Below are 143,847 nucleotides of genomic sequence, written 5' to 3'. Positions count from 1 at the left end.
TAGTACTAAGAAATAAGTCAGAACACAAAAGGGGGCTGCTGAATTATCTCTAACACTTCCAAGGGATGCTGCCATAACAGCTTCCTCCAAACAAGAAGGAAACAACAAGGGAAAGGGCAGCACAAAAACATAATCAGTATTTACAGTGGATCAGTTACCAAAAGTTTGTTCCAAGTTACTAGAGGTGCTGTTTTAGTTGGGGGTTAATTTTAATGTACAAGATCCACGAGCGGGAGGTCACAATCCTCCCTGACCTGCCAGCAGCAGCTGGCAGTCACTGCCTACCTGGCAGCTTTTGTCAAACAGTCAGGATTCTCAGATGGTCACAAGAACACCAGGCTGACCTGAAGAACCATGAAATGAGATTGGAGAGGAAACTAATCACAAAATCCTATGGGAACAGGAGGAGGCACAGTATGTAAAGAAGGTTCTGCTGCTCACACAGTGCCTTTGCAGTGATATAGGAAGCTCTGTTTCTATTGCTTCTTCATGCTGAATATCTTTTACAAGTGCACAATTCTAGCCATAAGCAAGAAAATGTTTCTTTCCCCAAAAAGCCTCCAGAGACAAATAAAGCTTGTAAGAAAGAAAGATTTTTGGTCTGGGCCTGCAATGAATGAGCAAGGACATAGGTTTTAAACCAAAGAGGGTAAGTTTAAATGGACATAAGGAAGAAATTTTTTATGATGAGGCTGGAACAGGCTGTCCAGACCATGATTCTTCAAGGTGAAGCTGGACAGAGCTTTGAGCAACCTGCCAGCAGCTTTCCAGTTCCTGAAGTGAGCCTACAAGAAATATGGAGAGGAACTTTTTAGAAGGGGTCCTAGCTGTACCTCTGAGGTGCAATTCTCCCTGTAGAAGTCAAGGGAAAGCATGAAAGATGTAATGGACAGGACACTGGCATTTTCTTCCAAGTGAGAGCACACAATGGTAAAGATTTCCAGGTTCACTGATCATAAGCTCACCTCACTATGGCTAGGAGGAACAAGGGCATTTATTTTTAAGAACATGCAGTGTTTACATGACCATGTACTTTGCCAGTCCATTTATTTAATGATTATTCCCCTTTTGAAACTCAAAAGCAGAATAAAACCCACTGGCTTTGCTTAGGCAAGGAGAAACTGAATAGAACAATGAAGTCCACTTCATTGTGGACTATAAGTCCACCTGCAAGCTGGTAGATCACAAGACACAAGCTTTTAGAATGAGCTCCTATAAGATCTTGAAACTTCTGCAACCCTTCCAGAAACAATCTTGCATGGGAAGAATAAAGATAAGAGACCAGTCCAGAACAGTTTCTCAAGTGGGCCTGTGGTAGATCTGCCACCTCTCAAGAGCCAACTCACTCAACAGGCCCACACTGCTTTCTGTAGTGAACACAAGCATCACAGTCTGGTTGTTCAAGTAATAACAAGTACTTGAGGCTGAAAAAGGTGTTCACCAAAGTAATTCAGCATGCAAAAGTCTTGAGCAGTCACCAGATGTCACCAGGTTTCAGTACCCTCATGCAGTAGGCATACACAAACAAACAAAAAGTAAATACTTTCTGCCCAAAAAGTGGTGGTGTGATGCTACCTCTGGTAGATTACCTCTAGTGATGCCTTTTCAGATACTCTGCATTTTCCTCAAAAAGAGATAGCTAGAAGCCAGGCCACAAAACACACAGGCCAGGTTTTTTGTTAAACTGCAGGCTCAACAACTATGATTGAAATCTTCACCACTTTCCTTTGAACAGAAGAAACAAAGAATGAGTGCAAGGGATGAAAGCAAAAAAAAAAAAAGAGTGGGAGGAAAAGAAACAAAGAAAAGAAGAAAAGTCTCAGCCCATCTACCCCACTACAAAAAACAAGAATAAAACCTGCTCTGTGTTGAAAACTCCCACAAGGTACCTTGATTTCAAGCAGCTGAATGCACACACAGGTAGCTATGACTCTGAGAGTAACACACAATCTGTTTTTAAAAAACTAGAGCAAAACAGGATTATACATAATGTCATCTATTATATATTAGAACATAACACAGCATCTCTCATCAACCAGTGGTACAGGGCAAGCTGGTATGCTTGGAGCTGTTTTGTCTCCACAGTAGATGTTTCCACTGCAGAGAACATTACCAGCACACCTCTAAACTAGTTCACCCACTGTTTAGAAGGCTGGGATTAATTATGGCATAACAAAAGAGAGTAAGGTTTAAAATAAGAGGGGAAGTGAAAAACAGAGACAGAAATATGAACTTCAGTAGAAACCTCAGGATACATAAATGCCATTAGGTACAAAAAAGAAGGCATTTAAAAACAGAGGAAGAACAATCACTTACCTTTCAAAAGGGGCTGGAAAGTTGGAATTTCCTGCAGTTTTATGACATCGGGATCATTGCTGACATTCCGTGAGGATTGTGTTCCTGGGGCTACGACCACAATGTCGTCCATTTTTGCTCGTTGCTTGGCTGGCAACGGAGATGCTGGATATTGGATGGAGAGGGAATAACCAACTTTACAAGCAGATTACACCAGAACCCAACCCTATGCGAATATTGCTCTATTTAACATTGCACAGGCACGCTTTTTATAGCGTATCGCCGAGATCACTGAAGGGCTCTAAGCTCCTTTCCCTCTCCCCACGGGGGAACAGCTGATTCCGAACACCTGCACCACGGACGGCCCCGCCAGCTCCGCACGGCGCCCGGGGCGCTGCCCATCCCCGGCTCGGCTCCCCCGGCCCGGGCGGTGCCCCCGCGCCGTCACAGGAAGGGCCGGGCCGCGCTGCCGCTGCCTCCCGCAGCAACAGCCCTTCCCTTCTGCAAGCCCTTCCCTTCTCCACAGCCGCCGTCCCTCCCAAGGAAACAGCCGTGCCCTTCTCCACAGCCACAGTGCCGGCACAGCCCTCGCTCCCCGCCAGGCACCGACCTGCGGCGCCGGGCTCGCCCGGGCGGCTCTCGGCCTCGGCGCTCTGCTCCGCACCCATGGCGGTGCCTCCGTCCCCCGCCCGCCGCAGCGCGGGGGCCGCCGCCACCGCCCACGGGGTTCCGGCTGCGCCGGGTCAGGCGGCTCCGCCCGGCGGGCGGGGCCCCGCTCGGGGCCGGGGCTGCTCGGCTCTGCCCGGCTCTGCCCCGCCAGAACCGGCGGCCCGGGGCCTCGGGGGGCGGCAGAGCAACGCCGGTCTGTGAGGCATGGGAGGATGCTCGTCCTCCCTGCTCGGCCCTAGTGAGGACAATATTCGTAGTGCTGTGTCCCCTTCTGTGCTCCTCGGTGTTGCCGGACAAGTTATATTTCTTTAAAAAGGAGCCTGTGACCGAATATCCTGAGAGGGATCCACACGGTTTATCGAGTCCAGCCTCTGGCCCTGCACAATCAACAATCCCTGCCCAGACACCCCAACAATCCCACCCTGTGCATCCCTGAGAGCAGTGTCCAAACACGCCCGGAGCTCTGGCAGCCTTGGGGCCGTGACCATTCCCTGGGGAGCCTGGGCAGTGCCCGACACCCTCTGGGGGAAGAACCTTTCCCTGATCTCCAGCCTGACCCTCCCCTGACCCAGCTCCAGCCGTTCCCTGGCTCCTGTCCCTGGTCCCAGAGAGCAGAGCTCAGGGCCTGCCCCTCCTCTTCCCCTCAGCAGAAGCCATGTCTGCCCTCAGCCTCCAAATGCTCTCAGCTGCTCCTCACACGCTTCCCCTCAAGGCCCTTCACCATCCTCATGCCCTCCTTTGGACACTCTCTAATAGTTTAATATCTCTCCGATATTGTGGCACCCAAAACTTCACACAATATTCGAGCTGAGGCTGCCCCAGCCTGAAGCAGAGCAGGAAAATCCCTCCCTGGCCCAGCCAGGGATGCTCAGTATTTCTGCTGAAATCAGCTCCAATTGGGAAAAGGTAATTCTGGTAGGGGGGGGATCTCCGACCACTGATCACAGGCCACTGACCCAAGAAACTCCTTGACCCAAAAGAAGAGAAAAACTGAGAATGTGGACTAATTAACATGAAAAGCGAGTGAATCATTAACTAATAGAAGACAGAATACTAATCAATAAGAGAACTACATTACCGGTAACCAAGAAATACTAATTCCTTTATTTACCAAAATGTATAAATAATCAAAAGTTTTGATAACTGATTAATATGTTTGGCGAGGCAATGCCCATGTACCTGTGTGCTGAATAAAGTAATGTCAGCTTTCTAACCTAATAAACTGGGTGAGTTTGGTATTCTCAGGTGAGAGAGCTCATTTCCCAGTTTGTGGTGAGGAGAGGGTCTAGCAGAGGCCACAAGGATGATGTGGGTCTGGAGCACCTCTCCTATAAGAAGAGTGCCATGAGAGGAGCGGCAGCTTGAGATAAGTTCTGCCCTAGCTCAGATTTTGGCAACTGTTTAAATGTAAGGACTCAACTCTGGCCGGCAAGTTCTAGTGATGGCCGATCAGGTCTGTTTATAAAAATTATAAGAAAAAAAAATTTATAAGAATTATTTACTGAGCAGACAAGTGATAAACAGCCAAAATACCTTAATCAGAATTACTTACTACACAGTATAAAACTAAAACAGCTAGGGGTAGATTACAGCATAACATAAAACAGTGCACGATATCAAGGTGCCTCGATTAAAGGTAGCAAAAGAAATAATATTAGGAGTGATATGTAACTTCCCCACCAGGAAGAGCAGAAATTTGCCACGGTGGCTGGACTGGGGCAGTCATGTTATCCCCAGTATCTCTTCTGCCCTGCTTGTATGATAGATGACATCAACCCTTCTCATTTCCCCACGGTCATCTATGCCTGTCTGACCCCAGCAGTCTCTGTGCATATTCTCACATTCACCATCCCAACAGTTCAGGTGAAAAACCAGTTTCAGCAGCTGTTCTGACCACCTCAGCCAGACCTTTAGCCTTATTTTTCAGCTTCTTTCTGCTTGGCCTCTTCCACCACCTCTACTTTAAGCAAAGGCAGGTAGAAGCTGCAACTTTGTTTAATACATAGCAGGGGTAATACCTGTGCTTGCCTTTACTATTCATTCTCCTGTTTATTCACTGGGTGATGCAGTTAGCAGGCAACACCTTAATGTTCAGATTCTATTGGGACTTTTTCTTTTAGCAGTGAAAATAACGTCACCAGTTTACATAGAAAGGAATATTTTCTTAAACAAGTGCAGCTGAAAATTTTAGAAGAAACCATCCCACCAAGACTGTGGGAATCACAAACAAACATTTATTAATTGCCCCAAGATGGCCATGTGATGCAAAATAAGATGGTGGGCTCAGTCTCTTACAACACTCATGTCCAAATAAAAGCCAAAACCCAGCATTACTGACAAAGGGGACTGACTGGGCATGAAAAACAAGACAGCCACCCATGCCTTGGCATCTAACTATTACCATACATAAACTAACCTGCCCTTTGGGATCTCTTAGGTAATTCACATGTCTGAAAAGAAAATGGTCTCTTTCCTGAAAAAGAAGGAATCTGTCTTATAATCCTTTTATTCTTTGCACTCCTTTGGTCTACTTTTACTTCTAAACACTACCCCAAAATATTAAGGAAAAAAAACTAAAAAGAGGAAATGAAAATTTTCTGAGCAAAACCATGACTTAAGCAAGCAATTGCACTGAGACAGCTGACAGAAGAATGGCCAAGACACCAGTCAGGGTTCCAGTAGACAGGCTTTCTTGTTCACTTTTTTTCCCATTCCACAAACACCTTGTGCTTGCTTATGATTTGAACAGGATTACTCAGGTAGCAAGGAGTCCACACAGAAATACGTCCACATCCGTTTAGTCCAGGATATGCATATTAATCTCTTTCATTACAGCTCCCAAAACCAGTTCTCAGGTGGAGGAAAAGTCTGACTGTGGGTAAAGCCGTTTCAGCCTGACCACCAAGAGCTTCTCTAGGTGGTTTTGCCTTGTGTCTGACGCTCAGGAAGGACCCTCGGTGCCGGCGAGTGGTTGCAGCCCCGCTAGGCAGGCAGGAGGAGGAGGGCGGAAGGAAGGCAGGAGAAGGTCAGGCAGGAGGAAGAGAGCAGGAGGGGGGAAGCAAGGGAAAAGGAGGGAAGGCCGGAGAAAAGGCAGGAATGGGACAGAAGAATGGTGGGCAGCGAGAAGGAAGCAGGAGAGGAGGAGGGCAGGCTGGAAGGCAGGAGAAAGGCAGATAGGTAGGTAAACAGGAATTCCAGGTGAGAAGGAAGCAAGAGAGGAGGAGGGCAGGCTGGAGGACAGACAGGCTGGAAGGCAGAAGGAAGGCAGGTAGGCAGGTAAGCAGGAATTCCAGGTGAGAAGGAAGCAAGAGAGGAAGAGGGCAGGCTGGAAGGCAGGAGGAAGGCAGGTAGGTAGGTGGGTAAGCAGGAATTCCAGGAGGAGGAGGGCAGGCAGGCAGGAGAAGAAGGGCACCAGGCGTCCCGGGCCCGCCTCCCCCGGCCCCTCCTCCCGGACGTGCCGGGACAGCCGCGGTTCCCCCGAGCCGGGCCAGGCTCCGCCGCTGCCTTCCCGACCCCGCGCTGCGGGCAGGGGTAGCCCGGAGGTGCCCCAGGAACGCGTTCCCGCCCCGGGATCAGCGGAGCCCTCTCGGCGCCGATCCCGGAGGAGCCCCCGGGGACCGGCCCGGGTCACCATGTCCCGCGGGGGCAGCCGCTGGCCGGTTCGCCTGCTGGTGATCGCCTGCCTGATGGCCGGGCCGGCGCTGAGCCAGGAGTGCTCGGCGGAGAAGATGGAGAATTCCATCATCGATGTACACCTGTCCCTGCCCCGCGGCGTCCGGGGCGCGGAGCCGCTGCGCGTCCCCGGCGCGGGTGCGTGTGTCCGCGCCTGCTGCTCGGGGCACCGGCTCTCAGGTAACCTCGGCCTCCTTCTCCGCCACCGCCTGGCAGGATAATTCTGGAGTTTGGGCTCGCGGGATGGTCAGCTGCCGGTGTTCTCCCTATTCAGCACGGAATTTACCCTCTCATTCAGGCTGCGCTTAGTTCCAGCTTGCAGCTGCTACCTTCTTTTTGCCAGTGGATGTTAAAACTTAACGCAAGACTTTCCTTAAAATGTTCAGGAAAATAGTTGCATCACTGAAACAGCGTTAGTTTTAGGCGTCAAAACCTCCCAGATCCCCAACCCCGAAGGTGCATAAGCTGTGTTTAGTAGATGCATTAAAAGTAGCTGACATTTTGCACTGTATTTAATTTTAGCCAAAAATGAGAATGCTCACCCTCCTCTGAGAGAGCTGGTTTGAATCAAGTTCTTGGAGCAGTAGGAGGCAGAGCAGCAAGTAGAAATGGCAGTGGTGAAGGTGACCCCCTGAACCAGCAACTAGCCAAGCGATTCCTGGGATGTAATAAGGAAAAATGTCTAAATAATTTTTTTTTCCCATGAGTATATCGAGGAGGTTTTCAGATTTATCAGGATTTGTAAGCGAGCAATTGTTGTATAAAGTGGTGCCAGTGTGGTATGCATGAGGGGAGGATGAGAGCTTAGACTCATAATTTCCCCAACTTTATTTGTACAGGAAAAGGAAGGTGTGACCTTTCATATTTTGGCCCTGGGCCATTCTTCTGCAGTCCTTGGCGGTTTTTTCCGGTAGGAATGTTATGTGTTAGTAGTTTTCCTCTTACTCACATGAGCAAAAGTTAACAAACTGGATCTCATTACCATACTGCTATAAAAGTTCCTACTGCTGAAACAGGTATTTACTTTGTTTTGCAGGAGACAAGAAGTGTAATTTGATTATTTTTTATGCTGCAAGAACAAGTACACATCCAAACTGCTACTTGTTTTACTGTCCTAGCACTGAGGCTTGTCCAATGAAACCTGCAGCAGGACTTGTGACCTACAAGATAACTACAGGTAAATCATAGTGAGAGCCATCAGCCCCCACACCACACTGCCAAATTACTTTTGCACCTGTGAACTTTCAGTAGTGACCAGGAACTGTTTGGGGGGGTCATATTTTTAGTAAAGTGTTCTAAGCCAAGCTTTATGATTTAAAAATACTGCTCTTTTTCGTTGTGGAGGACGGATGGGCAGGTGTGTGGTGAGCTGCTTTGTGGGCCCAGATTCCAGCTTGGATTAATGTCCCAACCCTTATAATATTCCCTCACGTTAGATTCAGAAATTCTCATAATTTGTCCTTGCTTAAAACAAAAAGAAGCTGCTTCCATCTAGATATAGTCAGGAAGGAAAATTTCCTATACATAATACTGAGAAATATCACAAAAACCAATGAAAATACCACGCCCTTGTAGCCAGCTGTGTATTTAAAGGACCCATGCTACACTGATGAATAATTTGCAATAATAATAAATAATCATTATTTTCTGCATTCAGTTAGGGAACCTGAAGTGCAAAAGCAAACTTTCTAAAGTCAGAGCTTTATGACATGTGGGCTGCACACTCAGGAATTTCTTGCTCTCTGGCCTGTGCTGTTCTTTTTAACAGCAAGGCCTACTTGTTGATTGACATTGACTTGCACCAGACCTGTTTGAACAGCTCAGATAAGAAACTGATAATTGGAATGTCCTGCCAAGGTGGTTTCTGCATGGCTGCTTGAGAGACCAAACTTTTGCTGAAAAAGAGAACTTTTCCAAGAGGAACTATGCAAGGAGCAACAGTATGATATTACTCACATAATGTTACCAAGTATTTTTGTGCAAGCACAGTCTCACAGGAATCATGCAAAAGCAATGTGCAACAAATGAACTGCATTTCTGTAAAATAATTACTCAAATTACATTTCCCTCCAGCTCTTTGTCCCCTAGAAGAACTTCGGGATTTCAAACAAAGAAACAAGAAATGCAATCATGCTGGTGCTTTTGTTCGGCATGTAATGCAATGCTGAGTGAACAACGTGATTGCATTTAACGCTTCTTTGTAATGCAATGCTGAGTGAACAACGTGATTGCATTTAACACTTCTTTTTCTTTTTGGATACTTGATCTTCTGTGAACGTTTAATTGCAGAAAGATTATGCTAGTTTGTTTAATGTTCCTGGTAAGTTTTCAAAGGGAGCACCTGAGCAGTGTCGGTAGCAACAAATGTATCAAACTTTGTTCTTTCATATGAGAATCTGTATGTGGTTACCAATCTGTATGTGAAAACCAAGCTGAAAAGGGGAAAGATACTTTATTTATTTCAATTCCAGTGCATTTAACAAACCTTTTTGTTTCAATATTAAAAAGAGATGAGTGAGAGTCAGAACTACGTGAGAGCACGTTCCCCTTTAAATATTCTGTGCAGCAGCTGAATGGTTATCATGAATATATTATATATATTCCTATATTTTTATAAATAAAATTATAAAATTATATATATAATATGAATTGACAATTACTCAGCCAAATACCTTCTATAATACCTGTGAATACCTACCTAAGTACCTGAGGTAAATACTGTAGAAAAAATACTGTAAAATCAGGTAGCTTTTAGGATTATTATTTGTATGGTGTTTCTGCACAGAACATTGTTATGTGAGTAGGCTTGAGGCTGACAGCTTTTATAACATAGAATTTAAATGCCACTGTGCATATTTTAAAGAAAGGAAGTTTCATTAGTCATTATCTCTTAGAGCCCCCTTACATAAATATTTCTAAGAAATACAAATAGAGTATGCCTACATTAGTCAAAAGTAGATTTAATAATTAAATACAAGTATTTCTGTTTCCAGAAGATAAATCCATCAAAACTGAGAACTTTTCTTCAAATGAGCATTCTTTGCCTTCGGATGCTGGAACCTTTATTTCTCACAGTCAGGACATCCATCAGAATTACACTGCCAGTTTGGAGCAGTCTGTCTTTCATCAGGCATCTGAACTCCTGAACCACATAGGCAAGCATTTGGACAACATGGAACTTCATACAGTTGCTCCTGAATCTCAAAGAGCGAAAGAATCTGAGGGCTTAGACCCCATCTCAAGGCAGCAGGTAATTAAAGTGCCACCAAGCACTCTTTCTGCTGCTCCAGTTGGAAACCCCACTGCTTCCATCCTCACCACTGCTCGGCCAGGTGTCCCTGAAACCAGCAGTGCTTCTCTTGCTGCTCTGCCAACAGGCACAGCCCAGCTGGAGTCTCTTACAACCTCTCTGCATCCTGGTGCTGCCAAACCAACCACAGCTGCCTCTCCACCTGCTGCAGCCACTGCAGCTAAACCTGCTGTCCCTGCCACCAGCATCACTGCTACTCATGTTCCTCTTTCCAAGCCCACAAATTCTGCTTCTCCTTCTGCAACTGTGCAGGTGACCACAAATTCTGGATCTGCTACTGCCCTGTCAGGGCTAAGGACTCCAGCCATGGCTCCTGAGCCAACAACTTCCAGTGATACCAGCTATGTGACCCTCCTCTCTTTTCCAGGTTTCATTCTCTCCAGCGATTCCCCCACATCTTCCCAAAATGACCTTCAGGGTTATGAGCCATCTGACTCTGAGAGCTCCCTGTCAGAAGGTGTTCTGAGAGGGAAAGCTGTCTTTCAGCTGGGGGAAAAGAGCAGCCTTGTAGCAGCTTTGTTTTTTGGGGTGATGTTCTTGTTGCTAGTTATTGTGCTGACGGGGAAGAAAATCCATGAATCTCTTCAGAAGAGGCATTACACCAGGCTGGATTATTTGATCAATGGAATTTATTCTGATGTCTGACTGGGAGAGGGAAAAAAATTTTGGGGGGCATCTCTCACTTTTGAGAGGAGAACTCTGAAATGGAACAGTAGATATTGAAATCTCAGAAGAGGATGGATTCCTTTTTTGGGCTCTAATGGGAAAGCAGGAGACAGGAGATGGGTTTGGTGGTGAGAAGGAATGCTCTGTCTGTATATAATGTCTGTCAATTTTGATTTATTCCTAAATCCTGAGAGTAAACATCTAAATCCAACTTAAGCTAAGAAGGTCTTATATTTAAGGAGAAAAAGCATTTCATGAGCTTAATCTGTACTGTGACAAGATTAGTGAAATTGAAGTACACCTAATAAATTGAGTACCTGTGCAGCACATGGGTGTTTTCAGTGCTATTTGCACCAAATGCTGGTGCAATCCTATTTACCCTATTTGCAGCTTTAAAGGAATACTTAGTAATAGAGCTTTGCATCCAAATGGTTTTAGGTACAAACAGGAAAAAATTATATTACATATGACATAATTTAATTTTCCTTATCAAAATATAGTTGACAGTTATATACATATCTCTAAAGTTCTTCTGCATACATCACAGGTATCCTTAAAACTACATACTGCAAATGTGAGTGCTCTCAAAGCACACCCTCTTCACTTCCAGCATCCCCTTCATGTGGCTGGTAATAAGCATGGCTGCTTAGTAACAGTTATCTTGATATTCGAGTTTTTTTCCAACCTAAACAACTCTATGGTTTTATGTTTTCCTGACCCTTCAGCAGGGAGAGTAAGTGGGAGCATCTACTGCCACACAGCTTCCAGTTCATGTTATTTAAATTTCCCTTCATGTGCACTCAGTCTAAACCTGGTTTTAGAATGAAAGGCTGGATTTCAAAGTGTTCATGTCAGGTGGCATGATCAACAGCAAATGTCACAGCAGAGAAGGAAGGGTGCCTCACAAATGCAAGGAAACAATTCTATTACAAAATATGAAATTTGACTCACATCCAAGACTTTCTTAGATCTGTCGAGCTTAGTGTGGTGGGAAGCAGGTGTGATCCAAAAAATGGCCTCAAGGCAAGTTTTCTGAAAGCTCTAAATAACTAAATGCAGAAAATTCTCTGAAAATTCCGTTATTCAGAGATCAAAGAAAAGTCAGTGTTCCTTGTGTCAAGAACTTGAATTCTTACTATATGGAGGCTGCAGATTGCTTTATATATATAAAAACAGCTGGTCTGCTACATTGTTTAAGTCTGACAATGGTTAAAAGAAAAGTAGTCTGGATAACCTCTTAAAAGTGAATGAAATTACTGAAGAAATGTACCTCAAATTTATCAGCTTGTTTTTTTGACTGTGCTTTAACTTAATTTTCTCTTCTTTTGTTTTTTATTTTAATAGCTATTTTCAGAGGTTTCTGGTCAAGGAGGACCATTTTTGGGAAATGAGTTCACAGAATGATAAGTACTAGTCCTAGCTGTAAAAATGCAGATGCAGATCTGAGGTTCACCATAATTTTCTCTCATAAGAACTGCAACCTTCATGAGAAACTTTCTATGTTGCTGGTGTTATCACAGCAGGAGAGGTGCTGGGAACAATCCCTGAATGCTCACTGTGCATTTCTGCTGCAATAAATAATTTGTTGGAGGGAAAGATGGTTGGTATTAATTGATATGGTTACAGTACAGTAGCAAAATATTCAAGAGAAACCAGCAGATGTATCTCAGGGTTGTTCAGAGCACAGGTTATGCATTCATCTGGAGAGGGGCATTTTACAAGGACATGCAGTGATGGGACAAGGGGGAATAGCTTTAAATTAAACAGAGAAGGTTTAGATTAGATACTGAGAAGAAATTGTTCCCTGTGAGGGTGGTGAGGGTGTGGCACAGGTTGCCCAGAGAAGCTGGGGCTGCCCCATCCCTGGAAGTGCCCAAGGCCAGGTTGGACAGGGCTTGGAGCAACCTGGGATAGTGGAAGGTGTCCCTGCCCATGGCCAAGGGTTGGAATGAGCTGATCCTTAAGATCCCTTCCAACCCACAGCACTCTCTGGTTCCTCAGTGTGGCCCATGTCATTAGGAGCTGCCCTGCAGCCCAGTCAGCAGTGCACACCCAGCACAGTGAATGGCAGAGGTAAAGCTGAGAGGTGCTCAAGCACCACGCCTCATTTGGTGAGGATGCTGACCTCAGTGGCCTTTCACAACATTGGAGTAAAACAAATAACATTAGAAGTCATTACATGAAAGATCTTTTATGATCCAGTAAAGAAAACAAGGCATTGGGCAGGTGTACTGAAACACTTTTAAAAAATTATTTTTCCCATCCATTTGTCATGTTGGATTAAGAACTAACAGGGAATTAACTGGTAGCTGACCAGTCTGGATCTTTCTGGAGGGGCCTTTACAAGCTGTTTGAACACTAGAGGGCAACAACAGTTTATTAAATAGAATTGACAAGTTATGAGGATTTTTGATGATTTTTTTAAGTTTTAGTAAGATGGTTTTTTAACTTCCCAAACTATGGCTATTTCATTGCAGAAAGGTTTTATAGGAAAGATTTTTGTTTATTGAAAGGGTTTGGGTGGAGGATTATATACACACATTTTTAAAACTTTTTACTGCATCATATAACATAGAAGACAAAACTAAGCATATTCTCTATTTCAATAAAATTCAATCAGGTTGCATTATTAGTTATGTATTGGAATTTCCAGTTAATAGAGAAAGAGATTTCCCATCATCATCCTTTTGACTACGATGCTTTATTATATGCATTTTTGGAGCTTATTTATTTGCCTGGATAACGCACTTGTATTTTGAATCAGAAAGGAGTGAGACAAAGTAACTAAAAAAGTCCACCCAGTTTGTTATGCTTTCCAACATTAAAACTTCTGTGCACTCTTCTGTTTTTCCACTGACATCTCCTGTGGTCTTCACTGTGCACCACACATGGAAGTGGATCATTAATCACCACACTGTGATGACAAGTCTCACACTGGGGTGGCTCTTTCTGGCCATAACCAGTTCTGTTATGGCAGCAGGCCAAAAGCTGATTGACTTTTGTCACCTGGAGAGTGTCATAAATCCTGTAGCTGCTTGTTTTCATGTTGTTGCTTTACAGTGCTGAGCAAACACAAGGTGTGTAAATATAGACTGTCATGAACAAAACTATCTTGTGGTATTGCACAGTAAAGCAAATAGCCCAAATTTTATTACCACTGCAAACAATCACAAAGAAATAAACTGTAGCTCTATTTGAGATGGATGAGAAGGGTGCAAAGTCCCTACCTCAAAGGGCAGCAAACTCAGCATGGTGTGCTCTCTGCAAATAGTGCTTCAGTTCATTTTAACTCCTGTAGGAGCAGGAAATGCTTACACTCAGGATTATTTCAAGTAAGTTACTAACCAACTAACAAAACCCAACAAACAAACAAGGAAATAAAACCACCAAAAAAAAAATACATGAGAAGACAGTTTCAAAACTGGATCTTGTTTTCCTGCCTCCTGCAAAGCCATCTTAGTGGATTTGAATCTGATGACATGCTTTGATCCCACCATCCCACACTCCATGCTGATAAAAACGTGGAGTTTAAAGTGCCAGTGCTGCAGTCAGCAGTTCCCAGGCAGTGTCCCATCACACAGAGAGCTATACTCCTGTAGAATTCTTTCTGTCACCCTCCTGAAATGGGCCTAGACAGCTGTGCTCTCCCTGTGCATTACTCATCCTCTCACACAGCTAATGCACTTCTCTACATTAATTCTCAGTGAATTCCTGTTCGTTGGTAGTTGTGGGATAGCTGCATCCCCTAATCCTTGAGGTCTTGCACATCCCTTCAGGAGCATACATGTTGTTCCCAGATGCTTTCCCAGTGTCTTGATAGGTATGTCCCCTGAAGGGCTAGGATATATTGAACATTTTTCTTCCTCTTCAGAAAGCCTACATTCAACCTCACAGTCTAAATTTGCTTTTTTTCCTTTAAGTCTCTACACTTCTTGAGAATGTCAAAGCACAAAGCATAAAACTGCTGCTGTTTGTCACCTGTGTGTTTGGTATTATAAACAATGTATAAAAGTATTTTTAACCTTCAGTACAACTATGCTGTATCACTGTTTCCTGTATATTGGCTCACTTAATTTAAAAAAAAAAAGGTGTGAGGGCCATGCATTACTTCTTTTCTCTTTTTCTCTTACTCCTCTCCTTCCAGCCTATAAAATGTCATTTTCGTAAGTGGCAAGAGTTTCGATATGCCATGTTCAAGCTGTTCTGATCCTTTTTTTTTTTTTTTTTTGGTTCACTTTGTTTTAATGGAAAATTGACGACGAAAATTGAAAATTCTGTCATATCAATAATATCCAGGATTAGTAATCAGATAATTTGTGCACGCTGCAGAAGCCTGCAAACCTTTCCACCCAACAGTGGGCTTATACAGCTAAAGCCAGCATCAGTTGGAATCAGCTCTTGGTTTAGCCAAAGCTGTCTCATTTTACCCTCTTTTCTTGGAAGGGCTTTTTAGCTCTCCCATGTAGTGCCAAGGAGTCTGCTGTAGTCTCTGGGGTGCACAGGGTGAAAGCAATGGGTGCCTAAACCACAAATGTCAGAGGTAGAAATTTGACAAGGCCAAGTGTCTGCAAACATTTTTGTCTCCTATCTTTAAGTGGTTTTGGTCTGTGGTTCTCATTGTTTTGGGTTTGTAACTGTGGTGACTGGAACACCTTTTCCTATACTGAATTATTTACTGCTACAGTGTACCTTAGGCCACACATAAACTAGCTGTTTCTTCCTGTTAAAGTGCCAGGATTCTTAAACCACAAGTGAAGATAGGACTCTAAATCATAGTTCCTTTCAACACTTTTAGAGCTTTGGTTATCTTGAAAGAAAAAAGTGTTTTGGGAAAATAGCACTTTAAATGTATTGTTAAAAAAAATTTTCTTAATATGCTGAGATTAAACGGGGATTTTGCTCTGTGTAAGCCCTTTTCAAATTGTTGTAAAGGTATTAGATTTTTCACAATTGAAATAAGGAAAAAAATAGTAGAAGTTGCATTAACTGCAAAGCTCTGACACTGAAAAAGGCATTGGAAAGAGCTTTACGAGTCAGGGCTATTCAGACACAATTCCCTGTCTTTTATGCAAAGATCCATGTGACCAAATACTGTCTTTGTGGTTTTGACTGGGGAGAGGGTAGAAAAAGGAAGGATGAGGAATGGATTGGGTAACCTCACTCTAATCACTGTTTCTTCTTGAAAGGAGAAAATATAATCTAATTATTCCAAAATATATTATCTTTCAATAATGTCTTCATAGCAGCCACTACTTTTTTAATAAATATATTTGGGAACTGGGTCTTGCTTTTTCTGAGTATTCCTTTGTCATTTATCTACATTTAGTTGCCGGCTACATTGGAAGAGCATTTATTGAAATCTACACTGCAAGGAAATTATTCTAAGAACTGATGAAAATGGAAAGGCAGTGAATGACACTTCAGCCCTGTATAATTGCCTCTTCTATCCCCTCATCACATGAAGAATGAGTTACAGGCCATAAGCCACAGAAACCTTTATAGATGCAGCCAGTGCAAGCCTAAGGACCCACATGCATCCCTGTTTTAACAGGCAATGCCTTGTGATTAGTTGATTTAAAGACTTTCTTAAGAATTTTGTTCCTTGAAGTTTACTCCTGCAAGAGTGAGATCAATCTCTAGGGCATTCACAATAACTTTTATGATACTGAAATAGACTGGATATACTTCATGCCATTTTTTCAGACCTTGAAACATTTCCCACAGTGAAATATAAAATTTGTCAAATCCAGTATGAGTAATAGCTCTGAATTGTCAGAGGCATCCCTCTTCCTCTGAGAAACCCTGGTTAATGGTAGTTTAATGAAAATGTTACCTAGAATATGCCTTCATCTTTGTTTTTAATAATTTATTTATTCATCAATTAAGAGTATAAGAAAGATTCGGTTTTTCCTTGAAATAATAAATTGTTCCAACATCTTGCATTTGTGTGGCCTTACCTTACAAATCACGTAGAAGAGGAGCACTTCATAAAACACTGCAGACATTAAACCTAGAGATTAACCATTAGAGGGCAATCTTTCCTGCTCTGAGGAACTCAGCATGGTTTTCTAGCCTATATTGAGAACTTGGCTAACAGCTCATAAAAACAACACCCCTGAAGAGATACCTTGGTTGATGCTCCACACCCATATTCTTGAGATGCTTAGTGTCTTTGCTGAACTGCAGACTAATTTATATATGAACATAAAAATAATGGTATTAATATTGACATAAATATAACATGAACAGAGCTATAAATATGAAATACAAATAGGAAATACGAATATGACTCTTCCTCACAAAGTCAGAATGAAGAGGGATGGGTCTGTTTCCTTGCCATACACTGCACTCTGTGGTAGAGTACTTTTGCCCAGAAGTGGCTACTGCAGGTGGCAAATGAGCTCTTCTCTGCACACACATGGTGTGTCACACCATAAGACATACATAAAGATTGAAAACTATTGGAGGAAAGATTGCTAATTATTGTGACACAGTGACTTACCTGTCTTTTCTATAGGCATAAATTCTAGTCACTAATCCCTGTGACTAAAAGAGTGCAAGAAAATGTACAAGGCTTTACCAGTAACTAATTTTTAAACTTCAAAGGCTGCAGTGCAAAGCAGAATTCTTAAATATTATGCATATTGCAAAATGCTGAAGGGGTTTGAAAGGGGGTTGAAAAGGAAATATTCTTAAATTGTTGTTGCTTAAAAGGCACGCACGTTATGGTTAATAGAGCCCAGATGCTGACTGGTTTTGAAAAGCTGAGCAAGCTAAAACAAAATAGTGTTTTGGTGTCTGTCAGCCTGAAATGTGAGCTCTTTTAAAAGGATGTTTTTGCTGTATCAACATAGCATTAAAGCACTTTACAAATTTTAGAACAGTAACTTTCTCAAATGACATTTTTGTAATATGGCTTTGAAATGTAGCCACGGCTAAATATTCCTAAGGAAAGTCTTGGACTTGCCCTGTGGTCTGGTGGTGGGCAGTGCCAAATTAAAATCAGAATCCTGCATGGTTCACACTAAAAAACATGACTGCTGAAGAAGGGTATCCTCAGGCAGTGCTATTTTCAACTCCCTGGGAGATGGGAGAGGAGAAAAGAGGTACTAGGTAGACAGCCTGACCTTGAATGCACCACCAGCAGGAGTCCAAACACTCCTCCAAAGTCACAAAGAAAATGCCCAAGCCTTCCAGGTCATCTTATTTCATTTTTCCCTGTGGGGATATTGCTGGATTTCTGTTAGACTAGCTTGCCTGTACAGGCTGCTGAACTCAAGCACCTTCTCCTCTGTGAAGTTTTTGTTGCAAGGATTTTTTTTTAGCCACAAAGAAATGCAGTTCTCATCCTGGGCACCAGGCAACCTCTTCTGGTAGAGAAGATGGGAAAGAAAGGATGGGGGGAAAGGGAGGGGAGAGTTGGGGGAATAATAAAGTAGTACTGAAATGCAAGGAGAAAATGCAATGCCATGTGTGATAAAAAAAGGGGATTTGATGGGCTATTTGATGGGAAAATTGCCCCAGAATTAGTGGAAGTGATAATTTTTGCTCTTATTTGGTTGTGGTGATAGTAATGGCAAAAACAAGTCAGGTTTGATGCTTGGAAAAAATTGCTGGACTAGAGAGATGACTCTCTGCTCAAGAAAATCTGTTTATAAGGCACCTATATCCTGGTAAAAAGAGGCAGTTCATATGGCACAGGAGGAAAAGTGAGGGGAAAAGAATCAATGCTTGTGGCTGAACTTCAAGAAGGAAAACACGATCACTGAGGGGGTGATTCTGCTCTCATGAGACCCCACCTGGAGCCCTGCATCCTGCTCTGGGCCCCCCCACATAGGAGGGATGTGGACCTGCTGGATCCAGAGGGGAGGCACAAGGATGAGCTCGGGGCTGGAGCACCTCTGCATGAATGAGAGAGTTGGGGTTGGTCAGCCTGGAGAAGAGGAGGCTTCAAGCCTTCTAGAGCCTGAAGGGGGCTTACAGGTAGAGAGGGGCTTTTCACAAGTGGTAAAAGCACTTTTCACACTACCCTTTAGTGGTAGGACAAGGGAGAATGGCTTCCAACTGGAAGAATGAAAATATTAGGAAGAAATTCTTTATTATTCTATGATCTCATCCTCTATTCATTGAAGAAGGAGCACTGTGGTGAACCCATTGCTCTCCTGGAATAGGATAAACTGTATCAGACATCTCTATCACATTTATTAGAACTGACCTTGTTTTGAGAAAGAGTTGGATGAAACATTTTTCTTTATAAACTGTAAGATCTAAGCAATGTGGCAAGATGATGATGATGATGTCACAATTCAGAGTGTCCTATCTTATTCTGTGAAATGCTTGTAACAGGCATCACTGGATGGCAACATTAGATCCCATTTCCCCATCTCCTGTGCTGGAGACTTTCCTCCTGGGGGCATGAGGACTTGAGCTTGAGTTTCAGTATGAAACCCTGGCCCTTTTGAAATTAGTGAGAACTTCACCATTGCCTTCAGAGGGAGCAGCATTTCAGCATGCTATGCCCATTAATTCTTGTGGAAACATTCTGTGAGAGAGCTGATTATGATAGCGGCTTCTGTGATGTGGGCAGCCACAAATTCAGTTGCTGAGCATCCATCTTCTTCTAACAGCTTTTGCTCATTAGGGACTTTGGTTCTGGTTCTGCAGAAGATCCCATTGACTCCACTCAAACTCAAGGCACAGCTCAAAAGCAGAGGGACTTTGGCAGTCACTGCTGGTTTCATGAGCTCCAGCTGCTGTCCTTTGCTGTCCTGGGAGCTGACACAACTCCTCATGAAGCTGGACCACCAACTAAACCAGGGAACTTGCCCAACTTTAAAAAAAATCCCATGAAAACTCTTGTGTCATCAAGCCACCATCCAAGTTCAGAGGTAAGAGTAAAGCTGTCCAGGTTTCTCAGCCTCAGCTGGATTTGAGCCAGCAAACCAAGGTTTCTCTTTCTAAGGTGAATGAAAATAACTGTGACCAACAAGGGGAGCTTCTCACTAAAATAAAAGAGACATTCCCTCTCCACTTACTTTGACTTGAAGCTCAAGTAAAGGAACATAATCACCTCAGAGAAATCATGCCTGTTGGAGGCTTTTTTGTGTGTGGTAATCTTGCCTCCTATTTTACTTTGTAAAAGCCTCTGCTATGAAGTTAATGCTACATGGATGAATTAGAAGTAAAGCTGACAAACATTTAGGAGACAGACTTGGTCTTGAATCCTAAGCACTGATGGGGAAAAGGGTTCAAAAAAGGCCATTTTTGCAGGGGTAGTGATCAATGGCCCAGAGTCCTGATATACCTCAGCGACAAGTGGTGTCCCTCAGGAGTCCATATTGGACCAGAGTTCTTTAAATATCTTCATTAATAACATAGATGAAGGGATGGAGTGCACAAGTGCACATTGGACCAGAGTTCTTGAAATATCTTCATTAATAACACAGATGAAGGGATCAAGTGCACTCTCAGCAGGTTTGCAGATGACACCAAGCTGAGGGGGCAGGGACACACCTGAAGGACAGGCCAGTCCAGAGGGACCTGGATGAGCCCCAGAAACGGCCCATGGGAAGTGGAGTCCCAGCACAGGAAAGGCATCAGCCTGTTGGAATGAGTCCAGAGAAGGCCAACAAGATGAGTAAAGGGATGGAGCACCTCTCCTGTGAGGAGAGGCTGGGAGAACTGGGATTGTTCAGCCTGGAAAACAGAAGGCTTCAGGGTGACTGTCCTGCTTCCACCCAAGAGGGTAAATTTTTGTAGTAGCCAGGAGAGGTCATGGCAAGGACATGGAATTTATCTCATACACCTTCTGTCAGTGCTAGGGGTGAGGGGAAGGGAACTCTTCTGAAGAGAAGGGGCTCCTTCCAGTCAAGTTACTAAGCTGAATAGAGGAGTGGGGAGGCACAGGTTCTAAACCAGAGGGAACAATTTATTGTCTGGTCTGTTGTTGGGGCTCCTGCAGTGAGCAAGAATGTTTCTTTTTTGTACTCTCTGTCATTACTATAGTGCTGTTACTGTTCATTTTCTTATCTCACCGCTGTTCCCAGTGAATTGTTCTTATCCCATGATAAGAACCCATGATCTTTGGGTTCTTATCGCCATCTCCTCTCCATCCTGCTGCAGAGGAGAGAAGGGATTTGGGGAGTGAATGACAGTGCATGGTTGGAGAGTCTTGGTGGGAGCACTAAAATGGGGAGCACCATTCCTAAACCATGACAGTGATGTAACTGGGGCCTTCCAGTACCTGCAGGGAGCTGATAAGATGAAGAGGGACTATTTACAAGAACATACTGTGATAGGACAATGGCTTCAAACTGAAACAGGGCAGGTCTAGGTCAAACATCAGGAAAATCTTCTCTGTGAGGGTGGTGAGGCCCTGGCACAGGCTGTCCAGAGAAGCTGTGGCTGCCCCATCCCTGGAAGCATCCAAGGCCAGATTGGACTTAGACTTGGGAGCAACCTGGGACAGTGAAAGGTATTCCTGCCCATGGCAGGGGGCTGGAACTAGATGTTCTTTAAGGCTCCTTCTGATCCAAATCATTCTGTGATTCCATGATTTTATGATACTTGGGCTGGAAGAGACAGAGAAGGATTCTAGGCAGGCTGTGGGGAAAGGGGCTACGCTGAGGGAGGTGAAGCCAATAATCATTAACTGGCTTAGAGGAAATCCAAGTAGGAAAGGGTTTGAATTATAGAAAAATGGCAAAATGCACAAGTGATAGCATAGAAGTGTTCAAAAGCTAAAAATAAAACCAGTCAGCTTGGGCAGCAGGGAAGATGTCTTTAAGAGTCAGAGCAACCAGGCGGGGAATCAGGCTCCCAAGGGAGATAGTCAAGACGCCAGAGTGTTTCCAGCAGAAACAGATAAGATGTGAGAGGGAATGGCATGTGGAGAAATGTGGTTTTGTGATGCAGGGGTGCAGGCTTGAGGTTTTCCTCAGCTGTGCACTGTATGATTAAGATACAAAGAATTCACTACAGATCTGCCATACTTCTCAAGAGGTTAATGACAGATTGTGAAACACTGTGAGTATGGAAAAAGTATAAGGAAACACTGTGAGGGGAAAAAAAACCCCAAACCCCAAAACAACAACAACTTCATTTTCCTTTTAAACAGTGAAAATAAATATAAAAGTGTGCTCCTTTTGCCTGCTCCTGCAAAATCTGGAGGTGACAGACAAGGATTGGACACAGGTTCTCTCTTCTCCAGGGTACATTTTTGTATGGCAATTCTTCCCATCCCTTATCTATGTGGATCTTGCTCGAGTTTGCTAATCCTCCCAGCTGACAGCACTGTAACAGAGGGGGCTATTTCACCCAGCAGACAGTCAAGGACAAATTTTGTAATGTAGACCTGGCCTCAGGCAGATATTGCTGTTGAGCTGAATTGTTTACTTTTTTTTTTTTTTTTTGCAACCTTGAAGGTTGGAAATACACTTCATTTTAAAAAATCCCTCTGTTTTCTTCTATTTTTAAAAAAAAATTCCCCAGTAAAAGCTGAGAGTCTGATAATATCACATGACACCAGGAGCCCTTTAGAGTCAGCCTACAATGCCCAGGCCTTTAATCTGGCCCAGATGTTATCTCCTACTGTAATAACAAGAAAAGCTATGAAAATATATGTCGAACACATATGAAGGTAAAAGTTAAATGTTTCTGTGAGTTTCTAATAATCCAGAAAATAATACCAATTTTGGAATGGAAGTGCCTCAAATGTTGCTCTAAGTTGTTCTGCTTCATATCATTATTCTACTCAGCAGCTGTCACATTCTGTGAGGGAGGGAGAATGTGATGTAGACGTCTAGACTGAATGAAAACGCTGAAATCATGAAGTAGATTTTCTCATCTAGAGGAAATGCAAGAAAGCTGCATTTTACATTGTTTATTAGGAGCAAACAAAGAAGGTAAGGAGGGAAGTTTTTTTTTCAGTTGAGGGTCTATTACAAAATCTGAGCTATACAAAAGGGAAAAAGACTACGTTTAAACTCATATTATTGGTAACACCAAACCCAGCCCACCACATTTAGTTTAGCAAGGGGGACAATAACGCAGGGCACCCCCCAAAATCTCTGGGAAATCAATCACGCATCATTACATCAGCCGGGCAGCAATTCCTGCTGATAAGGAACGCCTGCTCCCTGTGCTCTGGGAAAGGCCGGGATTTATCGCTTTTCAGCCCGCACACCGGGGGGACAGACCATAACTTCATTCTGCCTGCCGCCCGCCCCCCGGGCGATGCTCCGGCCTTACGGCCCGTCCCGGGAGCGGGATGGGGACGGGGATCGGGATCGGAGCCTTTGTGCTGCCGCTCGGACGCCGCCGCAGCTCTGTGGCAAAAAGTAGTCCCGTCCGCACGGGCCAGGGCTGAGCGCATCGCAGGCGGCGGAGGGGGCGAGGGGAGGCAAAGTAGTCCCGCTGGAATGCGGCTGCCCCCCAGCTCGCCCCGTCCCTGCGCTCGGGGGGTGCCGTAACACCGCTCACCTCCCTCCCTTAGGGAACCCCCCCGGGCCGCGCTCCCCGCCGGGGTTCGGCCGGCTGCGGAGCTGCCGGGGGTGTGCGCGATCCCGCCCGGGAGAGGGGAGCTGCGCGCCCCCGCCCCTCCGCTCCCGCCCTCCCCGACGGGAGCGGTGCCGGGGGGCGGGCGCTGCGCCGGGAGCCGGCCGGGCACGGCGCGGGAGGAGGAGGAGAAGGAAGAGGAGGAGGAGGAGGAGGAGGAGGAGGAGGACTGTATCCCTGCGCCTGTGCGCGCCCGGCGGAGGCGGAGGGGTGGATGGGGGAAGGACCGCGGCGGTCGCGGTGAGGCGGCGGCAGCAGCAGCAGCCGGCATGGAGGGCAGCGCCCGCTCCCGCGGCGGCACGCCGGGGCCGGTGGCCTGCTAGGGACCGGCGAGGGGGCATCTCCGCGGCCGCCCTTCCCCGCCTCCCGCCCTCCCCTTCCCCGCCGCCTCCCCCGCCCGCCTGGAAGCATGAACTGGCAGCGGAGGTGCTGCTCCCCGCCGCCGCCTCCCCGCCGGTGAGAGCGAGGAGGGAGGGAAGATGGGGGCCGTCCTGCGCAGCCTACTCGCCTGCAGTTTTTGTTCCCTGATGCGAGGTGAGCGGGGCGGGCGGCGGCGGGAGGGGCAGGGGGAAAGTTGCCGGGTTGGTGGCGAGGGGCCATGTTTGGGCGTGCGGGAGGGGAGCGGCGAGGCCTGGCTGCCGGCGGGGCGCGGGGCCCGGCGCGGGGGCAGTGCTCCCTCCCTCGCTGCCGGCCGCTGCCGCCTCCCCGGCGGCTCCTGAGCAACTTCCCGAGCCGCGCCGGGAGCAGCCCGCCCTGCCAGCGGCCACCGGCCGCGTCCCGAGCCGCCCCATTGTTGTTTTCAAGTTTTGCCTTTTTCTTTTCTTTTTCCTTCTTTTATTTTTTAAGGATCCCTCTAAACTATCGCACGCTCCCGCCGTGTCTCTCTGCGAGCCCAGCAGTCCGTGGGCACCGGCGGCTCTGGGCAGAGCTCGGCCCCGCCGGTGCCAGGCTGGTCCCGCTGTGCCCGTGGCCGGGCTGGTCCCGCTCACCCCCCGCGGTTCCATCGTGCGGGGAGCGCGGAGCCCCCGCGGGCTCGGCTGCGGGAGCGGGGAATGCCCGGGAGCCGCTGCTGCTCCGACCCTCGCCCCGCAGCCAGGGCAGCAGGGAAGGCTCAGCTCTCGGCTCGGCTGGCGCTGCTGTGCTGGGACTTGGGAGAAGTTTGTGTTTCTCTGGTGAAACACCACGGATGTTCATGCAGCTTTAAAGGAGCAGTCGAGTGCCTTACGAGGGGATGTTACTTAAAGTAGCTGAGAATTTTGCTCCAACAAAATTTCTTGTCTTACGGGACACACTCTGAAAGAAAACAGGATTTTTATTTATTTATATATTTTTTAAATGCTGTAGACCTAACTACAGTAACTATTATCTGTGTTCAGTCTTTCTGGGAAGAAATCATCTGCGGTGCTTGCATACATGATGTTTCTGTTTACTTGATTTTGACTTTTTTCATACTAGATGAGCAAGAGATTGATTGCTAACTGTTAATCATCCACATTTTGATTTAGAGAGTTCCTCTCCATTAGAGTGTTTTGAGGAAAGTTAGTCTAAAGGTGGTGTAGGTTGAAGTAAGTGTTCAGTCTCCAGTTGCTCAGTAATCTGGAAAACAAAGATTTTCATCTCATCCATAGCCTTTTTTTTTTACCCTGTGCATCTGTTTGCCATATTGTATCCTGTTTGCAGAGATACAAATATACTTATTTAAATGGCATGTGTAACTTTTCATACTTACAATGTGGCTGTTAAACCCCAAATTTTAAAAGTTAAGTTGGCTCTGGAGTATAGGGAGAAACTGTTTCCTGATTAGTTTATTTTAATAAGTAACAATCACACCCATGCTTAATATTTGTATCTATTTGGCTTTAATTTGATGTTCAGTCTAGTTCAAATGACAGCACAGAAATAGCTGTTGTTTGTGATGTCACAATATTGTTACAGTCATTTTTGCAAATTAACCTCAAAATAGCGGTATGTGCATCTGCAAATTTTTGTATATTTCATGCTTAATGGGACACTTTAAAGAAGCATTAAGTCTATAAATCATATGGCTGTCATCTCTTTTCTCGTCTCTCACCTCTGTCTATTGCCAAGGACATTTGTATCCCAGCAGCATTTCTGTTTCTTCTGTGTTCATGGTGCCCTGCTGTTTGATTGCCTACCTGAAGTTGTAATCCTCTGTTTGTGACATGACAGTAATTTTCCTACTGTCTAATTGTTACTTTAGATAGAGATAAACAGCAGGAACAGCTGAACCGTGAAGAAACAAAAATCAAATTTTAATGCACACATCCTCCCTAATAAACAGCATCTGTGCAAGAGGGGTAGGTTGGAGTAAGATGTGTTGAGTTCAGGAGAGGTGTCAGCAGTTCCTTAATGAGGCAGAGGCAGTGCCAGCATGAGTATGAATAAGCTTATACATGAAAGTAGAGTTGAAGTTAGGAAGTTCACTGTTTAGTTTGTGAATTCAGTGCTGTAGAGGATGCCAGGCTGACAGTGCTGGAGACAGAAACTCAGCAAATGTAGTTGGTGTGTGTTTGTGGGTTGCAGCATCCTCTCTGCTTCCAGAGCCAGCCTCCCATTCTCATAGAAAAGGCAAATGGAAAAAGGTTTATGACAACTGACCTATTACTCTGAAGAAACTGTGCTAGACTTGCTTACCAGCCTGGAAAGGAAAAAATCAGTACCTGGAAATGCATAAGGACTTGAAGAAGTATAAAGCTGTTACTGGCTAGAAATGGATGCACAGGGCGAGGCACCTGTCTCAAAAATCATCCAAGGACTGCAATAAACCAGATCCCACTGATGTTGTCAGGGCAAGTGTTTGAATTTCTGAGACAGGAGGTTACCATTAGGACAGCATGCTGTGGAGGTTCTGTGGTTTGGGCTTGGGGTTTTTTTTTAATGTTCTAGCTGCTAGAAGAAAGATGTCCCTGGTCTCTTCTCTGCCCTTAGCCCATGATTTGATTTGGGAGATTTGGCTTCCACCTCTCTGACCAACAGTGAAGCCACTCCCTCAGGGTATTCCAGAGGAGTGGAGTTAGAGCTGCTCCATGGCACTCAGAGGTGTTCTTCAGGACAGCTCTGAAACCAAAGAGAGAGAGAATTGTTAGATAACTCTCAGCTGCAGAGAGGCAAAAGCAGTGTCATCACATCTGTAAGGACACTACAGATAACTGTGGAACTGAGATTTCAACTTTTTTAAAAGTAATAAATAGAGTTCTTCCTCCACCAGTGTTCATGACTTGCTTTCTTCCTGAAATAGCTCTCCAGTCAGCATGCAATTGCTGCTTTGTTTTGGCTTTAAACCCTGATCATGCAGGCAGTGCATAAAGCTCTTGCTTGAATAGAAATCTTATAAAAGACATTTGTAAAAACCTACTGAATGTTACAGACCTCTGTGTTTAGGGTCAGATAGTGAAGAAATGAAAATGTCTTTTTGGTAATGGGTATTTTCAAACTATGCTTTCCTAGAGTTCAGAAGAAAGTTTGTTTGAATCCATTATTATTGTTGTAATATTGTTACTGTTTAAATTGATTTTAATCCATTGTTTCTGTTTTCATAAACACATCCTTGTTTTTTTGTGGTTTTTTTTTTTAGATCCATTTGCGTGTTGTTTAGAAGAGTTTAATGTTCAGAACTTTGCTAAGTGATGGTGTGTTCGAAACTTTGCTAAACTTTGGTGCTGTGTGCACATATTTTTCTACCAGAAATCAGAGAAGGGGATACAGAGTAGGTTTTTACTCCTGAAGCACTCAAGTTGGAGACCAAGTGTGGCATTTCCAGGTCGAGCTGTGTTTTTGCATTCAGGTGAAGGGTCTCTTCACCTAGAGACTGTGCAATACTATGGCAGTAGGACTTGGAAATATAATTTTTTAAATAATCATAGTCTATTTCTTCTCCCAAACTTGAATCAACAATTTTCTAGTCATGTTTCTTCATTGTATGATTCCTCAGAAATCAGTGTGCCCTTGTCTGCCATTTTCCTCTTTCATCTTTTCATAGAATAGTCTAAAATTAGTGTGATCTAAGTTGTTCCAAAATCCACTATTAATTTTACAGTACTTTCAATTGCATCTCTGTGATACAGTTTAGTAATCATCAGATTGCTTTAGCTTTTATTTAAAAATGAAAAATTAGGACTTAAAAAGTTTGATGGCAGTTTTTACTGTCTTGGAGGTAAGGTAAAGTAGCATTTTTGACAAGATATAGGGAAGTTCTGGTCAGGGGTTTATGCAGGTAAAGGACTTCTTGTATCCTTCAGCATGAGTTATATGAAAGTATTCATGTGGAAAGCTTTGTTTTTGTTTCACAGCAATACTGGTTAGAGGGGCATGAACTGTATTCGTGTTTCCTTTTTCCCTAAAGAGTTGCTTCTATCTGCATTCCCAGAGTTCTAGGTAAGGAATTTGGCTATAAGCAATAGAATATGTAGAAGGGCTTTGTTTCTGTTTTGTTTTTGGTTTGTTTTGTTTTTAAGGATTGGGCATATAGGAACCTTTCAAGCTCTGTCTTTGGGAGCTGGAGAAATCTGATTCCTTTGGACATTTGCAATTCACCTTTATGATGATGTCGCATTTCAAAAATGCCAGCTTCAAAAATATCTGCTGCAGTGCATGTAATATGGGATTTACTTTTTAGTTTAAACCAACTACAGTGAAGATATTTGTTTTTCCCTCTGAGGGAGTAGGCTAAGGCAGGAAAACAGGGACAAACTGGTCTCTGTTTCTGATTTGTCACCATTCATCTCCTCTGGTAGCTGGTCTGCAGACTTAAATACTGTATTCTTTGTCCCCCACATATTTAACCTCATTAATTTCCTAAGAAATCTAAAATACTTGGGTTGCTTTGCTGGTGCTATCTTCCAAAGCTACTTGTACTGTAGGGAGGGGTCCATATTACTGTTTGTGATGCCAGAAATGTACCTCATTTAGTTTTGGAACTAAAGCTTTGTTGGACACTCCTGCTTCTGGCCGAGCTGGTGACTCTGCTGGGTCTGGGAGCCTGCTCAGCTCCTTCTCCAGTCCTCCTGCTGGGGAGCCCTCATGCTTCAACCCCCTCACCTGAGAGCCTTGGGCAGAATTTAGGTTGATAAGGAATTTCCCTCAGGTGGACTTGTGCCAGTCAGAGGTGCAAGTTGCTTAGAAAGATGTGGAGGGGGATGCAGCTGCCCTGCAGGCTTCAGGGATGGTCTGTTCGTGTTCACAGTTGGTGCTCCCCACTTAAAACTGGGCCCTGAAGTTTTAAATGCTGTGGCTATTGGTGTGTGCACATGAAGTTTGGGATGGGCCAGCAGCCAGTGATTACACTTCTTCTGTGCCAAGCACTTTGTACTGATGACTCTTCCAAAGTGTAACTGCTGTTCAGTGAACGAAGTACTCTCCTAATAACCTTTAGTTTTTCAGCTCACACATCAGGTGTGGCTTCAGAGTATGTACCACTTGCAGAGCTACAGAATGCACAGTGCTCCAAACAAAGAGGCTGTGTCATTCTTTTGTGGTCATTGTCCAAGGCTTGAAAGGGGAAAGCTTTGGATCTTTAACAGATTATACATAAATGCTGGGTATTGACACCCTAAATATTAATCAACCTTTTCCAATTTATATATTTACCAGGCAAGCTGACAAAGCCTTCATTAAATTCTCTAGATATCCTTGTAGTTGATAAATATTTATGTCAGGACATTCACAATGTGAAAGGCTTGCTATTTGCTCCACGTGGACTAACTTACTCAGAACACAGTGCTTGCATTTGCAAGTAGAAATGATCTTGTTGTCATTTCTGCTTTTGGATATATATTCTCTGGTGAAATGGTTATGAAAATAGGGTGGGGTTTTTGTCTCATTATTATCTTGCTAGAGACCTTTTGATTTCCATGTAGTGGGAGCAGCTCCCCACCAACTTTGAAATGGAGTCAAACATACCAGTCTATGAATAGAAAGAGAATGCTGCTAATACCTTTGTCTGTAATACCTTATTCTTAATAGACTTTTAAGAAACTAACCAGTCAAAGTCTAGGTTAAAAGAGGCAATGCTTTAGTTAGTAAAACTTTGCTTCCTTTGCAAAATGTTATATAAACTACTTGGAGATAGAAGCATGTTAGTTTAAAAGCTGGAATGCCTTTTGAGCTTCAGTATTTCTAAGGAGAGAACAATAAGGAAACGTTTTTAGTATAAACAGACATGGAAAATGGCAACATTCATACAGATTTTTTTAGTATCTTGTTACAGGATCGCATTACCTAAATAGAATTACTCCCTTGTGATATAATCAATGCAGCAATAATGGGATTATAGTGTTAACTCTGTTTGAGGGCCATGTGTGAGTTCTTGATGTCCAATTTGAAAAGTAATCATATTTGAGACAGAAAATTTTAATCAGCTAGCTATATAATTTTGCATAATCAAAAATGCTTTGTTTTCTTCTCTATGATACCTTTATATTTTTCCTGTTATTCCTCCCCTCTCTGCCCAGTTAGTTCCCAGAGGAAAAATGCAGTTTGTATGTAGTGTGCTGGGGTTTTTAAACCATTTATGTCTTTAGAATTCCTTAATAACTAAGATTCTCCTCTGTCCATTGTCAGAGTTCAGGCTTATAGAAAGTAGCTGACATGTTTGCTGGAATTCTGGAAGTTAAGGATATGTGGAAAGTAACAGAAATTTAAGGTGTTATAGAATTATATTCCCTTAGTTGTTCTATCAAAGCAGGGAATAAAACTCCTACTTATAGTATTAGTTAAAATTAAATTAATTACAGTGTTAATTAAAATATTAACACTTTGGAAATCCAAGAATCCTCTTGTCTATGCACAAATTAATAGAGAAAGAATATTAAGAATAACCGAGGAGTAGGAATTTGTAGACCTTGTATCTTATATGATCTTTGTAGACCTTATAATTTACAAGGTCTACAAATTCCTCCTCCTCTGTTATTCTTAATATTCTAAGACCTTGAGTCTTATTATGTCCATTTAGAAAATGCAGTGATGTTCTTGTAACTCAAAAACTTAACTGAAGCTCAGCAGTTACTCATTTTACCATTACCTATAGGGTAAAAGGATAATGTAATTCCAAGTTGGGTGGTTTTGTATTTATGGGTTTATTTGTTTTTCTTTTGAATTTCCAGAAATGAGTCCCATTCAATTTGAAAAAGACAAGGTCATTCACCTTTTCCAAGGAATCCTGCATTTATGTGTGTGTGTGTGTGTTTTGTTTCATGGGGTGGTTTGATTTTTTTCCCTATGTGTCATTACATCTAATGTAAGCATGTTCAACATTTGACATTAGTAGTGCTGGGATATTAAAAGTATGAGAGTTAAAAGTATGCTACAACAGTTATTTCACAAAATAAAAATTAAATGTCCAGTAATTCTCAAAATTACTGACGTATGTGCATATCTTTCCTTACCCATTAAAACCAGTCCATAACTATTCATTCTAAATGGGGTCTTTTGTGCTAAATTCTATGTTCCTGCTTTACAGCAGCTTCCTGATAGTGCTTAAAAAATCTAAACTAGCGAAAAACCCCAGCCTCAAATAGACTAAATAACCCGTTTTGTTTGATTTGGTTTGTACTTGGTGAGACAAACTGACACACTTCAGGAAATATTTTTTGAGTATCTTTTAGACTGCTGTGCAACTTGGATAAATTGTTGGAAAAGTCATCTGAGAGTAGCTCATTGCTTGTGAGCTTCTTGTCAGTGTGGAGAAAGGCCTTGTTTGTTGGAGGTGTGCTGCTGCTGAGGGTGTGAATTCTTTAATCCATGTGGAACTGAGAGCAGTTGGGATAGGACCCCATGGCTTGGGCTGTTCCCATGTGCTTGGGTTACACTCCAGCAAAGGAGGTGAGTGACAGAGAGTGACACTTTCAGGTCATTCCTGACTGGATGTGCACCCTCAAACATAAGCTGTTTAGGCTGGAACACATCATGAGCTGCAATTGCTCCAGAGTAGCAATAAACCTTGGGGCATTCCCACCCTGGCTTGCCAGGGTGTACAAAGTGTGTCTTGTGGCCTTTAGCCTTCCTAGAATTTGGAAAATGGGCTCCAGCTGTCCCAGCAGCACAGTGTTGTGTCTCAGTGCTGTCCTTTAGTAGAGGAACTCAGCTTCAACAGCTTCCTGAGGAATATGATCAAGGCTTTTGGCTTGTTTGTCACTCTTAGGAAAAGGAGCACTGTAGGAAAAAGTGATGCCAGAAGGTGTGAAGGGCAGTATTTTGTTTCAGTGTGATCCAGTTCTCCTCCCTTAGTTTAGATTGCAGAATACCATCCCTGCTGAGATGTGGGACTCTCAGTGGTGGAGCCCAACAAGGCTTTTCTGCAGGAGCAGAGGTGCTTTTAACTCACGTTTTCATTAAACAGATCGTGTCGATTTAAACATGGGTGTTGCCTGTAGAACTGGGGAACTATTGCCAATGTGTGTGGAACTGGTATGACTTCATCTGCAGCCCTGTGTGTTATTCTGACAACTGTTTGAGAGGCTGGAAGAGTGTTGAAGGAAAATTATGAGGACACCTGAGAAAATGAGCTGTATAATGTTGAAGTTCTGCAGACATTAATGTGGATCACGGAAGTACTCCATGGCACATCCCTAAGGAGCCTTCCTGCTTTCCATAGCCTGCAGTTTGCTCTGGAAAGTGCCAAGCCACCTTTATTTTGCTGCTGCTCTGTAACCAGAAGGGTCAAGGAAGAAGGTGGTACTGTGTGGTGTTACATTTTAGTAGTATTTCATGGCAGTGCAGCTGTGAGATGGTGCAGCAGCTCTCTGCTCATCCTCTTGTCAGCCAGGTAGATTCAGAATATAAAGACAGAAAAATGTCAGAGCTGAAGTGCTGTGTTCCACCCCCATGAGAGTGCAGTCAAAAGAACTTGAGAACAGGGGAGTCCATGTTACAGAAAGGTGGACAAAAGGTCTGTGTGAGTGTGCTACCTAGCACTGAGAAGAGCCAAGCTCTGGTAATCCTGCTCTGTGGCTTTGTTGCCAGTGGGATGATTTGGCAGGTGATACCTGCTATTCAGAAGGATTTTTGCTTGTCATAGGCTGGGACTTCGTGGTGTATTTCAGTCATGAGTGCTTTTGCTATAATCTGGCAGGTCTACTGGCTTTCCTTTTTTTTTTTTCCTCCTCTCATTCTCATGTCTCCGTCCTTCTAGCTTTAGTAAGGTAATTTTTTCCCTGCATTTAGCAGGCTAAAGGATGACTTACTGCTTCTGTACCAGCTAGTCTTGCAGGATGTCTTGGTCTATAAGGCTGGTATCTGGCCAAAGGCCTGAAGAAAGTAAAGTTTAGTGCAGAATCCAAGTGCTGTTGTTGCCTAGCTTGGTGTGTTTGCTGTTGCACTGATATGGCTACTCATCTCCTTCACTGGCCTGCTGCTCCTGTGACCTTTTGAGTCACCATCTGAACAGCTCTTGTATGGCTTTAACCTGAGGAATAGATTTATGGTTAGCTGAAAGGAGAAAGATCCCTTTCCGCCAAGTTTGGACTGCCTCATGTTTGTTTACTAAATTCCTGGTTGTCTGCTGTGTTCTGCAAGTTTATTTGTGAGAATAAGTAGTTTCACAGAGTAGAGTGCTCTCTGTTCACAGTGAAAGAGGAATGGTGGGCATTAGTAAGTCAGTTAATTATTTTTATTTTTTAAAATGTATGGAATTGTGTCTTGTGTGGAAAAAACTGAGAAAGTGCTGTAACAGATAACTGGGTGCAAAATCCTGGCCTGTTGCTTGCTGTGCTTTAAAACTCTTACATATTTCCTGGTGATTTTATTGTTTGCTTGAAAATATAAACCATCTCTGTATAAGTTTCTTGAGGCTGGCTCCCTGCTATTTGGAAAAATTTATATTAATTTTCAAATTGTTTCTCTTCTTATTTGATACAAGTCTCCCAGGCTTTATTCCCAATGCTGCCTCAATCTTTGCATTCTTGCTTCTCCAAAGTGAGCAGCAAAGCTCAAACATTTGCAGAAAATAAATATACAGAATTTCTTAGAAGCATGAGCAGCAAAGAAGAAATTAGAAACCTAAGGAGTGAAGGGACAGTCCTCACAACTGACTGCTCTAGAGTCCTCGTGCCAGTCCAGAAACTTTTCCTTACATTCTTGTGTTGGTTCTCTGTGGGACATCTTGGGGATGATTATTGTATTGCATACAAGGAGTTTTGTGTATTGAATGGCTTTAGGGAGATGCAATTCTTTGCTGGTTATCTATGTCCATTCCTCTGCTTTTCCTTCTCTTGTGAGCTGAATGTGAGTGCATTGTCATTCTGGCAAGGCATTTGGAGTCCTTGCTTACTGTGCCTCATCCAGGTCAGCATGTATTTGTTTGGTACATCTCATCACTGTCTCCTCTTCTCTCCAGTCCTCATAGCAGTGTGCTTGGCAGTGCCAATTCACTTTAAACACTCAGAGTTCTTCAGCAAGACTTTTAAAAGATGGGGGGAGTGTTCCCTTCCCAACTCAACAACATCATCTTTCAGTGTGACAGTCCAGGGGGCTTCTTCCTGTGACTTCAACATGGATATTCCTTTTCACAATGTCAGCAGCTGCTCAGTGGTATCCACACTCTGATTCTGTGGCAGGTTGCCACAACTTATCAGTGGCCACCTCTGCTCTGAGTCCTGTTCCTTAACTGGAGGTTCATGAGGAACTGGTTCAGCTAATTAGTCAAAGCTGATGCAGTTCTTTCTTTCCCTGCTGTGCTACTGCTTATATTGATTTGATTTTTGGTCTGAACTGGTTCTGGATGATGGCTGGCTAAAAATTGCTTTTTGGCAGGTGGTAGGGAGAGCTCAGTATCCTTCAGCTGGTTTAGTTCCCTGCATTGTCCCTCCTGCAATTGTGGCACGGGACAAGTGCTTGAGCCAGCGCAAAAGAGGGGTCGGAACCGACAGCTGGAAGTGGAGCTGGGGAGAAAGGAGATGGCTGCAGTCACATCTTGAGCAGATACAGCAGGCTGCCAGTGGAGGGGGGAGAGCTGCTCCCCCTTCCAGCTCCCTGCTGCTCGCCTTATGTCAGCTTTGGAGTTTGCTGAAGCACTTCTTGAGTTGATTCAACTTGCTAACCCAGTCAAACCTTTCGCTGACATAGGGATTTGGATCAGCTTGGGAGGGGGCCCTTAACTGAGGGAGGGGGTAGAACAGTACTGCTGGGGTTTGGGACTGAGAAAAAAGGATTTGGGGGAAATGAGTGTGTGCTAATTGTTTTAGCCAGGCAAAACTCCACGTCAGTGGAAGAGAATGAGCATGTTGAAGGTAACACTGCTCTCACCTCATGGCACCCAGAGCTGTCCTGGATCACTGAAGGTAGAAAGGAGAAAGTGGGAATTTGTGGAAAAGGCCACTGGACTAGTTAAAGAAAAGCATGACAAATTCTGACAGCTTAAAATTGCCACTGAAACACCAAAAACATTAAGAATCCTTTTTAGCTGGTAAAATGCTCATTTTATCTTGGTTTGTCACTTTGCATCCTGTGGGCAGTAGCATTTTTATGCCTGTAACAGATGCTCGTAAGTCAGATGTACAAAGCAAGACTTGAGTAAACAAGTGCAAGGGAAAGCAGACTTGAGTGTCCTGGGGATTAGCAACTTTCAGTAAGAGAGACAGGAGCTGCAGCCAAGAGAAATACATGGTGTAAGAACTGGAGATTGGTGGTGGGAAGAAGGATGCTGGTAGAATTCTAGATGTACAAGTAAGGCAAAAAAGATAATTAAAGTCTGGATAAAAGATATTAAAATTTGGAGTTTAAAACTGCATGTGGTAAACTTAGGAAAGGTCTTACCTGAACATTGGAGTTAAGAAACAGTTACAGGCTCAGTGACCACTACTGGCAGAAGTTTCTTACCATGAAATTTATTTTTGTTGTGGTTGAAATGTGTTGAACTTGAGTTTTTGTAATTTTTATGTTCTTTAAGGAAATATTTTTTCTTGATGGTGGATACAAAAAAAAAGCGCCTTAGTTTATAACTAAGTATAGCTCTTACTCTTGTAAGTAAGAGTACCCAAAGTATTGGGTACTTTAATTAGGAGAATTAGCTGCATGTAGACCTCTCAGGTCATAGAGGACATAGTGATATTCATTAGTATTTCTGTTCTTGATTTCCAGGATAGGTGTTTCTATCTTTCAAGAATATGTGGTTCTCTTCAATGTATTGTAGTTTGTTGTAGTTACACTATATTTTATTATTATGTCTATAGAAAGAGATATAAAAACATGTAAAAAGTTCAGCTTTTTAAAATAAAATCTGAATTTTATCTTTTTGCCCCATTGTAACTTAACTGCCAAATAGTTGCCCAGCTTTGAAAGGGGATGCTCCTGGATTTCTTCCCAGATTATTAGCACAGGTCATAACTTCATTATTCAAGAAAGCCATCTCTCCATCTCTTCAGTGGCCTGTGCTTTTGGAGCTGGGACAGGGTGGGATCTTCTGGCACAATTTTGCTCTTGGCACCGCTGCCTGGGTGAAGTAAATGCAGAGATGATACTCACAGTCCTAATGCTGCCAACTTCAGTAACTGGGTTTTATAGCCCATTGAAGCCTTAGTGTGTTCTGGGAAGGGCTGGAGACAGTGGGGAACAAACCTGGTTTTTATTATTTTGGTGATGCAGGCTTCATTCCTGAATGTCGCAACAAATTGGAAAGCTTAACGCACTCATCTGCCAGCCCTTTGGAATGTGTTACAAGTTGAGGCTTTGTATCAATCTGCATGAAGCTACACATCCTGAGTGTGGCTGTGTTTCTCCTGAGCTGTCATTCAGCTAAGCTGTCTGGTTGATGCAGAGGTGTTTGTCTGCGGTCCCTGCTCAGCCAGTCTGAGCTCCAGCAGGGAGTGAGTAACCTGTGCACATGGCTGTGGGAGGCTCAGCAGTGCCTCCAGGCCTGGCTGGTTACCTGGTGTTCCACTTCAGTGCATGCTGTGTGCATGGGTGCTTCATGGTGCACATAATAATGAAGTTTGTACTCACTGCTGCGTGGATTTACTTTTCTCCAAATGCTGGGCACGCTGTCTTACCAGAGAAAGCTGTGCCAGCTGGCTGCACACCCCTGTGTGCACTAGATGACACTGAGCTGGCTGTTAACTAGATTTTTCAGGTTACAGTTGTAGGCAGGCTTTAAAAAGCAAAGGTTTTTATTGTATTACAAATTTTTACACCTTGCAGTTTATTGAATACTTTTTTTTCTGGAACGTGTGGTCTTCATAAGCAATCTGCCCTTCAAGAAAATGTACTGTAATTAATTTTAAATCTTAGGGGGCAGGAAATTATGCAAGGATGGGGAGGAGATATTAAGAATTTATTATTAACTTACTTTACTATAAAGATTCTCCATCTAATTTTAAAAAGTCTACTCCTTCTCCATGGGAAGATAATTTCTAAACTTGCATGTTTTTTTCCACAATAAAAAATTGCTTTCTGGAGAAGGGAATACAAATACAAATTTGGTATTATTAAAACCAACAAAGTTTCACCCCTCCCTTGTTCTAGCTAAAGTTCAGCATAAATCAAGTTATATTCAGTGTTTCTAAATTTAGGATGACAGTCTAAGCAATTCAGTTTTCTTAAAAACCAACAAAACTCCCACCACCCCAAAACATATATAGAACTCATTTAATGCAGGTAGGTGAAGGAATATTCTTAGTTCTTTCAGCTTCTCCCAATTCACATGTGACAGGGTCGTTGAGAAATTGCTTTGTGATAAGATAATGAGGGGAGTAGTCCAGTCTTGGAAACCAGCTTTTGAGTTTACTGAAGTCTGTGAGTATTTCCAGTTTCGGCGTGAGTTTGACCTACAGGGAACTGTTCCTCTTCTGGCAGTGTGGCCCTTGACATTACTGAACCATGCATGTCCCTGGCTCTGTAAATTTTGACCTTTTGCTTAGGATATCCATCCTGCTGCAGATTTGAAGTGCCCACCTATGCTGAAGAGTAAATCTGCAAGACTCCTATGAAACTTGTGTGGTGACAGATAGAGGAGCATTTATAGATCTAAATGCCTGTGTAGAGCTCTGGTGCTACAGTTTCTGAGTAAATGCAGGGAAAGGCAGAAATGTTTTCTGGTGGTGGGTTTTAAAGTGTGTCATTGTCTGCCTTATACAAATGTAGTGTTTTTCTGAACCTTTTGTTGAAGTAGGAATGAGGCTGGAATTTTCATAATGCTATATATAGCTTGTGGTTAAGGACAATTAAGCAGGCATATTACATTTAAGAAGCTGTCTTTTTTCATGGTTACTGCTTTACATTAGTCATCTTAGGTGTTATGAAAAATATACAGACAGGGTAAGCAAATAAAGCATATAAAATGAAGGCTTTATGTTAGAGAACTAAGCAGAAATGGTAGAGTTGAGTTTGAAAGAACTGTGTTGTCCATTCCTGTAGAATTATTTTTCTCCCTACCTCTTCATACTACCTTCAACACTCTAAACCAACATTTGCCTCATGCTGTGCAATGAATTTTGTATTTTTATGTATTAAATGTAAAATGTCTGAGATACATAATTTCAGGGAATATTGACACGCAGGTGGCTCTGATAGCTTGACATGAATTATGCTTCTGTGGAGATGGGGTGCATATTACTAAATTCTATCAAGAAAAGTAATCCTTGCTCAGGTGAGCCAGTCGTGAGTGCTTAGAAAACTGCTTTACTCTTGTCTTTCTGATCCTTCTCTACAGAGCAGTGTCATTTGGGCACTTCAAACCTCCATTTTCTTTGTTCTCTCCCTTCTTCTTTAATGTTATTTTAATAATGCACAACCCAGAATAGCGAGCTGCCCATTACGAAGACTCGTAACCAAGTTGAAAAGGTTCGAGTTGGTGCTTTTTAGTCAAACTTCAAAACGGCTCTCTGTTATTTCTTAATTTTGTAAAGATACCTTAAACCTGTAGCTACAGATGACCTGACAGTGCAAGCTGTGATGAATGTGAGTGATGCTAACACCTGTCTGTCTGTGTGTCCCCCCGTCTCTGTCCTGTGTGCAGCTGCCCCGCTGCTGCTGTACGCGAACCGCCGGGACCTGCGGCTGGTGGACGCCGCCCACGGCAAGGAGAACGCCACGGTGATCGTGGGCGGCCTGGAGGACGCGGCCGCCGTGGACTTCGTGTTCCTCAAGGGCTTGATTTACTGGAGTGATGTCAGCGAGGAAGCCATCAAAAGGACAGAGTTCAACAGGTCCGGGAGCGTGCAAAACGTGGTGGTTTCTGGGCTTCTGTCGCCCGACGGGCTGGCCTGTGACTGGCTGGGGGAGAAACTCTACTGGACAGATTCGGAAACAAATCGGATTGAGGTTTCTAACTTAGACGGATCACTGAGGAAAGTTTTGTTTTGGCAAGAATTGGATCAACCCAGAGCGATTGCCTTAGATCCTGCAAGAGGGTAAGTCTTTTTTAAAATAGTTACAAAGACCTAAGTTTGTACTGTTTCTTATTTATAGGACCGTGCCTTTTGTTGACGGAGTGACAAAACTATCCCTTGTCTCCTCAAAAAGGAAAGAAGCCCAGAAGTTTCTCTCTTTGATTAGGTGACAAAGCCACCTTATAGGCCTAGGGGTGTGATGGTGTTCACAGGGGTCCCAGGATGAGGGAAGAGATGAGAATGTTGACTCCATGTTTCAGAAGGCCTTGATTTATTATTTTATGATATATATTATATTATATTAAAACTATACTAAAAGAATAGAAGAAAGGATTTCATCAGAAGGCTAGCAAGGAATAGAAAAGGAATGATAACAAAGGCTTGTGACTGACTGAGACAGTCTGGACAGCTGGACTGTGATTGGCCATTAATTAGAAACAACCACATGAGACCAATCACAGATCCACCTGTTGCATTCCACAGCAGCAGATAACCATTGTTTACATTTTGTTCCTGAGGCCTCTCAGCTTCTCAGGAGAAAAAATCCTAAGGAAAGGATTTTTCAGAAAATATCATGGCTACACTAGGGGACTTCACCTCAGACTTAAGGATAGCTAGCTGGACAGAAGCCAAAAAGTCCCACTTGTGCAATTTACTAGAAGAAGAAGTGAACAAAGAAACTAATCGCTTTTGTAAGGTGTTTTACCAGGAGCAAGAGCCTCTGCCACCTGGCTTGGGTTTTCTCAGTTTTTTATTTTGCCTTTTTATTAAACCTTTTTATTTTCAACACTGCAACAGAAGCCATCCTGCTGATTTTTATGCCTCCAAGGGTAGCTGAGGTATCTTGGGTGTGTTCTAGACCTCTGAGAGCTTATGAGACCTGGCTCATATAACACTTGTTTGTTGAATGATTTCAAATGCTGTTGTCAAAGTTATCCTAAGCCATTTTGCATCATTTGTTTCTCTTTCTAATGGTGTGATTTGCAGACTTGTGAAGTTCCATTCATATTGGTTTGTGAGCAATCAGGAATCATCAGACTTCAGAAAACAGCACTAGAAACTTAGTTTGGCAGTAGTGCAGAAGATTAGCAGAAATGGAGAAGTTCTAACCTAAAATTTAATAAAATCTGCTTTCCTTAAAAAGCTGTGTCAGCTGCCTGTGAACAGACAGACTTGTGCCTCTCTGAAGTGTCAGGAAATGAAATTTTTTGGAGCTTTACTCATTGTTGATATTCATGCTTTATTGAAGCATCTGAAGAAATAGGAGAAGTCAACATACTGTATTAATAACAACTTGAGATGTGTTTTGAAGCTTAATCAGAAAATTTACAAGAGAGGCTCCTTTCCCCACCCTTGGGGGAACTCCTGTTTTAAAAATGCTGTGGTTTTGTCTCAGCTCCTTCAGGAACTGATGTTATATTCTCAGCTCCCATTTGAGTCCCTGGATGTGGCTCTTTTTGCTCTGCTCTTGGGACAAAGCAGTGGTTGCCAGCAGTGGAAAATTCAGTGGAGTTTTGGTGATGTTACATGAGTGGCTGGCTTGAGGTTACCCCAAAGGCAGTCATCTGTGACAAAGCATTTGGGAGAGCCAAATTGGAATACTAATGGAATGTCCTTGATGCTGTGTCACCTTCTGGAAATATTTTATATCTGTAGTATGGAACGAGTTTTTACTGTATATTTTTTTTCCTTGAACAAGCAAGTTAATCTGTTGTATTGCCATTTCACATGTGGTTTTCAGTCAACTCTTTTTTTGGGGGGCAACAAATTAGTGCCTTGTTTCTTTGGAAAGATGAGGATTGTGCTTCACTGCTTGCCATTTCTTTGCATTCTAATTTTTGTTTGGCTTTTTTCCTCCAAAAGAAGAAAATCTCTGCAAAACACAACTTCTTTCCTGAACTTCATAGAAACACTGTATCTTGAGTATTTTCTTCTACAGTTTGAATAGTTATTTGTCAATTTATAAACAGAAGACCTGTTTATTTTCTTGTACCTATATTTCAAGCTTTGGAAATAACAAAAGGATGTATGCTTTTTCCATGTATTCCCAACTTGTAAATTGGAGGCAATGATAGTGTTAGGTGTATTTTATTAGATTCTAAAACTCTTTAAGAGTGTAAAGAAAGTGTAATGTTCGTGTATTTTCTACCCACCATCCTGAAAGTGAGAGAAAAAGGAAGGAAACCCACATTTAAAGTGGCTTTGATTTGGCTTGTAACCAGAGAGAATGAGATTCTTGTTGGTTAGGAGTAAAGCTCTGTTGTGGAGCCAGTTGGTCTTTTTTTAGAACAGTGTTTGTATTTTCTGAACGTGCAGAGTAGTATGCTCAGTAATCCCAACTTGATGTTTGCACACTCCTTACTCTTTCTTAATACTTTACACCAAGAGGAAAATACAAGAAGACAAATGAAATAGGTCAAACGTAAAGCAAACCTGTAGCTTTCTCCATACTGATGATCTGTTAAAGCAGTAGGAGTAAATACTTCTAAAAATATGCTGAAATTTAAACCAAAATAAGCAACAAAAAGCAAACACCAAACCCCCTTCCCCAACTCAAACAAAACCCCTCTGACCAAAGCAAAAAAATCCCTCCAACAACTGTAATTTAAGGACAAAATAGTTTTTCTTCCAAATATTTGAAGGTCACTTTCTAAGTTGTTATGTGAAGGGTATGTTTTAAGAAGGTAATACAGCAGTAAATCCACTTTCTGGTTTACCATATTGCAGGTGCAAAAATTGCAGTTCTCACATGCAGTTTTATAGCAGAAAACCTTTCAGCTTTTAATAAGTTTAGTTTCATTTAGAATACCCTCCAAAGCTTGAAATATAGATGGAAGAGTGACATGAGCACAGAGGTGTAAATTTAAAAAGAAAAATAATTCCCCAAACTGTTCATGTATGGATGCTTCTTTCACTAGTATTTACATTTTTTTTTTTAGTCCTGTAATTGTCTTCTGGTTTCAAGATATTGCCTGGCAAATAGTGGTAGGAGTAAGCCATAAAAAATTCTAAGAGCAGTTAATAAAATATGAAACCTGGAAAAGCAAACCCCCTCACATTTTCCTGCAGTCTAATCCACCTCCTATTATGCTCAGATGATGTTTGTTTCAGGTAAAATTTTCTAAACTTGCAATTCATGAAAAGAAATAATTTAGCAGCAAAACTTACACTAAGGTCATCTTTACCAATTAGTTCAGTTTTTCATCAAAGTTAAATTGTGAAAAATAGTTTATCTAACGTAGCATGCATCAAGTGTTTCATGAAAAAGCTGAAAGCTGATGTAAGTCCCAAACTATTATTTTACTAGTGTTTTCTGGGGTTGGATGTATATTTATTAAAAGTATCTGTCTTGCTGAAAACATGAGAATGCCTACTTGGAAATGAAATGTTAACAGTATAAGCTAGCAGAGATACACAGTGATGAATAATGCATTTTCTTGGAAGTGTCCCACATAGTGAAATTTAGTAAAATTTCAGTGTTTCACCAGTGCTCTGGTCTTTCTCACAGCTGCTGCTGTAGGGTACTCCAGGGTTGTGAAGGTCACTGCTTGATGATGCTTTGGAGCAATGTCACTGGGCTCTTTCAGAGCACATTACAGAAACAGTTGGGGCATTAAAGTATAAGTGGTTTGGGCAGCCTTTACTTCACTGCCAAAACCATCAGGTGATTGTGTGTGAGGTTCTATGTGTAACTGAGATACTGGAGTACAAGTTGGACTTGGTTCCCATGTCTGTTATCAGTAATAAGAAATGCAGTGGATTTACTAATGGAAAATATTTCTTATTGGGTAACTGAGGCACATCAGCCAAGTCTGGGTTTGTTTTGTTTTATTTTCTGTAGGAAGGCATTACAATCTGAAACATCTATATTCTTCTCACTGGCCATCTCCTTTGTACACTCTGAGGTTGGAGCTTCTCATTGCTCATGTTCATACACTACAACTTCCTTGCTTTACTTGTCTTGATACTCAATAAAATGCTCTGTGTGTAGCAGGAGAGAGAAGGGCCCAAGATGAAGGTGAGGGGAATGGGGTGTTAGTTTAGCCTTCTTTTGAAGTGAGCTGGCAGGTTCCAGGAAGGCTCCTTGGTCCTATCCATCCTTTCTGGAACTGTTTTCCTGACTGGTGTTAAACACAAGACCCTTTCTAATAAAATCTGCAGCTGGGGATAACACTGACACTTTAGTGGTGACTTTTTCCAGGAGAAGATCAGGAGTTAGATCACCAAGTGCAGGAGAGCACTGTGTTTAAGAGCACCTCACATGAAAGTTGAGCAAGTAGAAAAGAGATTTTTCTGCTTGAGCACTCAAGATGAAAAAAAAAAAGGCATATCCAGATTCTTGAGCAAGTACTGCTTTAAAGTGCAGTATTGTATATTTGTACTGCTGTTTTCTTGTTGTCTTGGGGTTTTCTGTTGTTGAGGGGTTGGTATGTTTGTTTATTTTTGCTTTTTAATTTGAGCAGCCCTTTTGTCCTTATGGTAAAGACTTCATTATCATAGTTTCAGTTCCCCCGAAATTACCCTGTAGACAATCAACTTTCTTCATGAGGAGCACTATCAGAATGAGCTGGCTTTTCTCACTTTTATGTGTGTATTGTTCACCACAAAGGGAATTTTAAGTGTCTCCTAGAAGTGGTGACTAATTGCTTGCTTTTCAGTACATGTTTTAAATCAAGTGACTATATAGAGTTACCTTAATTGTTAAGGTCTTGTAAAACTTTTGGGTTGTAAAGGGTTTTGGTTAATGAATGGAATTAGAGTACAAAGAGCTACAACACTTTTTATGGCAGCTGAAGCTGATTTCTGGATGAAGTACTTTGAATGTTGGGGAAGATCTTCAGGTTTAATGGGTACCCTTCCCCCAGCACACTTGCATTTTTTTTCATGCAAAATTTTGCAGGGAACATATACTTTTTAAATGGACCCACTTCTGTTGGTTTTTTGAAAGTTGAAAACTGGTGTCTGAGCATGTCAAGCACAAAAGCAACTGTAGAGCAGGGCTTACATCTTAGCATTGCAACAAAAGATTTGTGGGAAGTGGTAGTACTTCTGCTGAGTGATAGATGTTATACAACAGAATAAGAAAAGGGAAATGAACAGTTCTATTACCAGTTACAGTACCTTTGATTTGGGAAAAAAAAAATCAGGATTTCCCAGTAAATTCACTTGTACAGTATATTTTTGCTTTCAGGCAAGTTAACATTACATAAAATGGCACTTTGGATGTAAATTGCAAAAATAAGGCAAATAACTGAAGGCTTTGCTTCATACCTTCTGTTGCTTGATGCCACCTCTCCCTTGAGCAGATGATTTCTGACTGGAAATCTTTCTGCTGTTCCTCTGCTGACAGTAATGTTTCACAGGTGACAGATCAGTGCACTCAGCTGATCATTTGCTGTACAGCCTGGCCTGTGTACCAAGGAGGTAATTTTGAGGTTTTACAGGTGACATGTAGGCAGGTGATATGAAATCTGCAGACTCCTCTGATTATGGCACAGAGATTTATAAGGTGTATTTCATCTTTCTTCACCTAAGGAGGCTCTGTTGATCAGTTGATGTTGATGATTGCAAATACATCACTAAATTCGGGTAATGGCTGGGATATTAAACAAACCACAAGGTACTTTTTCATTACTTAAAGATTGCAACAGCATTGCAGAGATTGTCCTGATGAGACTGCACCAGGAGTGGCCTACCTTGCCTCTTGGGGCTGCATGTAGCTCTGGGAAGATCTAAAATGCAGCTCTGCTGTCACTCATAGGTGGGTGATCCTTGTTCTGCTGGTTGACCTTAATCTCCAGGCATGGCCTTTGAGAGCAGAGAAGGTTGCCTAGGCCAGGATTAGACTGCCAAGAGCCTGGCACAGCATCTGGAATGTTCTTGCCATCTCCTGCCCCAGAGCTGCTATAGCTCCCTTTGCTTCTCAACTGCTGCTGTTTGGAGCTTGGCTCCTGGTCCTATGAAGGTCTTTGTGGCTACTGGGAACAAGAGCAGACATTATTCATTTACTGTAATAGCCTTGAATTTTAACTCTAGGGGGTTGTTTGTTATTATTTAGGGTGTTTTGTTGTTTTTTTTTTTTTTTGCTTCGTTTTAATCTCATTTTCAGGCAAAACTTGGCAAAGTTTGTTTGAGATTGGTTCTGTATGGTCCATGCTGGTTTCTAGTCCTATGGTAGGATTGATGCAGAAATTGTAAAGGTGTCATTTTATTGCACTGCTCAAAATGTTAGTTTCTTCCTCATCATCTTTTTTCTCCTTGTGTGAAGGACGAGATGAAGGAAGGTAACCAGAAACCCACATACTTAAAACAGTGAGGACTTGGAGAGTGACCTCTCTTGTAAATCTTGCTGTGCTGGTTTTAGATGTTACTGCCACTGTCTGCCTGTCCTCACCCTACTGCCAGAGGTTGCCAAGTGCTCAGAGGAACATGCTTGCTGATGTATTTTCTTTATTTTGCACTTGTTTTACCTAGTTTTTTTCCTTGTGGGAGGAGATGGGAGAGATTTGGCTTGCTAAAAATCAAACCAGAATGCACAGAATTGATTAGTGCAGAACAAACATTTTTCTTATAGACTTGTGTAACAAAGTTGTAGATGCTTTTAGCTGTAGGCAAGTTGGAAAATAGTCTTATATCCCTACCTCCTTCATTCAGTTCTTGGGCTAGAAAACAAGACTTGTGGAGGGGATCAGTTGAGAGCTGTGCTTTCCAACTCCTGCAAACCTTCCTGTGAATGTCAATAGCATCTTGCAGCACTGTAGAGTTTGTCAGAACACTTCAAGTTCTTTGGCTTTTTTTTTCCCACTTTATCTTCAGCTTCAGACTTGTTTGGGTGAGACATGTATAAAATGATGTTCTATTGGCAATTTAAGGTGACTTTCAAGAGTAGGATTTGTCCTGTCCTTTAACAGGTCAGTGCTGTAGTGATAAGGGTGACAGGAATTAGTTAACTTCATGCATCTTGCTATAAAGTATTCATGTATCAAAGTATACTTCAGATTTGCATGCAGTGTTTATTTAATAAGTTAGAATGAAGTATTTAAAGTGAGGTAGTAATTTCTGCTCTGCATGAATAACATCTGGTGATGAGTCTTTGGGCAGGCTTCTGTATCTGCATTTTCAGTCCCTGCAATTATAATTTAGCATCCAAGTCTAGACTATGAAGACCTGTTGTATTTAAAAAAAGAAAAATCATGATTTTAAGCTTCTGTTATGCATTATGTTAATTAAAAATGTTTTTTCACGCACTTCTAAAAATGAAAATATGAAGATAACTTTTAATAACTTAACAAGAACTCAAAGGGACCATATTAATTTACAGCAGAGAGTTATAATCTGGTAAGTTATTCATTCTACGTTCTTGCTTGAGAAGTCCAAAGTAGCATTGCTTGTGAAGGAAGTGGAGAGGCTTTAAAAAAGTCCCTGCAGTTTCTGAGGAAAGGGCTAGAGTGAAAAAAAAAAAAGTCAAAAAACCCCAAACAAACCAAAAACTCTACAAATAATCCTTCCCTCCCTCAAATGTAACTTGGATAAGTTGGCAGTGTTTGTCAGGAAATCATAACTTCAGAATCCATGACAGCTGTTAAGACCCGTAGCCGGGAGCTTGTGATTGCTCACTAAAACCACTGCAGCTGACTGAGCTTAATAATCACAAGGAATTACTTTTATAATTCATCTTGGAAAAAAGTTTTGTTTGTAATCTCTTGACTATCTCAAAGCAGGATATTACAGAGGGGATTTTTTCAGAAATTATGATGAGCCTTGCACACAGTGTGTCTTAAGGCAGATCTGCACCAGGAGACAAAATTAGCCTTTAGTGATTACAACTCATTGCTGTGAGGTTTAAACTTTTTTCTGCGTCCTGCAACCATCTTCATGCCTTTCTTGGTGAGCTGCAGCACCACAAACACACCTTCTGCCATAAAATGAAATGATACTCCCAGCTCTTGCTGTGCTGGGTCAGCCAATACACCTGTACAGCTGACCAGGGGCATTTGTGGCTGTGCAGAGCTGTGACCAGGCTGAGTCACAGCAGGTCAGAGGAGCGTGGTGGTGTCTGGCCTTTTCACGGGGTGCACAGATGGAAGAAATCTTACATTTCCTTCATTTAAAATCAAAGTAGGACTGGTTGGTTGTGGATTGGGTCTGCCCTCCGTCCATGTTTTGGGGAGTTACTGAAATGTGTTAATTTTAGGGTGTAAAGTTTGCTCCAAACTTTAGAACAAAGGTTTTGGTCTCTGTTGTAGAAAGTAGAGCAGAAAGTTGCCTTTGTTCCTCTGGAGGACATTGATAACTGGATTTATGTGTTTGACAAAAAAAGGATTGATTTATGGTTCATTTCTTGAAGAAAGCTGATAAATTATTTTGCTAGCTTGTTTTGAAACAGACTGATAATATTCTTGAAGTAAACTATGGATTACATGTGTTTAAAAAATGAAAATCAGAGCACTCAGCTGTATGAATTTTTGGCATTATTAACAAAGAAAATAGTCTGCAGAAGAACCATCTTTATTTGGCTGCATTCCTGGAAAAAAATAAGACTGTCCCTGTGGAGAATGAATGTGTTCCAATTCTGACATCTCTGTAAAGTGGTCAGATAAAATGTTACAGGATAATACATTGTATGGAGGATGTTTAGCAAATGCTGCTTTTACAGTGCAGCCAGTGAGAAAGGAGGACATAGCAGGGACAAATGCTGAGGTGGCCTAATAAAATACCTAAATAAGCATTCTGAGAACTTGTGCAGTGACCCTGGGACAGGAGCAGATTAGAGTTGGTTCACATTACACGATGTCAGGGCTGTTAGTCAAGCCTATATCTGAACCAGTACTATTCTACCATTTTAGGATCTGTGTATATATGCCCTAAAAATCAGCTTGAGCAAGACAAAAATTACTGCTTTGGATTTCTGCTTGACACTTGGAGAAAGGCTATAGCTGTACAGCAAAAAGGAGCTAAAAGGAATAATTTCTAAGTTGTGGGTTTCTGGTTAGTCTGTTTCTTTGGTAGTGGATTCCCCCTTCTAGGTTGTTTTTAAAGCATTTTGGCCCAGTTGTGGGTGTTCTGTAATGAGGGAAGGTAATAGAAAAAACCTGAGCCTTGTAGGTGTGCGCAGAGTCACTTAGATCAGCCAGTGGTGCTGTCCCATGGTATTGCTCTAGATTTTAGACTAGAGTACTTTAAATGCATATGTGTGGGTGAGAATGTATATGTAATATGTGTTTGTGGTGTCTGTGTCTAGTTAATTGTATCTCATACTTGAAACAGTCTAATTGGTTTGTACCTTAAAACCTAAAATCCAAACAAACTGACAGAACATCTCCTTCCCACCCCCCAAAAAAACCCCGACCAAAAAACCAAACACAAACAGCAAACCATAAGTGTCCATAAATATGGAACATTTTTTTCCCCTTGAACTGATGAGTGGAAATATAAAGAATAGTAACACATTTTCTGGACCTTAATGGTTTAATTAGAATCCTTCTAATACCACTCTCCTAAAAAAAAAAAAAAAAAAAGTCAGCACTCTGGGCCTCTCTCTTCCACCCTCCTCCCCCGCCTCCTTTCTTTCCCCAGGGTTGTTTAACACATACTTTACATTTTCATTTCTCATTTTCATTTCTCATGGGAACCGTGTAGTTTCTCACTTTTACATCTTAATTTCATGTTTCAGCATAAAGTATTAGTTGTATTAAGTTTTCTCTGTCACTTCAAGCAAGAAGTAGTAAAGATAGGAAATGATGCAGCTAAGAGCACTGTTAAGTCTAAGAGCTTTTTTCCTAAATAAATCTGTGTTAAGTGTGAAACTTGCTTTTCTTATTCAAAGGATAAGTAAGATCTCTGCTCTGGCCCATTGTTTAAAAATTCCCTTAAAATTCAAGAAAATAGTCTTGTTTGTGTGATTGTGTAAGCTTGTGTGATTCTTTTGCTGTGTATTGTAGCAAAGCATATAAAAGTCTTTAATTCTCGAGTAGAAGCAGATTCCTTTACTATAAACAAGATGTTTGTCATAAAATAAAACTGTGCCTTGTATAATGATCTAACCTCCAGGTTAAATTCTGACAAACTTACTCTTGTACTAAAATATACTATTTTGATATTTCTATGATTTTTTAGCATGCATTTTTCTTGTATATGCAAAAAAATTGTCTCTGTGAAGTACAGGTTTAGATCTGGTTATAAGCCTGGCTAGCCTGGTGTAAAAACTAAGCAGGGGAGGGAAATTACTCCAGAGGATTATATAGTTTATAATGTAGAGGAACTGTAAGTACATTCTGGAAGAACTTTCAGATACATAAACCAAAACCTGCCTATTTCTTACTGAAAACACTTGAAATGTGATGGAGCTTGAGCAGTTGTTAACAGTCCAGAGCTGTCTGGTTTTATTGTCCCTGCTTATGTTGCTGAACTGGTGCTTCACCTGATCATGAGATGTCACACAAACGCTCTATTAGCTGTATAAAAAGTCCAGGTTGTGCTGTAATTTTACTGTGCCTTCCTGATTAAACAATTTGTTGTTTTACTGCAATAGGATGGCATGCTGTTTTAATCATCAGTATTTTTTAATGTGCTTACTGTGGCCAGCAGTGGTAGCTGGAGGTTCTGGCTGAGCATTTCTGTTGCCCTGTCTCTCAACACGTGTACAGGCAATTCCTTGGCTGAGCAGGAGCATTGCTGGATGTGGTGTCCAAGCCAGCCCTCAGTGCTGAGCTGGCAGGCACAGCATGGCTTGGCCAACCAGTCAGCACTGTAACCAGAGATTTGTTTTAGTAAAGCTCTGATTGCTGCTCATAACCACTAAAAGCTTTAGCATTAAATAAATTATATAGTCCTAATCAACATTTTATAACTACAAACCAAATTTGGATTTAAATGATGGATACTATGAAAGCATGAAAGTACAATGTGTTCTTGAGGTTTGACAGAAATGTGTTACTTAACTTGAGAAGAATTGTCTCCTTGCATAAAAGAATGTTCTTCTATTTAAAGAAATGAGACTTGGAAAGCTGAGTCCTTAATATAAATGTATTTGTTTTAATGTAATTAAAAATGGTAATCTTTCATCAGCTTGTATAACCAGAGCATTTTGCCCACTATTTAAGTAGACAAAGGGCAGCCTTATAGATAGCCATGAAATGTAAACAGGTTCTCCTTGCTTGCAGTCACAAGTTTCCCTGTCTGGGGCAGGTTCTCATTAAACTGTGGCCCTATTGTTGCAAGTCCTGTCTTCTCTGCATCCCTCTTCAGAATAAAATGACTGCTGTCACACACAGATAATTAGCTTATGAAAATTAAAAAAGGAGAATCCAGAACCTGGAGGACTTCTATGCATCAGCAATTTTAAATGTCCAGCAGGACACACCTGAAATAGAGCCAAGCAGTGACTGGGAGAAAGGCTTGGTAATTTTTGTGTTTTGGGGCTTTATGGTCATCCATAAAGAGATAACCTTGACATTTTCTCCAGTATGAATAGGATTCCAGGTGCCCAAGGGCCACCTGTGCAACAGGGTGGGAGGTTTTAGATTTTTGAGCCTTGGCTCAAAGTTTTTTGTCATTCTTTTGCTTGCAAAGAGTGACCTCTGCAAACAACTGCTGAATATTTTATCTGCAGAGTTCACCAGTATAATGTTAGCAGTACATACACCAAATGATCTATGAATAAGAAGTGCCTGAAATGTGTTACAGAAGCCAACCCATTAAAAACAGAATGTAGTTGCAGAACAGCTTGGTTTGGGTGTAATTATTTCAGAGTCCACAAAGCCTTTAGACTTTTATCTGGAAGCCTTCACAAGCATCCTTCCTTGCTGCTTGTTTCACCTCACACTTTGTGGTCCTGGAGCTAAGGGATTGGAACAGCTATCAGGATGTTTGGAAAAGATGGAGGAGAGAGAAACTCCCTAAGATACTCTAAAAGTAAGTTCATAAAGATCAGAAGTAAAATTTGTCATATTGGAACATGCTGCCTGGCAGCTCTTCATAGACTAACAGAAGTCCTATATTTAAGGTAAGAAAAGACAAAACAAATACAGTGACCCTAAACAATTAAACAGGCTTGATAACACTCCTGAAATCTAGTGGAAAGTCATCTATGGGAATTACTTGATGCTTAAACCTTGCCTTGATTACTGCCTGTCTAATCTTAAACTCATGAGTGGCTTGGCATCATTCTTCTATTGCTGATTTTCAGGACTAAATTTGATTAGGGATTGTTGTTCCTAAATTTACAACTACCTGCTTAGCTAGGGAAAAGAAAATGTTTTGTCGCAGTGAAAGAATCTGCAGAGCCAGTTATCTATAAACTAAATTTATGGAGTAAATATACTAAAAGAAAAAATTCTGCTAATGGAAAAGCATGCAGTATTTTGAAAATAGGGTTACTCAGTCAAGTTTCTGCATTAAAAACACCTAGTTATAAGCAAATTATGTGGGTTTTGAGGTTGAAGAAGATGAGACTTTTTTAGAATACATATTTATCAAGATCATCTAATTGTGCCATTCTTCTTTCCTTCTCTCCCCTCCATTTGTCTCCACCATGTACACCATCCACTTTTCCCACTTTCAAAGTGTGCTTTGCCATCAGCTTTTGCAGGGAATGTGTGTAATGTAAGCATTAGGAATATGCTTTGGGCTTGTGGCTTTTTGAGTGCTTTTCTTTCTCAAGTTCTACTTTCCCATCTATATTTAAGATGCTCCTTAGAATCTGTCCTGTCACCTGTCTGGTTTTTCAGGCTGGCTTGTTTTGGTAGACCATGTAGCTTGGACAGATAAAATCACAGTATTAATCCTTATTTTGCCATAGCAGTGTTGACCATGCTGTTAAGGTAGAGAGCTCTGGTTTTGTACAAAGAGTTTGTGGCATTCCAGTGTCCAGTCTTGAATGATTGTTTTCTTAGTACAGGACCCTAGATACCCTATAAAACTCCTTTTCAGGAAGTGCTGAATATGAACTTCAAGGGTTTTCCCCTTGAAATGGCAAAGGATATAATTAAGCTTAATCTATGAATTTTTTCTGACCAAAATCACATTTAAAACAGTGTGATGACTGCTCTCCCCTATGTGTGTGCCAAAATTGGTTAATGAAGTAGAGTTTAGCTGGGAATTTGAAAAATGCCTAAGCTACGTAATTAGAAACAAGTATGTAATTAATTTTATGCTTGAAGTTTTTAAAAATTCATTTCAACAAAAGGAATGGCTACTTTTTTTCTTTTGCACATGTATCTTTGTGGCAAATGTGTGGTTCTTGTGAACCATGAAACTTGCTATTTTCATGATATTCTATTGCTTCTAGGTAGGTTTCCTTTGGTGGGAGCTTGGTCAAGTTCACATGAATGTAAGACAAAGCTTGTCAAACATATATTGAGTGAATGCTTGACTAATGTTCTTATGATGGAAAAGTTCTGGGTCCTTTTTTATGAAACAATAAGAAAAATCAATGGGAACAATTAGCCTTTTTATGTCTGACTTTGAAGATATTACATGACTTGTTTCTTCATTTCAGCCTGTCCCTCTGGAATTACAAAGTCACTGGCTCTATTTTCTCAATACTGTTGAGAGCTGTGTACTAATCTTCACAGAGATGGTTTGGTGTTTTCTTTGTGTCACTAACTGTGAAGTTTTAAGGAAAAAAATAAAACCATTTAATGCTCCAAAATCATAATGAGATATGATTGATATTGATTTATTGATTAATATATATCTAGAAAGTTAACAAACATTCCTAGGCAAACTGTGTACATAAAGCTTTTGACTTTAAATAGTTTTATTTCACCTAGAATTACCCTGTCTTGCATAACTGAAGACAACACCATTTTAATGTAGCTGTGTTTCTATGCCTGATGAGAAATCATGTAAGTTAAGAAAGTGGTAATTTAGGGCCTGGTGCAGTCTCCACCTAGACATTTGTAGACTGGGTTATGCAATTCACATGCCCTGTTATATAGTTAATTTGATTACAACACCTCATTCAGTGTTTCAGTGTTTCAGCAGTAGGAACTGTTTGACAGGAATGGCCATGCCCAGTTTTATTTCAGTGTGTCTTATTTTTCCTTTACTTTTTCTGTGGATAGATTTGTTACCCTCTTTAGGATTCAAGGTGTTTTAAGTTGTTTTCAGAAACTGAAATTCTCTGTAGTCAGCTGGTGATTTTGGAGATAGTAGTGGGCATGGACAGTGTTCTGGTTTGGGGCAGAGCTGCCCTTTAGTGAGGGCATGACTGCAGTTTAGTAGTGGAGGAGTTGAATTGGTTCTTTCAGAATTCAGTTTTATTTTGGTCCTGGTCTATTTTTCACAAGTTTCACTGAATTTAAGTTTGTGTCTATCACCATGGTAAGAAGTGGGAAGGTATGAAATTGGAGTGAGAAGATAGGAAGTTTAGTTTTACATTAAATAAAAATAAGTAGTAGTGAAGACAGTGTGACCTGATAAAGGTGTTTTTACAAACACATGTGAACACCAACTTCTGTTTTTCCTCCTTTCTGCCACTTCTTTTCAACATAAGTGTTTTACTACTATTCTTCTTGTAAGAAGTAGGGTTGCTTTCACATATCATAAGAGGAAGCAAAACCTTTTTTTTTTTTGCCAATCATCTTTTAAGAGTTCCCTCTGCTCTTTCAGGCTTTTAGTGTGCATTGTAGTGTTTTGTCTGTGTCACTCTTGGCGTGTTCCAGAGTGCATTGGATGAATTTGTTTAGAGAAGCAGTTCTTTTATTTATCTCTTTGGGCAAAACATGTCAGCAAAAGTAAGCTGAATAATCCTACAGACAAATTTTTGTTGCTACCAGAAAAAAAGTACCATTTGATTGAATTGGCATTTTGATGTGTATTTTCAGTAATAAAATCTGTGACCATTGCCAAGGTGACTGTGAGTGAGGTAAATGTAAACTCTGTTGGGAGTGCTGTTCACAGGGACTTAGGCACATTTTTTTTTTAATGTGTAGGTTCTTTTTTGCATAGAAACACTTAGCTGTGTGATTTGTGGAATGTTTGTGAGTAATGTTACACCAACACATGGAAATGGTGGCTGCTGGGCTGGAACCAGGGACTGCTTGGAGGCATCTGTTGTCATGCGCACTTGGTTCTGAATTGGTGGGTAGTGGTTTTATATAATAAATATAAAATATATTTATTATAATATATTTTATATTGATGTTTTATATCAATGACAGCTTTAAAATCACAGAACAGCACAAAGCCTTAAATAGACAATTTCTTAAGAGAGCATTTAATTGATGGTTTGTCACCCAAAAGGGCATAGGCTGAGAGGTTTTGGTGTTGTAAAGGTCTAAATGTAACCTGGGAAATGAAGTCAGGAAATCTAGCAACTGAATATTTTAGTTGAGGGTGAGATGCTATTAAATCTAAGTTAAAAGCTGTCAAACCACTTGTGTAGATAAACAAATGATGTCTCAAAGGAAGGTTTCTGTGCGTAACTCTTGCTATAATGAATATTCAGCTCCTGTGATGAGCAGCAGAGTGGGCCATGATATAAAGTATCAGGCATCCAGACAGCATAATCTGAAATAATTCTGAACATGCCAACAGCTGGTTTACACAAGGAAGTCAGTGTGTAGAAAATAATAACTGTATATGGTAGCATTGCATCATTTGAGCTTCAGAACTTCTTTAGATAAGGAACGTTTAGGTACTGATTAGGATGAAGACTATATGCCCTGAAATGGCAATAGTTACAAGCATTTAACTTTACAAAAACATCACATATTTAGTGGTGTGATATTAAAAGACAAGAGTTTTAGTAGTGGTGCAGTCTGCCCTATCACTATAGCTGAGTGAGTAATTTGTGTATCACAGAGCAGAGACTGTGTACTACAACATTTTTCAAGGGGTGGATAACTGAGAATTTTGTTTCTGATTCTTCTTTGTGTGCCTTTGCTGTGGTTTTGGTGGTTTTTTTGATGACAAATCCTGAGCAAATCACTATTTCTGACTTAACCTTCTTTTTCAAAACATTTGATGTTATTTAGCTGGTTTGTGAGCACAGTGTGGTTCTCTGTTTTTCTTTTTCTCATCTTCCACTCCTGCAGATTCCTGCTGGAAGAGGTACTGAGATTCTCTCTGCCTGAATGGGATAGGCCTGGGCCAAAGCTGTGCCAGCCTTTTGTGATGGTTTTAAAATGTGTGCAGAAGCAGCTGTGCTGTTATGTACTCATTCTAACAGCACTGCTTGTCAAACAGTTTAGATGAATTAAAAAGGCAAAAGTAAAAATGTGTTTCAAAACCTAGAATTAAGGTAAACACTTTTGGGAATGCTTTGGGAGATTCTGAGATGAACTCTAGGAATGCTTGTGATAAAAGCATTCTTTGCCATTGCTGCATCCTTATGACTATAAAACATGGTGCTAATGTGCTGCTGAACTGCATATAAAGAAACAGAGGTGCTGACCTGTCTTAATTTTATATGATTTATCTTTTCTTAATGAAGAGATAAATCATATAAACTGCATTAAATGGTGTAGTAAGAGCTAAAGCTTTCATTAAAGGATTTTAATGAAGTTAGTTGAAGTTGGTGTAGAATTATCTGACCATTTATTTTAGTTGGAATGCTGATTCATCAAAATCGACATTTTTGGTGGAGCATTTGTTCTGACAGCTTTCCATAAGGCTGACATCCTGGGTCACGTGGAGGGAGCCTTGAGTTTCCTGCTCTCTTCCAGTCATTCCACAGTGGGTAGCTGATAAGGTGGATGAGGATTTTCAGCTGTGGCAGCATTGTGATCTTACTCTTCTTAGGTGTTTCTATCCACACTGATATTTCAGTTTTAAATGTTATTGTCACATGCTGTTCCACTGCAGTGACAACTAAGCAATGCTTAGATGATAGTGAAATGCCTACTTCTAAAAAAACATACTGCCCTTTCCACATCCCCAGTCCTCATTCCTTTGTCAGCTCTTCCTCATTTCTGGCTCTCTGGTTTGTCCTACACTGCCTGTTGCCTAGATGGAAGGCAGGATTGAGGCTTGTCAGGCTCACCAGAATTTTTATACCTGTCTTGTAGACCCTAGAAGGCCAAGAGGGTGATAAAACCATAGGTTTGAGGTCTTTTTTCATGAGATACAAACAAAGCAGCTGAAGAGAGATAGAGCCTCTTCCCCTTGGCAGAAGTTTTAGCTTCCAGTGCTTCTGACCTGTATACTTCCATTGTATAATCTGGTTGACATACAGGAATGGTATTTATCTGTTTGCTGTTCTCATAGGCAATCTTTCTTTTAATAGGCACTAAGCTGTCATATCAGTTTTGTAATTTTTGCTCACTGGTGGTTTTTCTCTTAGGTTATTGCAGACTTGAAGATGCTTTAGTTACATGGTATCCCTATTTAAAGGTCTGATTTTCTTGCTGGCTTAAAGTCCACACTATGAAATGCAGAAACATCTAACTTTATTACTTGTCAAAAGCAATGTCATTAAATTGCTACAGCAGCCTTCTAATTCACTTTTTGATTTGTTCATCTTTTGTCTCAGCACTAAGCAGCTTACTTTGTGAAAGTTTACTTTTAAATATAGGAGCAGATGCAAAAGAGAAAATATACATAGTTATTAACAGACCCTTTTAATAATTTTTTAGATGTTCTTGCTCCATCAGCTTCTAGCACAGGATGCATTCTTGCTTCTACAGGTGGGATTGGGAGAACAGAAAAGAAGTAGCATCACTTTATGCCAAAATAAATAGCTCATGGGCCTCGTGTACCACTCCAGTCTTGTCAGAGCAACTGTTAGCTGAGTGTTTGAGCTGCTTAGTGATGTGGGGATTGGATACTGCTGTGGTGGAGTGGCATAGTTAGTGACAGGCTATTCTGCAAACTAATACCTCTTTTCTCTGATAGTTTTGTCTTAAATATGCACAGATTAGTGCTTCCCATGGAGGGTTGAACCAAAGAGCAGCAAGCCATTCCCACGAGAGTACTACAGGAGCTAATGTTGCTATGTCCAAGTTTTATCAAGAACTCTGGAACTCTGCTGGCTGTCTAGCTTTCCACATATTTCATGCATGGATATCTAGAGCCTCTTGCTACCTCTGCCCATGTGATTAAAAGCCAGAAGTTGTTAGTGATAGATTGCAGTTTTCCCTCCTGACCTTGGGTCACATGGAAGAGTGCAAAGGAAAGGGTTGCTGCACAACTTTGTGGTACTCTTCATTAGCTCCTCTGAGGTTACAGATTTATGCATCTGAGGTTTGTGCAGCTGAGAAAAGCAGTATTCACAGCTTAAACTCAAGGAATCTAGCTTGATGTGCCTCTTTCTACATGATCAAATTGTCTTCATTCCATTGTTCACAGAGAAAGTTCTTATGGGCTTTTTCTGTTTGTTTTCAGGGGGTTTGCCCATTAGTCAACATGAGTCAACATCCAGTTCATTGCAGGGGATGCACAACAGAAAAAGTAATAGATCTCTACTATGTTTTCTTGTAACAGTCTCTTTATGTGAACTTTATTTAAATAATCTAGGAAAGATTTGCTTGGGTTTGTTGCAGACATCTTTTTGTGAAAATCTTTTCTTAGGATTTTCTCTCTTCTGAGAAGCTGAGGCCTCAGAAACAAAATGTAAACAATGGTTATTTGTTTAACCTGTTTAAACAAATAACCTGCTGTGGAATGCATCAGGTGTGTCTGTGATTGGGCCATTTTGAATGTTTACAATTAATGGCCAACCACAGACCAGATAGCTCAGACTCTCTGTCCAAGCCAGCTGCCTTTGTTATCATTCTTTTCTTTGCTATTCTTAGCTAGCCTTCTGAGAGACAAAACCTTTCCTTCTATTTCTTTTTAGTATAGTTATGATGTAATATATATCTATCATAAATTAATAAATCAAGCCTTCTGAACATGGAGTCAACCTTCTCGTCTCTTGCCTCATCCAAGAACCCCTGTGAACACGGTCACATGGGTTTTGTGTTGAAAAAACCCTCTAGTTTCTGCCTTGACAGAAGTTTCCATACCTCTCTATCCACAGAGGAGATGATGGCCCTGCTTAAATACAGAAATTGGTGACTTCACTTGGTCCAGGTATAAGTGCCTCAGTGACATCAGTTTGGATTGATGACTCTTTACCTTTGAAAAGAGCAAAAAAACCCACATGGTTATCTCTCATTAGGATATAAATGAAAGTTCAATTCTTGCCAAGAATTCTAAGCCAGCCTTATTTCTTTCACTGTTATCTGGGACTTCAAGAAAGAAACAGGATTTGTGCCTTTCTGTTTGACAGTCAGAAAGCAATTTTTGAGGGGAGATATTCTTTTGCCATGCTTAGGTACCCAACTCCCTGAGCTGAGCTGGCCACCTCAACTCCCTTTACAGCCACCTCAATTGCCTTTACAGTCACTGGAGCAGGGTGGCTTTCTCCTTTCTCCTCTGACTCCTGGGCTGACTCAGAGCAGTTGCAAAAAGCTACTTTCCACCTTTTGTTTGAGAAGTCTAGCTGGTGAGCTCACACTTTGAAACTGGGTTTTAAAATTGGACCTTGTGATTAATGCCACTTACCCTCAAAGGACTCTGATTATTTAGAATTAATAACTATTTGTTTCAGTGCCAGATTTGCTGAGTACAGTTGCTTCTATGGATTGAGAAAACAATGGAGGAAAAAATATATGTTCTTATTTTGAAGAATTACTATAGTTTAACAATTGAATTGAAAAATTGAAATGCCCCTACAATAAAGCAAACACCATAAATGTGAGCTTATTAGACAATTTCTTAATGTGATGTAAAAGACTGAACAAGAGGGTAATCTTGCTTTCTCCATGACCTCTCCAAGGTGATCATAGTGAAACCACTCATGATCACCTTGGAGACATCATGGAGATCAGAAGTGCCTGAGGACTGAAAGAAAGCAAATGTCACTCAATTCTTCAAAATGGGCAAGAAGAAGGGCCCTGGGAACTATTGACCAGTCAGCCTCACCTCAATCCCTGGAAAGGAGATGGAATGCCTCATTCTGGGGGCTACCTCTGTCCACATGGAAGATAAGGTGATCAGGAGCAGTCAGCATGGGTCACTGCAAGTGAGTAATGTTTAACCAACCTGATTGCCTTCTACAGTGAAGCAGCTGCTTGGATGGTAGTTATGGAGCAGTGTGTATTGTCTGCCTTGACTTCAGCAAGACTTTTGACACTGCCTCTCATGACATCCTCGCTGCCAAACTCCAGAAGAGTGGGCTGGATGGGTGGACAGTGAGGTGGACTCAAAACTGGCTGAGTGGCAAATCCCAGAGGGTTGTGATCAGTGGCCTAGAGTCTAGCTGGAGGCCTGTCACTGGTGGTGTCCTCCAGGGCTCTGTTCTGAGCTCAGTGCTGTTTAACTTGTTCATCAGGGATTGTCTGAGGGGTCGATGCCTCCTCAGCAGTTCACTGATGGCACAAAGCTGGGAAGAGCAGCTGAGAGCCCTGAGGGCTGTGCAGCCCTTCAGAGGGACTCAGCTTGGAGAGATGGGCAGAGAGGAACCCTCTGGCATTCACCAAGAGCAGATGCAGGTCCTGGGCAGGAGCAGGAGCAGCCCTGAGCACTTGTAGAGATGCTGGGGCTGATCTGGTGGAGAGCAGCTCTGTGGGGAAGGACCTGGTGGACAGTGAGCTGTCCCTGGGCCTGCAGTGCCTGGGGGACAAGAGGGGCAGTGGGACCCTGGGGTGCCTCAGGAAGAGCAGTGCCAGCAGGGCAGGCAGTGATCCTGCCCCTCTGCCCAGCCCTGGGAGGCACATCTGGAGAGCTGTGTCCAGCTCTGGCATCATCAGCACAGCAGGGACATGGAGCTCCTGGAGCGGGGCCAGCAGAGGCTGCAGAGAGGATTTAGGGCCTGGAGCATCTCCCTGGCAGGGAAAGGCTGAGGGAGCTGGGGCTGTCCAGCCTGGAGAGGAGCCCCAGCTGAGAGGGACCCTCAGCCCTGGGTGTCCCTGTGTGCAGGGAGGCTCAGAGCAGGGCCCAGGCTCTGCTCTGGGGGCCCAGCAATGGCCCCAGAGACACGGGCAGGAACTGATGCCAGGAGGTTCCACCTGGACATGAGGCAGAACTTCTTCCCTGGGCAGTGCCCAGGCACTGAACAGATTGTCCAGAGAGGGTGTGGAGTCTCCCCATCCCCTTTTTAATGGGAGTCCTCATGGTTGTTATACACTGATGTCTGAATTTGCTTTGGAAAATCTTCTTTTAGGCATTGCAACCCAGTGTAGAGGAGCACTGAAGAGCTCTGAGAAGATTTTTATACTGAAAATCTTAAGGGGATAATAAAGTCATCAGTATGTACAACCATGTAATTTTATGTATTACTTGGAATTTCAGCTTCTTAGCTTCCCTGAGTACAGAGCATGGTATTGAATACTATCCTAGAAAAGGGCTTGTTTACAGAATGAATTCTTGCTGTGCTTGAAAAGCCCTTTCTCAAGCAAGTAGTTATGTCAGCTCACTCAGTTGATCCTGTAGAAATGAGTCAATCAGACTTGAGGTGGAAAAAGTACCTTGATACCCCTACCCCCTTTCTTCAAATTTCTGAGTTGTGACTCAGGGATTGGTATTGCTGCTGGTGTGGGAAGGGAATTGATTAGAAGAAGCTTTTAGGAGATATCTACTGCTGTCAGTAACTCAATTTTCTTTCCTCATGTTGTGACAAAGCTGCAGTGCCTGTTTTCTTGCATTTTTAATTAGTAAAGTTAAGCTAAATATGCATTGTTTCCACTACCAAGTAACAGAGTTTCTTTGTGGTCTAGCCATCCCTTTTATACATTTGGTGTGATTCTATCAAGCTCTTAATGGCTGGTGTTGAGGGAAGTTCCTTGTTGGACCATCCAGGACCACTCTGGCACCACCAGAGCTCTTGCACTACCTGAGCTGGGAGCAAACCTCCTTCCCTGCAGCTGCAGCCCCACACTCACCCAGGCAGACCAGGTTTCCCATAGCACAGTGTCACAGGTGTCAATCCTTAAATTATTTTATCTTGGTGCAATAGCTAAATAACACAGGGAGCTGAGTGCCTCTGAGCACTGAGGCCCTGAACAAAGGAAACCCTGGCCTTTTATACCCTCTCAGTCTAAGAGCAGGAAAGTCTGGGGGCTGTCACTGCTGTCTCTGAGTGTCTGGTCACCTCCTTGTGTCACAAGTCCCTGTGCCATTTGTTATCTAAAGGGCTGGTCCTCTGTTTCCTCACTGCTAATCCTGCAAAACCAACCTGTCCTGGCAGCTCACAGCAGTCCATGGAACAGAAGAAGAGCAAGGTTATAAAGAGTTAAGTCTCTTTTGAATCAATTAACCATCTATATTTCTTAAATACTTGGGGGAAATTTTTACTGTTGCTACCACTTGTGTATATTATTAGAAATACTCTGTTTGAATTGCTTCATATAATTAATTTTCTGAACATATTTTTGTCCTCAGTGGTGATTCTGAACTCTGGGTTGTTTGTTGATGTGTTTGGGTTTTTGGGGTTTTTTGTTCAGTTGCAGAACTGGAGATCCATTTTACTACAATTCGGTTCAGAGAAGAGTAGTTAAAGAGTTATTGTCAATAAGCAGATTAAAGCCTTTGGTAAAATTGGATAACAACCGTGAAGGGATTACTGTTCATGACTTATAACAAAGGAAAGTATTATCTGAAGCAGACCATGGAATGGACAGACTAAAAGGGGACCTGATATGAAAGGAGTAAATTAAATGTGGAGCAAAAGACAATTTTTTTGGAAGTGTATGCAGTCAGTTTTCAGAAATTGTTGCACTTGGGATTTGATCTGATCGCTGGTGGACATAAGCTCAGCTCCTGAGGGGAAGAACATCCATCCATATGTACACATCATGGGGGATTTTGTTTATGTTTTTCTACAAGCACTGGCTGAGCATGTTACACATTTCCATGAAAGATGTAAGCTCAAAGGAAAACCCAGAACACAGATATATTAACCAGACTTTGCTTTCAGAAGAAATAATATACAGCAAAACCTGTAAGTTTTACAGTAAGTTACAGCTTGGTTGCAAATCTGAAGACTGTGACTGTAAGAGTTTTGGAATACAAGTGCTTTATCCTCTTCAATAAAACAGTGCTAATGCTGTCCTGATTCCAAGAGAGTGAATCATGGTTGCTTGGTGGACTTGCATTAATGGCAAATAGATGCTGTGTTCAGTCAGCTTGAGAAACAACTAATTTATAGTGGAGAGGACCAGTGTTACACCAAGTGCTAAAACATCTGCTTTTGGGTGTAACAGGGATATAGTGGGAGAGCAATAATAAATAAAGTGTGGTTTGAGGGATGAGAAATTCGACAATTTGCATCCTTCCACTCAGTCATGCCACTAATGCAATTCTGTAGTGGAAAAAGGACTGCACCCCACCTTTGTATGTCAGTGGTCAGGAAGGAGTTCTGTGGCAGCTGACACCAGCACCTCTCCTCTTGCACTCCTGTTGCAGTTTTACTTTAGAGAACAGTTGATCTTGCCTAGCATGAAGATTACAGGGCAGAATGTGGCACAAGTTTACATATTGGGAAATGCAATTTCTCTGTGATTAAATTATTAATCATTAAGTTGGTATTTCTTCTGCTTGGCCCTCGCTGTTGAAGTGCAGTAGTTCTGGGGGGTCGTATCAAGATGTTTTTAACAAAGATCATCAGTAGTGATGCTTCAGGTTTAGCTTTTATATTTTTCAGATTCTGTACTGCTTTAGTGTGTAGCTCTGAGCTTCATATTAAGGGATAGTAAGCTCTCTTCACAGAGTAGGGACACAAAACAACTCCTTCTCTAGCTGGGGACCAAGGACAGCCAATCCAAATGTCGGGTCCAAGAGCATAAACAATGGCAGAATGAAGAGAGAAAAACAAGAAGGATGGGACTTCATAACCTAAAGCTATCATTGGACCATTAACTCCAATATCTTAATGGACCAGAACTTATGAAAGTGAGAGACCCTGTGACCAGTCATGCATGACTGGAAACATACTTGGGGTTTTTCCCTTAGTGTAATATTTGGTGGGCATTTTTTGTGTGCCTTGTGAATGAGGCTTGTACTAGGGCAAGGATTTGGAATTTTTTCCCACTTTTGATGTATCTCTGGGCTGGAAGCTATTTGTATGCAAGTGGCTCTTACTTGAAGAGCTGTGAGTGACCTGCAAAAGAAACCTGTAGGGAGAAAAAGCTAATGACCTGGGTTTAAAGCTGTGTTAATTGATTTTTAACTTCAGAATTCCAGGTGTGTAATAGTTGCTGTAGAATGCATAGCCACTTTTTACATAAAAATTGAATCCAAGTACTTAATATTTAGCTGTTTTCAGTAGGAATGGAAAAGTAGAAGCATTCTTACTTCCTTTATAGCAAAATCTAACCTAGAAAAAGCTTGAGTGGAGTCTCAGACATCTCAGTTATTTTATAATAATGTTGTTTTATTATTATTTTTATAATAAGGTTTTCTATAATAATGTTTTCAGTATAGAAATTAAGTGGTGTTTGTTCCATCTGTGTATGAAGCCTTTGGCCAGTATTCAGACCACATTTCATGGACCTTTCTAAATGTTATGGGCAAACATAGTTTCTTAATAAAAGCCAAGTCTACCTAGGTTTGTATCTCCAGAATTAGATCTCTAACCAAATCTTGTGTAATGTAACCTGTCTAATTATGCATTAATTACAATGCATCCTTTATTTCTATTCTTCTTACCTGCTATAGAGGAATCTCTCCTCTTCCCACCCCCTTTTTTGGTGGTTTGTTTTGTAATGAATATCATGTAGCTTTTCGTTAAAAACAAGGCCATATTTCATGTAATTTTGTGGTGTGAAAAGATTAATTGGTGTGTGCCACTTTCTTACAAGAGAATAAGTGATTTAGTGATTCTGGTGGAAGATCAAAGTGGCATCAGGTTGGTTTCCATATCAACAAACTGATAAATCACAAGGACAGGAGCTGCACTGAAAATGTACTGAACCCCTAGATGACGTGAGGTAATTGAATTTTAAAAAAAGCCTAAGGAATGATGTAAGTGTAAGTAAGCCTGATTTACATAGCAGACAATAGGATGAAAACTATGAAAAAAGAATTAGCAGGGTGCTGAAATGTGATATGGAGGGTAGGATTCAGCATGGCTCGGCAGAACATTAAAGTTCTGTAGGGCTTCTTGGAGGAGTGAGGAATCAAGAACATAAAAATCATCCAGTTGGTAGCTGTCTACTGATAGAGGGGCTGAATAACAAGAGGGTATTTTACTGATTAAAGTCTTGGAATGTTGAAAAAGAAATCTCACAGAGGAAAAGTTGCAAAAAGATCTCATGATACTGAACATGTTGTTCCCCAGTTTCAGGTGATGGTAGACAGGTCGTATCTCTGATAGTTTTTTTGACTTAATTTTCTCTTGTTCCTGGCTGTGCCATCCTGCCCATCCATGTTTTAGCACAGGTATCTTCTGATGTTGAGGTGAACTGCAGCTGGATTGATGGGACTCAGAGTAAACATCCATTAAATCAGTGAGTAAAGTTGAATGAGTGGTCATGGTTAAAGACTGTTCTCATTGTAAGCTGACTCTGCATTGAGGATTGCTGGGATGGTGATAACAGTATGTTCTGCTTGCTGGGTGTAGGTGTTGTATTTGTGGAGTAGCTGAAATGGAGTTCATCACTCCAAGCCTTGCACAGCAGTGGGGTTTGCCTAGGTTGTTGTTTCTGAGAAACAGCCCAGAATGTCAAATGGCAGATTTTTATCTCTTGCCCTCATTCACTGAGCAACACAATTGGCATAAATGACTGTGCTCTCTTGCCATGGAGAAGTTCAGGGGCTTCAATTCTAGAAGTTCTAGGCCTTCAAGTTAAGATACAAGTACAGGGAAAAAAATCTTTCTGCCCTTCCTGCATTCAGGATGTATAGGGAGATATGGAGAACAATTCTCCCAGATTTTTTTATTGAAGTGTAAGAAACAAGTTTGGTTTTGTCTGAGCTGAAAAAGCAAAGAGTGAAAAATTATTGTAGCAGCTAATTTGTCTAGTTTCAACCCAAAGCTCTTTGAAATTACAGAATTCTAAATCCTCATTTACCAACTAAATATGTGCAATGCAAATGTTTATATTTTTAGTGCAAGTCCCTGTAAAGAAACAGATTTTTTTCATTGTATGAAGAAGGTAAATTTTATCTGAGAAATATGGAGAACTGTGATCCCACCATTTTCTCACTTCTTTCCCCCACTTGTAGTTTTAATGTAGCGAAATATTCTTTCATACTAGCTTTCACAATTTTGTTCAGTTCACAGGTGCATAGAGATCTGCACCTTTGGGTAGATTCTTGAAGAACTATTGGGAAAATGTTCTTCTGTGTATGTGGGCTCCTCCTGGGCAATGCTGAAGTCTCTGTGAGACTCCTCAGCCCTGCAGTTACCCAGCACATGTTCCTGGCTCAGCTTCTCTCCTGGTCTCTTGAGAGACTCTGTCACAGTTGTTGGTTTGTGGTATTTTTGTTTGTGTGCTTGTTTTTTTTTTTGAAAGTGTGCCAGCTGGTTTTCTTTCCTCTATTTTCCTGTTATATTTGAAGAACCAAGGTAGGTCGGAAGGCAAGGAATTTTCTTCTCTTATTTTGTCCATCTCCTCTTGCATTAATTATGTTTTGTTTTTCTCTTGGCTTACCTGCTGTGTGAATTTGGCAGGGTCTGCTGTATAATATCTGGAGAGGCTCCTGTGCAAGGGGCTGGCTGGAGTCTTCCAAAGCACATTTGGATCTTGCTTCTGTCTTGTGGTCAGCAAGAGTCTAGGGATGGTGTTAATCTAGCAGAGAGAGGAAATTGTATCCCTCTCTATTTTTTTGGCATAAACTGGGAAAATTGTTGTTTCAAATACTGTTTTTCAAATGCTGCTAAGTTTTGACAAGCTTTATTTCCTGCTTGCTCTAGGAGAAACCACGAAATAGCTTTTGTTTCCTAACTGTGGAAGGCATGTCATTAGACCTTTTGTGTCAGGAGATAGCAAAGGTTAATTTACAAGTTCAAGGAGCAGGAGACCTTTCCACCTGCTCAAACAATTAAAATTCTTCCTTTGTGAGCATTCAGCAAAAAAATAGCTGCTTCTTGTTTCTTAATGAATATCTTTCTCTTTTTTCTGGGGATCTGTGGCCAAAAGGACAACCATAGGCATGAGACTCTGCAGTGCATCAGTGTATGTTTGGTTTGACAGCTAAGTCAAACCTTACTTCCTACAGAGCCTCAGAAATGTCTGGGGGAAAATGAAAAACAATCTCTCATCTGTTTTGTTAGATTGCCAAGCATTTTCTTTAAATTGGAATACCTGAAAACAGAGGCCATGGTAACTAGCTTGAACACTGAGTTTTGTCTTTTTGGTTATGAAATGAAGGTATCATGTAGGTCTATGTTTCTATGTTGATTTCTTATGAAAGATTGTCAGTGGCTTTTCTAAAGCATTATTTTCAAGGTTTATGAATGCCATCTACAAAATCTCATTCTAGTTTTATACTTCATTCCTGATACTGAGCTAGAAACAAAGCATCACCTTTTGATCTCTTCATCACAGCTTTTCTTTGTTCCAAAAGTGGAATATTTGCATTTATCCCTTATTTTAGAAATGGATTCCAAGAAAAGGGAAGGTCTTGTGATGATTTTATTTCTCCTGCTAGATAAGGTCTGAGTAGGGGAGTAAAACCTGCCTGAAATGGGAAACTGCAGCTCTGTTGGGAGCCCTTTGGCTTCTGAACCCAAAACAAGGGTAAAAAGTAAAAGATTCAGTGTGTTGCTGCTTGATTCACATCCATTCCTCACATAGCTGCTCTTAGTATGTGCAAGAGCAGTGTAGAGGCAACCAAAAGGCTGCAGATAGGGTAATTTGCACAGAAAATTATGTTGACTGCACTGAATATTAACATAAGATATTATTGTAAAGCAGCTCTGAAAATTACATTCAACTAATCTAGTCAATCAACTAATATACTTATTTAGAGAGACAAGCTATTGTAAAAGAGCACAGTTCTCAGCTAGCTTAAAACATATTTTCTCTCATGTTTATCTTGATTGTATCCCCAAAGGATATTTCTTCCTCTCTTTTATGGAGAATTATTTCCATATTTAATTTATATGTACATTTTTTGCTTTTCCTGGAGGACCGAAAATATTTTCTGACTTTTGCAGTCAGTTGAGAAACTTGTTATTAAAACCTTCCTGTCATACTTATTTGAAAATCCATTTTCTGTGTCTTTCATTACTGCTGTGTGCTTCTGGATTGCCATTTCCCTCCCTTTATGAACTTGCCTCAGAAAGAGTCTCCATTCAGCTACCTGGAGGGTCACTTGACTCAAATGTCTTTTTGTAAACTCCTGAACATTTCTTCTTGAGCCAAGAAGAAATTTCAGTATTTTCAATATTTTGGCTATTTTCAAGAACCAAACATACTTATTGTGCATAGTTTTCCTGAACTACTCCAGTGCCTCGTGTTTAACTGTGTATTTATTGGTTACAGGAGTGCCAGTCCTGTTGGTGCTGGAGCAGGCTGTGTTTCACAGGGTCCACTGCAGAGCTGATGAGCTCCACAGGGGCTGCTGCAAGCTCTGAAGTTTGGAAGCTCCCTGTAGAGCTCACAAGTTCTTAGGGCCCTGAACCAAGCATAATTGCAGAGTTGGGGCCTTCACTGTGAAGGACCTCACCAAATAATTAGCTGCCCTAATTAAGCAGCTGAGTAACACTCAGGAAAGTGAACGTTTGTGGATCAGGAAATTGCAAAGCTGATGGGTGCTGGCAATAAATTTCTCTCCTTCTCTGCTTACTGTTGGAAATCACTGCTAAATTACAGCATGTAATCTTGGCATTGGTAGTCTGTGATCTTCCTCCTCTGGATGGGGGATATTCTGCCATCAGAGTGCCTAGACTTCATGGGCTTTTTGGAAAAAAGCTCTGTTACTTATTAGATTTGTTCATCAAGCAGAATGAACTGTGACATGCTGTTTCATCCTTTTGTTTGGTTGGGTTTTGCCTGTGGCAAAACCTTCCATTTGAGGCAAATCAAAACTGTGAAGTTACAACTATACAGTGCAAAGGGGCCTTTTAGAAGGAAGTTTTATTGCCTGGATTCACCTTATGCACCAGAATGCAAAAATCAAAAAATGCTAGAGGCATAAGAGGCATAGAAAACAGTTTGTAGGGAAAAACTATCAAAACTCTTTCTCTGTTTGTTCGTAATTTTTAATGATGGGATAAACTTTAAGATAAACCAACATTTTTGGCCACAGTCAAACAAAACACCAACTAATATTTTTTATTTAAGTCTAAGAACCTTCCTCTCTCTGATAAGTAGTAGATAAGTACTTTGATAAGTATATCAAATACTTGATGTTCCTTAACTCTTTGGAGGGGGGCAGGCCTCGGTAATACTGAAAGCTACAAGCACATATAAAAAGAAATACACTTTGTTGTTGTTGTTGTTGTTTTTCTTCTGCTTTTGGATTTTTATAACAGCTCACAACCATTTTCAGACTCTGCTGGTAAAATTAAAATCTAGATTCCTGGATTTGAATTGTATTGCAAGGTATAATTAGATGATTTAGCACAAGACATTACTTTTCTTTTAATAGTTTGCTCTATCCCATGGGCTTGGGTGGTGGCTTTTTTTTTTTTTAATTGAAATAACTAAATGTGTTTGAAGAGGATGGGGAAGAGAGAGAATGGCCCTTACCTTGTCTGCATGGCTGTCATCAGCTGGAGCATGGCTGGTTCCAGAGATTTTTTTAATGGAGACATTAAGACCCACAGGCTTTCAAACAAGGTGGAGGAAAACAAACCTGATAGTGAAAAAACCCAAACTGTTGAAGAAAGTGCAGAGGTCACAGAGGTCACTGGAGCTGATTGGAAATATTATTGAATCTTAAAACCAGTTCTGTGTGTGTGTATGTGTCTTCCTCTTGACAAATGAAATAGGGCTGGTTTTGTGATGTCTGGGAAGCCTTTACTTTCTTACCAAACTACCTTTACCTGTTTTTGCTTGAATAATTGCAGCATGCATGAGAGGTGAGAATGAGACAGGGAAGAATATGAGGCTGTACAGCAATTAATGAGCTGTTTCAACCCCAAAAAAATCAGTCCAGCAGGCTGGTCAGAGCCTTGGAACCTATTAACCTTGATTTGGAAGTCTAAGACTTGACAGCTGGGGCAAAGCAGAGCTGTCTTAAAGAAGTTATAAGTAAATCTCTTTTTCTCTTCTCTTTCTCACATGCTCACTGGTGAAATGCTGCCTGACTTTTTTGAACATTTCTTTTTTCAAGTGTGATTTCTTATTGCATAGCTTGACCCGGTGCCTTGCTACTGTGCTACCCATCTGAAAATTATTTGGGGTTTGTCCTTCTTCCTGATGAAAAACCAATTTATCTGAGGCATTTGTTTATGCCTACAGAAATCTCACATGTTCTCTTCAGATATGTTTGTGCTCTGTGTTAAGATAAACGTATTGCTCCGTGAAGAATTACTCACTTGGGATCAAATAGGACAATATTTGTGTTAATCAGCTGCATTTCTATAGTCCACAGATTTTGCTGCACATTAAAACAAACATGCTGTAGACATGAATTAAGGGGGAAGATATGACATGGAATTTCTTGACTCTTTAAAAGAATAAGGCTAAACCTTTGCCAAGAATAACTTCATCTGCAAGGGTTTCTTACATGTGTTGCACATTTGTTTTTCTTTAGAGGATGGGTGGCTAGGCCTCTTCACATGTGGCTACCATATACTGACCTGTTGTGGTTGTGTGATGATCTGAGTTTGATTAAAGGCTTCAGGTCTTTCCTAATCTGGATTGTTTTGACTGAGCCAGGCTTTGGAGCACAGATACAAGCAGGTAATGCTGGCAGATGTCATGAGGTTATGAGAAGCAATTTAGGACAGTAGTCTGTTCCAGCTGCAACAACAAAACAGAACAAGCACCATGGACACACTTCGACTGGTCTGTTTATATTCTATGTTACTTCAGTTTATATTCTATGTTACTTCAGAATTATGCATTCTGTCAACAACCCGCAAAAGTAAATCCATTTTCTACCACCTGCAGAAAAAGGACAAATATTCTTACCCCCTGCTGGTCTCCAGCCAAAACAAAGTGATTTCCCTTGCTTTGCCTCAATCTTCAATGCAACTGAGTAGCTTCCCTCTCCCCACTAGGTGTTAAATGTTTAAATATTGATGCATGTTACATGTTTTAAAACTTACCTGTCTAGTCTTAAAAGATTTTATAGAGTGTTTTTTCTCAGTTACTGGATGCAAGTTGTGCTTCTAAACATGTTGACTTAGCTGCTTGGCTCAGAATTTCTCTGGAAATAAAAGGGCATGAATTGATCTTCCATCAAAACCACTTTACTGCATCACATGCAACTATGTCTGCCATAAGTCTGCACACCCTCTTCTGTGCCCCCCTAAATTCTGACCCATATTAGAGAAGCTGCTGTACTTTTATGACAATTTGTAATATCTGCATTTGCTGGTAAATGATTCATTTTGAGATGTTGTTGAGATCTGTTGGATATCTCCAACTTTCTTAGTTGACCCAAGGAAAGAAAGAAACATATGGAAGTATAACCTGATATAGTACTGTGGGTTTGTCTTAAGTTGTTTTTCTTCAGCTTTTTGTAAAGTAACTTGGCTTTGTTTCCCAGGATATGTGCCCTTTACCCAGTAGAGCAGAGCTCCACAGACATTGTCTCTGCAGAACAGAGAGTGCCTTTACTGAAAGTGTAGATTTATACATGATTGCTTTCTTTTTTTGTCGTTTTTTCCAAATAACTGCAGGTTCATGTACTGGACAGACTGGGGAGAAGCACCAAAGATAGAACGAGCTGGGATGGATGGCTCGAGCCGCTCCATCATCGTTAACACGGACATCTATTGGCCAAACGGACTGACCCTGGATTATGAGGAACAGAAACTCTACTGGGCAGATGCTAAACTGAATTTCATCCACAAATCAAATCTGGATGGAAGTCATAGGTAAGAGGTTTTTGGTTTATGGGTGTAATGTGGGGATTTTCTTAGAAGATGCTGCCTAAGCAATATTGTAATCTCTGTTGCAGCGAATTGTCACATTAGCACTCACAAAATTTGAAGCAAACCAGTGCTGTCAGAAACTTATCCTTCACCATCCTCACCTTTCCAGCATTGTGAAGTGGAATGTGTCCTTCTCTTCAGGGTACCCTGTAACTCTCCCAAAGACTTTTCTCGGAACCAGTTCCATTAAAAAATCCTCAAATCCTGCTCTTAATAGTGTAAGACTGTATAGCAAAATTGTCTCTTTTCAGTCGGTCTTCTGTGCAGTGTTGCTGTGGTATTCAGAAATGCAGAAGATAATATGAGAAAATGTATCAGCATATATTGATATTTCAATTTCATTAATCCTAGGGGCTGGGAAATTAGTGGAAAACAGTCCTTAAAGAAGAGCTATGCTAAAATGACTTTTTCTTGAACAGATTTATAGCAAACAAGTGATTCTTTTTGATCCAATCATGGCTACTTCTTAATTATGGTATAACTGGTACTTTGTGTATATGTGTTCATCTCGAATTTGGCTGATGACTCTCTTCATTAGATGGGTTTGATGATTACTGCTTGCACACACAAATCACAGCTTGCGCCCAAGGTGTCATATGGAGAGATGATTTTTTGTGGGGTTATTCTTTGCAAATTTTTGTGATGTTTCAGCTAGTTTAGATGGGTGTGAAATATCTTTTCTTATGCTCTTTGTTCTGGCCTCTTAGGGACTTGCCCACCTTTCACCACAAATGTTAATTTGACATAAAGAAATAATTTCTATTGATAAGATCATGATTTTGCATGGACTGACAAGTAGGACCACAGGCAACATGTATGAAACATGCCCACTGTCTTCTTGTGATATTTATTTTCAACTCCACAATGTCTTTGTAATGCTGGTTTGAAAGGTTACATCACTTTTCTCTTAAGTTCTGCCTTTTAAGTGATCACAAGTTCATGCAGTATGGTTCATGGAAAGTATCCGGAGTTGGATGCAGTTTTAAATTTGTGTCTTTGGGTATTAGTATTATGACTAGCTTGATTAATAAAAAACATGGGTTGTGGATATGTATTTTGAAGTAGTCCTTCATTTGCTGTTTGTTTCACAAGAAAAAAAACTTAGTACCAAAAACACAGAAATATTTCCTAGAGATTCTTTCAAAAAAGAAGACTGTCACATAAGTTTTCAAGTAATGGAGAGCAAAGGATAGAAATTACCATATACAGTAGAAATTTGAGTATTTTTAATTTTATCTGGTGTCTCCAGCCTTTCTTGTTCCAGAGCTACTTCAGACTTTGCTGCTGACAGTTCTGCTTTTTCAATCTTGTTTTGCTGCTGACTTCTTTGCAGTTTCTCTCTTGCTGGTGATCTGCTGCACAGTGGTGTAAATATATTTGGGTTTGGTATTCTGTTTTTATTTTCATGCTGTTTATTCCCTGGTCTGCCCTGGGTTAACCTGGGGGATGAGGCTGGGGAGGTGCTGAATTTTCTGGGTGCAAGGGGCTGACCAGCCTTGTCTGTGCATACACAGCTGTGTCCAGCAGCTGCCTCATGGCACAGAATTGGAATCACCTGAGTCCCAGCAGTTATCTCATTCCACACTAAATTCTCTGGAATTACTTAAGCCTGTAATAAAGACTTGTATAGACAAGTAATTTAGATTTTTAGATCTACTAATTCTTTCTTATGCAGCCATAAAACCCTAAGCAGTCCAATGCTTTAGGTTAAGTTTCTTTTTCAAATTCATATATTTCAGTATCAGCAATATGTCGTGGCAGTATGCTAATATATTACTATTTGAGGGGCAGAAAGGGAAGTCGTTCCTAGAAAGGAAAGCACATTTGACTTCCCTTAAGCACTCAGAGGCACAAACCAATTCTAATAGCACGTGTTTTTCCCTAGGCATGTGAGAAAGTTCTGAAGATTCAAAAAGCAGTTAACATCTGTATCTAGGCATTTTGGTTTCATTTTTTATTCTTTTTGCCATTACATCATAAGGAGGGAAAAAAGAACTGCAGAAGTTAGGCTGTTCTATAGTGGGGTTTTATGGGATGGTTGCTTTTCTGCTGTGACCTCTTAGCCTCTGCCTGTATTAAGAAAAAAGATCTTCTGGGGCTGTCCAAAGTGTTGGGTTTTTTTTTTTTTTTTTTGTGTAGATACTGTCTTTTGGCTATCCAACAAATTCAGCTTTTTTCAATGTGATATTTTATAGCTGTAATTCGTATTTTATCTCTTAATTATTTTGTTCATCTTTTTCACTAACTGATTCACCAATACTAGGAAAGAAAACACAGTTTCTAATTCTGCAGCCAAAGCAAAAGCCTTTTAGATATTACTTTTCTGTGGAAAAAATCACCCCGCCAAACCACCCAAAATCCACAAAGCCTTTAGTCTTTTTTCCTAGCCATCTCCAACTCCTCAAAAAAAAAAAAAGCAACCTACAAATAACCCCACCTACAGTTTTCCACCACTTCTTAAGAGGGCTATCAGTTAGGGGTTTTTCCTTAAGAGTTAAGTGTGGAGGAGATCATTATCAAGTGCCTAATCTCACTTAAACCAGACTCTGGTTTATTTAGAAACTGCCAGTTCTGGTGATTTTTTTTCTTGGTATTTAGACCATTTTTCTAAATTGCTGCTTTACGTTTATACTTAGTTGGTTTGAGGTTTTTGTTTCTAAATTTCTCTTGATCAGAACAGATTCTTTTATCCTTGTGAAGTGTTACTAATTTTTCTGATGCCTTATCTAATGTCATGTCTGGGAAAATATTCTGGAAAAAAACTTCTGGAAGTTTGCCCTATTGAAATAGGCAAATGGGTTACTGAAAGACATATATCTTCATAAAAATTGGATCTTGTAGATCTGGATAGTTTTGGTAACTTAGAAAAGGAAGCAGATGAGTAAAGAGGTGATCTGTCAAGTTTTTTACTGCTGCATGACAGGAGGTGGGAAAGAGTCTGTAGCAGGTAAGCAATTGTAAAACCTTCATGTAAAGTAGGGTGGCATAAGTTTTAATTGCTTTGGGAGAAAAATTTGTTAGGAAGTAATATCCTTCTATAAAAAAAAAATTCAAACTGTTTAGAGAAAACTGACTTTGTGGTTTGGAAAATGAAAAAATGCAGTGTAAATAGGAAAATATTTTAATTGATGTCACTGACAGTATTAAAGTATTGAAGTTCAGACCTCAGAGATCTAAAATTTGGAAGTTCTCTCCAGAAATTTATGATGTATTTCTAAATCTGTAAGAAATCCAAAACTTTTTTGTTCTTTTATTCTTATATTCTATATATTAGCTCTCTACACCTGACACTACGCAAGAATTAAAACTTTTAAGATTTATATCTCCAAGAAGTACTTTGATCTGAATTATGGAATATCCTGAGTTGGGATGGACCCACAAGGATCATCGAGTCCAACCCCTGGCCCTGCCCAGACACCCCAACAATCCCTGCACAGACACCCCAACAATCCCACCCTGTGCATCCCTGAGAGCGGTGTCCAAACACTCCCGGAGCTCTGGCAGCCTTGGGGCCGTGACCATTCCCTGGGGAGCCTGGGCAGTGCCCGACACCCTCTGGGGGAAGAACCTTTCCCTGATCTCCAGCCTGACCCTCCCCTGACCCAGCTCCAGCCGTTCCCTGGCTCCTGTCCCTGGTCCCAGAGAGCAGAGCTCAGGGCCTGCCCCTCCTCTCCCCTCAGCACAAGCTGTGACTGCCATGTCTGCCCTCAGCCCCCTCCAGCTGAACAGACCAAGTGCCCTCAGCTGCTCCTCACACGCTTCCCCTCAAGGCCCTTCACCATCCTCGTGCCCTCCTTTGGACACTCTCTCATGGCTTTATGTCTTTCTTACATTGTGCCACCCAAAACTTCACACAATATTCAAGCTGAGGCTGCCCCAGAGCAGAGCAGAGTGGGACAATCCCTCTGTGGCCCAGCTGGGCCTGATGCCTCCAGGACAGGGATGTCCCTCCTGGCTCCAGGCCACTGCAGCCTCAGGTCCCTTTCCCTGGCACTGCTTTCCAGCCTCTCATTCCCAGTGTATCCAGGGCTGCCCCATCCCAGGTGCATGATGGACATGAATCCTTTACTTGCTGTTTGCAGAGGTCTGGAAAGTGAAAGAGTACAATAGGCTGGTGGGAGGATTATGCAGAGAGAGAAACAAATTATAAGCCTTGATTTTGGGGTTTGGTGGAGTTTTTTTCACCCATTCCAGTAGGAGTGGAGTCACAGTGAGCCACTAAAGCAGTGTGCGTGACAGCTCTGGCAGTAGTACTCAGTTAAATATGTGGTAGAGTCATAAATTCGTGAGAAAACCTCTCTAGCAAATTTTACAGGGATGATTATGGTTCATTACCTGCTAGCCCTGGGATTTACTAGCCCTAGCTGCTCCAGTGTTGGGCTCATTAGAATAAAGACGAAGAGCAAAGAACTTGATGACTAATGCCCTTGATTTGCCAGTGAGAGAAAGGAATGAACAGTTTTTCATGTCAGAATGCAATAATTACAGAACTAAATTGATGCATAGAAGAGGTGGTTTTGTTTTTTTGCAGCTCTTGCCCTGCTCTTATCAGAAGGAACAGTTGCTTTTTGTGGGACTAATTAATCAAAACTGAAATGCAGACAGCTCTCCTGTGAGTAGAGTCCCCAAGATAGGTTGGCCTGCTAAAGCAGTTCTTGAATTAATTTCCCCTTCCTTTACCCTGCAGCAGCAGTTCTAATTAATAAGTTAACACGTTACTGGCTGAAGGGAAATGCACTTACAAGGTCCCCCAGGAAGTGTTTGTGCTAATGAGATGGTTTTTGAGGCCACTGTAAGAAAACATACTTTCAGCAACTGTCAGAAAGCTGGGAAGCTCTTGCAAGAGGTGAATGTCTTCAAGTTTGCACTTGAGCATTGATTTTTTTTCTAGTTCCTCTTTTCAAGCATCAGCTCATGTCTGTCTGCCAGATGATTAGTTGCAGATGTGTTGAAACACTGAAAATATTGTATCCCTGCATTTAGAAGAGGATTTTTTCCTTATTTGCCTATAATGTGTACAGTACATGACATTAGGTACAAGGTATAAAATCTCATGTTCTGTTCATATCTTTCTGTATATTTCTGGGTGATGAAATTGCTTACCTTCAAGCAATGAAGAACCAGTCAGTGGTGAGAAGCCTGTTTCAATACCTCACCAACACAGGCCAGTGCAGAAGCCAAATAAGGCCCTAATTAAAACTGCTAGAGAATCCTGCATAAACAGAATTAATTAGATTATTTGGACATAGAGCTAGGTTGAATTTCTTGGTTCTTCCCCATGGTACTTCTGAAAGCAAAAATGCTGGAAATTGGAGCTTCAAAACATCTGTTTGCCTGAAAAATGACCCACAGAATGACTTCATTTCTTAACCATAATTTGATTTCTGATTGACTTTTTCAGACTTTGATTGCAGGTGGGATTTGAAATGTCATGGCTAGACCTGTTTATTATATATTCTTTCTGGAAACACATGGCAATTGTGGCTTAAAGAAGTGGCAAAAGGCAAAAACACTTCAGTCTGAAAAGAGAGCATTATATCCCACAAATCATGTTTCTTGCTTACTTTCTCAGCTAATTAAAAGCAGGCTTGTCTTCTGATAGGAATATTTAGACAAGCATTCATGGTAAAAATACATAAAAATGCATTACTTTTCTGAGTTTGTGTTGCAAATGTTTTTGGTAGGCTGGCAGGAGAGGGAGATCCTGTGAGCTGAGGGAACCAGAGCTCCCTGCCCTCCCTGTGGCATCCCTTGTGTGGTATTTTTGGGTGCATCTTAGTCTTTGATCCTGCTTCATCTGATTCATGCTCTGAGTGCTTTGGCCACTTGCTAATATTTCCAATTGTCACAAGCTGAAGATGTGTATTCCTGCAGCTTTGTTAATACTCAAATCAATAAGCATTCTGTAGTTGGTAAATAAGGTTTTGTTTAAAATATTTTAATTTGCTTCATGCAAACCTCTTATATGCTTTCTTTAATATGATGACCACTAAAAGCAGATTTTTTTCCCCCCCTTTCTGATAGCCTGGGAGATGGTAATAGGTATGGGATAGCCTATAGGGACACTGGAGAAATGGAGTGAAACATAAATGTCAAAAATGCTTGCACCCTGTACTGAAGACTGAACAAAGGCAGCCTCAGGGGTCACCTGAAAGGAGTTTTGCTACTGTGAAGCTGGAGTGTTGATGGTTCAGGGACATACAGGCCAGAACATCTCAAGTACCCCAGGTTTTCTGCAGGTGTTCTGATCAGGTCTTGAGACTAGAAGACACTAATGCAGCAAGAATAAAAGGCAGTTGGTTCATGGATGCTGTTTACTTGTTTACTTTGATGGAAAAATGCTGTTATGCTTGGATATAAAACATCTGTTAATATTCTCGGGGGGAATAGTAGTTCTTATTATATTTTAAATTTAAATTATCTTGATTATTGTTGGCTTTCTTTTGGTGATCTGAATTATGAAATTTCATAGCTATAACATAGCTTTGAATGCCAGTATTAGTCGAAAAAGAAATAAAGGCAGACTGAGGCAATCCTGGTTAAAATAAAAGATATTAATTTAATGGTTTTTGGTAATTTTGCTGTTAATTTTTATTTCAAGTGTGTTTCATCTTTGAAATTCATATTATCCTGAAGCAAAAGCTTTTTTGTCATTGTTTATATAAAACTGGATAGACTGTCTATGAAGTTTCACGTGTCTGTTCTATTTCAGAGTTTGGTAGCTCCTTTTGCAATTCTTGCTTTACTTGTTTATTGTTTGTTTCCTTTATCTTCACAAAGGGTTTCACAGGACTCTTTAACAGAATAAGAATAGAACAAAGGTGAATATATTTAAATCAAATCTATATTTTCTCCAGACAGTAGAAAACTCTACCATAGCCAATATTTATTGTAATGGCATCTCTGATTACCACGATGATAAATAGTTGTGTTTGGGAAATCATGACATTCAACACAGACTGAATTTCATTTCTGTGGAGACTGCTTCTTTTCTCTCTCTCTTTCTCTCCTCACCTTCCTTCTCTGCTGTCCCTTTACACATTTCCTTCCCAGCCAACTCAACAGAGATGTTGGCCTTTTAAATGTCAATCACTATCCAGATTTTTAAAGCAAATTTATGTGATTATATGCCTGGTGCAGGGAAGATTATTAAAGTTTGTGTGTGCTTAGTTCCATCTAATATATAGCCAATTTGCATCTTGCTGAGGCCCTGGAGATGTCTCCTGAATGAATAACATTACTCCTTATCCCCAGCTCTCACTTTCCCATTGTCTCTGGCGTCTCTTTTAAACGAGACTAATGACACAAGTGCAGCAGTCTGAAGGAACCACGGAGCTTGATGAAGGATAATAGGGTGGAGAGCCTTTTGCTGTCCTGTCACTTGTTGCAGTGAAGCCTGGCAAGGAGCTGTCTGTCAGTTCCTATCAGCCCAACTGCACCTGCAGAGCTGTACCTGGAACCCATTAGGGCCAGGAATGGGGAGACCTCTCTGCTCCCCAGCCCTGTATGGGTGCTTGTGAACCACCCTGGAGGTGGGAGGCACCTGCTTCTGTTGGGAAGGATGAAAGTTTGACAAGGAAGTCTCACAGATGTGTATGCTTAGCAGAAAGATTTTGAATGTAGAATCTGAAGAAGGAATAGAGATGCAAGCAAGTTTTGATATAGAAGAATTGCTGAGCTAATCTTACTGGGTAATCTAGGAAGCAAAGGGTAGGTTAATTAGAAGGGGTTTTTATGGCTTAGAGCAAAGGATAAACCTACCTCAAACAAGAAGATGTTTTTACCAAGCAGAAAGATAGCACAGGTGAACAAGTTAACAGATGTTGCAAGTAGAAAAAGGGTCTCAGAATTTTCCACTGCAAGAAAACTGAAAAATAACTTCTAGCTTAAACTGTAATGTACTAACTTTTAGTGATTGGAGAATAGTAACATGAATATGGTAATTATAGTAGTTATGATAGGCTATAGATTAAAGTTAAAATATAGATTGTTTCTACTGTATTAAGATGCTCAGCAAAGTATAGAATGCATTTGTAACCTAAACTACGGGTCTCCAGGCCTGCCTGCAGCTGGAGCTGACAGCTGTAGGCACAGTTCTGTCACCCATGACCCTGGTCTGCTCTAATGCCTTGGATGTAATAAACTGCATTTTGAAGAAGCTGCCTGGAGTCCCACATCCCTCATTTCAGCTCTTGCAGGCTCCCATCAGCACTGTGCAGCAGTTGAGTGCTACAGGTGACACTGGTCACCTTCATCCACCTGGGTGTGTTTAATAAATAATTGGTCTAGGAAGAAGTCAGGGCCCCTCATCTTGCTCACCAAAAGCAGAGAGAGCTCTGCAGTTCCTAGTGCAGGTTGTGCTGAAGCACAGCAGCTCACAGCAGCCATCAGAAGGTCATTTCTTGCACCTTCTCTTCCCTTTCCTGTTTTCTAATAGCTGGGCTCTCCAGCCCCTTCCTCCTGCTCCTCATTAGGGTGTGGAGACTCATTGAGCTCAACTCAAGCCCTGGGAAAAAACCCTGCGGGTTTTGCTGGTTGGAAGTGAGCTATCACCTTGTTCTGGCTTGCTGGAAATGAAGATTACAGAGTACATGTTACTGGTAATACTGATCTTAATAAGATGCAAGAAATACACTCTTGTGTTTGGACCCAAAGCCATCTTCATGCATTGCAACCTTATACCTGCAATGGTATAAGGCTGCTGAGAAAAATATTGCTGAGAAAAATAATACAAGTTGAGGAGTAATTGTTTCAAGACTGTGACTGACAGCACAGTCAAATGAAGGGGTTCTGAATCTCTCCAGATAAGGGCTGGTTTGAATAAGGGTCACAGTTCACCTGATGCATTGTCATATGAATTGAGGCTTGTCTGAAAGTGAGGTATGTCTAACAGCAGCTATTGTACTAAAAGATTTATTCCCACTACTGGTGGGTAGAAATCCCATGTAAAATTCCTCTCTGTGGTTTTTTTGGCTTTTTTTTTGGCTGCTCAGTCTTGTTTTAAAGTAAGTTAGCCAGAATGCTTCATAAAAATGTGGCTTCTTTATTATGGGAATGCTGTCTTTGGTGCAGGTTTGGGTATAGTGAGAGTTTTGGTCTTTGATTGCTTCTGTTTCATATGACAAAATGCTGTATGTGTCATTTGTCAAATGTCATACATAAAGACTTAGTCTTCTAGCCTGGTCTAGACTAAAACTCAAATCTGAAGATATTTAGGGTTTGGGGGTAGGGTTGGTTAAAATGTTTGCAGATTTAGAATGCCTTTATACTTGGTACCAGAATGTTTTGTGTCATTCTGGCTTCACTGTTTGGCTGGCAGGTTTCAGCTTTAAATTATGTTACAATGGTCTTTTGTAAGATGCTTAGTTGGTGCATTTAATTAGAAGCAAATATATACCTGACTCCAGACAGAGATAAGAAAGAAAAGATACTATGTCCTACTTTTGAGTGCAAAATACCAAGAAATAGAAGATTTCATTTCGTGTAGAATTGGAACACTAGAGTGATAAGCAAGGGAATCTATAGGAAAAAAAAAAAAGCTTTCAAGATAATGCATCTTTTTCCAGAAGCTAAGGTGAAAGGACAGTAATGACTATAGTTTCTTTGTATTCAGAAGACACCTTCAATCTTCTTGTTTTAATGTACTCTTCTGTTACATTTTAACAGCAAATATTTGGAAAATAAGAGTGTTTTTGTCATCTGTTAAACCACTTCAGTTAGACTTCTTTCCAGAAGTCATGCCTATGGTGTGGGGGTGTTTTCTCAGTAAATGTATGGATGATTACTGTCTTCCCTGCAAGAAGAAAAATGGGAGGCTGGTGTTCATAGTGGGCCTTATTCTGAAGGAGTAGCAGGGCTGTGTATCAATCCCTTGTGCTTCCAGTTCAGGAAAGGGATGGTGATCCCCACTGTTCACAGGGACCTTGCCTAGGTGGGAACACACTTCCATTTGTTTAGGCAGTTAAGAAGAAAGGAGGTGGGAAGAAGCACTCCTGTAAGTGGTACTTGCATGGTGACCATGCTTTGTGTTGGTGTAGATGACCTCTGTAGTCCTCTCCATCTTAAAATTTTCTGTGATTCTGAATAAAATAAAAATAAGACTTGAGCTACTTAATTCCAGTTCTGAGAATCTTGGGTACAGATAATTAGTTTCTACATCACAAGAACCTGGAAAAACTGTCTTCAGTAATGTTTGTGCTGCATTTTTGTGATGGCTAATGAGCATGTCTTTGTATATATACATAAAATATATGAGTATATGCTTTAATTTTGTTTGTGAACCTGGAGAGAGGCAGTGACCCAGTTTGCTCAGAAATTATATCATTACCATGGCAGAAAATCTCTAGAACTCTGTTTAATGGCACTGCTTACAGTAAAAACAATAGCTTAATAATTTCATAATAATAGAAGTAACTTTAAGGATTTCTTTAGAGTGAAAAACTACTTTATAGTGTTTTTTGATGGTTGAAAAGAGGAACTGGAAGAGATGGATGGATAGCTAATTGACCAGTTTGTCTCAGTGTGAAATCTGCTGAGGCTGGAATTGGTGGACATGGTGTATCAGCAGGTAGCAGTCAGACTTGCATAAAATCAGCTGGTGTTCATGTGGTGGCAGAGAGCCCTACAGGCATGGACTGTTCCAGAGATAAAAAGTACCAACAGATCTCAGTAAGGATTTCAGTTAGCATCTCTTGAGTTTCTCAGCATCAGTAGACAGCCTGAAAATAGCATTCCTGTGCTGTTCCTTCATATCATTCCCCAAAGCAGGGCCAGTATATTTGTTTCCCAGAAATAAACAAACACAAAGTTCTGATCAACAATACCCAAACATCTTTTCACAGAAGCTGTGTTCGGGCAAAACTGTCACATGAATTGTGTTTGAACATTCATTTTCATTTCCCTGTGCTCTATTAGGCAAGCAGTGGTTAAAGGCTCCCTTCCACATCCCTTTGCTTTGACACTGTTTGGGGACACGTTGTACTGGACGGACTGGAACACGCATTCCATCTTGGCCTGCAGCAAGTACTCCGGGGAGGACCTGCGTGAGATCCATTCCAACATCTTCTCCCCCATGGATATCCATGCCTTCAGCCAGAAGAGGCAGCCAAATGGTAAGCTCTCTTGCTGTTCTTTTTTTAATTGCAATCTGGAACTGATTTGCAAAAATCTTTAATTAGTCTTTCTGTATGGTGCTGGGTGGCTTCAACCACGTCATGATGCAATTTTTCCAGTGCAGAGAATAGCAAAAGACCCAAAGGGAAACCAGATATTCTCTGCATTTTTGTAGGGCTTTTTAAGTGCAAGAAAACCCCCCCATCTCTTACACTTTTTTTCTGCCCGACACATTTATGCTCTTGTCGTATTTTTCTGTCTCCTGTACCATAACTTCAGGCAACACAGTATTTTTATTTTTCTAAGTGGTAGCTCCTGAGTGGAAAGGAGTGTTAATCTGACAGATGATATTAAGCAGGACTAGCTCTGTGCACTGTCTTAACCGTTGTGTTAATTTATTGTATTTGTATTTTGTTTTTATATATACATTCAGCACCAGCATGCTGAAGAGTTTGTAAAAATGAGAAGAGCAGAGCTGAAACAAAGTTCTTGTTTAGAGCCAAGTGCTACTTTCCCAAGAAGGGAAACATTCAACATCCGTGCATTTTGGTACCATAAGTACCCCACTACTCAACACTTGGAAGTAATTTTTACTTGTTCTGTGTTTATCATTTCCTCCTTTAATCTGTGTTGCTGCCACTGATTCTACCACTCAAATGCCATTTGTGTCTTAACACATGATATGAGGTCATTCGTTATCAGAAGCATTAATCTGTGTGATTTATGTTTAACAGCTACAAACCCATGTGGAACTAATAATGGTGGCTGCTCCCACTTGTGTTTGATGTCTCCTACCAAGCCCTCTTATCAATGTGCATGTCCCACTGGTGTGAGACTTCTTGAGAATGGAAAGACCTGCAAAGATGGTAGGCTTTGTTTTTAAAAAATCCTTTAGATTAAGCACAAAGTAGCTTTTGGAGGGAAAGGGGTTCTTCCAGCTGCACTATATGAATGATGCGTGTTAGGGGTGGCAAATTCTGAAACTATGTATGATTTTGCAGTACAGATAAAAGTGCTTGGAAAATGCCCTCTACATTGTAAAAAGGAAGAATTCTCATGACTGAAGGGCAGGTTACCTCCAGTTACAAAATTTAAGTTGCAGTTCTATCTCTGTCACTAACTCCCTTTAAGTTTTGGGGGGCTCTGTTGTTGCTTTTTCTGAGAGGAAAAGATACCTACATCCTCTGCTGTCTCTAAAATATTTCTGACATTGATCATGAAGTATTTGGTTAATTAGATTGTACAGTAGCTCCTTTTATTTTTAAGTCTGATGTCCATTTATTATACACACACCTGACATCTCTGAAAACTCTGAAAATAATGACATGTTTTTTAGAGGTGCTAAAAGCCCTAAAACTCAAGACATGATCAAGATTTAGAGCTGCAATCTCTGACCAAAACCTGCTTTTAGTTTCTCATTGTGGGCTAATATACATGATTTTAAATTGTTACATTTTGTAAGTATAGGTCTTGTGATGTTGTGTTGTGGTTGCTGTAGTACACTAACAGGCTCAAAATTAACACTGGGAGATAATTAGCTGGATCATAAATAACCATCTTTCATGCAGATCATCTCCCTAGGACAGAAGTAAATAGAAGAAGAAATGATACAGCAGAGCTTGGTGTAAATAAGCCAAATAAAATGGATACAGAAATATTTTTTTAATTGGAGTTTTGTATTTCAAAAATTATTTCAGGTTTGTCAGCTATGTTCAGAGTTTTCTTTAATTTCATGCTATTTCATGCTCTCTGCTGATTATTTTTGAGTGTCTCTGTGAACCTTGTTAAAATAAATTGCTGCTTTTATGTGAAAAGCAGCTCCCAATTTAGCCTGGCAGGATTGTTTATAAGAATTTCCCAATACACAAACAAGATGTTTTTCTTCCATTTCCCTTGGTGTAAGGAGAAGCTTTAATAATACTGCTCTGGGTTGGTTGTATGCAGTCAGAATGTGACACAAATCCATGTGCTTTTTCAAAAATACTTGATATGCACAGATAAATTCCAGTGTATCAAAGTAAATTACCAAGGGTAAGTAGAAGAATGGTACTAAAAATCCACCCCAGAACCTTATTAAAAGGATTTTTCATGCAGAGATATTCAGAATCATCATTTCACATTTTTAGCCATTTCTGATGTCTCAGAATTTAGAACTGTTGCTCTTTTCTTCCACTCCTTGAACATGAGAAGCCAAATTTTCTGTTCCCAGTCAGTCATAATACGTATTTGATTTACAGAATATAAGCCCCCACTGTACTAGAAATATTGTTAACCAAATTGCTACAGTATTTTGTCCAGTTGTATGCAAAAAACTTTATACAGGAGCATTTCTCTTATGCTTGTCAATATCATGTTGCATTTTAAACAACCATTCTCCTGCTTTATCTTTTGGGCACATTCTGCCTCTGCCTTTTCTGGAAAAAAAAGGGTGGGAAGAGGGGAGAAAATTGAGACTGTTTATTTAACTTGGTCTTAGAAAGGAGACAGCACATAACCCAGATGAAACAACCTACTCAAATTATTCATCAGGTCCATTGGTTTTGTGCAGCTTTGATCCTGTGCAGGGCTAATTTCTGACATACTCATGCAAGAAGTTCAGCATTTAGAGCTGAGCATGCCCCAAAACTGATTTTTTTTTCACTCCTCTCTCCCTGAAGGGAGGTGCAGATCCCTAAGCAGACTTAGGGCTTTTGTGAGTGACTTACAACTTTCCAGAGCTCTTCAAGGCACAGATCCCCTGGAACTCCTTCCTGTAGGTGCAAAGGCTGCAATTATTGATTTGGGGGAGGGAGGAGAGCAGGGCACTTGAACAGAGCCAGAGTAGTCATGGACCAGAGTTCAAGATGTAAATCTGGATTTGTCTCTGTGGGGACTTCCTTTCTTAGGCTCCTCTAGGACCCCTGGGAAATAACTTTATTTTCTCATTTTTAAGTGTGCAGAGGTGGGATCAGATTGATTCTTGGGCTGTTTTTTTCCCCTTGTACTTGCCTGTTCTCTATATCTGCTGTGAAAGTAGAGCAGAACCCTGAGAACTGAACATTTTTACTTCAGATAGTTTCAGTATACATCTCTAATGCTGCAGTGCTGATTAAATCCCCATTTGCAATTAGAATGTGTACATGACCATGGGAGAGACTGGTGACTGAGAAGTGAAGAAAGGTGAAAAATTAGGCTGAGTTTCTCTTCTTTAAGATGGTTTTGTTTTCTAGCAGTAGACTAAAATCAGCCTGGTTCCTAAACCAAATTGTTTCATGGTGAAATGAGCCTCTTTGAGGAGAGAGCTTTATTTCATGCTGTGCTGTGGAGAATACTGGGCTGTGCTGGAGAGATTCTGATGGGTGAATTTTGAGTGTGTGTTTGTGGTGTTTGCAGTGCTTTGGCATTGACAGATGATGCTGGCAGCCAAAGGTGAGGCTGGCTGACCCTCCCTGAGCAGTTTCCATGACAACCTAGCGTTTTTGAATAATCTTGGTTTATAGGAAATCTTTTCCTCCCTTGCCTTTCTCCCAGTGCTAGTTTCTTCATTTTTGTAGGGTTTTTTTTAATCATACCTTCGAGGAGTTTTATATTTCTGGTAGGATCTGTGAATACAATAACACACACACACACGTTCCAATTTTGAAATATTTCTTCACAGTGTTTCAGGAAGGGGTGATGCCTTAGAATAAAACTAACTATTGTTCTAATACCTGATAATACAAATCAAAACAGTGAAGTATACTGAGATGTGGGCTTCTAGCGAGGTTTTAGCTCCCCCATTGCCTAGGTGAAAGTTTGTAAATCCCTGTCCCTCAAACAAAAGAGAGGCAAAGTAAGTTATTTCATGGCCAGATAGTCCTCTCTCAGTAACATGTGAAGCAAAGAGTCCTTTCTGAGCACCCAGGCAGGACTTGGGTCTTCTGCCAGAGAGCTTTTAGCACCTTGTGTCATATTCTTGGTAATGTATTGCTCTTCTGCACAACATACTGCAATTTCTTTTTCAGTGTTGTGTGTTCTACTGTCCTGTTTGGCAGTGCTACATTGAAATGATCTTTTGATAGTTGTAAGACAAACCTGAATCTTCTTATATCAATGAGTTTGTCATTGGAGTTAGATTCTTACAAGTACATGAAGATCTCTCTGTGCATGTGCTCAGCTTCTGTCTTTGCCTGTAAGGAGTTTGATTTGTGTCCTGCAGTTGCTTCTGCCAACAGTGAAACGTGGTTTAAACTGAGAAAACCAGTGGCGACTTCAGCTGAGCAAGGAGGTGTGTGTTGCCTCACAAAGAAAAAGCAATGCTTCATGCTTCATGCTTTGGCCATTCTGTTCTCTTCCAGGAAAGGAATCTTTCTTTTTGCCCATGGATACTCACATCCTATTTCCCTGGTAGGCCTGGAGGCAGGAAGCAGAATTTTACATTTCCTTTTGCAATTTAGGGCTGTCCACTGCCTAATTTGCTTTGTCAGAAATAGCCAGGCACAGATCAGGATGTTAGTTTCATACCTTCATTCTTTCATTTCTTTTAAAGGAAAGAATAAATATATAATTAATTGCAGATGCATGTTCTTTTGCCTTTGTAGTTTTAAGGTTGAGCTTGCATGAAAATCTCTAGTTTGTATTGTTGTATCAGGGACTCTTTGACAACAGTGACTTCAAAACTGGGGGAAAACATTTAGGAATTAAATGTTTTGGCCAAATGTGAAGTAATTCACAAAACTGGGGGAAAACTGGGGGAAAACATTTAGGAATTAAATGTTTTGGCCAAATGTGAAGTAATTCTATTTGGGATGTATTAATAATCGTGATTTCTCAGATACAGGGAATGCATTATACATGTCTTAGGTCTAGCACTTCTTTTGTATGCATTCCTGAGCATGTGTCTGTGTAGCTCAGCAACCACTGATGGTTTTAAAGTTCAATAACTTACAAATGACTGAGGCCTGTATATCATTGAGAAGATGTAATTAATTATAAAGGTTAGAAGGGCATTGGACTTAAAGCTGTGCCATTGCATGTATCTTCGTGCTTGCTCTGATTCCCCCTTTCTCCCCCTTCTCTTGACTTCAGCTAGCACACAGATTTAAATTATTTAGAATTTTAATAGTGAATTTTTGAGGCAAGCATTAGTTCCAGTACTAATGTAATGCACCGTCCATGAGCTTGTAATCCCAGCTTTCAAAGTGCTTAATAAAAGTAGGCTAAAGCTCTCAAAACTAAGAGTCTGGAGTAGTAAGGCTTATATGTCCATATTTAGACAAGTAAGGGACTTGACTTTCAAAAAATTGCTAACTCTCTTGAATATCCTGTGACTTGAGGCAGTGCTGAAAAGAATCTCGAGCTTAGTCCACAAGTTGAATGGTTTAGAAACAGAGGGAAAACTGCCTCAGGTCTGCATATGTGTGTGAGATCAGAGTTCTGGCTGCAGCCTCCATGTGCCCTTTGAAAGCATCTGAGCCAGCTGAGGTTTGAGGAGTTTTATACGTTTCTGACTTGTTCCAGTTCCCCTAATAAGTGCTGATAATTTTTTTTTTTTAAGCCAAAAATAAAGTTATGCTTGCATGCAGCCTGCATTGTCTTTTTCTTTTTTTGAAATATGATTCTGTACTCATGATACTCTCTCCCTCATGCTCATCATTAGAGGCTTGATTTTTCTTAGGCATGGCAAGAGGTCTGGAGATCCTGCTGTCATCTTAGCTTTTGCTTCATAACTGATCTTTGGAGTAGAAGTGAACAAAATTGATTGGTTTTGTCATGTCCTGATACCCTTGAGTACCTCGAGCATCTTCTGAGTGGTGATCAGTGCCCAGCCAGGTAAACTTTGCACAGCTGGTGTTTGCCACACTTCTGAGACCACCTGGGGTTCTTTTCCCTGGCTGTTCTCAAGGCGGTAATGGGATCAGTCTATAAATACTCCCAGCTCTTGCTATTGTCAGGACAAGCCTGGAGCTATTCAGAGCCATCTTTCCCTCAACCTGCCTGGAGGTGTGATGTTTCTCTGCTGCGGGTTTCTTTTTCCTGAGCTGAATGACTTCTGATCTAACTGAGCAGCTGAGGTGTTGGTTTGCAAATGTTTGGGTAATAGCTCTGAAGCAAGCTTTCAACTTTTTATTGCCTGGTTGGAGGGCTCAGGGCTGGTGTTTGATGGAGGGATTGGAATGCTGGCAAAGCCGCCAGATAAGGACCATGAAATTCTTAGCTCGGGGTCCAGAGTCCAGCACGGGGTAGCTGAAAGCCACTCATTTCCCAGTGCTGAATTAAAGTTTAAACACATGGGTTGTTTGACTAAACAACAGGGTTGCAGGCTGAAAGCAGGATACTGAAGCTATTGAAATGGGTTGTCTTTGGGAAGAATGGGAAGGTCAATTGGTCAATTTTAAGGGTGAGTTTGAGCAAGGGTATGGTTATACTGAACTGAGTCTTTCTGGAAACCTGGCATTGGTTCTTTGGAATGACTGTCAACTTCAGCCAGAACACACAAATTATTTTTAAATTATGCCTTATGCTATTTCTGTATATGGTAGACAATATATATATTGAACTCTGAGGTTAGGGCACTTGCTCAACCTTAGGTTTACTTGATAATGCACAAAAGATATCATTGTTTGGTATTTTAAATATGTTTGTCGTTATCATGTTTAATCCATTTATGCTGGATAAATGACTGTGAAGTTGCTAAGAAAATGTGGTAGGGGTTTCTTTCTTCCTTGAACCTAAATTGTAGGGATTAGTGATGTACTAAGACTTTCTATGAACACAATACACCTGTCTGCTTGAATCTTGATGCTGAATTTTTTGTTGTACATAGTAGCAGCAAATACAGATGTAAATAGAGACTGCTGTGTCAAGATTAATTGCTTCTGTAATTATAAAAAAAACCCCTCTCAACCAGGCCTTTTTTCCATTGGCTGTGTCTCATGCTTTACAGTATTTTGAAGGATACATAGGCATGTAATTACAGGTTCTCCCCTCCTGATTAGTTAATGCATAAGAGTTACTCACTAGAAGAACAGTTGAGTAGTGTGTACATGTATTTCTGAACACAAGGTGTTTTAGGACAGAGGATCCCAAAGCTGGTCTTAGTCCATTCTGGACTACCAATCAGAAACACTTGTAATAATATCCTCAACTTCAGTTGTTGAAAGGTGCTGTTTCCTGCAGCACTGTGAAAGTGTCTTAGAGGTTTTTAACACCTAAAACGTGCTGTAAATGAAGCAGTGGCTGCTTTGGCATCTTTCCAAAGTTTAGCATGCAGTGAGATTTCAGCTAGCACTGACATCAATCACTGTTTTTTTTAAAAAAAAAAATTTGGCATCAGACACCAAAATTATTCTTTCATCAGCAATTTACTTCAGTTTTAGCTCTTTCAGTCTTCTAGCTCTTATTTATACCTCTTACACATCAAAATCGAGACATGGACACAATGTGGCTTGGCAATTGCTCATTTTCACTGCATGTTCATGCATTTGTTTTCCTAAGCCTTCTCTACCCTCCCCCTCATCCTCCATCAGTCCCTGCCAAAGCCTGTCCTCTCACTCTTTGAGGAGAGCCATTGCACCACACTTTCCCTGCAATTATACATGCATTTTTCACCTTAGCTCAGGCTTCCCTCGGGCCTAAGCTGCTCTTATCTCCCTAAGACTCCAAACTGATAAGCCAGTTTAATTGGAATGGGGTGTGGTGCATGTTTATCCTTCATTACCTTGAAAACTGGGGATATAGAATAGAAAATTAAATGAAAATGAACTAGATTAGACAATAAAGGCAACTGTCGTTGATAGTACCATTAAACATGCTGAGTTGCCTATGTGAAAACATCTTCTGCACTGCAAGCTGATCTTAGTTATTTATTGTGATTCTGACTTTTCACCCAAAAGCCAGCAAGGCTTTTGTATGCTTTGGCTCAAAATTACTTTATAAGACACTGTTATTTATCTTTATGTCTTCAATAAGCTTGTTCTTAGCAAATGTGGGAGAAGGTCACAGCCCTCCTGCTCTGCATGGTCATTGCACAGTGGTCTGTTCCCAAATCTGACTTCTCCAATAAGAGTTTCTCAAAAGAGTTTTACTCGTGGTGTTCTGTTACATTTTCTCCATTTATCAGGCGTTGTTGAAATATACAGCTTGTTTGTCATGGTTGTCCTCTCACCAACAGCAGCAAACAGTCAGTAAATAATTAATTTCTCATCTAAGAGGTTGCAGGCCATCTGTTGATTTGCATAAAATAGCAGCATAGTTGCTGCATATCTGTTTCAGTAATTTGGAGGGAACTATATGGATCGAGAATATGTGCAACATGATACATTCTGGGAAAGGAAAGGAGCACTGAATTTTCTCTGTAAACACATCTGACTTGTTCTGAAGAATAAGCAGAGATATTGTGAGCAGCTTCACATTTAGTGTGGAATTCTCTGCTGATATCCAGCAGTTTGGTTCGGTCCTGTTGATAAAAACAAGAGCAGGCTCCCGGTACTAAAGTGATTTCAGCTTTTATTATATAAAAAAAGAGAAAGGCCTAAAGCAAGGGGGCCCACGGCCCAGCGGTCCCAGATGGAGCATGGAGCAGCACAGATTCAGTGGGTCAGAAGCCCCTTTTTATCCTTTTTTTTTGGCCCTTTGGACTGGTTTCTATTTGGATTCTTCATTTGCATGAAGGTTTAAGGTGCTTGATTGGCCCATTACAGTTCTGTCCAGGCTGGCAGGTTTCCTTTGGGGGGTGGTGCACTTTACTTAGGTGTATTACTCTTTTAACCCTTTTTACAATATAACAACCAAACGAATAGTATATGCTTAACGATCTATCAACTATTTTTTACAACGATTTCTAACTGTCGGGACCCAGGACATTCCTCTGGTTGCCCTGGGTGATTTGAGACCCTGGCAAGGGGCTCAGAGACCTTGGCATGGAGTTAAAAACACCTGTGCCTTTGATTTTAGTCCATGGAAAAAATTACCAACTTAGTGTGAAGATTTACAAGCCATAAGAGTTTGAGTAGAATGATAATTAATTTGTCACAGGGTGAAAAAGTAGAATTTTGGGGGTTTAGAATGGGGGTTCAAGAGGCAAAATGGAGGAATCTGGGTGTGTCCTGTCCTTCTTCTCCTTCTTCTTGTCCTCCATCTTCTGCTGGGATAGTGACACTTTTTGATTGGTTTAGAGTAGAGACAGACTGTCTAACATAGGTGATAGTTATTGGAAGATTATTGTAAATTAAGTACTCGTAGTTCGTAGTATAAAAAGTTAACACCACCCCAAGGGCAGCCACTGTGCCACAACCCAACCTGCCAGACAGATCTCAGCAGATCAGAGAAAGAATGTAATAGATAAGAGAAAATAAACAACCTTGAAAAACAGAACCAATGAATCTCAACTTCTTCAGCAGTCATGGGGCTGGGAAAAAAGCCTTTCTAATACCTCGGGGGTCATCTCAACCACAGAAACCCAAGATCTAACCTATTTTTAACACTGTGAAATCAAGATGGCTAGACCATGTTGTTGGGAAAGAACAGACTCAGGTTCTCTGTTTCCAGGAGTGTTTCCAAGATGCTTTGTCTTGTTCCTGCAGGTGCCACCGCGCTGCTGCTCCTGGCCCGCCGGACGGACCTGAGGCGCATTTCCTTGGACACGCCGGATTTCACGGACATCGTGCTGCCGCTGGAGGACATCCGCCACGCCATCGCCATCGACTTCGACCCTCTGGAAGGATACATCTACTGGACAGACGACGAAGTGAGGGCCATCCGCCGCTCCTTCCTGGATGGCTCGGGCAGCCAGTTCGTGGTGACGGCGCAGATCGCGCACCCCGACGGCATCGCCGTGGACTGGGTGGCCCGCAACCTCTACTGGACGGACACCGGCACGGACCGCATCGAGGTCACCAGGCTTAACGGCACCATGAGGAAAATCTTGATATCAGAAGACCTGGAAGAACCCAGAGCTATCGTGTTGGATCCCATGGTTGGGTGAGGAGCTGTTTGGGAGCGTTTTGTAACATATTGATCATGCAAAGAAGATACCTCTGTCTGCTTCTGTGTAGATAGTGGTAAACTATCTACATACTTTATCTATCTACTATCTGTGTAGTGATAAACTTCTGAGCTTTCCAAATGAAAATACTGGGATTCTCTGAAAGTTAAGGCTCTGAGGCACAAGCACTGCTGCTCTATTTTGACCACCTGGGTAGTCACCTTATGTGTCTGTATTTTATTATTTTTAAAAATATTTTTGTAGACTGCGTGAATCAGCTTGTTTATTCTAGCTAATAGCACTGGTTATATTGTCTTGCTGAGCAGACTGATGCAGGAATTTTGTGTGTTTGCATGCCAATTCTTTCTGAATGGTTTGGGCATTCTTACCTAGGTAAGGAAATATTTCCGTTTTAGGGATGTAACTTTTTGTGTGCTATGTGGTTTTGGGGAAGAGCAGTCCAGAAGATGCTATAAGAATATTGGAGGTTTGGATTAATAAGGTTTTGTTTCCTTTTCAGGTACATGTACTGGACTGACTGGGGAGAAATCCCAAAGATTGAGAGGGCAGCATTGGATGGCTCAGACAGAATTGTGCTGGTGAACACCTCGCTTGGCTGGCCAAACGGGTTGGCACTGGATTATGCAGAAAGCAAAATATACTGGGGAGATGCCAAAACAGACAAAATAGAGGTTTGTAACTGTACCTGCATTTTTTATTCCATGAAGTTATAGAATGTAGTTTTGCTTTTCTAGGTGTTCATGTTCTGATACAGCCGGAAAGGGTGATGGGATGGTGGTTGAGTTGTGCTTTTAGAAACAACTCTGTTCTTCTCAGCCTTTGGGCAAGTTACTTGCTATTCTTCCCACATTTTTTTGCATAAAATAGAAATTATATCCATGTAGTAGAGCTGTCTTTGTAAGAATGTGTGATAAGGACTTGTTAAATAAGTAAATTCTTAGGTCATCAGGGGAAAAAGCTTTTTACTGGGATTAATGTATGTAGTTTAAAAAAAAATTATCTTTCAGTTTTTGCACTGCTCAATTTAGAGCCTAGTAAAATATATTTTAAAGAAATAAATCTTCTTTCACATGTACTTATTTATACTTCCAGAAGTCCTTTATACTTTGCATCTCCCTTGTTTAATTAGAGTTTCAGCAAGAGCATAGATTTTCCTTTTTTTCTGACAAGTCCAGTTGAAACTTTTAATTTAAAAAAAAGACACTTTTTCTTCTCTCCCACATTGAAAGTCTTGCATTTATTTTTGTTGTGTAACAGTTACGAAACAAATTTGGCATTTATTATCTGTCAGTCTTTGAGAAAATGGTATTGTTTAGCATTTGATCAGTTTGCTGTCAAAAGCTTTTGATGGAAATGGAAGACCTGACTGCTACCTGGTGCTCAGGTCTGCCTGTGCTGTATCCTGGTAGATTTGCCTTCCTTTGAGAAATTAGGGCTTTCCTTGTTGATTCCTAACCGTTGCAAATAACTTTGAGCACTTATCATATTTGGCACAATCATATCTTTTCTAGACTTCCAAAGTTGGTTTTACTCATTTATAACTACAAATAAGTCAAGGTGAAGTCACAGTCATGTGCTGGAAGGTCACATAACTGTTAGTTCTCCTTTAGAGCCAAAGTAACTCCAGTCCTGCAAGGTGAGTTGCTTTGAAGCAGTCCTTGAGAGAGCCTCAGGGAGCAGAATTTTCTTTGTCCTGAAAACAAGATTTATAATCTGTAATTCTCCTAATATTACACCAGCTCTGAAAAAAAGAGGAGACAATAGTCTTAGTGATGTGTAGAGATTTATTTATTGAGCATTTCAGCCTTGATACTGTCTCAGCCTTGAATGTTTTTTGCAAAAGGAAAGTTAGGCATTCTTCACCCTCATGTTTGCCAGAACACTGAGATTCCTTATTCATTAATAATAATTCTATTCAGTGCTGGATCAGTTTGTGGCAGAAATTTTCATCTAGATCAGGCATGAGCTCATTGCTGCAATTCTGTCAAACTGGCTAGAACACATCATAGAATGTTTATATCAACATTACAGTGTCTGTGGCAGGACAGAAGATATCTGATTTGGCACAAAGGTTCTTTGGGACAATTTCCATTTCATTGTTCTTAAATCAGTGTAAGCCAGCAAAATGAGTTTGTTCCAGGTTGTCATGTACCATCTCTGCAGGGTGTCAGAAAAGATTTATCACTCTAAGAATTTCAGAATTACTAGTTATTTTTTCCTATGAGTCTCCAAGTGTTAGAGTTATATTACTGCTGCTGCTTTTTATAAAAAGTTAACATTTATTAACTCTTATCAGCTTGCAGTAAATGTTGAAACAGTTGGGCTAAAACAGAGAAGTTCTCCCACAGTTTTTCTTTGGTGCTTTTGGATTTTAGTTTTGTTTGAGGATGTGGGTTTGTATTTTTTGGTTCCTGAAGGTGTTCATTTAGGCATATGTGACACAGATCTATAAAATTTTGTGTAAGGTGACCAGCACTTCCCACACAGACACCTTTTTTGACAGAAGATGTTGGTCCTTGTAACTAATGTTAGGTGGTGGGTGCAGAACAAACAAAAGCAGATGTTGTAAGTTGTGGAAATGGTTGTAGATATTAAAAGCTTACACGTGCTACTAGGAAGATTGAGTAGGTTTGTGGAAGGGAATTCCACTGCAATTTAGTGGCAAATAAAATTGCCTCTACAAATCACTGAACTGTAAATTGCTGTAGAAGGAAGGAGTCTTCTTGAAAAGTTTCTGTATGTCTTCCCTTTGTTATACAGTTCTGTGAGTGTAAGTGTTGATTATTCTCTGAGAAAGGATACTGAGATGGGTAGACCTTGGGTTGGAACCCATACAGCCTCTCTTCTCCTGTGCTAAGGCCATTCTGTCATGTTCTTCCTTAGATGCAGTGTTGCTGCTTGCTAACTGCACTTCACAGGGGCAGAAAGGGGCTGAAAATCAGTGACCCTACCCTGGTAATGATCAGCACACATGTTCAGTGTGGCTTCTGCAGTTAGTAGAGCATGGAAGGGCTCTGTAGGATGCAGTGGGGGTGTCCATCCAAGAGAATGGTTCAATCTAAAGGGGATTTTTTTTTTTTTTTATCCACACCTGTCATGATTAAGGAATGGTGCTCCCCAATTTAGTGCTCCCACCAAGACTCTCCAAACCACACACCTCTCACTTCCCCCAAAAGGATGGAGAGGAGAATTGGAGGCACTAAAAGTAAAGATCACTGGTTGGGATAAGAATAATTTACTGAGAACAGTGAGGAGATAAGAAAACTAACAGTAACAGCACAATAGTAATGACAGAAAGAAATGATTCATTCAGACTGTCCCTGACAATAGAAAAAACTGGATGGCTTCCTCTGCTGTGTTTCCTCAGTTTGAAGGAACCACTTCTCCCTGGAAGAGAGTCCCTTTTCCCCATTCCCAGCATGACTTGAGGGGGTACAGAATAACCTCCAGGTCCTGGCCATGCCCCCTCCTGACTACTGCAAAAATTAATCCTGTCCTGGCCAGAACCAGGACATGTCCTACCCCTTATTTTATACCATGTACATCATGCCCCAGTCCTACTCCTTCCAACTATATACACACACAAAGTACAGCTCTCATTTCTGTAGTCAGTGGCCATCCCCCCAAAATGTCTATTAATTTAGTCCATGGCTGTGGGTTTTATCTGTCCCAAGTGTCTTCCTGAGCAAGAGGACTGTTGTGATGTTGGCTGCTTGCAAGTTACATCAGGAGCTCATGACTGGTGTGTCTGGGGCAGTCCATCCTCACTGTCCATGGAATTATGGCATGCAGTGACAGTGTCATTTGGCAACCAATATTATACAGCTCAACATCACACACTGTTCTCACCCAAAAAATAAATCCCCCTGAGGTACCCATTTTGTTTCCACATCACTCACCAAGTGCACCCCAGTCCTGACCAAAAACAATCCCACGGATGGGTTTGCCTTTGCTTGAGGTAGAGCTGATCCAAACTGTCTTCCCTAACACATTCCTCATAGACACCACAAGGACTTTATCCCCTTCTACAGTAAGTGGAGATTTCGATTGGGCAGGGCCAGCTGGACTGGTAGAGCCTCTGGTGTTAACTAACCAGGTGGCCTTTGCTAAATGTACATTCCTATCTTAATCTATGATAGCTAAAATACTACTAACGTTTCAAGTTTGCTCACACTGCCTACTCTCCAATGGCAGCCAGGAATCTTGAGGAGATTTGCTGCACTTTCCATGCCCTCACCATCCATTTTTTTATATCTGTGTAATAGAAGATGCTTTGGCCTTCAGTAAATATTTTAAACTTATATTTGAAGAAAGGACACTGGCGTAGGTGCAAGAAGAAAGGTGTTTGTGACGGGTTCCTAAGATGAAACTTGGATTTGGACATGAAGGCATCAGAATAAAATCCCTGGTCCCTGCTTTGCTTCATGTGTTTGTGTATCGTTGAAAAGGGGGGAAAAGCAGGAGAAATGCATTTGTGTACTTGCCTTTATTGCCTTTTTCATACATGATTTTACATACTTGGTGCTCTTCTCATTTTTCTCGCCTTTGCATGTGGGATTCCTCAGAGTCTTTATTTAATTGCAGAGGTACCAAACTGAATGTCGTTCTTGCAAGCCACGTTTCTGGTTTGTTTGTGCTACATAGGAGCTTTTATTATTTATTTTTTACCCACTGATTCATGCTATGCTGTTCTGGAGCCCCCAGACGATAATAAAGCATCAGCAGGGGTTAATGGAGACTGGTAGGGGGTACAGCAGGGAGCTTTTGTTCCCATTTTATCTGGCAGCCTGCAGCAGGCAGAAGCAGGCTGTGGCTCAACAGCTTCGTCATTTATCTCGGTCAGGTTTCACTGCTGATAAACTTCTATTGAAATGGATGGCTGCTATTGTGCTTACCAGTGGGGAAGATTTCTCATTGACTTGCTACAGGTTTAAAGCATTTTCCTGCCGTGCTATGAGGTTAAAAATGTATGATCTGCTCTGTTGAATTGGTCTTGTGTTTTCCTGCTCTAGTGAATATTTGTGTTCCTGGCACGTACGCTACCTGTTTTAAGGCATAGGTTGGATTTTTAAATGGTCAGCAAAGCTGCTATTGATAAAGCAATTATAAATGGCTGCATGCATGTGTGGCTGTGTGTGTTAAGGGGAAGTCATGATGATATGGCTGATTTCTCATAGTTTTTCAATCTCTGCTTCATTTTTCTTTATTCATCCTCTCCTATTCTCCATTCTCAGAGCCGGAGATGGCACCCACTAACACCTACTAGTGGTGAGTGTAAAGAAAGGATGTACCTCCTGCTCAGAGCCAACCTTTATCTGGTGATTTCTGAGTGCAGCTCCAACTTGAAGTGTTTGTGCATTCCCTAATCTATTGGCCGTGCCTGGCATTACTGTCTCTAATCCTCATGATTAATATGGAAAGTATTATATCCTGCTGTTTTTCAGCCTAAGTACCCACCAGTGTTCAGAACTCAGCCTTGCTGGACAACAGAAAAGCAGATGCTGCTAAGACTTTATAGAGCACAGAAATCTTGAACAGAGAGGACATTTTTGTCTTTGACCTAGGAGCTAATAGTCTGGCATCTAGAGAATGCCCTAATTCATATTTTAATCCTGAAATTGCAGGGCTATATTTTCCTCTGATGACAACTCCCTCAATTTTACTGCCACCCTAATAAGGAAATTTTGTTTTCTAAGTATACACCAATTATTTTCTGACTGAGAATTTTTGTCTCATACCATTAGTCTTTGTACTGTGAAATGCTGATGACTTGCAAGCCTGGTTACTGATCCTACCCCATCCAGCCTACTTGAAGCACAGGTTTGAAAATTGAGAAGCAGAATCCATTATATTCCTAGCTCTTGAATACAGCTGCTTTTGTGTACTTGCATTAAACTTTTGCAGGTATGAGAAGTAAGGTAGTTGAAACAAATACCTGAAGTTGCTTTGCTGTTTACTTTTGCTTTGGATAGTTGTGGCACTTGGGAATTTCATTCAACAAAAAATAAGCATGTACTGTAGAGGGTAGGGCAGATTCTTGTACTCCATCCCACTTTCAGAAATTTAAAGCTTATTTTGTTGGGATATTTCCAGCTATTTCTTAACATCTGCTAAGCCTGTATTAAGAAAAAATATGAATTTTTGAAATTAGTAGTAGAGTAAGGATTTATTTTAAAAAACCTCCAAATCAGTATTAGTTTATACTTGGTGTTATTTTCATTTGAGAGGTTTCTTTTGAACTTCTGAATGAAATTTTGTGATGCTGACCAAGATAGTAAAGCTTTATTGAAAAGCAAACAAATGACAGCTACAGACAACATATTAGTAAGGTCTCCTGGCTGTTGCAGAGCTGGATACAAGGATTTGAATGGTCCCTTGTCATGGACTCCAATGCTGAGTTAGGACCTCCTGGCATTGTAAGCTTGTTACTATTCATTAAAAAAAAAATTTTTACTTTGACTTTTCAACATAGGGCTACAGAATTATCACTTAGAATCATTGAGTTTTGAGGGTTAGAAGGGACCTCTAGAGATCATTTTGTCAACCCCAGGTGTTTTAATGCAAAAATAAAAAAGAAACATTTAAAACATCCATGCTAGTTTCAAATTTGGAACATTAAAAAATTAACTTTTGATAAATTGAGATTACCTAAACAAAATTCAGATATGAAAAGTATGATTATTGAGACCTTACATTGCAAGCCACTTGTGCTGAGGAGTTCTCCAAGAAGTCCTGAGGGATCTGCTATCCCAGGCTGTCATGCTTCATGGGACAGGGAGAGGTTCCTACCAATGAGGCTACTGAGGGAAGCTCTTGGGGAGATGGAGCCAGAACTCCTGCCCAAGAGTAACTTGACTCTCTGATCTGAGTACCAAACATGGTAATTTTCTAAGTGAAATTACTGCCCTAAAAATTATGTGGAGAAGACTTTGGCATTCAGTTTTCAAATGGTTCTTCTGTCACAGATCTGCAGTTCATCCTGAAATCTGTAGTGGGTTTCATCTCATGAGATGTAGATACATTCAGCTCATTTAAATTCCTTTATGTTGCCTTTATAAAAATGTTGGAAATCAGCACTTCCACACTGAAAATGTTTGGAATAGATTAGATGAGTCCTACTCTGAAAGCATTGAGTTTTTTCCTGTTACCTCTAAGCAGAGCCTGGAATCACCATATCAGAGGCAAGTATCCATGCTTGAGACACATTTGAGCAGAAAGTTGTGCTGACTGGCTCACCCTGGGAATTCAGAGACATTTCTCACAACCTTTGCTAAAAGATGAGCAGTCCTGGTTTGCTGCTGACAGCTCTGAAAGCCTCATGGTCCCCATGGCCCAGCATGCAGCTGATGGGACTATAACTGCTGGATCTACACTCATATGTCATACATGCTTCCCAGATTTTTCACATTGGAGTTAGGAAACTGTAATTTGGTTTACCCAGGTGTCTCACCTAGAAAGCAACAAGCCTCTGCTAGCAGCCAGTATCGGTTACCCAAGGGAAAACACTGAAATCCCTCAAACCAAGCCAGCCAGAGTCATCAGCTCAGCTGAGTCTGACATGCTTCAAATATTCCATGGCAAGCTGAGGAGCAATGTGAAGAGATACTGAGCTATTGTCTGTGTTTCTGAGTCAGCTGAGTACTGTCTGTCAGTCCACTATTATCCCTTAGTCTCCAAAATTCTGGCTTTGTTTTTTTCCCCTTTTCACAAGCTGAGTTGCATTGGTGTGCAAAACCTTGTACTGATCTTGGACCTTGGCTTCTTTGGAAGTATTCACCTGACCTCCAATCACTCTCATTAATGATTTAGCTTTCTTCACACAGGCTTCTTACTTTGCTGGGAGATTTTGTAGTCTTAACCTGAATATCTTTTCTGGTACCATGCATCATCTTGTAGCAAAGAGTCTGTGGAAAAAGGTGAAAAACCAAGCTCTTGGACATGCAAGACCCTTGGAATCGAAGTGATTTAGTGAATAGAAGCAGTTGAATCAGCTTGAAAGCTTACTGCCACCAAAGGTGAAAAGTATCTCATAACTGGCTGAGTCTCTCACTGCACTATTCCCTGAACCACTTGGACTTGGTAAAACAGTAAAAAACTTTCCACATTTTTTCTCCTCTATAAAAAAACAATTATAGTTGCTCACTAAAGAGTGTGGAAAACATCAGGTTAGGTAGAGAACAAATGAAAAATAAGTTTCTGGGGCAAGGCACTGAAAGAAAGAACCCTGGTAAAGAAGAGCACAGGGGCTTTTGCCCATATGCAAGAGCATCAGGTGTTGCTGTGCTGAACTTGTAAAACTGTTCCCCCAAACCCACTGTGAGGTTTCAGGTTGGTCTTGGCTAGTCTGGTTTACATTCTCCAAAGTGTTTTGTACAGCTGCCCACAGGTCTTAGTTGCTAAATAGTAAGTTGCAAAATGCAGTCATTAGTTTTCTTTGTTGCCCCCACAGCCTATGCCCAGGTAACAGAACACTCCCTGACTGCTGCCTCTCCACCCTATGGATTACATACCAAAATTAATCTTCATAGTAAAGTGGTTTTAGTCACCTGTTTTACCACTGAATCTTTTCAGAGGAGCTCTTTCTCTCTTCTCATCTTACTTGTCATTTTGGCTCATTTTTTTGTCTTAGCCTGTTCTTTACAAATGCAGGGGTTCTTTTGTGTTGCATATAATTGCCTAGGAGATGTCATCTGTGATTGTCACAATGGTTCTAAAATCTTTTCCTTGCCTACTTGTAACTTTACCTGACTTTAACCATTTCATTAAAAACCGAACCACTTGTTTCTAAAATTAAATTCCATCACAGAGAAAACATTTCTGCTGTTGGCATTGGTCAGTGAGCTAAGAAAGTTATCCTGTTGTGAAAGAAATGAGCTTACAGAGTGTGTGTAGCCTGATAGAAAGGGTGTTTATGAAGTCATCTCTCTACTGTTTGTACATATTTATCTTCACAGCAGTCCTATTAGGAATATTATCCATGGTCAGAAAAAATATATTTTGAATTCTTTGGAAAAATTGTTAGAGCTCTAAAGGAAACTGAGGGTGCTGAGGAACTGTTAAATTAGGAATTGTTAACGGCTGTTATAAAATAATTAACAGTAAGAAATCTTGGACTTGGCTGGAGGCATTTGGTTTCTGGAGCAAATCCAAAGGGTTCCAGGGATCCCTTCTGCTGATTGCTCAGGATTTCACCACAATGAAGAGAGGACTTCCCGTTTCATTCCTTAATGTTTTAGAATTGAGGAGAAATGCTGTTAATAGTAAGTAAATGACACTGACAGCATGATTTCTTCAAACTGAGTTGAAAGCTTCAGTTGTTCACTTAAAGAGAGTATAGTTGATCAAGACTTTTTTGACTAATAAAATTGGAAATTTAGACAAGATATCTCTTTGTTTCTCTCTTACAGCAGCTGTTTTGCAGTAAATACATATGTTAATTATATGATATTGCTGCAGCCATAACAGTGAAATAATTCCAGTCTGTTTTATGTTGCTTAGAGAAGTTGAAAATACATTGTTCTTAAACCCAGTCCGAAAAAATGCAAATATAATGATTATAAGGCATTCCAGCTATCTTTTAGAGTTATTTTTAAGAGAGATGCTGCCCAAGTTTCTTTTCTTTTCTTTAACCAAATAAATCTAATTAATGTAGTGTTGGTTTTCACTTTCCTTGTAAAGTAAGATTCATGTGCATTTAGGTAGACAATGAACAGTCATATCCCTGATGAGCATTGCCATGAACTGAGTTGTTACTTGTTGCATCAAACAGCATGTGTAGGCATTTACCTCTGGATAATCAGGGCTGAAGTAACTAAGCCTTGAGTGTGAGCATTCCTAAATTATTTCAGGTATAATGCAAGCCTTGCTTACCATGGTATGTTGGAATATCTGGGGCATTTGTACTGAACTCAGTATTTCAGGGTGTTCTACAGTAATACCTCTTGGGTAGATCAGTGTTAATGATCAAATTCATGAGAAATTTTCCTTTTTACCTCATTGTTCTAAGTTGTATCTATTCCTGTGGTGCATTAGCATGACCCACGTTGAAATTGTGAAGGTGGTAATGCTTTCTGATTATTTTTCTGCTGCTTTAAAACTATTGGGAGTATTGGGAGAAACCCAAGCTGTCATTGGAATGAGTTAAGAATTTAAAATCTGCTCAGAAAAGGTTTAGCTTTTTTTTTTTTTTTTTTTTTTTTGGTGACAGTTCCACCATAGAAGCCTGTGCCAAATGTCTGGGGTTTTGTGCATCTGTAAGGTAAACCACACCTATATATCCAGAGTCTATTTCAACATGTTCCAAGGAAACAACAAGCCAGTGTGCTCTGCACTTGTGGCACATATGACATGCCAAGCATTACCATGGGGTCAGAAGGCTTTCTAATTCCTTTTCCTTCCAGAAGAAAAGTGAATGCTACAATTGCATGCTTCCTGTGTCTCAGTGGGGGAAGACCCTTTCCAGCTGTGATGCCTGATAAAAATTTTGTAGAGCTGGAGCGGTGATGGCAGTAGTACTTGAGCAGAGCAATTGAGGTCCTGCATATTAAATGAGGTCTTCTGGCCTCTCTGAGGATGAGTAAGGTGGTGCTGGTAAAGATGCTGAAGTTCAAGAATCAGTAATGGATAAGGTATCTGTCATTTGTCCAAAAACAAATTAAAAAAATTGATTTTAAAAATCAGGGCTTAGGTTCAAGTATCTGAAATTAGAGGAGCTTATGGATTTTACTGGAAGGATTGTTTGTTTTAGGGGGCTTGGATTTTTGTTTTACTGATGTGTGTCTGTGAAAGAAATAAAGTTTTGGAGACATCTTGTAGTGTAGCTGGGGACTTACAGTCCATCACAGAGGCCTATTCCATGCTCACAAGTAATATATATTTTTTAACATAGTGTTACCAGTTGTTGTTTATAAATTTTCATAGCTTGTTGCCCTGCTCTGCTCCTGTCAGCCAGAGAAAGAGCTTAGCATGCATGCTATTTAACCTGCTCCCTGATCATTTACAAGTACATCCAAAAGAGGACCTGGGAAGCTCCAGGCCCATTAGTCCTATTCCAGTCCATGGAAAGAGTTCTCCTAGAAACCTGCAAGGCAAAGGAAGCAGGGGGTTGGGACAAGCCAGTGCAGGTTTACTGAGGGCAAATGATGCCAGTGATGCTGTGCAATGAAGGCAAACAGGATCCTGGGCTGCATCCATGGGGACATGGATCATCCCTCTCAGGGATGTCAGGCCATACCCAGCTCTGGTCCCCAAATTCAACAGAGATGCAGGGAGAGTGGAAAGCACCTAAAGGAATGATGAGAACCCACCTTGTGAAGAAAGACAGAAGGGGTTTGGTCTTTTCTCCATGGGGAAGAGAAGGCTCACAATTTTCCAGTATTTTTGGAGGAGGAGGGAGGCTCTCCCAGTACATGGATGGTGCCACATTGCAGAGGACAGGGACAACTGGTACAAGGTGCCTTGAGGGAGGTTTCATTTTAATGTAAGAAAGAAATACTTTACTGGGGCATCTAGTGGAGTCCCTCCCCTTACTAGAAGTTTTCAAGATGTAACTGGACAAGGATGCTGGATAATCTTATCTAGGCTTCTTTCCCACAGAAAAATGGACCAAATGATCTTTCAGGGGTTCTTCCAACCTGGGCTGGTCTATGATTCTGTGGTTCTGTACTGAACATTCAACTGTGCTTATGAGTTAAGATGAAAGATAATGCACTCTGCCCTCTGTCACCTTCATCTCAGTCTTGACACCTTGTAGGACTGGGCTCTTAGTTTGGAATTGATCTCAGCATCCCTGGTGGGGGCAGACCCTTTCTGTGGTGGGCATCTCCTCAGTGCTGTGCACATAAACCTGTGCACATCTGCTCAGTGTCTGCTGCCCCTGCCCTTGGTGCACTGCAACTGCTAGTCTGTGGTTCTGCCAGGGTCCCAGCTCAACCTCCACACAGAGCTGAACATGGTCTTCATAAATGAGATAGATTTCATGATGAAACTCTAGACCTAAAGCAGTCAAGTGACAAGTTTAAACTACCATATATTCAAATCCCAGATTATCAAAAAGGTAAATTCACTGCATTAGCCTATTTATCCCAGTGATTACTGCTACTTAGAAGTGAATTGAATGCAAGGTATCTTTCTAACAAGAAAGATCCTTAGAATATGTCACTGTGCATTCCAGTCTGTAACTTTAAATTAGAAGCAGTGCTTCAAAGTTGTTATTTTATTGTTCCTGCTGGTCACTAAGTACAGCATTTTAAAATGTGACTACATTCTCAGCAGTAATTCACTTACTTTGAATAAGCTGTGTGTTCATGAGGCTATAGGTTTGCATTCATTATTGTTTTAGGATAAACAAAGCCCTTATTCTTCAAGCAGGATATCTGGTATTTTGTCTGAGGCCATTTAATTTTTGCAATTTTAGGGTTTTTTTTCATGGAACTACTCGCTCTTTCAGTAAAGGTGGTGTTTGTGGTTACACCACATCTGTTTCCTGTTACAGCCTATATTCTCAGTGTGATTTGCAGTATTCAGAATGGCCTCAGAATGTGAAACTCACACCACATTGTGGTTAAAAGCAGCATAAAACCTCTGGAGACACTGCCTCATAGCAGCTGAAAGTGGGTTTATTCTGTGGGGGATTCTGTGGGGCTTCACTGTGAGGAGCCTGATCCATGTGGAGCTGGGGAAGGGGAAAGAATCCAGCAAGGATTATAGCCTGGGACTTGGTTGTTGTCTGAGTTTGAGTATGTGAAAAGATGATGCTGAAATCCCTTGAAACTGGTTGTGAAGTGATTGTTCCTTTTTGCTTTATTCTTCTTGAACGTATCACCCCTATATCCCTTGCCACTTCCCTTCTGCCTTACACCAGACTCTTTGATTCTGTAGCCAATGGATGTAATTCTATTGAAATCACCTAACAGGCAGCCAAAGTCAGTGCAGACAATTTAGTGCCATGGAAATATACATATATATGGTGGTAGTTGGCTGCTACCATGTATGTGTGTGTATATATATATGTATATGTGTATATCAGGTAAAATTGCAGTGGGAGCAGAGTGGCAGGTATATGTAAATACTTTCAGAAAACTGCATGTTTTGTCTAGGAGATGTAAAGCTGTCTTTCAAAATAGCCTTTATGTATCAAACCTAAAAGCAGATACTTAATCTTTAAGTCCCTTCTCTTTTCCTGACTCTTTTCAGTATAGGGGGAAGCTTATTTGAACATCTCTTAAAGTTTGCCAGAGAAAGTTCATCTCCCACCACACACCTTCCAACTAATTTCCTTTGCCAGTAGTTAAGCACTCCCTTAAATAGAGAATTTTCTTTCTTTTTAAATACAAGGCAAAAAATATAATTTTAAAAAATGCTACTTTGTGTGGTGATGTTTTATTGCTTTTTACTGTGTGGTTTTAGTTGGTTCACTTTTCAACATCCTTCCATTCTGTGTATCTTCTTGGTCTGCTCAGCAAGCACTAATTGCCATGTATTAATTAGTTGCAAACAAATGGTTTATCTCTGTAGTTTAAGGGGGAGGGGGAACAAGTCACCACAGACAAGTCATCTATTTTTGAGATACATATGCATTAATGCATTTGTAGGAGCATGCTGTATATTTTGCTGGACTGAAGGGTTTTGGTAAGCTAATTCCATCAAGTAATTATAACCTTTCATCAAAAGTAAATATGGAGCTTATTCCTGCAATCCAGCAAATATGCAGTGTCCCTTTAGGGAGATGTGCACATAAAGATTCAGTTCCTATTTTAAGATACTGAGAGTAAGTGCCAAAATGTTGGGAAGTTTGACAAGGTACAGTTTTAAGGAGGAATTGAATTATTGTGAAGGTAATAGCATTTCTTCCACTTTTTAAAGGCAGTTTATAAATATTTTATTATACTGTGTCCTGGGAAAGGTGTATGTTTCAGTTCCATTTCTCTATTGCTTTCCTCTCTTCTCATATGTGTCTGTGTAGGAGTTGCTCCAAACTAGCCTTTACATTTCTTGTGATCTGGGAAGATATTTTGGCCACCAGCTATCATCAGTCTAGTCTGAGGTACTAAACCAGTTGATCCTGAAGGTTGTCATTGCATAAATCTTTGGGTTTGAGCCATGGGAAGGATGGGAAGCCATATAGATTTGTTTGTGGTTATCTCAGTTCCATAAGTGAGAGAGATTTGAAAACAGTGGTTTAATAAACCACCCCTTTTCCAGTCATTCACTTAGAACATGCTTGGGTGGTGGGAAGGATGCTTTAATGTTTCAGGAATTAGTATGCTACCTTGGATTTTATGAATCACATTGTTTCTGAAAGTTTTTATATTAAGGTTGGTTGGAGTTTTTTCCTGATTTTGGAAGGGTGGTATACATACTGTAAACCTAAGCTATGGCCTTGAAACAAGTAGAAATATTTCAGATAGATTTTTTCTGAAAAATTGCAGCACTGAACCATTTTTAAGCTTGTCTTAAAACACAGGACTCTTTACTCCTGTCAGTATGGTACATTTTATAATAATACTTGGCATTCATAAGGCACTCACTCACTTGAACATGCATACATATGTTTAATTAATCCTTTCAGTTCCTCACTGAGGAAGTTAGGTATTACTCCTTTTCAGCAGTAGAGAAAAATGACACAGTAAATTCAAGTGTCTTGATCAAAGGCATGCAATTATTTACAGACTACAGCTGTTCCTTGTAGTAAAAAAAAAATTACTGTACTTAATTTTGAAGAATGTAAAACTGGTTCCATATTCAGACTGGGGAATATAAATATACTGGGGAATATAAATATACTCTCTAGATCTTCTTCACTGTTTGCCTCCCAGTATTTTTGTGGGGTCTCCTCTTAATGCTCCCTGTAATATGGGCAAAGTTCACTTGGGAGGGACTGTGGACTAGAAGATGCTGAGCCAGAATGCCTTCGCCATTATAAATTTGTCTTCATTTGTGTAAAACACAGTGACTCCTCTTTAAAACTGAACCAAAACTCATGTCAGAAATGAGAGAGTCATAACAGGAGTAACTATTATTACATAATAATAGTTCCTAAAGCAAAGGTAACGAGTGTTGTGTCAGAATTCCACATTAAGATCTGGTTACAAGACTAACCTCTAAATAAGGCTTTTAGAGTAAGTACCTGTTAATAAAGAGTCTCTTCTTTTTTATTAGGGTGCTGTGTAACATTAATGGCATCATAATGCATAGGAGATTATTTTTTAATTTGAAGTCTGAGCATGAAGTAGCTTGTTTGTTAATCTGCCAAATAGTGGCAGGTTAATTCTATATATCTAAAAAGTTTGTCTGTATTCACAGGTCATGAATGCTGATGGAACTGGTAGGAGAGTCCTGGTGGAGGACAAGCTGCCTCATATATTTGGATTCACTCTGTTGGGAGACTACATTTACTGGACAGACTGGCAGAGGCGCAGCATTGAGCGCGTGCACAAGTGCACGGCAGAGAGAGAGATCATCATCGATCAGCTGCCCGATCTGATGGGCCTGAAAGCCACCAACGTCCACCAGGTCATCGGTGAGTGGGCTGCTAACCAGCCAAGGGACAATGGGAGAGAAAATGTCAGCAGTGCTGTCCTGCAGAGTTTTAGAAATGGGCAGAATTCAGTCCTATGGCAATGCAGGCTGCAGCTCGATAAAGTGAGTTAGTGTAGCATTGACATTCTCTGAAAAATCCCTTCGCCCAGGATTTTTCTCCTGGGAAGCTGAGAAGCTTCAGAGAAAAAGAAATCAATTCTTATCTCATTTGCTTCTCCTGTGTTTTTCTCCTTTGGAATGTGTTTGGAGATTGTTTACCCACAGGTGATTGTTTCATTGGTTTCTGGTGTGAGTTGTTTGACTCATTGGCCAGTCAGGGCCAAGCTGTGTTGAGACTCTGGAAAGAGTCACGAGTTTTCATTATTAGCTTTTTAGTATTTAGTAATTTAGAATCCTTTCTGCATTCTTTAGTATAGTATAGTATTTTTTAATATAATATAGTATCATAAAATAATAAATTAGCCTTCTGAGAACATGGAGTCAGATTCATCATTCCTGCCTTTGTTAGGACATTTCCCAGGAAATACAATAGGCTAGGTCTTCTGAGAGGAGCTTCAGCTCTATAGCTTGGAAGAATATCAGGCTGAACATGTGCTCCCAGTATGCAAAAGCTAAGAATGAGCCAGTTTCAGTCCATTCAGTAGCTTTTACATTAATATTAGAAAATTATCTTTAAAAATACCTAGAAGTACTTCCTGCCCTGTAGTGTTTGTGTTGTAAAAAAGCAGCATCTAGCTTTAAATTGCCTACCCTAGGCTATCCAAGCACTAGTAGCAGTATAATTGCAGCATCACAGAACTCATCACAGTACCTGAGTATCCTGCTATGTGGATAAGGCTTGCACCTTCTTGCTATCTGGATTGTACTGCAGGAAAGGAGTAAAATATAGTTGATGTGTATCTTTGTGTGGCTGATGCCCCAAGGTACCATGTTTTGAATGCAGCCCTCTTTGCAACTGTTTGGCCAATTGAACTCCTTAGTGCCAAGCCTCTCTTAGTTCAATTTCCAGCATGTACATAAGTGAGTATTGCAAAGAGCTGCTTCCCTTGCATCCTGGAGAGACCATTGAATGGATGTGAAAATAGCTCTGCAAGTTTTTTATCTGCAGGAATGCAAGGGGCTATGTAGCTGGACCAGTGTACTGTAAAAGGCAGCAGAACATACACCTACCATGCATTCAGTGCTTGTGCTGTGAATTGGGATCATCAGCAGCTGTTGAAGCCCAGATCCCTTTCCCTAGCGCTGGGTTTGTTTCTTGGTGTGAGGAAAGGAGAGTAAGGTCTGTCTAAAGGATTACAGGAAATGAATGAAAAATAATTTGATCAGAGAATACAAGGAGAAAAACTGCATGTTTGCTTGGAGGACTCATAGTGTGGCTGATGCATGTGAGGACTAGCTTCACCTTTCACCTGCAGGCAGTTTGCCATGGTTGCTTTTCCTCTTGCTGCCTGCTTAGGTACAAACCCCTGTGCAGAAGACAACGGCGGCTGCAGCCACCTGTGCCTGTACCGACCCCAAGGCCTCCGCTGCGCCTGCCCCATCGGCCTGGAGCTCATCAGTGACATGAGGACCTGCATCGTGCCAGAAGCTTTCCTGCTCTTCTCCAGGAGAGCAGACATCAGGCGCATCTCCCTAGAAACCAACAATAACAACGTTGCTATCCCGCTCACCGGAGTGAAGGAAGCTTCTGCTCTGGATTTTGATGTGACAGACAATCGCATTTACTGGACTGACATTTCACTGAAGGTAGAGATTCAGTCCATGTTGGCTGTTATACTCCTTGAGGTCTTTAAGAGTAGGTTGATTATTGGGGTTTACAAAATTCAAGGGATATGTAAAATAGTTTCATTTTTAATTACATTTTCTGTAACTGACTTGAGACATGTGCCAACAATAACTTATGGACTTTTGCAATTAGAGAGTCATAATAGTTAAAAACACAAAGTTTAAATGAGTCTGCAAGAGGTGATTTGGCTGAACCCCCTAAGCATGATATTCTTTTGAGCTGCATAAGTGACACACATGAATACTCATCTGTAAACTGCCCTGCAGTGTGCTGTCACAAACTGGCATAATTAGCAGGTTGCGTTCAAACTAGGAAGTAAACCAAAATCAGTGATTTGTTAACTTCTGATTGGTTGTGAGTATGAGGAGTGTGTGCAGATAAAAATATTGAGGACATGGAAAGGTAGCCCATGTTTGCCAAAAGAATTCTGTACTATTCTAACATTTTCAGGCTTATCAGGGAATGCCTAAACTCTAATATATTATTAAAATGGAATTGTGGCTGTATCTGCTATCACAGGCTGATCCTGATGGCAGACTTTAAAAGTCTTTTGAATAAAAGTCCAGGAAGAGATTGTGTTTAGTGAAATTAAATTTAGCCATCAGTACTGAAGCTACTGAGCTCATCAGTCATTTGGTTGTTTTCTTCTATTTGCTGTTCTGTCCTGCACTTTTTTCATTAGGCTGCTTTAAATAGTGTTCCGTGCTATAACATTGATGCTTTTGTATAGCCCTGGGAGAGCCAAAATATTTCCCCCTCGAAGTTGGCACTGAGTTATTAAGGTCACTTTGTCATGTAGATGCTTAATTCAAACAGACTAGTTATCCCATTTATTTCCCCAGTGAAATGCTATTGTAATTGACACAGAATACATTCACAGAGCGCAGTAAATCATTACTTCTGAATAGCAGCATTGTTTGCTTTGCAAATAAGTAGCATATTGTAAGATCCTCTTTCCTATGAGATGTCTAAAATCTGCAAGTGTTTAAAATCCAACAAAGAAAACGAGCAGCCCAGTGACAGACTGGTAAGTTTTCTAATTTGCCTGTGTATCTTTGCATCCCTGCAGACCATCAGCAGAGCGTTCATGAATGGCAGTGCGCTGGAACACGTGGTGGAGTTTGGCCTGGATTACCCCGAGGGCATGGCTGTGGACTGGCTGGGGAAGAACTTGTACTGGGCTGACACTGGCACCAACAGGATCGAGGTGTCCAAGCTGGACGGGCAGCACCGCCAGGTGCTCGTCTGGAAGGATCTTGACAGTCCCCGGGCGCTGGCACTCGACCCTGCCGAGGGGTAACTCACTGATTTAATTCTGTGCTTGTGAACAGAGAAAAACATCATTGTCATGCTTCCTCTAGGGCATGGTAGTTAAGCGCTGCCTGTAAACCCTGAGAGAACTGAGCTGGGGAATGCAACCTGGTAATTTAGAGAAATACACTCTTAGTGTCCTGAATAATCGTTAAAAATACTAAAAAAAAAAAAAAAAATCAAATCAGAGCAGCTCATTAGAAAGGGATTTATATTTAGATTTTTAATTAACCACAGAATCAAAGTAGTTTTAGGTTTATGGAATTCATTAATCAGAAAAGGACTATAGCATTGAAAGGAATATATTTATCATTTTAGAAATTAGGATTCGATTCTTTTTATCACAAGTTAGGGTCCAATAAACGTATTAAATGATTTAATTTGAGGGTGGGAGAGCAAAGTTTATAGTCTGAGCATGAGGAAGGTACTTATTTCTTCAGATAAGAAACCTTTTAGTTTGTACAGACAAAGGAAGAGAGACAGAGAAGGAGCAGAAACAATTATATTCACCTATGCCCCAAATGAAAGATTTTCTGAGAAGAAACTTCTCAGTTGGATTGAAGTGGAATAGCAAAAGTAGGGCAATAAACAGGGAGAGGGAGGAAGGAATGGGGCAAATCAAGCTAACTATTCAGTTTCTGAAATAGCTCTTCTACCCTGAAACACTCCCTTGACAGTAACTAATTACTGCAAAAACTTTTTGAGGTTATACCAATATTGCATTATTTTTCAAATGAAGGAACTTCATTTACAAGGGTTATGACATGATCACAGTTCCCAGTCACGCTGTGAGAGCTACAGCAATACAGAGAACTTGAAACATATTCCTTCTGTTTTATTTCAACAAAGTGGTGGCAATGGTCACCTCCAGTGGGATCCCAGATTGGATTCAGCTCAGATGTGCCAGGGGTTGCCTGGATAAGAATTCAACATCAGATTCTTAGATCCATTTACTAATTTGTAACAAAAGGCTGTGATGGATGATTCTGGTTTTATACTGGAAGTAGGTTTTTCCCAAGGATTTTCATCATTCAGTGCTTTGTGTCTTCACTACAGATAAGAAAAAAAATTACTTGGGTCAGAATGCCTCTTTTTCCTTACAGCAATAGTCTAGCTGTATACTTATATATGTATATATACTTATATAAATATACATACAGTATAGTTGTACTTTAAATAGAAGTTTTCAAGGCATTGCTGCCATGGGGGCAATTCCAACACTTGGCTCCATGCTGTGACTAACTTGCAAAATTTATGCACAAAATACTTGCAAAATTTTAAAGAAAAATGTGCAAGTATTCCTGGTGTCTAGTGAATTTCTCCCTGTTGATCATCAGTTTCTGAAGCAACCTTTCCTATTGTGCAGTTGGTTGGAACTGAAAGACTTCCCAGGGGTTTGTCACTAGAGTTATTAAAACCCAAAGGCATAAATATTGGATAGCTGCCTCTCACTTATATTTTTGAATGGTATCAGCTTCATATTTTGGAAGAAGTTACTAACTAGCCATCAAATATATAATAAACACATATACATCCTACTCTACTGTGCAGCGCCTAAAGAAAATGTAAACATGTGCAAGTCTATCCTTCTTCCAAATGAGGCATAAGCTGGCATGTGAGTATGTAATAATTGTATTTTTGCTCCAGTGGAAATGCCATACAGATTTGTGTGTCCTGGCTGAGATGTAAGTCACTTGTGTACATGGCTGGTTAACTTAGTTGTGTGGACATGAATAGTGGCACCTATTAACAAAAGTACCCTGCAAATCTACCTTTTTGTGTTCCTTCATTTGAGAGACAACTGACTAGAAATAGAAGATAAGTGCTCTGCAAAAACACCCTGCTAAATAGCCAGGTATAAATGAAGGTGCCTGACTGCCAGCCTCTGCCTCTTAAATGACATGCCTGGATTAGTTACTAGCAAAGTGCTGTCACACAGAACTTGCAGGTGAAAATCCAGGTCCAAGTGGGAAAAAATATTGGAATCTTGAAAGCATTTTGAGGAGACTTGACTCACTTTCTTGCCTCTACTTTGGAAAAAAAGCCAACCTCATTTACCACAATGGGTCTTAATAAATGCTTGAATTTACAGCTCTTCTTTTTCTCTTGTGCTTTCTAAGAATTTTGGTTTTGGTTTTCCTCTTGAGTTCTCTTGGATTGAATGCAATTATTTTTCTTTCAGGTTCATGTACTGGACTGAGTGGGGTGGCAAGCCCAAGATTGACAGGGCTGCCATGGATGGCAGTGAGAGGACCACGCTGGTGCCAAACGTGGGGCGTGCCAACGGCCTGACCATCGACTACGCCAAGAGGCGCCTGTACTGGACTGACCTGGACACCAACCTGATCGAGTCCTCCAACATGTTAGGTGAGCCCCAGAGCCCTGGGCAGCATCCTCAGGGCAATGCTGCTTTTTGCAGCTCCCTCGTGGCAAATTGTGGCTTAAATAATGCAAAGTTACACATCATAAGACAGAAATAAAATTTTCCAACCTCGCACGCCTTTAATGTTTGCTTCTGTAATTCATGTTCATGTGACACTGGTTAGCAAGGCCTCAATTTTCTTGTGATTGGGTTGCTCAGAAAGTTAAAATTACACAAGGTGTACATATTTCCAGTTATATGTAGGACAAAGATATCATCTTGCAGTGCTTTGGAGGGTCTTGTTTTGCTACTCTCTGAAGCACTAGAAAATACATAACAAAGGTAGAAAGAAAGTCAACAAGAAGCTAACATCTTATTCAACATGCAGTTTAATACAATTTGGTTTTATATCTTTGTAAGTATCCTCAGGCATTTTCTCCCCCTGTATTCTGCATGTTAAGGACCTTTGCCTGGCTAGTGCTTATCAGCAGGAGAGTTCTCTTGTGCTGGGGTCTGTGATGATTTTATAAACTGGTAATTGCAGCTAAATGGAGGTGGAATATTTTGTTCTTTCACTGCTCCAGAGTACTGTGTGGGGAACCTAGGCCCTCTCAGATTTACACAGTACCTTGTTTTAACTTCTCAGCACCCACAGGAGTGAACTGCCTTGTTGTGTGCTAAATTATTCAGATTAGCATTAACAATAGTCAATATTTAAGCATTAATAATTAGCCAGTATTTAATGCTAAAGAATTAGTCTGCTTTAAGCAGTATGCTTGCAGTAGTGGAACAAAGCTAGAAAGAGATCAAAACAGCAAAATGCAATATGGGAATTGTGTGATAGAAAAGTTTTTCTTCAGCTTCTCATATATTTTGGTGTTCTGTAGAGGCCTGCTCCATGTTTCCCTCTGAAATGTAGGATTGGAAACAGCATTAGAGCCTCTTTTTCCCTGTGCCTGTGGCTGGTGACAGCGGAGTGTGGGGCTGTGCATCCTTGACTCCTGTATGCAAAGAGGGAATGACTTTGTGCTTCATAATCTCCTGTTCATTTTGTGTGACCACACAGCAGGAGGTACCATGGTAATGAAGTAGTTAATAAAACAGTTGAAATAATATCCCCCTGCCATGTCCTGCTTCTTAAGGTCTCTTAACATTTCCATGGTATACACAATTAGCTGTTCCCTGTCCTGACTTTCTGGCTGTTCTGGAATGTTGTGACATTCCATAGACACTTTATATTAGCCTTGTACATTTAATTTTTCTCATAAGGTAATGGAGTATTTCATTAACTTCATAACAATTTTCTTTTTGTAAGCAGTGGGAAAAGTGTGCTGCAAGAGATGCTCAGCTGGAAATACAGTGTTAGGATCCTGAATTAGATTGAGAGGCATTCTGTCAGTTTTGGGAAGGAGGGTGTTACCATTATATTTTTTGAAAAATCCCCTTGCCCAGGATTCTTCTCCTGGGAAGCTGAGAAACCTCATAGAAAAAAAGAAAACAATATTATCTCATTTGCTTCTCCTGTGTTTTGCTGCTTTGGAATGTGGTTGGAGATTTTTTAATCCAACATGTGAATTGTTTTGACTTAATGACCAATCACAGTCCAGCTGTGTCAGGACTCTGGAGGGAGTCACGAGTTTTTCATTATTATCTTGTTAAGCCTTCTGTCTGTATCCTTTCTCTATTCTTGAGTATAGTTTAGTATAGCATAGTATAGTTTAGTGTAGTTTAGTATGAGATACGATATGATATACGATATGATATACGATATGATATACGATATGATATACGATATGATATACGATATATGATATCCTTCTAAAAACATAGAGTCAAATTCATTCCTTCCTGCCACAGGAAACCCCAAAAAATACCACAGGAGGGAAAGGACAGAATCTTTCTGAGAACCCTGATAATTTTCAAAATTTTCTTCAGTAAACTACATTTTTTTTCTGTGAATGGAAAGCAAGATTAGCACATTTCTGTGATAGGCTGAGATTCCTTTTGACTACTGTACATTACTTTGTAATTTACTCTTGCAACGATAAAATATAACTTTAAAGTAATTGTGTGGTAACCTTTCTGGGCAGGGGACACGTTCAACAGTACTCTGCTTGTGCCCATGTAACCCCACTTTTCTGTGCCTTCTTTTTGGACACAGGCCTGGACCGTGAGATCATAGCTGATGATTTGCCTCACCCCTTTGGCCTGACCCAGTACCAGGATTACATTTACTGGACAGACTGGAGCCGGCGCAGCATCGAGCGGGCCAACAAGACCAGCGGGCAGAACCGAACCATCATCCAGGGCCACCTGGATTACGTGATGGACATCCTGGTGTTCCACTCCTCCCGCCAGGCGGGCTGGAATGAGTGTGCCTCCAGCAATGGGCACTGCTCTCATCTGTGCCTGGCTGTCCCCGTGGGAGGCTTTGTCTGTGGCTGCCCAGCTCACTATTCCTTGAACTCTGACAACAGGACCTGCAGTGGTAAGCCATAGGGGTCTCTAGCTGGTCAGAGTGACCCCAAGATACATTAGAAAGTCTCTTTTCCCAGCCTGGCAGTCAAAGAAGGAGTCAGAACTCTTCATTTCTCAGTCTCAAGGTTGTTTATTGTATCTTATCCATAAAATTCTTTCTCCTGGCCTGCTGAGGTCCGCTCAGCAAGACAGTCAGAGGCACTCTGCCTGCCCCCTGCACCCCCATTCTAAAAACCCCAAAAATCTATTTTTCACCCCATGATAAATTCACTATCATTCTACTTAAACTTTTGTGGCTTGTAATTCTTCATATAAGGTTGGTAATTGGTTTTTCCAAGGGCTAAATCAAAGGCACAGGGGTCTTGGGCCCTGTGCCAAGGTCTCTGAGCCCCCTGGCCAGGGGCTTGAGTCCTCCAGGGCAGCCAGAGGAATTCCCTGGGTTCTGACAGTAAGCCATAGGTAATGAACAGGAAATGCAGGAGCACATGTGTTTAGTGACCCATGCCAGCATTGTACTTGGAGGAAAGAAGAGTTTTACAGTTTTGCAGTAGTAATATCTTACTGAGTTTTAAGACAACATAGGAGGTTGAAAACAAAAAAAAAAAAAAAACAAGAAAATAATCTTGCAACATACCAATATCTTAATCAAAGAAGAAGAATGGCTGTTAGTGAACTTTTCTGGTGGCTTGGCTACATCTGTATAAACACAAAAGCTAAAAATGTTTTGGTTCTGTGTCTCTGTCAGACCCTCTTCAAGTGCTTGCTTGCTTGTTTATGTATCTGCTTAAATATTCCTAGTCTTGCCTGGCATAAAGGGTATGTGATACTTTAGTCTGGATTCTGGACTTTGTGCAGCTTTTATGGGGTCAGGATTTCATTCTGCAGTAGCTGTGTTTGCTGGCTGTTGAGGTGCTGAGGTGGACCACTCTCAGACCTCTACAAGTGTTTTTCCTCAGTGAGGATGGGTTGGGCTCCGTGGCTTCCCCAGCAGTCTGGTTCCTGATTTCAGTGCAGCCAAGCCCCATTTTTCTTTATTGTTGTGCAGAATACAAACCACAACGCCCCTTAGGCTGTGTGTAATTAGTTTCTAACCAAATAATTTATCCATCTCTCAATAACTGGCTGCAGTGAAGCTCTCATAATTTTGGCAGCGACTCTGGATGGCTGATTTCCACTGGTGTCATTCACATTAGTCAGTGGGTGAAGAGATTCCTGGTACAGAGAGACAGATTGTATCTCATCCACATTATGCATGAGTAGAGACATCCAACTGTTGTCTTAAAGCCAAAAGCTGGGCAGATTGTTGCACAAATGCCACCTCATGGCATTTTTTGAAAACCATGCTTTTCAAAACACTGTGCTTTTCAACTCCCCATGTGTTCTGTACTTCTCCTCTCCTTTTTACTAAAATGGCCCCTTGCATGATAGCTGGATTCTTGCACCCTGATACTTTCACGTGTTTGTGCAAGTTAGAGGAAGAGCTGGCATCTCTCTGATAGTGACTGTGATCTTCTAGGTGGAGGAATTTGACTTTGAGTGGAGAAAAAGTAGCAGAAAGATCAAAGGTCATGTTTTTCTTGCAAAAATGCTCCTGGAAACAGAGCAAGGAGCAAAATATAGGAAATATATTGTGAACAAATAGAACCATTTCCCCATGGTACAGTTCAGGGCTCTTTGTGTGGTATTAGGAGTTTTCCTCTGCTATATTCAAACCTGGGAAATTTCCAGCTTCTCATTTGTAGCTAATTGGAGATTTAGGCCTCTCTGTGTATATTTTAATTCCTTTTTTTGGACACCATAATTGGGGCATGAATTGTTTTAACTTTCTTTTGCCTGTATTACTTGCTTATGTACCTCCTGAACATTATTAGTCCAGGCTCTGTCTAGAGATCCTCCCTTCCAGAATCCCCTGCTCATGCATGCATAGGTTCTTTTAATTATACTCTGGTGAGATCTCTTCAGACCTACCACGTGTCATGAAGTTGGAAGGCAGGGTTACACAGGAGACATACTCAATGCACTCCATTTGCCTGCTGCCAAAAATACAGTTAAAATATGTGACTATTGGGAGGGAGAATGATGAAAACTGGAAAGGGATTTCTGAAATTGGTACTGTTTCAGAGATGTGGAGTCTCAAGGGGAGAAATTCTACTGTTGCTTTTTATAATGAGCCATCAATTCAAAGTTGTAAGCCAGGCAGTCTTAGAAAGTGAGAGGGTATCTTTGGGGAAGAGTAGAAATAATTTTAGGTGCTTATATGTTTACCTGCATTGTTTTACCTTAAGTTTTTTCCCTTTCCATTTCTATCATAATTTCTTGGTAAGAATTCTGATGTTTCTGAATCCATTATTTTGCTGTACACATTCATATAAACTTGTCTTCGCTTTATTTCTTTTTGTGCTTTCTTACACAGTTTAGAGTTAAGTAGAAGGCAGCTTAAATTATTGGAGAAGTGCTTGGAGGGAAAATAGAGATTTTCCAGAAAGCAAAAATACCTTGCAATTAGGCTTGATTGTTATAGGATGTTAGGAGAGAGTGTTGGTTTCCAAGGAAACTCCTCCCTGCCTTTTTTTTTTCCAGCAGTCAGAATAGCTGTTCAAAGCCTATGCTAAAATAACAAAGCAAGGTGATGATGTTCTCTAGGAGACTTTTGCTTCCTCCCCTTTCCCAGGTGCTGCATTACCTGTTTTACAGGCTGGTAAATGAATGCAGTGTCCCACTGCTAATCTCTCTACAGGCTTGGGCTGTAGAGAATTGATTGTACAAACTTCAGGGAGGCTTCAAGCTGCATTTCTGGCAATTTGCTCTTGTACCATCTTGCACAGCAGTGGCTTCAGGTAGAGCATTATTGAAAAGAACCCTCTGAAAAAGGAAAATGCTTTCACTACCTTCTCTGATTTCTGACCCAGCTATGTAATACACAGATAATTTTTCTCAATGATGTATTAAATGTTTTGTGTATTTATTGTAACTTACAGCTGGTAAACTACAGCTGTATGGGGTGTTGAAATCTTACCTTCTGCTCTTTGATGGTGTTTCTAATTACAAAGAACAAACATTTGTCCAGGAAATTTTTGCAGGACAGAATATGGGATTTCTTTTTCTCTTTGCAGGGGGATCTCATTCTCATTGCATGGGATCTCTTTTTCTCATTTTTCTCAACCACCTAGAAATAGTAAAGATACATAGCTTTGAGAAGAACAAATGCATTTTTCTCCAAAACACAGCCTCACACACAGTTCAGAAATTTTCCTATGAATTAGCTGTTTCATTCCAGTACAGGCAGAAAAAGGATTTGTAGGAATAGGACTGAACCACTCTCAATCTCTTTTTCCCTGAAACATCTAAATAAGGAACTAGTGCTGGCTTTTTCTTACCTTCCTCTGCACGTAGAAGTGCACCTAGCAAAGGGTTCCACTTCAATACAGTGGAGCTGCATTTCCCTGAGACCCCTTTAGAAAGAAAATGGACAGTTCTTTGAGAGGCATAATTGACCATTCCTTTTTGAGATGCCTTTGACAGAAGTCTTCACATTCACAAGTCCTGCCACTTAAAAAATCTGATCTTTGCCTATCACATTCACATACAGACATTTATTGTAAAAAGAGTTAATTTGAAAGGCTATTCGTACTCAACAGAGATTAGGCTTGTTACGTTTTGATTTTTTGTTTAGTTTTGGCAAAGGAAGAGGGAAAAGGGGAATGAAATGAATGTCTGGTTATGGATTGTGGCTGTCATTCTTAAACATAAAAATGTTATTGCCACGTGTAACCCTTTCAACCCCTTTTCTTTTTTCAACCCATGCAGCTCCTACCACCTTTCTGCTGTTCAGCCAGAAGAACGCCATTAACCGCATGGTGATCGACGAGCAGCAGAGCCCGGATATCATCCTGCCCATCCACAGCCTCCGCAACGTGCGCGCCATCGACTACGACCCCCTGGACAAGCAGCTCTACTGGATCGACTCTCGGCAGAACATCATCCGCAAGGCACAGGAAGATGGCAGCCAGGTATCCTCAGGGGGTGCTGTCACGGGCCCTCCTTGCAAATGGGTTTCGTGATGCTTCGTGGATTGATCTCAGAGTGCAAAAAAACACCGTGGTGTTTTTAGCAGTATTAATCAAAAACCAATGTGCCTTTATTGAATGACCACAGCAAAATGAGTTGGGGAGGAATTGGGGAAAAAAGGGGAGAATAAGAGGAAAAGAGGGAGGAAGAGAAAGGAAGGTATGTAGCTACCAAACGTAGAATGGTGAAGTTTAGTGAGGTTAAGTGTGACCAGTGACTGCTTATTCAATTTTGCATTTTAAAATAGATCTTCCTGATTTTTTGAATGTGGGGCAAGCGAGAGACTAAGATGAGCAACACAACTCAGGAGAGGTGCCATATTCAGTTGGATTTTAAGAGTGTGGTTTCTGGTGGTGGGTGTGGTAGTAGTTGGATCCTGCTGTATGCCCTTCAGCCTTGACTCTTAATTTAGCAATGCTTTTAATTTTGGAATATCTAAATAATACCCAAAACTAGTCAAAGCCACCATGTTTTTGCCAGCTTCAGCAGAATAAACAAATGGAAGACTTGCAGGCACACCATTCCATAGAGGTGACAAGCCAAATAAAGTTAGGCAAATTTTCTGGTGAAGTTTAATTTGGGGATGAGAGGGTAGATGTGCTGCTCACTTCATAACCATGGCTTCCAAAATGTTTATGTAGGCCATGTTTACTGATTTATTAATCCTCTTCAGAATTTTAGAAAAGTCCATGAAATATGTTGATGAGGTTCTTTCTAAAAGTAATAATAATTAAAAAAGAAGAAAAAGGCATGCCAACTCCAGAAGTCTAGACCACTAGAAGGCAAGACCTTGAAAAAGTAAGGTGTTAGCTGGAAGTGCTCTGAAGTCAGTGTTGTACGCTAGCTGATGTCCTTTGGCAGAGCTGCCTTCCATTTATTAACCACCCTCATGTCCTCCAACTGAGATGGCAGCAATGGTGGAGAAGAATGAGGCCAGCATTCAAGTGCTCTCTGGCCTCACTTTGCCTTTGTTTTTCTCTGCTCAACTGCAGCTTTGGGAATTAGTGGTGGTCCATTTCTATTGTAGATTGTTAAATGTGCTGGGTTTGGGTCTATCCAAACTGAACTCTTGAATTGTCAAAAAAGTAGAGGAAATACAGGAGCTGACTCTGGACCTTGAACACAGAGACAATTTGGACTTACTGGTCAAACTTGCAAAGTTTTACAAGCTGCAGTCAGCTTGTGTGATTGCCATTACAGCAAACTATCAGGACTAAATGTCTCTATCTTATCAAAGGTGTTGGTGTGGCAACAGAACCTGGGTCTCTTCTTACTTTATGCTAATATTTTGGCTGTCTCCTTTTTCTGAGCAGTAGAAATGGTGCATCCATAGCAAATAAAGCTATTCACATTAGATTAAGATGTGTGTTGTTTCTCTTTCCTTTGCAGAGCCTCACTGTTGTGACAAGTCCAGTTCCCAATCAGAACCTGGATATGCAGCCCTATGACCTGAGCATTGACATCTACAGCCGCTACATCTACTGGACCTGCGAGGCCACCAATGTCATCAACGTCACTCGCCTGGATGGGAGACCCATGGGAGTGGTGCTCAAGGGGGATCAGGATAGGCCCAGAGCCATTGTGGTCAATCCAGAGAAAGGGTATGTGGGAAAACTCAGGCCCAGGGTTTTGAGAATCAAGTTGTTTTCTTGCTGCAGCTTGTTTTCTGTCTGGCAGAATGAAAAACAACTTTGACATTTGTTAAGATGTCTTGGATTTGTAGCAAAAATGTGGAAAGATCAAATGAACCTTTTTTTTCCTCCAATCATTGCTGTTCCAGATACATGTATTTCACCAACCTCCAGGAGAGATCTCCTAAAATTGAGAGAGCAGCACTGGATGGAACTGAGCGAGAAGTCCTTTTTTTCAGTGGTTTGAGCAAGCCCATCGCCTTAGCTGTTGACAGCCAGCTGGGCAAGTTGTTCTGGGCTGACTCAGATCTGCGCAGGATTGAAAGCAGTGACCTTTCAGGTAGAGTAGCACCTTAATTCAGTGACTCATGTGTGTGGTGTGGGTGTGGGGGAATGCAGAGAAAGGTGTCATCTTTTCCTTCCTACTATAAACAGTCTGTACTATGATTCTAATCACTCCCTGAATTCCCAGCCAGGGAATGTGCATGATTCATGCAGCGTGTCTTTACAGTTTCATGACTCTGTGATTTGCATTATTAATTGCTACACATGCTACTTACTTTGGTTTCTCACTGCAAAACCTTTGTGTAGTTTCCCAAAATCAGTTGACAAATAAATAGCAGCAGTTTTGGAAAGAGGAGAAAAAGGGCTTTGCTTTTCAAAGGCATTGCTTTTGGTGCAGTAATCTGTCAATCAGAGGAAAATTCCCTGTTAGTGGAAAAATATGTCCTGCAGAGTTGAAGCAGCAGGTGTCCAGTTTACTTTTGTACCTGTCATATGGGGTGAAAAGATGTGAGAAGGATAGAGAAGATGTAACATCTCTCTGTCCTCAAAAGACAAAAACCTCCCTCTTCCAGCTGTGGAATTCTCTTTGCTTGCTCCCCAAGATTGGTTATGCTGTTAGTCTGACCTCCTCTATGAGCTCATTCAGCCCATTTAACAATAACCTAACAACATTATACAGAAAAAGACAAATAGAGAATGGTGTTCTGTTGGCTTGGAAAGCTGCACTGGTTCAGGAAAGAGTCCAGCAAGCAACCAGAAGTGGAGCAAGAGAAGAGGGGAAAATTATATGGTCCAGATTGGGTAAGAAAGACAAATGTCTTTCATTTACTTGCCTAATCCAGCAAAGTGCTGGATCAGCTCAGCTGCCTCATGTAACATCAGTACCAATTTGTGATACAGATTGGGCTGGATGTTGTTGCTGGAAGTGAGAGTTGAAAACATAAAAGGAGTTATGACAGCTTGCAGTAAATTTTGTAGTAATGTCTTCCACTTATGACATGGCACCTTCATTCAAAGTGGCAGCATGTAACCCTGTTGACACCACTTGGACTTTCAGCCTTTTGTTAAGTTCCTAGAATAAGCTTTTGGTTTGGAAAACATTTTGCTTTTCCTAGATGGTTGGAATTAAAGCTCAGAAAGACAGTAATTTTTGTTCAGTGGTGTGTCACTGGAAGATTCAGGGTCACTACTGAACTGTGATATCATGATTGTTTACTGTTTTAAAATGCAGACACAACCTGAGTTAGTGAATTATTAAACAACAACAGCAACAAAAAAGTGCTGTGGTGTTGCTCAGTACGTTCCAAGCTGTCCCAGATCCAGGGTTTGCATGAATAGAGTAACAGGCAGGAGAATATTACCTGTGCTTTATTTCTGTCTTTGTCTGTTCTCTGCCTGAAATTAGGACATCAGACAAGGAGATGGGTCTAAATTCTAATTCAGTCTAGGTTTAATGATTCTGCTTCTTTTTTTTTTTCCCTTAAAGATGTGGCTGTTGGATCACCAATGTTCTGTAGTAAAATATTTACTTTACAAACCATATTTCAAAGAAAAAATGTTCCAAAACCTCCCTTGCTTTTTGGCATTTGCACCACAGATAGATTGCTATAATCACCAGGATAAATTGCTAACTGCTGAGATGCATTCCTGTGTTTAGGAATGCTGATTAATAAGCTCTTTTGACCAGCAGAGTAATTTTTCTGCATGTTAGCTTCTTAAAACATTTAGTCTCTTGCTCTGTCAATTCTGTAGATTCCAGTGCCCATAAAGACAAGGACAGCTAGGATGCCTTTTATGTGATGTAGTCCTTCTTTTCCTCCCTGTCCTTCAGGCATGCAGTTAGGACTTGGTTATTCTGCCCAAATGGGAGATCCTATTGAAGTTAACCAGATTCTTCACATGATTAAGGGGTTGTTTGTGAAAAGATGACTGGAATTAGCTCCCTACCATGGAAACTATTTGGAAATTAGTTCTTCTATTCCAGAATAATTAGTGTGATTTGGAAATGTCTAATGATTCTGGAATTAAGTAATTTTTATTTGGAAATAGAATGAGCTACGGGTGTGTCCTGATTTTTGTATTTATTTGGTTGGTTTTAAGTCTTTTTGTAAATGGTATTGCTGGAAAGGGGATGGTGATGCCAGGAGACAAAGCTCCTCTTAATCATGTCTCCCTTTCATCTGACATTCCCAATAAAGGAGACTAGCACCCTGATGAGTCAGCTTCGGGTTTCATTGTTGGTTTATGGAAGAAGGGATTTAATGTCTCAGTTTAGTCAGAAATAGTCAGTTACACTTGGTCACAAATATTAAAAAGAAAGATTAAGACATTAAGGGAATGAAAATATTAAGCTTCAGAGCTTTAGGAACATAGTGCAAAATGCCATGCTGATTGACATGGGCATGGCAGAGCAGGGCATGTACAGACTCCATTTGGGTAGGTCAAGGTTTTACCTTTTGTGTTCCTTCCTGTCTTCCTTGCATTTTGCCCTATTCTCAGCTTAACTTTATTTCTCAAGATGCAGGTTTCTGTTTCTTACCTTTTCCTGACAGAATTAGTCATGTTATTGGAGTTTATAATAGATGGTTGCAGTTATTTAGGTTGACTTACATCACTCAGTCTATTAATTTCTACGTCAGTCTGGGTATAACCTCCTCCAGAATTCATCAACGTCTTTTCTTAATCAGATCATTGCTGGTGTTGCTCCAAAGTGGTGGTGAGAGCCCAGCCTAGCTGATTTGAATTCCCATGTTTTCCTTCAGGTTTTAATGCTTGGTAAATGTTTGGAATGTTACTTAACTTCTGAGCTCTCTGTGCATTTTGTGAAAAGGAGAGAAATATATTTTTCATAGCTCAATTTGTTTCTAAGTCACCATAATTGACATAAGGTTACTTAAGCAAAAAAACCCTTCGTGCTACTAATCAAAGCAGAGAGGGACAGAATTTATTTGAAGTATAAAATCATGAAGTACATGTGTCTTTTGTCCTCTAAGGTTATCTTGTGTGGCTAAGGTAGATTTTTTCCCCCTGGTATTCAGTAATTCCAGTATATTTGTAGAGAACAAAAATATAAAAAAATACAGTAAATCATTCTATGGATGAACAATGTAAAGCTATTGTTTGCTGTAGTAGAAGTGAAAAAAAAGCACAGCAGTGAGCTTACATATCAGAAATACCAGGATTTAGAGGTAAATTTTCAAGCTTTAGCTTGACTTGTGTGATCCTGTTTCAGCTTCTCAAAACTGAAGCAGATTCCATGTGCTTTGCAAGTAATTTTGTGCTCAGAATCTGATCCACTCACTGAATATTTGACTGTTAATGACCACGTCATCATGTTAAATAAAGGAAGCATGGATTAAGCCTCCCTCCTGAGCCCTCAGGTTTTGACTAACATTTTTCTTCTGTGTGAGTTACAAAGTCTTCACTGTCTTCAGACAGACCTTAGTGATACTTTTAAAACAACTGTTGGCTGTGTTCTGTTCATGTGGAGAGTAAACCATGAAATGTGACAGTTGCTCTTGACTGTATTTAATGCCAGAAAAGCTGGCAGAGAAATCAACACCCACTCTTCAGAGGTGTAAGGCCTCTTGTCTGCTCCTGGTGATTGCTAAAGGAACTTAGGAAAGTAAGTCTTTGCTAGAAAGAAAGGAGCATTCCCAATTTAGCACTAATAGCTTAGTGAAGGTAACGTAGCTGAAAGGAAAGAACATGAGGAAGTCAAAAGTGTTAATCTCATCATTCATGTGAGAAGTCCTAATTACCCTCCTTTCATTTGGAATTTATCTTGTATGGGTTAGCTGAAGCCAATAATCCATCTTCTTATTCCCCGTTGTACGGCAAGACAAAGCAATTAATCTCTCAAAAAGAGAAAGAAGAATGAAAAGAGCTCCTGATTTCCATCATATTGATAAGAGACTGGAAAGGCTCATGAGAGATGAGCCCCTCCATTCCAGGTGCTTCTTAAATACGCTAGATATTTTTTGTGCACAAAAACTCTCTTCTTGGTGAAAGCAGAAAAAAAAATTTGATCATCTGTCTGCAAAATGCATCAGTCTTGCATCAGAGGACCCAGAATTGCCTGGGGTTTTGTAGTAGGCTTACCCAATAGCATAAAAGGAGTGAAAAATAATGGTGTGAGTGGTGAAGGAGATGTTTCTGATAGTTTTGCCTAGCTGAACCAAAGCCCTGTCTCCCTTCTGCAGGTGCTAACCGGATCGTTTTGGAAGACTCCAATATCCTGCAGCCTGTGGGACTGACTGTCTTTGAGAACTGGCTCTACTGGATTGACAGGCAGCAGCAGATGATTGAGAAGATTGATATGACCGGTCGAGAAGGACGTACAAAGGTCCAGGCTCGCATTGCACAACTCAGTGACATCCATGCTGTGAAGGAGCTCAACCTGCAGGAATACAGTGAGTGCAATCCCTGCTTGCAGGTGCAAACAGGGCCTGTGAGACTCGAGCCAAGAGACACGAGCCTGTCGTGCCTTGTTGCTGATCCACATCAGTGCAGATGGAGGGGGTGAGGAGTTGGTATCGCTGCTGTTAGGTTGTTTCCTTCAGGCACTTGGCAACAGACTGGAAATCTATCACAACCCCAGCATCGTGTTTTGTTGCTGATGACAACTTGATTGGTAGTCCCATGCAGGCACCTGGCATTTGAGTGTCTCTAGACACAGTGGAAACATCCTGTTATCCCTAATAGAGGACTTTCTGGATCGTGCTAGTGCATTGCTATTGGGTGTTCACTGTTTAGGCAAGCACAGCTCTCAGGGCCTGTCACTAGCTGTCAATGTTTCAGTGGACTGCCTGCCTTGAAGGCAAAGTGAACAACTTTTGGTGGTGGTATTTCATACTGAAAGTGAATTGACAGAGGAGCAATGTTGCATTGCACAAAGGAAGTGTGTATTAAATAGCAATTTGTGCTGATTGTGGCTGCACTTTTTAAAAGTTTCTGCTTACCAGGTCTCTCCACACACACATGCTTGAAGTGGTGGGAGGTGAATGGTTAAAGCAGTGGAGTTGCTGTCATCCTGGAGGAAATAGGCCTGGTTAGTAGGCTCTGGTGCATGCCTTGGAGAAATATGTAGAAAAATGTCTGGGGATGTTTAATTAAAACATCAGTGCAGACTACTACTAGTTTTGTGTGCTATTAATCTCAGTAAATCTGTCAGGAGTTCCAAGAGAAGTATGTTGTCCTTATTAAACATTAAAATGAAGAGACATATTTATCTAGAGCATGTTAATTTGAGTTTCAGAGATTGTGTGGAAGGTTCAGAATTCGTAAATTAGAAAAGTTTATTTTTTTAATGGTCTTTGGTAGAGAAAATGAAGTAGGGAATCCAAGACATCTTTTTGTATTACTAATGTGCCATTTGCTGCAGAGAACTACTGCTACCTTGCACAAGAAGCAAAATGCTTTGAGTACATTTTAGTATAAATTCTTAGAGTAGTTTCAGATCATGGAGAGTTACCCATGTATGATTTTAGATGTGTGTAGAGAGAAATACACAGTACAAAATACAACATTACCAGAGATTTTTCATTAATCCTCTCCCCAGAGGGTAGGAGGTAATGAAGAAATGACTGAAAGGTCATAAAATAGTTGTGGATTTCTTACTTCTTATTTATTTTTAAAACCCTAGGACAACATCCATGCTCTCAGGACAATGGTGGCTGCTCCCACATTTGCATTGTGAAGGGGGACGGCTCCACGCGCTGCTCTTGCCCCGTGCACCTGGTTCTGCTGCAGGATGAGCTGTCCTGTGGAGGTGAGTCCTTCCCCACTTCTGTGTCCCTGAGCTCTTAGCTTCAGCTTTGGGGAGTGTCTCCATCTTCAGGGATGGCTTCTGAGCCAAGGAATGTGACAGTGCACCAGGTGCTGTTACACACCTGTACAGACTCACCTCTTTCCCTCCACCCTCCAGCTAAATTTGCAAGTATTGAGAAGAAGTAAGGGAAGAGGAAAAAAATCCCTAACTGTTGAATAAGGATTTCTGTTCACCCTTTCTACTTAAGACTTACACTTAAGACTCAACTTAACTTGAATTATTTCAACTTGGTTCTTTAATTTTATGATTTTTATTACTTTTTGCTGTCACTCCCCATGTTCTGCCTTTTCAGGCAGTGGTAGATTCTCACATTCTGGCACATTGCACAGTCTGTGCTGTTCTGTTCTTCTCTGTTGTCCTTCCCAAGCTCCCCCTGTGCGTGTCTTTCTGAACTGCAATCCCAGAAGGGCGAGTTGCCTCCTTCCATGGCCACTGTAGCCCACGCCCTGGTGTCTCCAGGGGTGGGGCTGGAATGGGGGAGAGGACAGGCACTTTGGTGCCACTGGACTGAATGGGTTTATTATGCAATCACCTCGCCATCGAGGCGACGTGTGGTCTCACAATGGAACAAGAGCGAACATAAGCCAGATATTTTCTCAGAGCAAGTTTAATACCAGGCCAAAAAGCTGCAGGAGGAAAAGGGGGATTAAAAAAAGGAAAAAGATCTACACTTACTTACTGCCTGAGATTAACAGTTAATGTAGTAAATGTTAAATAACAGCTAACAGATGTGTCGAGGTAGTGGAACTTGACTAGATGGAGCAGTTTTTTGTTTTAAATAATTTTGACTGAATAGAGCTGTGAAGGGCACATAACTAGACACTGAGTCACACAGTGCATCCATCTGCAGCAAATTACATCCTTTTAACATCTTCTATACAATGGCTGTCAAACTTGAATAAGAGGGTAAGCCATTGGCTATGTACACAGTGGTGTTACAGCAGGAAAGGGGGAGTTGAAGAGTGTGATGACTTTGACATGAAGTCTTACTATGAGAAAGGTGTGACAGTCTGAAGTGGGAAGGGAAGAAAAGAATTGTGTTTTGAGTGTGCATGTTTCTCTGTTCCTCTTGTTCTTCATCTGTCAAGCCCCTGTTGCTGTGAGCCTGCATCAGTCACACTGGCCTCGAGGTCTGCAAAAGTGGCTGTGAATGCAGTGGCTGTGGAAGTGACCTTATGATGTGGCACGCTGTTCATCAGTTGCTTTGATATAGGAAAGCAGCTTACCTGTCCTTACCTGTCCTGCTCTTTGTTCACCTGGATTCTTAACTTCTGTTTGTTTGCTTGATTTCCAAAGAACCACCAACATGCTCCCCTCAGCAGTTCACCTGTTTCACAGGTGAGATTGACTGCATCCCGGTGGCCTGGCGCTGCGATGGCTTCACTGAGTGTGAGGACCATAGTGATGAGAAGAACTGCCCAGTGTGCTCTGAGAGCCAGTTCCAGTGTGAGAGTGGGCAGTGCATAGACAGTGCCCTGCGCTGCAATGGCGAAGCCAATTGCCAGGACAACTCAGATGAGAAGAACTGCGAAGGTACGGGGGATGCTGCCCACTGGGATGGGAATGTACCTGTCACAGGAACAGGGATGAGTACCAGTGTTACTGCTGAGTAGGATTTGAAAAAATCCAAAGTTCTGCTAGCTTTTAAACTGCTCTGTTAAATAGAAGTTATTTCATAACTCCATACTTTTGTTTCTCTACATGTGAAGTGGAAATTAAGAGTGATCTCCTGCAGAGTGGCTTAAATGCTGTTTGTGAAAAGTACTATCAAAAATGGCATGATTTTAAGCTCTAAAAACCTAGTATCTGGGATTGAACTACAAAGTGGAGCAAATCCTTCTCATAGCTTTTTGTGTGCCTTGTACCGAGTAAAGGTTTTGGAATTGTTTATTTTACAATACCTGAACAAAATTAGCTTTTCTGAGTAAGCAGGAGTGAGAGACAGGAGATTTCTGGAAACCTCTTCTTCCTGTAGAGCACAGCAAAAGAGAGTATTTAAGCTGTCTTTACAGAGGGAAGTGCTGTTGCCAGCACAATGAGTATTTAGTTCATTTTGGAAAGGTTTTGCTGGTGAAATCTGAACTGCCCCACCACTACAAAACATGAAATCTGAGCAAACTCAGATTTTCCCGATTGCAGATGTAGTGAAGAGTTGTAGGGACAGCTTGTAAGCTTGAAAGGATGCTTCTTCTTTATATCCTTTCAGTGCATATTCCTTCTTTGTGGAGACTGTTGAAATGACTTTAAATCAAGGCTAAATTTCTTTCCAAAAGATATGCTCCAGCTCAAACAAAAACATAGAGCTGAAATTCCTGTGTGCTGAAAGGTGATTATTAGCCAGCTGAGATGCTGACATCTGAAAATCTGTTGTGCAACTTAACTTCCAGTTGTCATTCAGCAACTGGAGATGTCAGACTAGGGGCTGTTTATCACCTTCAAAGGGGTCCTGTTACTGAGAGTATTCAAGTTCATTACAAATCAGAAAAGCCTTTACTTTAACTTCTTAATTCAGCTGAAGACAAAAAAGGATTTCTGGATTTATGAGAAACAGGAGGCAGGAATATGTGGAAACAGCAGCAGCCAACATCTTGCCTGCAGCACCTTTTATTTTTTCAGGGTACTAGAAAAGCTTCAGGTTCATATTTTGTCCTTCATTTCAGTTTAAAAACATAATATCAAGTCAATATATTGTCTCATGTTTGAGGACTTTTCTGGTTTACAGGAAGAGCACAAGGACATTAAGAAGGACATTGATCTTTCTTAAACAATTTTATTATCGTCGTTTGGCAGATTTATTTTTCATAACCTAACTATTCTCTTTTATATTGTAAATGCTTGGGTTTGGAGATTCTTATAGTAATATTGCAATAACCATATCCTGGGATAAGTGCCTGTCTTCTCAATGGCCTCTGAGCTATTTTAGATGAGGGTCACTTTATCTTGTAGTGTTCTTACTGTGGGCAGGCAGTAAAGCCCAGGTACCATCTTCAACAGAACACTGAGTCACTTGATCTGCTTGGTTCACGTGAGGGACTCTGTGTGCTGCTGGCCACTTCCAGAAATGAAGCTTGCAGCACTCCAAGCTCTCCCAAGATACTCCTGATTGTGTGCTTTGGTGTCTTTATTTCTTAATGGTTTTCAAGAGCAGTTTCTGGTGCTGACTGTTGGTTGGGGGCTCTTTGCAGTGCTGTGTTTAACGGATCAGTTCCGCTGTGCCAGTGGGCAGTGCATCGGGAAAAGCAAGAAGTGTGATCACAACCTGGACTGCAGTGACAGCTCTGATGAGCAAGGATGTTGTAAGTGTACTGCCTGAGACTGGAGACTCGGTTGCAGCATCCAAAATTTGCTTCTCACCTTTCCTATGAGTTTGATTTTATTCTGCCAAGCAGACTGAATTAGTTGTTCCCATAGTTAATGCCTCGTAACTGCTGTCATGCAATTAATGCACAACATGGTGGAATAGGAATAGCAAAAATAATTAGTATTCTGAACAAGTAGTTTCTGAGGCAGAGAATGCCTGTTATTTTTCTTCTTACTTTTTCAAATTTTAAAAGAAGTAAAAGGTTTGTTTTACTATAATGTTTATATGCTGAGTTGCTGCAATGTTAAAAAATATCTATTGGCATGAGGCGTTCATCTGTAACTTCTCTGCTTCATGGTTTTCTCATCCAGAGAATTAATAGCAGGTGCTTTTAGAATCAGAGGAACACTCTGTTTATAGAGCAAACCTTCTAAAATTTCTTTTTTTTTTATCTTGAAAGGATGTAATTCTGAGCTTGATTTCTGATTTGTAACATGTGATATCCCCTACCTGGAAATCTCCAGGGCTCTACAAGAAAGCCACTGCCTTTAAAATTCAAACTCCAAAGTTCACTTTCACTGTTGGTGCTTTAAAAGAAATTGTAAATAGGGACATCTTGTCTTGTGTTAGAGATCCATATATCACAGCTGGCACACAGATAATTTGAAAATGCAAAGCCAAAGTTGGACCCTTGATCTTAAGAAGGAGTATTAAGAGATGTTCTGTCATGCTACCAAGTCACTAGTGACATTATCACAGGCTTGTCTAGTTCCCTTTATTAGAGTTTGTATGTTCTCCAGTTTTTTAACAGAGGATGGAAAATTGGCCCACCCAGAATAAGATGGCAGTTGTCACCATCCCTCTTTCACTATGATCAGAAGTCTGTTTACTTATATCTGTAGACTGTGACAAGCTGGTTCAAGTGTGGGTTTGGTGTTCAGGGAGAAGAAAATGTGTAGAGAAAAAAAACTTTCAGTAATGCTTAAGATGTAAAACACTGACTAGAACAGAAAATACTTTAAAGTCTGCCTTTCTTGTCAAATTCATGAGCACAGGCAGGGGGTTGTCAGTTACTCCCAGAAATGTCATTGCTTAGAACTGGTCTTGTAGGGAAATCCACTCATTTTGACTGTTGAATAATTGTTTTGGGTACAGATTCCTCGTAAGATGGCACTTCTCAGGCTGATGCTCAGCTGTATCTGTAACCAGAAGGGTGGGTCAGATGTGGAATACTTTAGGTAGCTTAATAAACAGCAGCACTCCCCAAATTCATCACTGCTGAACAGTCCAGGTGGTGCACCATAAGTGATTGTCACACTGCTGAGAAAAGGCAGTGCCAGTCTCTTACCCTGATAGCCGAGGGTGACATGAAAAGCAGTTGTTGCCATCTTCAGTGATAAGAAAAGCACAAGAGGAGTCCCCTGCACAGTGTTATCTGGAGACGTGGCTGCAGGTCTTGTTCATCAAGTTCAAAGGAAAGCTCTGCTTGTCAGCCTGAAGCAAGAGCAGGGCCATCACTCCCCCTAGACATGCATGCACTTACTACTCATTTTGTGTCATTTGTGATCCAAAAAACCTCATGGCATGTTTGGAGCTCATCTTGGAGGCTGCAGGTAGCCCTTATGGACACTCAGTGTCTTTGAACAGACCTGTCCTAGGGCCTGTTTGTTCCTCCCATATATTAATTTGAAAGTTGTTGTCTGCCTACGGAAGAGGAGCAAAGTGGCAGGATGCAAGAAAACCTAATGTTGGTCTAAACTTCCATGGTCTGATTTTCCTTTTCCCTTTTAGACACAACGGAGGAACCTGCACCACAGCCCAACAACACCATAGGCTCCATCATTGGTGTGATCCTTACAGTCTTTGTGGTGGGAGCAATGTACTTCATCTGCCAGAGGGTGCTGTGCCCACGCATGAAGGGCGATGGGGAAACCATGACCAATGACTACGTGGTGCACGGGCCAGCCCCGGTGCCTCTGGGCTACGTGCCTCACCCAAGCTCTCTGTCAGGCTCTCTGCCTGGTAAGTCAAGGGCTGATCCTTGTCCCTGGCACCCCACAGCTGTACTTGAGGATGCTGTGCATCTGTGTACAGAAAATGAATCTGCTCCAGATGCAGTTCTTGGAAGCTGTGGGAAGCCAGGACTGCCAAGGCTTGTTGCCATCCTTCTTCACACTAATGAACTGCTATTTTACCCAAGCATTTAGGTACTTAGCAGAACTTGAGTTTAAATAAATGCATGCACTGTGCATATTCTTCTTTTGCTACTAAGGAATCCCCTTTTTGGGCCATTGTAGCAGCAGCAAATTTTCACAACAGTATAGGTAAATTTACACAGAGTTATATTCACGGGATTTTAAACATTATGTAATCATTCTTGGTGGGTTTGCAGTCTAGGTTTGTATGCTTGTGAGACTTCTTGCCAAGTCTGTAATGATCAGCAATAACTTTGGTCTCAGCTTATTTCATTTAACGATGAATTTTCCAATATCAGTCCAAGCACATGATGCTACTGCTGTTTAAAAAGTAAAAACTTAACCACAACATTGCACTTCATCTGTATGCACTGCTTCTGTATATATTGATTAAATATGTACTGTACCTTGTGGCTTTTAGATCCAGCAGGCTCCTCTCAGAGCATAACTTGGTTTTAATACCAAGATAATTAATTCTGGGCTTGCAAGTTGTGCTTATACTGCTGTTGTCCTCCAGATTATTTTTTAAGCTTCCTTTTGTCTGTGAATTGAGGAAAAATTGAATACTGACATACATCTCTGTTCTTCAGGTATGTCTCGAGGTAAATCTGTCATCAGCTCCCTCAGCATCATGGGAGGGAGCAGTGGCCCACCCTATGACAGGGCCCATGTTACAGGAGCCTCCTCCAGCAGTTCTTCAAGTACCAAAGGCACTTACTTTCCTCCAGTAAGTCATTCTGTAGTTCATAAACCTTTAATAACTTTCAGGGAAGTCACACTATCTTTCTAAAGGTTAATCAATTGACAGATTAATGTTTTGATTTAGAATTCTAGTCTAATAAACTTATTTGGATATGGAGTGATTTTGAAAGGGAAGAGGATTGTCTTTTTCCAAAATGGTCTAGAAATTTTCACTTAATTAAAAAAAAAGTTGTGAGAGAGCTCAGTGCCAGGAAGAAAAATATAAGATTGACTGTCAGGGGAGATGAAAAAATCCCTGCAGATGTTGAGCAGCTCTGGCAGAGAGATCTCCTTTCATTATGCTCTGCCATGTGCCTCTGAAGGTAAAACTAAGGTTGATTCTGTACAGACCTTTCAAGGAATTAAAATGAAGCTTTGTGTCATGTGTCTTACAAGTGACAGGTAAATAAGTAAACAAGTGTTTTGCAGCTCCATCACCAATGTGTAGTGTGCTGCACTAACTGCTGTGTAACAGTTGGTGCCAGCCCTAGAGGGCTCCCTGCCTCTTCACTTCTAGCATCTGTGGTGGATGGTTTGGGAATTTTTATGGAGCTCACCAAACCACTGTGGAGTGTTAAAGAGTCCCATGCTTGGTCAGTGAAGGCTGGAATCTCCCAATGGTTGGTTTTCAGTTCTGAGAATCAACTGATCAGGCTTTAAATCAGCTTTAAATTAATCCAAACACATGGAGTAAGAACATGCCTGCATAGGGGAGGAATGCTTGCTTTGGCCAACACGCTGCAAGTGTTGTAAGCAGAGCAATACTTGGGGACTGCAGCTGGCAGGAGCAGAGCTCTGCCAGTCTGCCTGAGGCAGTGGTGGCCCTAGTGACAGTCTGGGGCAGTGGTGGCCCTAGTGACAATCTAGAATTGAACAGCTTGTTGCAACTTTACTTCTCAGCACTGGCTATGTCAAAATGGCCAAAGCAGTCAATGTTTTTTGAGAAGATCTTAGTAGTAAGTAAGTAACAGGAAAGGCAAGAAATGGCATTTCCAGGGTCTGCTTAAGAGCTGGGCAATAACAGGAAAAAATCCCATTTGCTGGGTGGGCTATGTATGCAGTTCTTTACTTCAGGTTCCTGTTAGACAGTACTAAAAACTATAAACTGGTGTTTTCTCGAGTTCCCTTTGTATCTTTCCTTTTTAAAAGTGCCTTTTTTTCTTTCTTACTCCTTAGATTTTGAACCCACCACCATCACCAGCCACTGAACGTTCACACTACACCATGGAATTTGGTTATTCTTCAAACAGCCCATCCACTCATAGATCCTACAGGTAATTACTATTACAATAGCTTCTGTCAGGATCAAAGCAGTTAGTGTAGAAAATGCAGAATAAAGGCAGCCTCTGCTCTGCAAGAATTACAATCAAAGGCCCTAATTCTGCAAGCACTAAACTGGTGCTTAAATGGGCTCACGTGTACCATGGCACTGCTGCCTGTGTGGAAGTGCAGCCCTGTTTGAGGTAAATCATACACTAAGGGGGTAGTGATACATCCCTGGGGTACATTCCTTAGGGAGAGTGAGAGCACTCATCACAAAACAAGCTATGTGCCAAAAGAAATGCAATGCCATGAGAATTTTGAGCCAAAATAACTTACCCTGCAGTGAACCCTGCCTTTTTTAGGCTTCTGCCATAAATAATTTGTTATGTAATTATCAGAAATTATAAGCAAATACCCTGTGGAGGAAAAGTTGGCAATATAAAGGCTAATAAGTCATAAGTAACATTAATGTTGTTGTCTAGATAAAGCACAGAATTTCTAGTTGACACATGAAGGGTTAATGTCTGGAAAAGATTGCTTATCTTTTGCTTTATTTTCTCTTGACTAGTATTTATAAGCATGCATTTTATCTCTGTTTGAATGTATTTTTCTTACTTTCCCTGTAAGAATGCTGGAGTTAGTTATGATTTTATAACAAGTTACCAAAAATAGAGCAACAGACCCCTGCTACCCAAGGGTGTAAAGGTTCCCCTCCCAAATCACCAGTAGATGTGTGGTCAGTGAGAAGAGTGTGCTGTATTTGTCTGAAAGATGTGCCTCCCTAACACAGAGCCTTTGGGGGCTCTGGGTAATGAGGTCTCTGGGGCTGAGCAGACATCTCTTCTCCATTAGCAGAAAATATGGCCTCTGTTGTGCAGAAGGTCAGACCAGATGTTTATAATGATCCCTTGCAGCCATATGAAAAATCTTTTTAAATTACAAGTAATTTTCTAATGAAAGAAACCAAATTCAGGCACCAGCATGGGTCATCTGCTGGTTAGCTGATGTGACTTTCAGTATTATAAATTATATTAGGGATGTAGCAGAGGGTTTGATATTTTCCAAATGCTCCCTCACCCAAAAGTAAACACTGCTCTTGCTGCTTCTGATCTTACTTCTTTCCTAGTATTCTGACTTGACTATAGAGGAGCTGCATCCCCTGGTGTTCCCAGCCACTGACTGTGATGCTGGGAGTTGTAGTTACCATGCATTTCCCTTTCTAATTTGTTTCCTTGAAACTATCTTGGGCTCATTTTAAAAGATGTTTTGTGGTAGCAGCCTTTGAGAATTTCATCCCTGTTACTTCTCTAAGGAATGCTTCTCGTGAGTGATTTGAGTGTGCCCAGGTAATTTTCAGTCCTTCTGTCTGGCTTTGGAAGTTAGTATCCAGAAACTTTGTAATGGAAACAGAATTATCTTCTCCATAATTGAACACAGCTATTACAGAGGCATATGCACACCCCTGCCCCACTGTCTTAGGAGCAACTTTTTCTACCTGAATGAAGTCCTTAGGGAGCCTGTTGTGTGAGAGACTGTTCAAGCAGTCACAGGTGCTCCTTGCATCTCTGAGCAGGCAGTGCCAGGGTCACTGGGAACAGCTGGAAACCGGGAAGCACTCAGCAAACCTGGGCTCTGCAGTGATCTTGGCATCACAGAACGCTGTGGCTGGGAGGGAACTGGGAGGGAATGATCAGCCCATCCACTTCCACCCTCTGCTATGAGCAGGGACATCTTCCACTAGACTGGGTTACTCCAGGCTGGCCTGGCACACCTCCAGGGATGGGGAACCCACAGCATTATGGATTAAATTAACCCGAACACAATGAGAGAAAACTAACACCAAACGCGGCCTGCTGTCCAATCCCAGCAGTCTGGAGCACAAAATTCATTTTCTACCAGTAAAGCCCAGTGCTGTAGCACTTCTGCAGGTGTGAAAAACGCCAATCACTTGTTTTTAAAATTTTAAAAGTTTAATAGTAATAAAATTGTAATAAAAATAGTAATACAATTAGAGTAATAACAATTTGGACAATTTGAATTAGGACAATATGAGACAATAGAGACAAAGAGTTATGGACATCCAGGTACCTTTTTCTGGGAAGCACAAACCCGAAAAAGGACCCACGTTAACAAAGGATTAACCCTTAAAAACAATAGCCTGTTGTATATTCATACACCCCATACATGATGCATAAATTCCATTCAAACACAGGATTCTGTCTGGTCATCGTCAACTTCTTCCTCCGAATCCTAACAGCACCTTCGAGGTGGGAAGAAGTTCGTTTCTTCTGAAAAGAGAGCAATAAATTCTTTTTCTCTGAAAGCTTTAGGTGTCCTGTGGCTGCTATCTTGCTGCGAGTCCTTTCTTTAAAAAAGTATCCTCCATAGCATAGTTTCTATTTTAACATTTTGTTATAACCTAAAACTATATTTAACACGCTACTTAAGAGAATTAACACAGCATCACTTTCTAACACAACACATATAATATTCATTTTAATATTTGCGAAAAGCCAGTCATAAAATAGGTGCATTTTTCACACAGGGAAGTTTAGACAGGAGATGCTGTGCATTTCTGCAGAGGTCACCCTGCTTTCTGTTTCCACCTTGAGAAAGGAAAAGTGACCTTTTCCCCGCTCCATGTCCCCTCACAGCTACCGGCCCTACAGCTACCGGCACTTCGCGCCGCCCACCACGCCCTGCAGCACGGACGTGTGCGACAGCGACTACGGTCCGAGCCGCCGCCCGCCCGCCGCCGCCATCGCCGCCGCCAAGGGCTACACCAGCGACCTCAACTACGACTCGGAGCCGGTGCCGCCGCCGCCCACGCCTCGCAGCCAGTACCTGTCTGCCGAGGAGAACTGCGAGAGCTGCCCGCCGTCGCCGTACACCGAGCGCAGCTACTCGCACCACCTGTACCCGCCGCCGCCGTCGCCCTGCACCGACTCGTCCTGAGGCGCGGCCCCCCCGCCCCGCGCCCGCCGCGCTGTAAATACGAAAGGTTCCGCCGGGGACGGGGGGAGGGAGCCGAGCGTGTACAGGTAAATGTGGGGAGGAGGAGCACTGAAGATATTTGTACAGAAGAATTTAAAAAAAAAAAAAAACACAAACACAAAAAGAAAAAAAAAAGGATATTTATATATTTTCTTAAACAGCAGCTGCTGCTTGTGCCATAAGAAGAAAAGAAATTTTTGTATAAAAGAACCCAGACGTTTGTACAAAAAGTTTTTATTTTTGCAAATGGAACACAAAAACATGCCTTAATCCAGTGAAGTGACTGAGCACATAAGGAAATGGAAGGACTGGGATGTGTTTCTTGTCCGGTGAGGTGATCCGTGGGTTTTGTCAATACCAAAAATGTTTAAAGTAATTAATAATAAAGAAGTCCGTCTCAGAGCAGCATACCATAGATACTTGGAAGTAGCCAAATAACCTCTAGGTTAACTGCAGAGGGCCAGCAACTAAAGTTAAACTTGAAAATGCAGTCGGGACAGATATTAACCTTACACAAAGGGCTTTGTTTTCTACAGGAATACAGCAGTCGTAGCAGTGAATCCAGAAAATCAATTGCACACTTTTTTAAATGAATGCACCTCTGTTTTTCCTTAATGCATTTAACAAATGAGAGCGTTTAAAGCTTTCTCCCCGCTTCTGGAATTTCAATTATTTTTGTGGGGTGTATCTTAAAATTTGGTTTTTAATCCCAGTTAGGTTTTCTTGTCTTTTCTTCATCCTTTCCTCCTGCCCGTGTCACTTAAATTCATGGTATTTCTATTTAAAGTACTGCTAGAACTGGGCTGCTGTAAATGCCGGGTTTTCTCCTAATTAGCCTTGTCATGCAGTGATTATTATGCTAATCATGCTATACATTACCCTCCTCATTTTGCCAGCATGGTAGGACTCTGTTTTGTACCAGGTCAGTACAATTCTCACATTATTGACAAGGGTAATATGCATATACCTGAATGATTTTTAGTCCCTTAAAAAAGAAAATCTTATTTTGACCTAGTGCCCACAAAATGTCAAATATTTTTATACCACATATAATATAGACAGCATATTTATAATCTATAAATTTAACCATGGATTGTTAGTTTTACTGTAAATGAATAATATATCCTTGCAGTACTTTCAGTGTATATTGATATCACAGTATACAAATCATATATATATATAAATATATATATTATTTTTTCCTAGTAAGGAAGCATTTAACTTTCAGTGGAACAACTGTCCATAAGAAAAATAGATGTTTTGATCATTGGAAGGGGTTCCCCTGCTGTATTAACTGCTCTGTTTTCTTTGTGTTAGGTAAAGCCAGTTTTTCTCAGTATGATTTTGACATACCTCCTCTTCTGCGTGGTGTGAGTTTAATACTTAGGTATTAACCGCTGTGAATGTCAAATTTTAAGATATTCTTAACCAAACCATTTTATATTCACATCTCTATTTTTGTATATTGTCATATTTAGCCCCTTCTCCCATCAGCCTCACCATGGTGGTTTTTACAGGGAGATTATTAATCAAGTGAAAACATTATTTGTGTAGTTTAAGGGGCAACCTAGGATATTGTTAACTCCTCTTGGACTCCAGTGCAGTGCTTTGAATTTGTTTTGTTGCAGCAGAGCACACAGTATACCTGGTCTTAGATGGCATTGTGCATTTGCACCTTCTTCTGACATCACATCCACTCAAGGTGCTCAGTGCCTTCACAGACTGGCCCTCTGAGTCTTCTCTCTCAAAACAAAGGTCCTGGGAGCTCCTGCCTCCTCACCTTTGGCTATGGAATGGGGATGGCAACTTTCCAGAGGCGCCTTTGGGGTTTTATTGTTCTCTGTTGCTTCCTTGCCAGCCAGTTTCACCTAAAAGAGAAGTTATCTGAAAATACGGCATGGGCTCGCAGTTGACACTGTTGACAAAATTAGTGACAAGTTACTCTTGCTAGCTGCCACTCATCTGGAGCACTGGATCCTCATTTGGTTTCAGCTCCAAGGAAAACTGTCTCATTGGGATTCCATCTGTAATAAAGGGTTTTTCCTACTAGTCCAGAATACCTTTAAAAAGCCTTGGTGATCTCCAGGCTCTTGCTGTTGGTCTCTGAAGATGGTGTACTAAGGGGTTTTTTGCCCAGCTTCATTCTAGGTTTCTAGGAATTGTGGTAGCTGTTCTTCTGGCTCTTCCTTGCTGGTGGAGAAGCCTCCTTGTGTTGTCCAGCAGGGTGGGTGTTGAGGAGGGTGTTGTGAACTATAAGGGAACTGCAAACCATTTTATATGAAGGGGGGGAGGGCGGGTGTGTCGGGGTGGGGGTGAGGCTGGCACACCGATGAGAATTAGAATTTCTCTGTTGTTTACATTTTTTCATGTGCAGCATTCCGTGTGGGGTTCACATGTGGAAACTTGCACTAATGAACTCAGAAGAATATTGTATTGTTGTATTTCAGTCCAAGTGCTTGTACTGCAATGGCAATGGTCTCTTCTTGCAAAATGCTTTTCTCAGTGTGCCAATTTCTTTTTGAAAAACTCCAGGATGGTTGAGCTTAAGGAGTGGTATCCTCTTTCTGGTGCAGCTGGACTGCCTCACTGAGGCATCCCCTTGGAGGGAGCTTCCTGCAGGTAAATCTGGATGTTAATTATAAGCAAGGATTTGTTTAAAAGAAAGACATTCTCTGCATATGGATCATGCTGCCTCCTGTGCTGGTTCACATCCACATAACCCAGCTAGAGTCAGTGGGGTTGCCATAGAATTCCATGTAGGATTTGATCAGGTTTTTCTGATACAGATGTTTCAGTTTGTGCATCAAATATTTTGGGTGCCTCTGGGAGGTTCATGAGAGGGGAAGTGGACAGGCTGGGGTTTTCCAGTGAAAATGCCCAGCATAGAGAACAGGCTGTTCCTCTTCTGAGCAGGAAGCTGGGATATGATCTTGCAAATATATGTATTTTCTCAATAAATGTGGAGTAAATTTTTGAAAGAGGTTCTGATCTGTGAAGTTCCCCTTGGGCAGATCTCCAAATTACAAAAGTATTGATGCAACCAGTACCCACACCTGACACTTTATCAATGGATAAATGCTGAGACTGAGCATTTTCTCTTTGTTCCCCTTTGGCACTGAACCAGTTGTGATTCATATTCTCTCCTTCCCTCAGTGAGGATCATCTTTTCTCCTGCTTCTCCAGCTGACTGAGGTATTGGGACCATAGATAACCCAGACATGCCCATCCAGGAGATTGCTGAAGTGGGTTGGTAGCATTAGATCTCACTGATGGCAGTGGAAATTGTTCCTTGTCCTTCCAGTTAAGCATAAAGCTCCTTATCCTGCAGCATCAGGTTCAGTAGGGCATTAACACAGAGAACCTTTGTACTTTTTTCTCTCTGTAGATCCTGGGCAGCTCTGAGCTGGCTGGCTGGTGATGGGAATAGCTGGAATGCCCAGTCTGTTGTAGCTAAAAACCAAAACAAGACAGCATAATTACAGCATAATCAACAAATTACAGCATCATTTGTTGAAAACTAACTTTGCATGTTTAAATGGCAGCATTAATGAGACCCAAGTCTAGCTTTTATAGTTATACCTGGGGTGTCATGGTGCATGCAGTTCATGGCTACTGCTTTTGGATACCAAGGTATTTGTTAGCAAATAACTTGGATGAGATAAATGGAACAGGCACATGGCATCTGCATTTGAAATAAAGAATGATTTCCATGAATAAAAATTCATGCAACCTGTGCACATACATTAAATTAAATATTTACAGTAATGCAAAATACATAAGTGAGCCATTTGATCTCAAAGGATTCCCTTTGCTGTGAGTTGGAACTTTCTGCACTGTAAATTCCGGATTTCTGCCCCAGCATTTCCCTCCTCATGTGCAAGTACAAGTGGGTGTGCAGGTACCCAAATCTTTGTACCAGGCACTTACCCAAAGCTGGTCATTTTTCTCTTGTGCATAGATTCAGCCTCTTTGACTCTCAGAGTGTAGTCCTGCTGTGTCTCACCTGCCCTAGGCTCCTTTTGGCCAGGTTTACAACAGACAGCAGAGCACCTGAATCCTTAATGCTCTGTCAGGCCAGGCAGGAGAGGAAGCACATTTCTTACACTGCTCCCCTACTTTTGGAGTCCATTTTGCAGATGAGTAAAGCTCCTCTGTGTTTTGTAGGGACAGGAAAAGCAGTCTGCTGCAGCCCTAGAGTAATTTTGATGAAAATTGCACCCAAACTGCTTGGCAGGGCAGGTGCTGCAGTCAGCTGCAAGTGAAGGTGCACATGGAAAATCCCTGTCATTCCTATTTATTACACTAAAGGGCCTTGATAGTGTTGTTGTCTCCAGCTCTGCATTGCTTCTCTATTTATTCTCTAGACATGACTTCATTGGTAAGTCCTAAACACAGTTTAAGCTTTAAAGTAGTTAAGCCTGTGCTAAGATGAAGAGAAGGATACTGTCTTGAATATTATTTCCATTCCTGATTGCTTGGCAAATGTCAGATTAATTAATTAGGACCATTCTTGGGGGAACTGCTTGAGCTACAGAACTCCCTGGTCACACATGCTGTTGGATCAGATAACTTCTTCAAAATACCTCTTTAGAAGAAATCAATCACTTTCTTTTCCTGACCTTTCTGCCTTGAGCATGTTTGTCACACAGTATTGTTAGTGACAGAATCTGCTTCTGAACCTGTACTGTGATTAGTTCTGCAGCAGAAAAATAACTGGCTCATTGAGTGCAAAAGTAATTTATGCATTGCTATTCAAAAATTGCTTTCTTAGCAATGAGATTTTTTAAAATTGCATTTTGGTGTTGGTATGGCTTGAAAATTAACCTTTAACTTAACAGCAGGTGACAGATAAATGTTGCCAGTAAGTTGGGAATGAACTAATAGCTTGAAAAGGGTTACAAAACAGTAGATTTATTTTCTAAAGTGAAAATACAGTAGTGACCCAAAATTTTCTTTCTTTTCCGTCTTTAAAAAGGGAAGGGATTTGTAGCATTTATAGGGACTGATGATTCACACCAGAACTGTGCAGGGCAGGGTAAGTAAAGTGTTGGTGTTTCATTCAGGTTTGTCCTAGTTGTTACAAAGTGTTGGAGAGCCAGTGTTCCCCACTAAATGAACCAGGAGCAGCTCTGAAGTCCTGATTAAAATGGCTGCAGCCTTAAGCCATGCAGGGGAGAGTCAGTGGAAAAGGGAAGGGGTTTTTTTGCAAAGAGGATACCACCAGGCTTAAGCTGAACTAGCCTTGTTTGCAAGTGAAGGATCTGGTGCTGCTTTCAGATTTTAACTCTTTGTTTTGTTTTTGCTTTGTTTTGTTTGTTCTTTTTTTTTTTTTTTTTGTAAGCTTTAATCACTGTTTGTCATTGTCTTAAAGCCAGCTGGTGTCTCTTGTTCATCAACTTCAGTATGATGGTGCTTTGCAAGGATGTATTTATATTATAATGGCCAACATTTGGCCAGCCCTATTCACTCATTCACTAACTTTTTTTTTTTGTAAAATAAAGTGCTTTACTTGTACGGTGTATATAAACCTTGTACAAAAATCCTTTCCAATTATTACTATAAACTGAGTTGTAACAAATGAAATGTTGATTTTTATAATAAAACTAAGAGTGAAAAAGGAGAAGTATGTTTCATTTTATTTCAGCATCTGGAGGACAGGTGATTAAAGGTACAATGTGTGTCTTTGCTCTCCATAAAAGTCACAATGAGCTGAGTTTTCTAATGCTGTAGAAGGCTCTGCAAACACATGGATTTGAAGTGCAACTGATGGTATTTTAAAGCTTAAAGTCTCAATTATTGATCCCTGAGATTGGTTGACTGGATGATACCAACCAGATTATTTTACCAAATGAATCTTTATCAGGTGCCAGGTGACCATTTTGGACACTGCTGATTCTTGAAATCTCTATTGAAATGTTCAGCAAGAGAGAAGCATTTAACTTCAAAATGTAAAAGAAATTCCCCCAGCCCCTCATCCTGTTGCTGTAACAAGTAATTGGAGAAGAACCAGTTCTGGAGTGGAATTCCCCACTCCACTTGCATCCACTGGTCTTGGAAAAAAAAATGCATGGTTTTGTATTGGTTTGTATCTGGCTTACTGAGACTCTTTTGCAGCTCCAGTTTTCCTGCATGAAGGCCTGGACAAGTCACCCACTTCCCATGTCAGTAAGTCAGGGTCTGCATTTCTCAATCTCCCAGAGCAGTGTAAAAACACCTCCTGTTCACTCTCAGCCAGGGTGCTGTGCTTACTTTGTTTCAAGGTGTTACATTGATTTCACCTTGGAAAACAAGCCTTTAGTTTGGAGCTGCAGGGTGCTGTGTTTTTCCCTAAAAGTGCCAGTTGGGAATTGCTGCTGGGCTGCAAAAGGCTCAACAGCCCTTCCTTTATTTTTTATTTTCTTCATTTAAATGATGGTGGCTACATTTGGTGTCTGTGCAGTTGTAATTTGTTGTGTAATACACCAAGGGTGACCAGCTGCCAGAGCTTGGGGCCAGCCAGA

The 143,847-nt window shown here is 41.1% G+C and overlaps 3 protein-coding genes across 5 annotated transcripts in view; 2 read left to right on the top strand and 1 right to left on the bottom strand.

The window, feature by feature from the left end:
- Positions 1–3,066, bottom strand: part of BORCS5 (BLOC-1 related complex subunit 5) — a 60,355-nt gene extending 57,289 nt beyond the window's left edge. The window contains exons 1-2 of the mRNA XM_054631163.2: positions 2,906–3,066; positions 2,317–2,460 (exon numbers count right to left, since the gene is read on the bottom strand). Coding sequence (XP_054487138.1) covers positions 2,317–2,460; positions 2,906–2,963 — 202 coding nt within the window. The 5' untranslated portion in view covers positions 2,964–3,066. The remainder of the gene's footprint in view (positions 1–2,316; positions 2,461–2,905) is intronic.
- A 3,382-nt stretch (positions 3,067–6,448) lies between these two features.
- On the top strand, positions 6,449–10,939 carry MANSC1 (MANSC domain containing 1). The gene is made up of 3 exons (XM_077177990.1): positions 6,449–6,816; positions 7,673–7,813; positions 9,630–10,939. Exons 1-3 carry the CDS (start codon positions 6,597–6,599, stop codon positions 10,589–10,591), a joined length of 1,323 nt encoding a protein of 440 aa, XP_077034105.1. The 5' UTR covers positions 6,449–6,596; the 3' UTR covers positions 10,592–10,939.
- Positions 10,940–23,363: 12,424 nt separating this feature from the next.
- On the top strand, positions 23,364–142,837 carry LRP6 (LDL receptor related protein 6). 3 transcript variants are annotated; one of them, XM_077178255.1, is made up of 23 exons: positions 23,364–23,701; positions 38,133–38,526; positions 70,232–70,429; positions 81,401–81,597; positions 82,333–82,464; positions 91,141–91,537; positions 92,062–92,233; positions 106,866–107,082; positions 108,559–108,848; positions 109,958–110,184; positions 112,382–112,566; positions 114,723–115,049; positions 118,847–119,049; positions 120,497–120,708; positions 120,888–121,078; positions 125,226–125,435; positions 126,668–126,793; positions 128,192–128,386; positions 130,039–130,149; positions 131,946–132,176; positions 132,940–133,076; positions 134,267–134,364; positions 137,008–142,837. In XM_077178255.1, exons 1-23 carry the CDS (start codon positions 23,647–23,649, stop codon positions 137,306–137,308), a joined length of 4,806 nt encoding a protein of 1,601 aa, XP_077034370.1. In that variant the 5' UTR covers positions 23,364–23,646; the 3' UTR covers positions 137,309–142,837. The 3 variants fall into 3 exon arrangements, with proteins under 3 accessions (XP_077034370.1, XP_077034371.1, XP_054487373.2); XM_054631398.2 differs by having other exon boundaries at positions 23,365–23,701; positions 128,150–128,386; XM_077178256.1 differs by lacking the exon at positions 82,333–82,464 and having other exon boundaries at positions 128,150–128,386.
- Positions 142,838–143,847: the final 1,010 nt, after the last annotated feature.

Source organism: Agelaius phoeniceus, chromosome 5 (genome assembly GCF_051311805.1).
Source record: "Agelaius phoeniceus isolate bAgePho1 chromosome 5, bAgePho1.hap1, whole genome shotgun sequence".
NCBI lineage: Eukaryota > Metazoa > Chordata > Aves > Passeriformes > Icteridae > Agelaius > Agelaius phoeniceus.
This window is presented reverse-complemented; position numbering and strand designations above follow the sequence as displayed.

Bases quoted from the DNA above. Each gene is read 5' to 3' on its own strand.
- MANSC1 (XM_077177990.1), top strand. From the start codon at position 6,597: ATGTCCCGCGGGGGCAGCCGCTGGCCGGTTCGCCTGCTGGTGATCGCC. The intron at 6,817-7,672 runs GTAACCTCGGCC...TTTGTTTTGCAG, and splicing joins CTCGGGGCACCGGCTCTCAG to GAGACAAGAAGTGTAATTTG. The intron at 7,814-9,629 runs GTAAATCATAGT...TTCTGTTTCCAG, and splicing joins GACCTACAAGATAACTACAG to AAGATAAATCCATCAAAACT.
- LRP6 (XM_054631398.2), top strand. From the start codon at position 23,647: ATGGGGGCCGTCCTGCGCAGCCTACTCGCCTGCAGTTTTTGTTCCCTG. The intron at 128,387-130,038 runs GTACGGGGGATG...GGCTCTTTGCAG, and splicing joins AGATGAGAAGAACTGCGAAG to TGCTGTGTTTAACGGATCAG. The intron at 133,077-134,266 runs GTAAGTCATTCT...CTTACTCCTTAG, and splicing joins AAGGCACTTACTTTCCTCCA to ATTTTGAACCCACCACCATC.